Consider the following 139,057-nt stretch of genomic DNA (forward strand, 5'->3'; position numbering starts at 1 on the left):
ATGCAGGGCCCTCTCGGCACCCTCGTCGTCTCCTGCCCCCCCCCCCCCCGCTCCCTCATTAAAGCAGAGCGTGATTCTCTCAGGACACCGCGTGGACCCAGGCATCCGGGTTGGTCCGGAGGCCGGGGGCGCCCAGTCGGCCCCGCGTGCGCCCCTGCTCGCCCAGTGAGCCCCAGCCCGCCCCCCTTGCGCCCTGCGGGCCGGGCGAGCGGCGCCCCGCGCAGGGAGGGGCGGGAGCTCGGCGACTGGTCCCCCGGGCTCAGCGCCGGCTCGGGCGGGCGGGGGCGTGATGTCACGGCAGGGAGGGGGCGCGGGAGCGGCCGGGCCGGCGGGGAGGCGGGGGAGGTATTTTCCAGCTTTAAAAAGGCAGGAGGCAGAGCGCGGCCCTGCGTCAGAGCGAGACTTAGAGACTCCGAACTCGCCGGCACAGTCACCGCGCCGGGGCGGGCGGCCGGGCGCCGGGACCCGGGCGCGGGCGCACACCTCCGAGCCCCCGCCACCCGCCACCCTGGTCGGGTCCCAGGGCCGCAGCCCGGCCCCGCCACGCGCGCACACGCCCCTCGTAACATTTCCCCGGGGCGCGCGGCGCTGAGCCCGGACCGACGCGCGTCCGCAGGGGGCGAGGGCGCCTTCCTCCCGAGACGACCCCGGGCGGCGGCGCGGGGCGCCCGCGCCTCCCGCTCCTCCTCCTGCTCCTCCTGCTCCCCTCCGCCGCTGCCGCGTGGATGCCAAGTACCAGTTTTCCAGTCCCTTCCAAGTTTCCACTCGGCCCTCCGGCTGCAGTCTGCGGGAGCGGAGAAACTTTGGGGCCCTCGCCGCCCGCCGGCGGCACCATGAAGTCCGCAGAGGAAGGTAAGCTGGCGCGGCCGCAGCCCCTCACTGCGGCCCCCAGGCCCCCAGCCCCGCGCCCCCAGCCCCGCGCCCGCCGCGCCTGTCCGGTCCGCTCCTGGCCGGGTCCCGTCCCGGGGAGGGGGAGCAGGCCGGGCCAGGGTCTGCGCGCAGGGAGGGGCGCGGGCGGCCCGGCGCGCGGCGGGCGCGCTGCACAGATTGGGAAGCGGTGTCCCCCTGGTGTTTCCCCAGAGCAGCCCTGATTTCGAGCGCGCCTTCTTGCCAATAGGTGTCTCCTCTTCTCTAGCGCTGAGTGCGCGCTCTTGGCCTTCGCTGGTGCAGCCTCGCGGCGGTACAAACTCAGTTCAAATGCAGGCGGCTTGAGGACGGGGCGAGGTTAGGGCCGTCAGAACTAGGAAGGAAAGACACTTTGGGAAGAAGTGAGGTTTCTTTGGGAAAGGAGTATGGCCCAGTTACTTCCCCAGTGGGGCAAGGCCACCCTGTGGCTTCGAAGACTGGCCATACAGCGAAGTGTGGGGGTTCTGCGCCCCTCCACGGGCTTAGTCGGTGGGGGGTTCTCTCCGAGAGCTGGCTCCCCGAACTGCCTCCAGCCAGAGCCGCTCCAGGCCGCGCCATCAGGCTGGGGGCCCGACCCGCAGGATTAAAAGCCATTGAAGGTACTGTTGGGCACAGCCTCTAATTCAAGCCATGTTGCAGGCTTATAGGATTCATAATCTTACACAATCATAAGACTTGAGAGTTCCAACTGCAGAAAATGTTTCAGGACAGTTTGAAAAGGGACCGCCAAGTTTCAAGCTACTTGCTTAGAGTCAGGAAGATGGCTTAAGAGTCTGCCCTGAAACCTGGTGATGGCAAGGCGCTGGCCACCCTTGCGTGCAGCCTCAGGTCCACAGGTTCCCACTCCCTCCCTTAAAAGAAGCACTCCTGGGACCCAAGCAGCCCACAGCTCCTACTGGTCAGGGTTCCTGAAGGTGTCTGAAAATAGCCTGGGAAAGGGTGACCAGCATCCTAGTTAGGGATGACGATGGCAAATACGTGGTGGAAACTGGGAGACACCTTTCCAAGTGCCTTATCAGTGCTGAAGTATTTTATTTAAATTATTTTAAGAAAACTGCCAAGCCTGCCAATGTGTAGTGAGTGCTCTTAGTTTATAAGGGCAGACACCCTGCTGGGGAGCGCCGGAAACTCAATGCTGCTGCCTCCTGCATGGTTCTAATAAATGCAATGGCTGCACTGCCATTTGCAAGGACAGCCAGCTTGGGGTAACGTCCCCATGTTCAGCAGACATGAGCTCAAGCCCACACACTCAATACAGGAAGGCCGATGTGGCCAGGGTCCTGCTGTCTTATGTTATTTCTACGTGTTGTGCATCACGGAAGGTTATCTTATGTTTCTTACATTTCACCCCAATTTAGAACATGGTTAAATGTAAACTTCGGGTAAAGTTTACAGGATGAGCTCTTACTGTGAAAAGATTTTTTAAAAAAATTGTTGAGGTTTTGATTTGAAATCTTTGGACACGTATTTCAAAGTTTTCTCCACATATTTCTCTTATCACTGCTTTGAAAAATGTGGGTCTTTCAAAGGTTAGATTTCTTGAACAGTCGGTGGTCTGTCTGCAGTAACCTTTTCTCTTACAAGAGGAGCAGGCATCTCTGGGGGTGCTGTTTACTGTTCATGTTTCCTACTTAAGGAAACGCGTAAGGTGCCTCTGCTAAGACACAGCCCCCCGGTCCCAGGGATGCGCTCTGACTGAACACATGTGTATTTTATAAGGACTGCAGAATTAGGCTTACCAGAATGTATGAGCTAATCCTTCCCATCGACAGGCGCTGGACGGAGAGGCAGAGCCCTCCCTGCAGGTCCACGCCTGCCTGGCTGAGAGCTGGGGGACTGCGTCTGGCCCTTCCCCGCAGGCCCGGCCAGGCCCTCGGTGCCCAGCGACACACTCGGCGATTCCCGGCACTGCCCTCCAGTTTAATGAGCATCTGGTTAGAGCTCATTAGGCGCTGTTGCTTCTGAAGGCCCCGCGCTTGTTTTTCCGCGTGGGGAAGGCAGAGAAATGCAGGCCTTGTAGGTACACCCACCCACCCACTCAGAGGTTGCTCCACACAGAATGCCCGGGGCTCTCCAGAACAGAACAAAGCCCGCCCTGTTCTCCCGCCACTTAACTCCGTGGCGTTGTTTCCTAACCCAGATTAGTGAGGGCCTGCTGCTCTGTCACACCCAGCGCTGGAGCTCTGTGCCCTGTGCACACCCTCCGCCTCTGAGAGGAAGCGCCAAGCTAAACATTTCCATCAAGACAGGAGTGTCTGCTGAATTGGCAAATAACTCCAAACCATTTACGAGATGAAAGGCACTAGGGGGGTGCTGGTAAGAGGAGCAGTTAAAAAACAGCCACCCTATCTGGTTACCTTTGGGGATCTAAATCTGGTGGGGGGGGGTGTCAACTCAGCCTTAGGATAAAGCCGTCCTGAGTCGTGAACCTGAGGGGCTCAGGTGCCCCCGACGGGTAAACCCACATTCTCCTGGACAGAACAGTTCAGCAAAAAGTTTAACTGATGGTAAGGGCTGTTTTTGTGAGTAAGTTTTTGGTGAGAGTGAGAAGGTGGCTGAAGTTAAAAAAAAAAAAAGAGAGAGAAAATGAAATGTTGCGGCTTCTGAACGGAAAACAGAACTTCCATTTGCCTGAAGGTCAGCAAGAAACGCAAACTACAACAAAACAGCCCTCCAACATACATCTCAAAGTTAGAGCTATTATTAGAAACTAAATCAGGCCAAAGTGAACTATAGTTTATCACTGGAGAAAAGCAGGCATTTGAAAAGGGTCATGAGAGGGAAGTTTTTTTGGGGGGGGGTGGCCATGTGATTCGCAGGTTATCTGCTTCCGGAAAAAGCTATACCCCGGGGACCAGCGGGCCCGCAGGGCAGAGAGGAGGACACGGTTTAATTCTGCAGAGTTGCAAAAATGGACACGTGTGTCACCCTCCTCCTTTCTGATTCCATTCCCCCTCCGCGTGTGATCCCTAGCTTCTCAGTCCTCTGCGATCATTCTTGTGCTGTTCCAGACGCTGGTTTCGCAGGTGCCAAGCCCCCGGGCAAGTCAGAATAAAGCAGAAGGGGAGAGAAGGCCCTCAGACGGGCCTAGCTTTGTGTACTGGCTCTGCGCGGACCCGCTGCTCCTGCGCCCTGGCCTTGGGTGGAACCCGGCGCTCTTCCTGCCCTTGGTCAGTCTCTGGGCGCTTTGGAGGCGCTCACGGATGGTGGGCAGGCTGCTTGTGCGCGCAAAGGCGTCAGTACGTATTTCAGGAAGCTGAGGGACCCACGTGAACGGCTTTACAAAAAAGAAGGGTTGCCAGTTAGGGGCCAGCCTGCAAGTGAAAGGCCGCGCGTAAGAGTGGACAGCCGTGAGCAGCAGCGCCGCTCCACTGTGCAAAGGAGAGCACGGCCCCAGTGCCTCCAAACCTCCCACCTCCCTGACTCCTTCGGGTGGCGTCTTCAGCTTCGAGGGCTGGAAAACCGTGTTCCCTGTGTGCATTGCTCGGGTTAGGGGAGAAGCGTGCTCCTTCGAAAGCGAGCCCTGCTATCCAGGGGCTTCCACTCGGGGCCCAGGCTGCGGGGCTCCGGCAGGACGTGCGCGTCGTACACTCGCAGCAGCAGAGCCCGGCTGCTCCTCCCCCTGGAAGCGGCCCGGCAGCTGGGGGCCCCTAGGGGCGAGTTCAGCAGACCGGCGGACGGCGTCCGCAGCTCTTTGAGACGCGGTTATTGAGCTTCGCGTCCCTCCGTCTTCGGGAGGCGCGAGCCAGGCCCGCTAGCCGGTCGGGGCGGCGCGCTCCACGCAGAGATCCGAGCCGCGCGAGCCGGCTGGCGGGCTGGCGGGCGGGGGTCCACGGCCCGCTCTCGTCCCCGCCCCCTGCCCCTCCCCTGCCCCTGCCCGCCCGGCTGCGGCCGCACTGGCCCTCAGGCCCGGGGGCGGACGGAGGAGGCTGGACCCCGAGTCTCCCCACCTCCCGGGCGCACGTGTACGCCCCTCCCCCGCGCGGACCCAGGGGACCTTCGGGGGTGTCGCTTGCGCGGGGGCGTGGACCCCTAGAGCTGCCCGGGGACCCCGGCGCGGGTGCGGGCGCCGGGAGCTGGGACACCAGTGAGAGGCGTGCGCTCCAGCTCGCCCGGAGAGTTTATTTAAAACTCGGAAGCCGGCGGCCGGCGAGCCGCTTGTTTATGTAAACCCGGAAACAGCGGGGGGAGGGGCGCGGCGGGGGAGGGCCGGCGGGAGGGGCGCGGGCAGGAGTCACGTTACCCTAGGACGCGCGGCCGAGCGCAGGGCGCAGCCGAGCCCGGGTCGCCGCGACCACAGGTGCCCGCGGCCGGGGACCCGACCCCGGACCCCGACCGGACCCCACCCCGGACCCTGTCCTGGACCTCGACCCCGATCCCAAACCGGGATCCCGACCCCGACCCGCAACCTGACCCCAACCCGGGACCCCGACCCTGGGCCTGACCCCAGACTCCAGACTCTGGACCCCGCCCAACCCCAGCCCCGGTCCCCGACCAGGACCCCTGACCTAGAATTCGGACACCGACCCTGGACCCCCGACCTCGTACCCGAACCCCGACCCTGACCCCCTGACCTCCGACCCTGACCCAGCATGACGGGGCTGGAGGAGGACCAGGAATTCGACTTTGATTTCCTCTTCGAGTTTAACCAGAGCGACGAGGGCGCCGCCGCGGCCACCGCAGGTGGGTCCGTGCGGGGCCCGGGCGTGGGGGCCGGGGGCGCGGGGCCGGGCGGGCCGGATCCGGGTCCGGAGAGCCCGCCTCAGGGGCGCGCAGTGGCGCCCGCCCCTCTGCCCAAGGCGCCCCCCCAGTCTTCTGTTCCCCCTCGGCGTCGCTCAGGGAGGGGCACCGAGGGGCCGGCGGAAAACAAATCAAGTTGAGGGGCGAGTGTAGAGAGGCCCCTTTCGGGGCGGTAGGGTCCCCCTAAGTGTGCTAGACTCGGGGCCTCACTCCAGTTGGGCTCCGAGCATGATCGGAGCGGGGAGCCTCCTATTTGGGGCGGGGTGGCACTCTCGCCAAGGGACGGAGTGTCCCCGATCCTGGACTTGAACGCACGTGAGGCGGGGCCGAGACCCTCAGGTCTGCCCCCTTGCGCTCCCTGTGAGGTCAGCCGCCCTCTCCCTGTAAGTTAACAGCGGAACTAGCCTCGGACCACCAGGTGCGGGCCTTTTCTTTCTTTCGTTTTCTCTTCCCTGTCAAAAATAAGGCTTCCACTTACACAGCAGGTAAAAGAGCCCCCCAGCCCCCCAGGGCGCCCCCCGGGGTGCTTGCTGTTAGGTAAGACTAGGCCCTTGAGTATCAGACCCGCATTACAGGAAGACGGTCTGTGCGGGGGGTGGGGGCGCCCTGAATGGAAGTCACTACAGCCCCTCCTTGCAGCCTGGCTCTCCCCCACCTGTCTTTTATGTCCTCTGTCGCCCTCCTTTCTGTGTCTGTCTTCAATATATTCCCTCTGTCCCTGCCCACGTGGCGGTGTGGTGGAGAAGCTGAGCCCAGCACACTTGGCACGGGCAGGCGCTGGTTTCTGCAATGACTGTATAATATTTTCCGTATCATTCACCGTCCCTCTTTTAAAAGTGCAACGTCCTGCTCATTTAAAAAAAAATAAATGTTCCAACCAGGCCGAGGCTGCCTGATCTTTCTTATCTGCCCTTTCTGAACATCTTCTCTTTTCCTCCTCCTTGGCTCGGGGTCTCCAGGCCTCTGGAGTCAGTGGGAGCCAAGGCCCCTGAGGTTGGAGAGAGAGGTGGCTGCTTGAAAGAGACTTGGGGCCGGAAGTGGAGAAATGGCCTGGAGGCGCCGTGCCCCTGCTTGGGCGGCGGGGCGGCTGCCTGTGGCAGGTCCTGGATGTTCCTGGGCTGCTTCTCTTTTGGTGTCCACCCCTCACCCCTTTCAGTCACTCAGTAAATACATTTAAGGAGAGATGCTCTGTGGAGGTGGGGACCACACTCCTGACCTCTTCATGGAGTGAAAGCCGCCCGGACAGAGACTTCCACTGCGAGTCCTGTGTCCCCAGGGCTGTGCTGCGCTGGGAGGCCAGCCTGGTGGGTGCAGGGGTCCTGTGGTCATGGAGCTTTCTGAGTTGTGGAGGCCTCGCGGTCTCCCTGTGCCTCTTTGTGTGTTTGCTCCTGCGGACAGACAGGTGCCTTTTAAGCATCTCTGCCAACTGTGTGCCCCTCCCATCTCAACCCCCCTGTTAAAGCCTCCTGTGGGAAGGCCCCGGGGCGCCAGCACCTGGGGCCCAGCATTCTCCAGCTTTGGGGGCGGGGAGGCCTTAGGCAGCTGGAGAGTGTTCTGGGCAGAGATGGAAAGAGCTTCTTCCTCTTGTCATAGTGTTAGAAAGAAGTTGATAGAAAACATGCCTTTTTATATATTTCTGTGAAAGACATATAACTTTTTTCTTTTTTATTAAGACTTTTCAGAGCAGTTTTAGGTTCACAGCAGAATTGAGAGGAAGGGACAGGTTTTCCCAGGTGCCCTCTGCCCCAATGGAGGCACAGACTCCCTCCCTATTAGCGCCCCCACCAGAGGGGCGTTTGTACTGTTGTTGGACCTACACTGACACGTCATCACCACCCAGAGTCCTTAGGTTCACAGGGTTCACTCTGGGTGCTGAATGCTCTGTGGGTTTGGATGAATACATAGTGACTCGTATCCAGGATAATTGTCACCAGAGGAGTGTTACTGCCCTGAAAACCCTCTGTGCTCCACCTGGTCCTCCCTCCCTCCTGCGAAACCTTGGCAGCACTGATCTGTTCACTGTGTCTGTATTTTCGTCTTTTCCAAAATGGCCTATAGTTGGAATCACACAGTTTGCAGCCTTTTCAGATTGGCTTCTTTCATTTAGTAACATGCATTTAAGGTTCCTCCATGTCTTTTCCTGACTTGATCATTTTTCAGTGCTGAATAATATTCCATTCTTTGGATGGACCAGAGTTTATTTACCCATTCAGTTCCCAAAGGACATCTTGGTTGCTTCCAAGTTTTGGTAATTACGTGAATAAAGTACTTTCTTCTTCTTCTCATTAGTTATTACAGAACATTGTGATTGTTAGTTATTGGGTTACTGATCACATTGTATGTTAGATTATTAGAATGAATTCTCCAGCTCTGGATAGGTGACAGAAATGGCTTCACATTATTTCTGGAACCAGCCTGGATAGGAATAAATGAATGAATGACTAAATCTGAGATGGATTGTGAAGTAAGGTAACATAGAGCTTTAGAGGTTGAACTAAAAATGGGCACTTTGTCAAAAGGACATGGCCAGCCTTGAGCACAGGGTCCCTGGTCTCTGTCGCAATTCTTCCTGCGCCCAGGGGGGGTGTCCTCTAAACTGTCACCCTGTCACTCACACCCCTTCATGCACTGAGGCATGTGGCACCCTGCGGTTCAAGGGGGCGACTGGGTCCTGGAGTTCCTTTTTGCTAGAGTGCTCAGCAGGTGCAAATAGACAGTCAGGTACCATTTGTTGGGAGAAAGACAAGAGAACTTTTTAAATGATCTTCCCAGGGCTGGGCGGGGGTGTTTGCGCTCTGGAGGCCTCGGCGTCTTCCTGTCTCCGCGCCCCGGCCCTCTGGGGAGCGGCTGGGCAGAGGGCTTGCCTGTCTGGAGAGCGGGCAGAAGGCCTCCTGTTTCTCTCTGGGTCTCAGGAAATAGTGGCTCTGCTGACAGCCACGGCGGGCGTGGCCCCGCTTCCCGCCCCAGGCTCCTGTTTTCTAAGTTATTTTGGCCACGCTCTGCCTGACTGTCGCCGTGGCAACCCAGGAGGAAGCTGGCCGGCCCCTGGAGGCTCCCAGCACCGGGCCACCTCACGGCCTCCGCGAAGGCGGGTGGTTAGCTGCCTTCACTGCTCGACAGCGGCGTTTCCCGGCTCACACGTGAAACGGACGTCTTCTGAGAAAGTGAAGGTGTGGAGGCGTTTCTGTTCTCCATTGCGTTCTCAGCGGTGGAGCTGTTGATGCCAGCCCATCCAGCCCAGGAGGGCACGTGGGCATGGCCTGCGATGCACCTGCTCCGGGGCGGAGAGGCCCGGGGACACCGGACACCGGAGTGGAGGTGCCCCGTCTTTAATATGAGCAGCCCCGCCACCCTCAACTTACCCCAAAGCCCCAGAGAGGTTTCCACCAGCGGTGGCTCTTTGTAGAGGAATTCTCTGTGTGTCTGTCAGGGGAAGACCACAGCTAGTAACGGACAGCTTGGATGGTTTTAATTCCTTAAAAATGGTGTGAGAAGGGGAAGATCTTAGCCGATGAGATTCGGCCGTCGGGGGCCTGTGGGAGGAAGGAGGTGTGTGAGGGCAGGCCTGCTTGTTGGCCGCCCGGACGAGCCATTCTGTTTGCCTTTGTAAACCTTCTCCCTGGCAGGCGACTGGGTGACCGGTGCCCTCAAAGCTGTGTCTGTCTGTCACCCACGGGCCTGCCCCGCCCCGGCCGCCCTCAGGCAGTGCCTCCCGCCTGCTCAGTAAACAGCTCCCAGCAGAAAACGCCTGGCATGGAGCGTCTTTGGTGTTGATTTGTTTTGTTTTGTTTTGTTTTGTTTTGTTTCCACTACCTGTGAAATTATAATCCTGCCGTTTCGGGCGCCGCCCCACAGCGAGGAGGTCTGGCCGGGCCTGGGAGGACGGGCTGGCGTCACAATCGCCCCAGGTCTATTTCTAGCTCCGTGTCCTGCGCTTCAACCCCAGCAAATGCTACCAGGGATGTTCCTTAAAATGAAACACACGAGTCGCCGTGGCAGTCACCTCTCCGCATCTGTGGAAGGCGGCAGGGAGCGGGCAGGGACGTGGTGGCTCCCGCTGGAAAGCATGTGTTGGACGGGGCGCCCGCCTGTGCAGAGAGTGCGGCAGCCGTGGCACTGGCCTGGCTGCGCTGCGGCGGGGCCCTGATGTCGGTGGGGAGTGGTCTGAGGTGCAGTGGGCCTTAGGAGGGACACGGGTATATTTCTGTGGTTGCTCAGAAATAATACGATTGTCTGGTTCTGAAGAAGACTGTTTCTCAGGGTTCTGTCGGGTCTGCTGAGGACTGAGTTTGCAGTGGGCGCTGGGCCAGCCTGGGAGCTGAATTCGCCGGCTGCCGGGCACCCCGCTCCCCATGCCAGTGTCCGGCTCTGCACCCCGCGCACCTGTGGGAGGGGACGGGTGTTCGGACTGGAGGTGGCAGGAGGCAGTTCGTGTCTTGAGACACGAGCCACACTTCCCGAATTTCCATTCTATTAAGCCGTTTTGAATGCGCTCCCCCCAGCATTTGCTCAGCCTCCCGCTCTCTGTGCCGCCCGCCCTGGGAGTTAATGAGCCTCCTTGGCAGACAGCCAGGCTCCGAGGCAGCGGCAGAAGGTGGCGGTGATGGGAGCCGCGCTCTTCAGTGGCTCCTGACATGACATGAACCAGCCCGAACGTCTCAGGATTGTTAAGAAAGTTACTGGAAATATTTTCATTCCATGTAAATGTCATCCCTTTGAATAGCTAAATAATTCAGATTTGAATACGGTTTAGGTGGGTAATAAAGCCAAACAGAGTGGAAGCTGGGGGGCAGGAGGGAGAGAGGCCCCCAGGCGGGAGGGCAGGACCCGGGCTGCGGGGTCTTGGTCCCGGGCAAGCTGGGACCACTACCTGTGTGGGTCTTTGTTCTCAGAGGGAGGGCGTTGTCATCAGGCTGGCTGAGTGTCCGTAATGAAGTTCAGGCCTTCGAGGCTTTCGCTTTGGAATTTATTTAATTAAGGAAAACTCACGCTTAGGTGGGTCTTTTTTGTGTGTTAATAAAGGCTTTATTTTTTTTTTCTTTCCTTTGTTGGATCATGATTATCGGCAGTCTTTGGTTTACATAAAGTCCCCTCTTAGGGTGTTCTGGGAGTCAGCGTGCCTGCCCCCCCATCCCAGTCTCCCCCCTGGGCTGGGGGAGGGGCAGGACTGCTCCTAGACACCTCGCTCGACTCGGAGCTCGAATGTCCAGCCGGCGCCACGGAACATGGCTGAGCCCCGTGGGCAGGCGGTGGGGAGGCCCCAGGACTCGCTCTACCATTTGCTGGGATTTTCTTTGTTTTAATTCTCAGAATTACCTTCCTGCCAAAAAACAGTAGATCATAGATTTGCACGAAATTCTTCAGCTGGAGCAGGAGTTGTGGGGATCCGCCCATTAGACCCCTTGCATGTCCGCACGGCCGCGGGGTGCTGGGGGCAGAGGGCTGGGGGGGCCTGTCCCAGCGCCACGTCTGGGTTTGTGGGGCACGGTTTGTACGCTTCTGTCAGCCTGGGCCAGGGCTGCCCTTCCAGAGTCGAGGGCTTGTCTCTGAAGTGAAATTCTTTCCTCATTGAACGCTGATGGTCACATGGAGAAAAGGGTGCCCAGCACGTGGCCACGTACCCAAGGGGGCGGGTCTGCGATCTCTTCCTGGGCGTTCCTGATGCTGCCACCTCAGGACAGAGTGTCAGGAAGACAGCGGGGCTCATGGGATGTAGCGGTTGTCCCGGGAGCGCCCGTGAGAAGGGGTCCTTCGTCCACCCATTTCCTCTTGGTGGCCGGGAGGTGCGTGTCCAGGCTGGGAAGGCCGCCGGTCCCTGTGGTGACCAGGGGTGCAGGTGGCCTCCACACTGGCAGAGTGGTGTCCATGTGCTGGCTGCAGACTGGCAGCCGGGATGGGACAGGTGCAGACCCCACACTCACCGAGGTGGAGCCAGAGACCCCAGGAGGGGGTAGAAACCGCCCAAAGAAAGACGGGTTCCAGACGATCTAGCGCATGCAAGGCCAGGAGGCCGTTGCCTGCAGTCACGTCGAGACGCGGTGCCGGGAGGAGGGGACACCTCTTTAATTTGGAACACGTCCGACATAGTAAAGCTGTTTGCCGACTTGTCACGACTGCAATTCCTGCCCTGAACGGACACAGATCAGTTTGTTAACACGCTGCCTGTTGATCACGCTCACCGTCACCGTCGTGGTGCAGCAGTGGGGCACGCCGCCCACTCTCGCTCCTGCTGGACTGGTGACACCTGCCTTCCTACCCGAAGCCACACAGGGACTGTTTTCACCTGCAGGGCCTAGGGACACTGGTTCTGTTTCCTGTTTTTTTAACTAGCCGTTCTGGTTAGAACGGTCTGGACAGGGCCGGGCTGGCTGCGAGGAGAGGCCCTCTGGACGTGAGAGCCGGGGACACATGCTGAAGGTGCCTGTGATGTGCTGCCGTCTGTGGCCAGGGGAGACGTCTGTCTGCAGAGCCGCCCGTGGACCCCTTCGGGAGGAGCAGTGTTTAGTCCCACAGTGACTGAGGGCACCACTGCAGCCCTATGGGGCCGACCTTCCTGAGGCCCCGAGGCCCCTGTAGGGCTGACACCTCACAGGCCCTGGCCCGCCTGCTGCCCGGGTCCCTCTGGACAGCGCAGGTGGCCTCCTCTGTGGCCAGGCCTGGGTGTTCGTGGACGAGGGCCTCTGCACCCGCCCAGCACCCCACGCCCAGGCGAGCGGGGGCCTGAAGGCAGGGTGTCCGCACCTGTCCCAGGAGGTCACCGCAGGGGGGCGTCTCTCCCAGGGCCGCAGCCCAGCCTGCAGCCCCAGACCCCCTCCTCCTGGGGAACCTTGACCGTGTCCTCTGGGAATTCCTGTTCCAAGGTTATTCACTTCTTGTTTGATTTTCACAAAGATTGTAATTTCATTTTTAACCCTCGATTGTGGTTTTTGTGGTAAAAGTCAGTAAGCCTCTGAGGGTGTTGGTGTGATTGGGGGACGCAGCAGACAGAGGGGCTGTGCCCGGCGTTGGGGTCTGGCCTGTGGAAGAGAAGACTGTCCTTCCCTCTGGGGTGGGGGTGGGGGTGGGGCGGTGCAAGGGCGCAGATGCGGCTGGGGAGCGAGGCTTGGGGGCAACAGGTTTGTGGGCAGGTGTGTCCTCGGACCCCCGGGAGCCCCCCTGCCCCAGCTCCCTCCTCCCGCTTGGGGCCTCTGATTCCCTCAACTGCAGTTTGTTTTCTTGGCTCAGCTCAGTCTCTCCCCAGGGCTGTTTAGAATCCGGCACCGATTTTGAGCATCTGGAAGTCTGGAGCTTTCTCTCCAAAAGGCAGCGCGCCCTGACACCCCGGGGTGAAGGCAGGGCCTTGCACTCCCTCCAGGATGTGCCCAGGGGAATGGCGAGCAGTGCTTTCCTGGGAAGGGGGTTTAGCGTGTCAAAGGCAGAACTTCTTGGTAGCAAGGACTATAAAAGACTGGATTGCCAGAGAAGGTAGTTGAACCCCTACTTCTGGAAGGAAGCAGTGGTGGAAACGGACTCCCCCCACTGGGGCTGCTGGACCCACTTCTGTTAGTGAATACGGTGGGGCGGAGCCTGCATTTGAGGCCCCTGATTTTCTGGGGTTCGTCTAGGCGAGCTTCTGAAGCCAGCACAGCAGGAGGGCAGCCCTGCCCTCGACCACAATACCTCCCAGTGGCAGAGTTAACCCACGAGCGGGGTGTATGGTTTCCAGGGGCTCTTCCATTATTCAGAGGCCTGGGGAGACTCACCTCTCGGTGCACGAAGATGAGGTGCCGAGATGTTATAAAAAGTCAGTTCAAATCGGAGGTCCAGAGTGTGGCTTTCCTGTTAAAAACTACTAATTATACTAGTAGTGATTTTTAGAAGCATTTCGAGGTTGTAATTAATATGTAATGACTTTAAATGTGACTGCACATCGATGTTGCCTGCTGTTTTTTTTAAGAAGAACTCTTAGGCCGTGAGTCACCATCGGTGTTTTCTGTGAGAGACCCCGGTTTCTGTGTTTTCATCCAAAGGTGCTTTCTTTGTAGCTGGTGATTGGGGCACCTGCATGCGACTAGTCTGTTAAAATGCCTTTAGATGTGCGCGTCCCAGCGTCTAAAAGCCAGCCACCAGGCCACCCCTCCGCCAGTCCACCTGCCAAACCCTCCTCCAGCCCCCACCCTGTCTGCTCACTGAACAAACGGAGCACAGACTCCGTGTTGAGGCCCCGCGAGTTGCACTAGGCTCACCCAGCAAAGGTCTCTGCCGGCCCAGAACTTGGTTTCTGCGGGCGAAAGACGTGGTGGACGAGGAGATAGGCGTTCAGGAGGGAAAATCCAGTGAGGGGGGATGTAAGTGTTGGGTGGGGACTGGGATTTTGAGAGGGTGGCTGGCGGGGGCAGGTTTTGAGTAAAGAGCAGAAGAAAGTAAGGGGCCGACCAGTGGTACGGCCTTGGGCGGGGGGACGCTGGGGCAGAGGGAAGCCCTGGTGTGGAGAGCGAGGAGGGCCTGGGGAGGGGCTCGAGCTGCCTCCCGTTGGGGCAGCAGGAGCTGAGCGACCCCGCAGGGCCCCTGCCCACGGGTAGCGGGGTGGGGCAGGTCCCCGATCCTGGGTTCCTAAGCCTGTGGTTTGTGTCTGGGGACCAGCCGCTCATCCCTCCCTTTTCCTTCCAGAGCATTACAGCTATGTCTCCTCCAACATCGCGCCTGGCCTGCCCCTCACTGTGGCCCACCCCTCGCTGCCAGCCCCATGCCATGACCTGCAGACCTCGGCCCCGGGCGTCTCAGCCGCTGCGTCCGCGAGTCACCCCTCGGGGTACGGAGGAGCTGTGGACGGCGGGCCCTCAGGCTACTTTCTCGCTTCGGGCAACGTCAGGCCCAACGGGGCGCCGGCTCTGGAGAGCCCCCGCATTGAGATCACCTCGTACCTGGGGCTGCACCACAGCGGCAGCCAGTTTTTCCATGACGTGGAGGTGGAGGACGTCCTGCCCAGCTCCAAGCGGCCCCCGTCCACGGCCACCCTGAACCTGCCCAGCCTGGAGGCCTACCGGGACCCCTCGTGCCTGAGCCCAGCCAGCAGCCTGTCCTCCCGCAGCTGCAACTCCGAGGCCTCGTCCTACGAGTCCAGCTTCTCCTACCCGTACGCGTCCCCGCAGACGTCCCCCTGGCAGTCCCCCTGCGTGTCCCCCAAGACCACAGACCCCGAGGAGGGCTTTCCCCGCGGCCTGGGGGCCTGCAGCCTGCTCGGGTCCCCACGGCACTCGCCCTCCACCTCGCCCCGCACCAGCATCACCGAGGAGAGCTGGCTGGGTGCCCGCACGTCCAGGCCCCCGTCCCCCTGCAACAAGAGGAAGCACGGCCTCAATGGCCGGCAGCTGTCCTGCTCCCCCCACCACTCGCCCACGCCGTCCCCGCACAGCTCGCCGCGGGTCAGCGTCACTGACGACACGTGGCTGGGCAACACCACGCAGTACACGAGCTCGGCCATCGTGGCTGCCATCAACGCCCTGAGCACCGACGGCAGCCTGGACCTGGGCGACGGCGTCCCAGTCAAGGCCCGCAAGACCGCCCTGGACCACTCTCCCTCGGTGGCACTCAAGGTGGAGCCGGCCGGCGAGGACCTGGGCACCACGCCACCCACGTCCGACTTCCCGCCTGAGGAGTTCTCGTCCTTCCAGCACATCCGCAAGGGCGCCTTCTGTGACCAGTACCTGTCGGTGCCGCAGCACCCGTACCCGTGGGCCCGGCCGCGCTCGCCCACCTCCTATGCCAGGTGAGCTGGGCCGTGCCGCAGAGCCGGCTGTCAGGGCCTGGAGGCCGGCAGGGCCGGTTCCTCCTTGGGGGGAAGGGCTCTCTGCTTCCGCTCGGGGTTTGCTGTCCGCCTTGGCGCCCGCGGCTTCCTCCTGCCGTGTCTGGTGTCTGAGTCTGACCTCCTTTCTGGAGGCACCCAGGCGTGTCAGGGGCGGGCCCCCCTGAAGACCTCTCCTTCACCGATTCTCTGCTTTCTGAAGGCCGTCTCCACGTGAGGCCCTGTTCGGAGGTGCTGGGGTCAGGGCTTCGGGGACAGGAGTCTGCCCGTAACGGGTTTTCAGACACGTGCGAGGTTTCTGTTTTCGGTGGAGCCCGGCGCCTGTCTGTGGTTCTGCCCCCTACCCCCACCCCTCCCCGCCTAATTGCCGTCCTCGTCCTCGTCGGCACAGATGGGGCCTCGGCTCAGCGACTCCCCAGAGCCGCCAGCCCTGCCGCGTTTGGAACAACACGGCCTCCCCCTCCAACCCCCCGGAGACGCCCGCCGCCTGGCTGTGAGCTCGGCACCTCCGAACCCTCGTCTGGGGCTGTTGGGTTTTCTTCCAACGGCGTCGTGGCTGCTGGTGCTCCGCTGGGTCCACTTACTCAGCCTGGGGTTTTTATTTTTAACTAAACAGCTTTCCCAACAGGTGGCCGCTAATGCCCCCTGCAGAGCGCTTTCTGCTGCAGGGCTTCTGTCGGACATAGCCTGCACGCCGCCCTCCGGGGCCTCTGTCGCGGGCCGGGCCGCCCCCGCGAGGAGGCGTGTGCCGGGCACCTGTGCTTCTGCCTGTGGTTTCGGGTATTTGAGGCTTAGCGCTCTGTTTTCCTGCTCCTCTTTGTTAGGGGGCATTCTGGGGGCGAGGCGGGGAGCAGGCCCTGCTGGTGTCTGGCGGTCGTGCCGGGACCGAGGACAGCGCGTCAGCAAGCCACTCACCGCAGAGCTCGCTCCCTCCCGCCCAGACCCTCTGTCCCCACGGCTAACCTGCACACGGTGGACTCAGAGCCACAGGTGGCCGATTTAATTCTCGGCGCCAAATGAGCTTAGCTAAGCCGTTCTAGAGGTTTGTGGCAAAGAAAGAGCATGAGAACTGACAGTTGATCAACTGCTGAACACTCGCTTTCTGCCGCGTGTGTAGGCGTCAAGGGCAGGGAGAAAGCAGGACTTACCGCTGACTCCTCCCTGGCTGGCATCAGGGTGTGTCCTCATTTCTGTTGTTTGAGAAGCTGGTGTATTCAAAGTTACTCTCAAAACAAACCTATCTATGAACCTGGATTTCATTCATCAACGTGGGAATTAAAAAACCCACTTAGAGGCGTTTAAAACGTGTGGGAGCTGTTTCTGCAAGCTGTACCTCTTCATAACTTTTATTTAAATAAAAAAGAATATTTGAAAGCTGACCTCAAGCACAGACTCACACGCAGTCCGTAACCTTCTGCATGTTCGTGACCACGAAGGTCCCCGTGGCTGATGAAGAGACTTGGGTGAACCTACGTCAGAGAGAGTGAGGTAGTGACTGCTGCCGCGGCGACGACTCTGGCCTGCAGGTTTGGGACAAGGGGGGCGGAAGTTCAGGTGGACCCCCGCGTCTGCAGGGGCTGCCACGACAAACATGCGGACGCTCAGTCCCCACACATCTCGCGGAGCCACACCGCCTTTCTGTGTGGTTACGGGGGTGCCAGCCCCTGGCCACGACTTAATTTAGTGGCCCCTGTGAAGACCCTGAATCCAAGCACGGTCGCCTTCTGAGGTCCCGGCTGGGGACTCCGACCTGGGACGTTCGGCGGGGCCAGTTCAGCTTGTGACACCTGGTGTTGGGGTGGGTGGGACCCTGGTGCCTCCTCCTTCCAGGCCCCTGGCTGCCGGGAGCCTGCGGGAACACGGGTGTTTCTGGCGAGTTGTCCTCTGCACACCAGGCATCTTTACCCCGGGGTCTGGGCGATGGCCTTGGGGCCGAGTGACTCTGCCTCTTCCTGCCTTGGCTGTGAGCCCTGAGTGAGGGGTGATGCCCCCAGCACTCCCGTGAGTTCAGGCAAACAGACCTCGTGGATGCACCACCCTTCCCCCTGGGGGCTGAAGTCAGCTTTTTCCACTGTTTTGGTTCCACGCCAGAACACGTCTCCTGGTCCCCAGTGGTGGTACGTTTCCATGTGATCCCGTCCAGGTGCTCGGGGGAAGAGCGGGGTCAGCTGCTTGACCCATTGGGGCCGGTGACCGACTTCTTCCCACGGCTGCTGCTGCGTGTGCCCGAGGAGGGGGGCCAGCCCAGGGGACACCAGCGGGCGCCCGGGCCACACAGCTGAGGTGCGAGTGTTGGACGGCCTCTGGCGTCTGGGGTGGAGAATTTATCGGGACGAGTCCAGTCCCCTTGCCTGGGTGCAGCACCGCCGCGCACTGCTAGCTCTGTCCTGAGGGGGGAGGAACTTTCTCATGAGGAGTGTGCAGTGCTGGCCCCCCTCCCCAGGGGCCTCGGTGTTGTGGGACCATTTCCCCTTGGGGGTCTTTCTGCCTGGACAGCGTGTGTGACACGCCCCTCGGTGCAGAGCGGTCCGACAGGCCCCCAGGCGTCACAGGACGATGCTGAGTTCTTGCCACAGAAGCTGTGTTTGTGAAAGCAGCAGCAGTGTTGCACAGGAGTGAATAGTTTCAGAGTTTAGACTTATTTTGGGGCTTAAGAACGGTGTTCCTGCCTTGGAGCTCAGGAAACGCTAGAGCCCCCAGATCAGGGTTTTAGGTGCTCTCTGTTCTGCATTGGAGTCCGGCCACAGCCTCTTCAGAATGGAGAGGGTCCTCTTCCCACTGTGCTCCAGGCTGCGGGTGAGAATGACTAATTCTGCCGGCGACAGTCACAGGCAGCGCCCACAGTCACCACGTCCGCACGGTGGGAGTGGCCGGAGGCGGTGAGAGTGGAGGGCCCCTGCCAGCAAGGCCGGGGGCAGGAGCCCAGCGCGCCTGGGGCAGAAGAACCCTCGCCGGTGGGGTTGTTTCTGGGTGGTGGTTCTCAGATGGTGGCTTTTAGAGGACTTCATGCTGACCCAGAGGAGCTAAAGCTTAAGTGTCTGTGGAGCTGAACATACCAGAGCGCCTGTCAGGGCCCTCGCAGTCCGTCCTGTGAACTGGCTTGCGTAAAGTGTCAGCTTTTGAGGTTTTAGCGTCGTTGGCGATCTGGGTCCAGCATAATCTCTGAATTGTCTTTAAAGAGGCAAAGTCCATGAGGGTGTGGACTTAAAGGGAGCTGGGTTTGGAAGGCAGAGCGTCTTAAGAAGAGGCTTGTGACCGCAACAGCACGCTGGCCGGATTAACTGCCCGCCGCGGCGCGCGCTCTTTTGAGGGAAGACTTGGGAAGTAGTAGACTCCCGGGGGCGAGGGCGGCACAGGGACGGGGGCGCCGGGTCCGCTTGGTTCAGGGACCCGAGGCCTGCATGTCTGAACCGCTTATTCCAGGTTTTGGCTGCGACTGATGATCTGAGTGACGTTCATGACTCTTATGCCGCGCGTAAGCGTTAGCTCCAGAAGCCTGACGGAACCGTCGCTGACCCCAGCTGCGCTGCATCTGCCCGTTTCAGAGTTTATCCCCATTTGGAATCAGATTAGGTAAAGCTGGAGGCTGGTGACCAACCCTAGCGCGTCACTCCTCCCGGGCGGCCCCGGCCCTGGGCCGCCTGCGCTGGGGGCTTCCGCCGGGCCAGCCCCCAGCCCCTGCCAGCCCCCGCCGGCCCCAAGCCCCCAGCCCACAGCAACCCCCTGGCACCGGGCGTTTCGCTCATGGGTTGCTTTTCTGTTTGACGTCACAAAAGGAAGCTCTCTGAGACTGAGCTTTAAAAGAGAAGCCAGCTAGCGGGGAGCCTGTGGAATCGCAGCGGGTCTCTGCTCCACCCGAGCACTCGCAGGGCCTGTGCTCAGCCTCCGGGCCACCCGTTCAGGCCCCGTTCACAGTGGGTAGAGCTGGACTCTCGCCCGCGACCAGCTGCCCTGGAGCTGCCCCTCGTGGGCCTTTGCTCCCAGGAGCCCCGAACAGACTTCCCTCAAATAGGGGGGGCGGGCCGTGGGGGGGCTCCAGGGGAGCCTGAAACCTTCCTACGACATACGTGTCCTGGGCCAGGTGCTGACACGCCGCTGGGGGAGGTGGGAACCCAGCAGACAGAGGTCTGACCTTGACCGCAGCCTCTCCCAGAGGCTTTTGCAGGTGGATTCAGTCCCCAGGGCAGCCGGGGCTCTGCGTTTCTGCTGGTGGGCCCCTCGCCGCAGGAGCACGTGGTCTTAGAGACGCAGACCCCCTGCAGCTCACGGAGCAGCCTCCCCCTGGTTCCCAGAGTCGCAGTTGACGCTGTAAAAGGTGCTTCAAGTCCCGGCTTCAGCTAAGATGTGGGTTTGCAGTGGAGGGAGCGGCCCCGAGGTGCGGGGGACGTGGGCCCCTGTTTCTCTTTTTGATGTTATTCTGTGGATGTCTGTAATTATTGGCCATGAAGAAGAGAAAGAGAAACTCAGATCCTTTTGTGTTCCTGGAGCCGATACAATAATTTGCATCTTGGTGGCTTTGCACACAGATTTTCACATCAAGCCACTGAGATCTGAAATGCTGGCTGGTTTTGTGGGATAATCCAAGACTGGTCACGCCTGGCCTGGTCCTGCACAGGCCCCTCTGTCCACCCCAGGGCATGTGGGGGCGGGGCTGCACTCAGGTGTCTCAGGCACCAGCCCGGGCCTTCCTGTGTCTCCGACCTGGAGATTTCCCAGACTGTTGAGCCTCGGCCGGGAGGAAGCGTCCAGCGGCGACACGCGCCAGTGACCACAGACAAAACAGAGCTGATTTCTGCTCAGACGTTTTCCTCTGGGGCAGGTGTGTTCCGAGCTCGTCTGGGGCCCCACACACCTGCCACACACCTGGGCCGGCTGGGACCAGGTAACGGTCCCGTTGGGGCTCACACACATCATTGTGGTGGGGGGACGGTGATTGTCCACACTTAAAACTAGACCTTCTGTGCAAGTTAGTGGGCCTTATTTGCCAATTGTTTCTTGGTTCATGAGCAAAAACGTATTCATGTCATGATGGGTTTGTTTCTTCAATGGATGGTTCTGAAGCACCTTCTGGAAGCCGGGGTTGACCTGCGGCAGTAGCTGATTTTGAGTGAAGAAAGAGACTTCGGTGCTGTTTTTCCCCGAGATTTCCCATCTGAGTCCGTCTGTGCTCTGGTGCCCCTTCGCGCCCCGCCTGCCCCTCACGTGAGGGAGGTTTTGTGGAGAGGAGCCGTCTAGAGCTTGGTGCCTCACACCCCTGGAGCCCAGAGCGTTGCATTAATTATGCTCCGACCTCCCAGTGCCTCGGAGGGTCCTCGGGGCCTCTGGAAATGCCTGCTTTTCTCTTGAGAGTCACCTCCCGCAGGTGAGTATGGCCACCCGCAGGGCAGCCACACTGAGGTGCTGCTCTGTTTTCCCCGAGCCCAAAGCTCATTAGGGCCGTCCAGACGCAGGGACCGGGCACCGGGCCAGCAAGCCCACGGCTGTGGGAGACGGAGTGCGGGCATAAGCCCCATCTTACAGACGAGGACACTGAGGCATGTGGAAGTTCCTGGACGCACAATCAAAGAGCGGGGAGCCGTGAGGTCTAGTGACGCGTGCATGGTCACTGCAGGGCTCCAAGGCCAGGAGGCCCCAGTGACTCCGCCGGGGTGCGTCACAGGGGCCGGACACACGCCTGGAGGTGGCCCTGAGGTCTCACTGCTTTATCTTGAGTCAGGGGTTACAAGGAGGGGGTGAGGCGGCGGAGATGCGTGTGTGGTGAGGGGGCATGGTGGTCACTCGCTGGCGGTGGCCAGAGACCACAGCGACGAGGGGGCAGCACCCAGCTGGCTGCGCCTGTCGGGCACGGGATCTCCTCGGGCCCGAGGACGGGCTCTGCTGCGAACAGCGGGCGTCAGGATCTGAGCTGTTGCAGCGAGACCCTCCCTAGCTCCTGCGTTCCCCTGGTCCTTGGGAGCCACGTGCTGCCTCAGACATGTCCCTGTGGCTGACTCGAGAGCAACTGTATTTATTATGTCCTGAGCCACTGAAGTCTGTTTTAAACTTCGAATTTGGAAACCGAATGGCTACTATTTAAAGACTCTCTGGGCTTTTCTGTGGGCACCATATTAAAACTAAACAGAGGAGGGGTGAGCTCTGGGGGTCGCCCGCTGACTGTCCTGGTGGTTCTGTGGTGGAAAGTACATCGGAATGCCGCTTTCAGGACTAGCTTGTGCCCCGTCCTGCGTTACTCGGCGATTCTGAGCCATCCTTGGCAGCCGGAGTGTTCTCGCCCTGAGCCTTCATCTCTGCAACGACTGACTGGCAGCAGGCTCCAGTGGCACCTGAGACAGCATTTGGGCCTGAAGTCACTGTCACAAACATGCTGGAATCTGCCCCCTGTAGTGTGAAGGTCAGGGGAGCAGCAGAGTTTTCCCATGGGGTTCCTCACCCAGGGTACGATCCTTCATCCATCTGTTCTTTCTCCCTTCCTGCCTTGCCTCTTCTTCCGTCCATCCGTCCATCCTCCCACTCATTCACCCAGCCACCCACCCACCCATCATCCACCCATCATGCATCCATCATCCATCGTTTGTCCTTCCGCCCGCCCATTAACCCATCGTCCATCCATCATCCATCCGTTTGTCCTTCCACCCATCCATCCACCCACTCATCGTCCACCCATCATCCATCGTTTGTCCTTCCGCCCGCCCATTAACCCATCGTCCGTCCCTCCCTCCCTCCCCACTCCCCCCTCCCCCTCCCTCCCCTGGGCGTGTGACAGGCATGGGCCCTTCCCAGCACTCTTTGTCCTACTCCCAGAGATAAGCACGAGGGGACGGCAGTTTCCTCCCTCGTCCAGACAGTCCCGGGCCCTGCGGGCGGAGGAACCGGCTGCGAGTGCAGGTCCCCGACCTTGGGTCGGGGAGAGAAGCTCCCCCAAAGCAGCTGCCTGTCCGTCTCAGCTGGACCCCCAGACAAGAGCTCGTCCCGTCCCGTGAGCCGGCCCCTCACGCTGAATCGTGGGGACGCCTGGGGCCCTCAGACACGCCTTCGCCGTGTGTGTGGTCAGGGAGCTCTTAGGAGGGGGCCTGTCCTCCTGGGCGGCCCGCACCGCTGCGTGAGAGGAGCACCGGGGTTCTGCCCTCGTGGAGGAGACCCCCAGAGAGCCATCCACTCTGGGGAGAGGGGCTGGGCCCCGTCTGCCTGGGTGCTGCCCGGCTCCCCCATCCCAGGTGTGGGGTGGCGGGAGCCGTCGGGAAGCCAGTCTGGGATGGCGGGGCCTGAGCAGCTTACGTGGAAGTGGAGTGGTTTTTTATGGAGGGGGTGCAGAGCAAGGATGACGGGGATTTTCCAGAGAGCTGGAAGGAAGTCTCTGCCTCCTTGGAGCTCTCCACGCTCTGCTGGTGGAGCCACTGAAAGCAATGAATTCTTATGAAATTCCTGAGCCGCCATTATAAGAAAAAGAATCCCTCAATGGTGGCCTTGCCAGGCTTATTCTGAAAGTCAGGCTTGTGATCGAGTTTGAGTGGAATTCCTGACCAGATGCAGGCCTGGCAGGACTCCCACAAGTGGGGAGCCTGAGCAGGTGGGCTCCCCAGGCCACCCTCCCCTGCTGAGCACGCCCCAGTGCTTGACCCCATCTGGGCCCCAACCCCCAGGGACCAGTCAGGCCCCGACGGGGCCCCTGGAGGGCCCCGAGCTCCACGCTGTCAGCGGCGGACAGGCGGGTGCTCCGTCCGCACGGCACCCCGAGGGCGGGCAGTGGTCCCTCCTCTCGCCTCGCTGGCCTCCTTCCCTTGTGCTGCCCAGACGTCCCTCCTCCAGCTGTTTACCCAACCCAACGTCTCCGTAAAGCACCTCCCAGCCCCTGGGTGCGTCGGCGCCTCGCCCCGCGCAGCTCCTGCCCCTGGGCCCTGTCAGCGCCATCCTGAGTGACAGCGCAGAGGGGCCAGTCCCACAGTCGGGTGTGACAGCCCGAGACTCCCAGCCTCTCTGGGCACGAAGTCCTGCCTGCAGCCTCTCCCCTCAGCCCCACCCGTGCCGTCCAGACTCACCAGGAGTGAAAGGCTGGGTCTGAAGGAGTTTTCTAAAGACCCATCCTGGACAGCGGCCAGCCCCTCCCTGAGAGGTGTTCCCTGGAGGGTGGGAGGGGCCCCCAGGACATGACACCTGGAGGGGTACCCGCGGTGGCACTACTGACAGCAGGGTGGGTGGCAGGAACCCACAGGCCCTTCAAACCCCATGGGATTATCAGCCGAGAAACCCGGCTTTGCCCGGCGCACCCACCTGGCCTCTCCCCATGGCCCCTGGCCGCCCCGCAGAAGGGCCGGCCCCCTTGAGTGGGAGGAACCGTCTCCCCCAGGGCTTGGCCGGCGGTGTCAGGGGCCACGGCTGGAGAGTGGGCGGCCGTTGGGTGAGCTGGGTGGTCCTGGGCGCAGCCCCTGCTCCACGGGCCTCTGGGGGCCCAGAGACCCTGCGTAACAGCCCAGAACTGAGCTGACGGCCTTTTTTAAAATCAGAGGGAAAAAACAAAACAAAGCAAGTGACAGAAGGCCCTGGCTCCGACTCTGGGAGAACGTGTTCCTTTCAAACGTGGGTAACGTCCTTCCCCTGAAGCTCTGGTGTCTCTCCTTGGGCGGATTCGAGGCCTGCCAAGGGCAGAGTCTGTAGCTTCAGCTGCTGTAGAGGTGTGAGAGTCCCGGAAGAGCACCGACCAGCTTTTCCTAAGTGGTGAGTCCACGTGGGCCCAGCTCTCAGGAGGCGCAGAAGCGAAAGGGTTCTACCCAGACCGTCTGAACAGAGGCGCTGCCCCCCACCCAGCGCCTGTCCACGTGAGGAGAGCTTCAGCCAGAGGGGCTGGCGGAGGCCCCGTGCGCGGCCGCCTGGGCGGTGGGGCTGGGGTGCATGTTGGTTCTCAGTGTGGGGTGAGCCCGGCCTTTCTGAGGAAGGAGGCTGGCGGAGGGGCCTCAGGCTGGGTGAAGCCACTTTCCCGAAGTCGCTGCCTCCGGCTCAGAACAGTCGCTGAGCTCCCAGGGCAAGGGCGGAAGGTGGGAAAATGGGTTATTTTGGCGGTTTACAGCTAATATCCTTCACCGTTTTTCAATGTAGATAAGCAAAAAGAAAACTGGCTCCCCGGCAGCTCCCTGACCGGAGCGTCATGGGGACGGATGGCTGTGGCACGCGTCCCTGGGACTGCTCGTGAAAACGGCTTTTGGGCTTTCACTCGTGTTACAGAAAACCAAACTTGTACAGAGTCCAAGACGAGTCGCGGGTCCCCATGCTCACCCCTAACCTGGCCGATTAACTCGGGGTCAGCTGGCCTCACCCCGACCCACAGCCGGTTACTTTGCAGCAGAATCTCAGACCTCACTCAATCTTATCCATCGACACTGTGTGCGTCTTCCAAAGATAGGCACTCGTTTAAGAAACTAGTTGTGACGCCAGTAGAGCCCATGCTAGGAAGCTAACAAGTGCCTTGAAATGACCCCTTAACCGAACAAGTGAGTGTTCGGATCCCCGATGCTGTGTTATTTTCTTGGCGGTTGTCGAGTTCTGGCCCCGTTCCTCTCGGTCATTCTGGTGCACGGTGTCTGCCTCCTGCGCACACAGCTGTAGGGGGCTCGGCGGTTCCCCGTGTCCCATGGGGCACGCCTCTGTCCCAGGAGTTCCCTGCTTTTCCTCAGGCTGGTGGAGACCCCGGGCCTTGCTGGGATCTAGGCAAGTGATGGGCGCACGTCCCTCCACCGCACCTGGTGGCGTCTCTGGTGTGTGGTGGTTGGCGAAATGGTTTAAACGAGATTTTCAGCTCCAAGTGGAGAGGCCTGAGGCCTGCCCCGTTCACTGGCCATCGGGACTCACGGAGGGTGGTAGGGACTGAGACGAGGCTCTCCCGGGGCCCTGAGCCCTGCTGTTAGTTGAAGCTCGCTGCCAGGACCTTGGTTCTGAGTTGGCGTGAACGGTCTCCAGTCTCTGTGGTCGGCGCTGCCCTGAGCTGGGGCGCTCAGGCTGCACAGGTGGAGCCTGTCACGCAGGCTGATGTTCCTGGTGCCGGACCGGGGTTGGCGTTGGTTGGAATCGGGAAGGGCGTAGGGGACTCGTGGTGCAGAGGTCAGAGCTGCAGTCTGGCAAACACCCTACCCTCTCCGGTGCTGCTTCTGCACAGCTGCTGCTGCAGTGAGGAGGGCCGTTTATGAAACCCTGTGCACACGGGAAAGACCAGGCTGGACGCACAGATGCCAGGGGCAGCACTGAGCAGGCGTCCGCCGCAGCCAGTGGAGAGGAAGGGCTCCCAGGGGTCAGCGCGGGGCTGCTGGGCAGCAGGGTGGAAGGGCGTGGACGGGCCTGGGGACCCGAGCAGCTGAGAACATCTCTGGTTTGGGAGCCCAGTGCGTGGGTGGTCTCCGGGCTGTGAGCTCAGCTTGAAAAAGTCCTTTACCCCTTTCTTGCATGAAGGAAACAGATTCAATAAGAAACAGAGGCTTTCTCGTGGGAAATGGAGGGGGAGCAGCTCTGGGGACGGGGTGACTCAAACCGGGAGTTCTCCCCACGGAGGCCTCGCCCACGCTTGTGCCCAGGAGGCCTGTCTCGCTTCCTGGTCCTCAACAAGGCGAGCGCTCCCGGGGGCCCGGCGGGGGGCCGTGGAGCCGGCATCACCCTTCAGCCTTGGCCCAGGGTGAGCCGCGGGCACTTGGCCCTGACTGCTCCCGCTGCTCCGCCGGGCGGGGATTCGGGCTCAGAGGCCTCCTCATCTTCAGATGGGAGCAGCGGGAACGCAGTTTGGATCCTTATTACCAAGCACGCAAACAGTTTTAAAAACCTCTTATTTGAAAGAATTCCAGAGTCACAGCAAGTTGCTCAGAGATCTGTGTCCCCTTCAGCCAGCGTCCGCAAAGCTGGCACATCCGTGATGGCCACTGTCGGCGCCTGGCCCCTGATGTGTGCGCACACATGAGCGCGCAGCCCCGCGGGGCGGGAATTGGGTGTGGAAGGCGGGTCGAGGGCCCCCTCTTGCTGTGGTATTCCGTCACCCCCATTTCACTGGCAGGAGAACCTCGTGAGGATTCGAGGAAAAGATGTGACTTCCGTTGGCCCCAGGCTCTCGTCTGGAGCCGGCTGAGGGCTCCTGCAGGGTGCAGGCCCTGTGGCGCAGACCCCCAGAGGACGGCCCTGGTTCTTAGTCGTTGGATCTTGACCTGCTGCCCTGGGGAGGAGCCTGTTCTAGGCTTTGCAGACCGAGCGTGGCCTCAGGCAGGTCTTCAGGCCTCCCCCAGACTCCGCGCTCCCACCCCAGCACATGTTCCTGGCCTTGTTTCCTGAGTTGGTCCTTCACATGAGGCTTACACGCCCCACGCCCCATTCTTCATGAACCATTAGATTTTAGATACAGTCTTTTTACTTAGATCAACAGAATGTATAAGACAGCACAGAATGAATACAGTGAGCTGGACTTTCAGACTGGAGACGCGTACCCCTCCGGGGAGGGTGCTCTGAAGTGGGCAGACGCTCGGAGGGCCTGGAGCAGCCCCTGGAAGACTGTTACCCACCCGGGACCTGTGCCCCCGCCCCAAGCCAGCCCTGCCAGGCCGACCTCGTGCGGAAGCCCTTGGCTCACGGGCCCCTTCCCCCGGCCCTGTGACACTGACAACCTGCAGCTTCATCTGAGAACTGCCTCCGTCGGCCACGGCCCAGGAAACCGATAAACGCATCTTGGAACTTCCTGGATGAGGACGACTCCCCTCCCCACCCCACCCCCCGATGGCTGTGGGATGCACTCAGAAGCAACCTGGCATTTGGGATGGGGGGCTCCTGGCTCTGCCCGTGACTTGGCACTTCTCTCGCCCGAGCAGACGCATGCTCAGCACACACACGTGTCTGCCCGGCTCTCGCTGGTCATGCGCTCCAGTTCTCCGAAGCTGTTCTCAGGGAGAACCAGCGGGCTGTGTCTTAGCACCGTGCTGAAATGGACTCGGAACGGAAACAGCAGACGGGAAGGAGCTGGGAGGGCGGCGGCCAGTTCAGTTGTCCCCTGAGGGAACCTGAATTTAGGTTGGCCATTGACTAGAGGATTTTCAAGTGAAAGTTGTCCTGGAATCTGCCAGACAGTCTGAGGAGGGGGTTCCCCGGGTTGGAAGGCCTCCCACTCGGACAGTGATTAGAGCCCAGTGGAGTGGACTCGGGCTGAGGGACACACAGAGGCCTCCTCCCTGCCTAGACCGAGGTGCCCTGAGGGGCCTGGTCATCCTGGCCTCCGCTGGCCCCGACTGTTGGATTCTCAGGCCTACATCCATCGAATTTGCACGATTTCCAGTTAGGATTGTAAGTTTCTGGCTGCAGCAGCACCGATGAAGCCTCTGCTCGTGTTAGAGTCTTGGATTTTCCAGGTGAGGCCAAGGGCTCCCAGGCGCCTTCCCCCGGCCCCGTGACGCTGCAGGAGCTCTGGTTGCTGGGCAGCGTGGGCGGGCCAGACCCCAGCTCCTGTGCGAACATGGGGGCCTTGCACAAGACTGTGTCTTTTGGGGGCTGACCTGTGCCTTTTTAACGGGCAGGACCCTGGAGCATGTTCTGCACGGCCTTTGGAGTCACAGAGACCTGGTTTCCTCATGTGTAGAATGAGGCCAGCAGTGCCCACCGCCAGTCCATGAGGGAAAACGAAGCTGGGGGCTCTGCGGGCGGGCCTAGCACACGTGCCCCCCCCCACGCTCCCCTCACCAGCACCAAAATAACAGACCAGCTCACAGACCCACCTCGGGCCCCACAGCTGCCCCTTGTTTGCTGGCCTGGGGCTGCGGCTCCTTCCTGCCCTTGGTGGGTGCTCGACACCTGTCACGCATGAATCTTGGGGCTCGGGGCTGGGGCGAGGTCCTGATACGGAGCCCGTCGCGTCCCCAGCAGTCAAGTCCTGCCACCCAGCTGGGCCCTAGCTGGTGGGAAGCATTGATCAGAACCAGGCCTTCCTGTTCTTAGGCCGAGCGGGTACCACTGTGATTTTGAAAGACCTTTAATTACTTCTGGAATCTATCTTACTGGGGAGGTTAAATAATTTATCTGCCTATCATGAAGGAAAGAAAGTACTTCCAGGTCTAGTGTGGAGCAGTCTCCACCTTATACAGGAAAACACTTCCGGGTCTATTGTGGAAGTGTTTCCATCTTACTCAGGAGGCTTGTCATGAAGACCCGAAAGGCTCCGGGCACATGAGCCGTCGAAGACGTTTAGAGGGCTGTGTCAGGGTGCAGTTCTGCCTGATGGCGGTTTAGACGCCAGCGGTGCAGGGTGAACTGCCCGCGGCCCCAGGGTCACAGGGTGGGGCACGGGGGATGGGATGTGGGGGATGGGGTGCAGGGGACGGGGTGCGGGGGACAGGGCCCAGGGGATGGGGTGCAGGGGACGGGACGTGGGGGATGGGGCGCAGGGGACAGGGCCCAGGGGATGGGGTGCAGGGGACGGGACGTGGGGGATGGGGTGCAGGGGACGGGATGCGGGGGATGGGGTGCGGGGGATGGGGTGCAGGGGATGGGATGCGGGGGATGGGGCGCAGGGGATGGGGTGCAGGGGACGGGATGCGGGGGATGGGGCGCGGGGGATGGGTGCGGTGTCTAATGCTCTTCCATCCCCTTTCAGCCCAACTCTCCCGGCCCTCGACTGGCAGCTGCCGTCTCACTCAGGACCCTATGAGCTGAGGATCGAAGTGCAGCCCAAGTCCCACCACAGAGCCCATTATGAGACGGAGGGGAGCCGGGGGGCTGTGAAGGCATCGGCCGGAGGACACCCCAGTGTGCAGGTACCGCTGCCTCTGACCCCGGGGCGAGTCCACACTGCTTCAGTCCAGAGGCCACTTTGTGCCAACAGCCAACAGTGCTTTTCATTTTCTGTCTTTTTAAAGAAAACTGTCATCACCCAAACAATTTAGCTAAATATTTTACGCACAGTTAAGTCCTAGTTTTCTCCTCAACACACACGATTGTAGATGGGAGCTCACGGCCCTCATTTCTGCAGCTTACAGGTCAGCTGTGCGTCCGTGGGACTGCTTTGGGGGAGTGGGCGACACCTCGACCATCTCTGGGGTGATGAGCGTGGTCTGGTGGGGCCGGGGACTCCCCGTGACGTTGCAGGGGTGACCAGCGTGGGATCAGCCGGGCACTGGAGCTGGCGTGGGACCTGCCGTGAGGTGTCAGGGGAGAGGGTACTTCAAGGCAGGGAGGTCACGCAGCCCTGGCTGTGCTGGGGGTCTCCTGCTGCATGTGGGAGAGGGTGGGCCCCATCGGTGTGACTCAGGGTGCTGCCCTGGGGGGCAGTGGGTTTTACCTGCCTTCAGAGTCAGCCAGTGCATGCCTCGTGTCCAGGCAGCCTCCGCCGTCCTGAGCCTGTCACCTGTGCCAGCCCAGGAAATCACGAGAACTCCCGGCTGGCTGTCCCGTGGCATCTGCACTCGGTCACACGTGGCACTTAACCCACCCACCTCCCACCGGGCCCTCTGCTGTGACTTGTGACAGTCCCGCTGGACACGAGCTTGCTGTCTTACCCTAGAGCCGCAGGCCGTGCGGAGTTGTTGACAGAGAGTGTTCCTCCCCAGTCTCCGTTCCCCCTACAAGCCCGGATCCCCAGCCCTGTTGTTCAGAGAATGGTGCCGGCTGGAAGGGAGGCAGTGGGGCCCCGCGCTTTTATTTTATTCCATTTAGATAAATGAAAATAAAGCTTATGAGGGAAGGGGGGCGCGGAGACGATGGCCATGGCAGCAGTCAGGGATGTGGAGTTTGCGGGGACGTGAGGGCAGTATTGGAGGCTGTGCCCTCCCCGCCAATTAGCACCCGCGGCAGCTGCTGGATGCGGGAGCGCGGGGGAGGCGCGTCGGCGTGGACGCGGCCTGCTTGGCCTGCGCTTGGCCGCCTCCCGGGTGACTTCTGCACTTAGCAGGGCTGCACAACCACAGTGTTTACCGCCCTTCCTGCTGCGGCTTTCACTGAACGAAATGCCTTGTGGCTGAGTGGGAAAGGTATTACCAAGGTGAGGAAATTGGCCAGTGAATAGGAGAAACGAAAATAAAGCCGCGGGGGTGTAATGGCCCAGTGCCCCCCGTGGTTGTAAATCGCATCGATGAGGGGAGCTGGTCCCGGAGGGAGGGGCTCGCACCGCAGGTCGCGCTTCAGCCTGGGGACGCGGAGGACCCCCGCCCTGACTGAGGGCCGTCCTCGGTGTGGGGCTGTGAGCGCGGGGCGCACGGGGCAGCTGCAGCGAGTTGCTCCCACTCCTCGGCCAGGAGCGCACCGAGCCCCTACCCACAGAGCCCGCAGCGCTGGGTGTCCGTTTCTCCCGCCAGTGTCTGGGGCACAGCGCGGTGTCTGTCTCAGTGTAGACGACACAGAGAGAACTGAGTCGTTTGGAGGAACTATAAAGCTTGAAACTATTTAAAACATCTTGAGGATGAATCCTCGAAAATAATTTCAAAGCAAACAGCGGCAGACCGCAGAGGCTGGTTCTGGGTTTAAACAGAACGGATGCCCCCAGCCTGACGGAAACGCACGAGGGAAAAAGATGGCAGCAGAGAGTGTCGGCCCGTCAGGGCTTCCGGCGCGAGCGGGGTCGCTAAGGGAGAGTCTTCGGATCGCTCTGCGGCAAGTGTGAGGTCAGCAGTTAGAAAGGGGGCTTTTGGGTTTGTTTTCTTTTTCAGTTAGTGGACCACAAATTGGATAAAAATAGAATTTGCACATAATTATAAAACAAATGAAAATAGAAAAGTGTCTCTGCTGCCGTGAAAGCGTGGTAACCACAAAGTTTTATTCTGTGCTGTGAGTTATTTTCGCACATCCTCTGACCCCGCGGCTCCTCCTTCCAGAGACGATCGCGCCTCCCGCAGCTTCAGCACAGGCTGCTCCCCATGCAGGGAAGCAGCCCCTCCCCGAGCTGCTCTGTGGTCAGCTGGTCAGAGGGAAGCCAGGTTTTGGTTCCGGGGCGTCCAGGCTGTCAGGTTCAGAACTGCGGTCACGTGGAGCGTCCAGCAGGCCCGGCGCTCGCATGGGCTGAACCAGGGAGGACATCCAGACCTTCACAAGAGTCCGCCGCCAAGTCAGAGGCTGCAGTCTTCTGCAGGACGCGGCCCCCAGCTGTGCCCCAGGGAGGACTCGGTGCTTTTCTCGAGCATCCGAGTCATGGGGGGCAGCCCCACACGCCCCCTCCTCTGAGTCTAGGAGACACAGAGAAACTTGAAACCTTTCTAGGCAGAATCAGACTAAAATTTTAGATTAGGAAAGGACTTCTGTGTTCATGGGGTCCCCAGGCCCTTTCCTCGGCTCTCCGGAGTCACCAGCAGCCCTGGTGGGCATTTCCGCGGGCTCTGTCTGACGGGGGAAGTGGAGGGAGTCCTCGGGCCACGTGGGGTTTGCCTTTCCGGCGTTTCCACCACCAACCAGAGGCTGTGACCCTGCAGCAGCCCCAGCGCCCCGGCCTTCCCTCAGGAGACAGAACTGCAGGTCGAGGCGGCCGAGGGCTTCGTTCACTCGGTGTTCCGTTTGCTCTCCTGGGTGTCCACTTCTCCTGCCATCACCTGGGCGGAGCTGGCCCTCTGCCCTGCGCTCTGTGCGGCGTCCCGATGCCTGGTTCCCATCCCGAGAGCAGAGCCCCGGTGAGCTCGTGGTGGGTCAACCTCCAGGAGGTGCTGGTTCCGGCCGCCCTGCAGGCCTGGATAGAGGGACATGAGGGGCGTTAGTGATCTCTGACCCAGGGGTCAAAGAATTAAGCTCTGTTTACCAATGACCAGAATCACTTGCTCGCAGGCTTCTGGGCCGTCACACCGAGGCTCGTGTGAATAATTGATAGGTTGCTGAAACGTGACCCTTGGTGGCAGCCTTGTCAGCTCCTGAACAGCTTCAGGTTTGTGACCTGTGTTCCTGTCAGTTATCGGTGGGCAGCGTAAACCCTGTCAGGGCAGGTGCCCCTCGGGGAGACGTGGGGACCGGCCTCACTCAGGCAGCAGGGCCTGGGGGGGGTGTCCCGGCCCCGGGCCCGGGCCCTGCCTCGTGCTGGGGGTCTCTCCTTGGGGTGCTGGCTTGCAGGCCCACCCTTGCCCCCGTAGACTGAGATAAATACTTTTCAGTCATTTAAGGCGTTTGGGGGCTGAAGCCAAGGAAGGAACTGACCAGGAAACAGGCATTTTTTCAGGTCATGGGAATCAGCCAAGGGGGCCGTGATCATCGCCGCATCCCATGGAGCCTCCCCCGGGCACGGAAGGGGCCACGAGAGGCAGGCTTCCTGCGGGTGTCTGAACACTCTGGACAGACAGCAGCTCCTCCTTTTACCCGACGTCCACAGCCCCATTCCTTTCACCCATAGCTTATTCCATTTCCCTTACTGGGTTTGTGCGAAGTGGGCATCTCTTCCTGCGGTGGAGACAGCACCAGTAACCTGGCAGCTGAGGCTTCACAGGACCAGAGCAAGATGCTGCTGGAGGAGGTGGTGGTTTGATGGCAAACCCTCGGGCCCCAAGGAGCCGCCATCAGAGCGCAGGTCCGACCCCAAACCAGACCCTGGGCCGCCCTGCCCACTGCACGGACTGACCTTGCACGGGGCTGCTGGGCCGTCCGTGTCCACCCGCGTCGGGGCTGGCCACACCGGGAACCGCGTGAGTCGTTGCAGAGGCACTGGCCGCCTTCGCTGCTGCCCCCAGCACGGGGAGCCCAGGAGCACGTGCAGGGCGCCCTCAGCCCCAGAGACAGGTCACGAGGCCTGTGCTGGGGGTGGCATTTAGGTTCCTCCGGAAGCGAAGCGCCGGGGCCTTGCGCGTGGGGCCGCGCTGTGGGCACAACGGGTGCGGTGAAGCTGGGCGGTAGCAGCGATAACCGCAGGGAAAGCGGGGTCGTTGTTGCGCCTGCTGACACGCGGCCAAGGCCCCTGCTCTCAGGCTCATAACGTCGGTTTTAAACACTGGGCTTAAAACTGAGGTCAGGGCAGTTTACGCTTTCCTCGCAGCCGATACGTTCACTTGGGAGTAAAGTCCGCTGAGCAGCTCAGCAGGGAAACCCTCTCAGAGCAACAGGCGGACAGCGTCGTCCGCCCCGGAAGCCGCCCACCTCAGAAGCTTTGGCCTCTGGGTTCCAGGCTGCAGACATTTTAGAATAAAAGTCGCCTTGAGCGCGGAACCTCTGGGGGTTGTCCTCGATCCTGCCACCTTCCACGTTGTCCTAGGAGGGTTTCCGGAGTGTCCAGCGCTGTTTGAGTAGAGCTGTTAGCGCTCCCGCGGGCATCCCAGCCGTCAAGACGGGGGTCGGAGGTCAGAGGTCGGCACGGTGAGCGGGCCTCCAGCTCCTGGACCGCATTCCCTGCCGGGGCGTGGGGTACGGGGCACGCCGTGGGGAAGGCGCTCCCGTGGGTGGTGGCAGTGAGGGGTGGGGGCTGAAGATGAGGCGGACGGAGCTCGTGCCGCAGGGTCTCAGGTTAATCCAGTGTTAGAGAAATCTGAGTCAGAAAAGGTGAAGCCGGCTTTGAGCTGGGTTTTCCCTTCTGCGTGGTTCTGCAGAGCTGACATCTGGTAAACTCATAATTGCCCATTAAGCTGATTGTCACACTGGGCACAAGGGCTCCCTTGCTGGGTTCGTCTGTGCGCCAACTCGAGACCCAGCTGAAAAATGATTTCCCTCCGTTCACCGGCTCCTGTGTGGCTCTGCCTCCGTCCTGGGCTCTGCTGGAATCTCAGCGTTGACCAGACTTGGCCTCGGCCATTCCCTCACCTGTCATCCTGCCGGAAGGTGCTGAGGCGGGCAGAGGAGCTAAAACATTTTCAGGTGTGGAGAACTCAGCAGGCCTTAGACCTTAAAAATGGAACAGCCTCAGGCTGAAGCAAAGAGGGGCCGTTGCTGTGACAGGCAACCTTATAAATCTTACTTTGACAGACACTGTAACGTGCCGGAGGCAGAAACCCATGCAGTGGAGCCTGTGAAGCATTTAAATCACTTTTCTTAAAATGAACTTCATGTTTTAAATAATAGATGTTTACCTCCCAGGTTAAAGCTCGCATGTTCCCGTTTTCACTGAAATGGCATGTTTTCAAAAGGGTGCAGTTATGCCCACAACCCGCTGCGCTCTATGTGCCGCTCCGGCCCCAGCGTAAGTCCTGTGGGAACTTTCCGCCGTCATTTTCAAGCGGTCTGCCCGCCGCCAGGCGGGTGCCGGCCTTGGGGCTGCCCCCAGCACCAGCCACGCGAGGGCAGCTCGTGGCCAGAGGCTCGCTGACATGGTCTCACGTTAAATGTCGCAGAATGGAGACTGGGAGGAAAGCTTGTTTCTTCATCAGTCTCTGATTCTATTTTTACATTTCTTGTTATGAAACTGTAGGTTGAGTCCAGCATGGGCTACAGGGTTTTAGGAAGTTCATTAAGTTGGCGAAAGGCTGGGCTCGCACAGCCCACAAGGAAAGAGAAGGCATGTGGGCCGGACGAGCGGGCCTCGGTTTTCCTGACCTTTCCCGTCTGTGTGGACACACGTGTTCACACGGGAAAGAAACGTTTCAGTTCAAACAGGAGGCACGCTTTGCTTCTGCAGAATTAAGCCATGTTAGCAGGGGCCCCTTGGAGTGGGTGGCTTCTGGCAGGTTCTCCGTGGTGCTGGCTTTTGTCCGCATGGCAGACCAGGAGGACAGCGAGTGGACAGGTGGGTCCCCGAGCTCTCTGTGCGCCGCGGGCGCTGTGGAGTCACTGCGCACAGACTCACGTCTCCACCGCAGGCCCCAGACCAGCTCCGTCCTCTGTGTGCATCTCGCCCACCCGTGCCGGACACCCGAGGAGCAGGACGAAAGTGCAGCTATTTTCACAGGAGAGAAAGAGGCTTGGCACTGTCACAGACAGAAAAAGATAAAAACAGGGTGCCTGACACACGACGCTCGCGCTGCAAGCCAGGAAATAAAATCCTCCCGACTGCAGAACTCCAGAGCAGGTCTGGAGAGCGTGCAGTGTGTGTGTGTCTACGGTGAGTGCACGCGTGTGCGTGTGCGTGTGCAGACAGCCCCCAGAGGCGGGGCCCCCCTCTCCACCCACGCACACCTGTCTGGCTGGAGCTCCTCGCCTCCGCGAATTCTCACAACGTCGTTCGCGGTAGCGGCCCCACTGTCTGTGACACATGGGGCTGTTCCACAGGTGTCGGTGCGGCAGAGAGCGCCCCAGGGACGCCCGCAGGCGCCGGCACTGCCAGGAGCCCCGGGCAAGGAGGCGCAGAGCCGCTGGACGTCCGTCACTTCCGGGGCTGCAGAGCTGGGGGTCGTCAGTCCTGGGCGGTGGTGTGTGGTCTTGTGTCTGTGATGGTGACATCGTGTGGGGGTGTCGGCAGGAGACGGGACCAGACTGAGAGACTCCAGGCCCCTCAGAACATGGTGCTGCCGGGACTCCTTGTTGGGCCTGGCGCTTGGTGCTTGGTCCCAGCAGCCGCCTGATGCCCAAGCACATCCACCCCGGGGGGCCCGGGGGCCGGTGGGCCGGCCCTGGTGCCTGGCCCCCAGATGCATGAGCCACCTGTCCTCGTGTGGGACTCTCTCATGAGCACTCAGTGTGTGTGTGACCTCACCTCTCCACTAGCCGAGGCCGGAACAGCAGCCTAGCTCCCGTCAGCGAGGTTTGGATGGCCGGTTTACTGCTGGCTTGAGCCACACTCGGAGCAGCAGGCCGTTGCCTCTGTGGGTTAATAGATCCATAGGGCCCCACGCTTTAACCTGAAGTGTGACGTTCCAGGATTCTGTTGGAGAAGTTGGGTTGAGGACGTGTTGACACCGTGATGCAGGCACGCATGTGCCAGTGTGCACCGCACATGTACATGTTCCGACGTGGGCAGCCCGCTGTTCAAAGCGCACACTGGGCAGAGACCCCAGAGCTTTGGGGCACGAGGCATCTCCAGGTGCTCATTCCTGGGCCTGCGACATTAGGACCTGCGGTGGGGGCTCTCAGCGCCTGTGCACCCTCCCTCCTGAATTGGCCCTGCCCCGGAAGCGTGGCCGGTCTGCGCGGGGCGCTCAGGGACTGTCCTCTTCTCCCCCAGCTGCACGGCTACGTGGACAGCGAGCCGCTCACCCTGCAGCTGTTCATCGGGACGGCGGACGACCGGCTGCTGAGGCCCCACGCCTTCTACCAGGTGCACCGCATCACCGGGAAGACCGTCTCCACCACCAGCCACGAGGCCATCATCTCCAACACCAAGGTCCTGGAAATCCCACTTCTGCCAGAGAATAACATGCGCGCAATGTAAGCCATGTGTCTGCATGTCCGTGTGTGCTTGGGGGCCGGTGGGAGCTGGGTGGGCCCTGCATGCCTGCACCTCCCCCAACGTTTCTACAGCTGGGCCCCGGGTGCCCTTGGCTTAGCACCTGAGGAAACTGCACGAATATTTATGACAGCAGGTTTGTTTGTTTCGGGGTTTCAGCCACTGTGCATGGTGCCGCCTGAATATCTCAGCTGTGGGCGCTCCCCTGTGTCTGAGCACAGCGCCCGTGACAGCTGAAGGAGTGGCTAACCTGCAGTCACTGAGAGACTAGAGGGGGAGCAGTGTGTTTGGGACGTGCTTTCGCTGAGAGGGTCTCTGCCACGGCTGCATGACTGGCCTGGCGGCTCACTTGTTTACCGGTGAATCGACTGAGGGTCAGTTACCCCCTCGTGTCCGGCGGAGCCTGAGTGCGCAGCTTCGTTAGCTGAGCAGCCCTGCCGTGCACGCCCCTCCTGTGTCGTGGGCGCAGCAGAGAAGGAGCAAGTCTGCCCCACAGGACAGGCCTTCTGCATGGGCTTCGGGGGCGGGGGACAGATCCTGAGCACAGTACGTGGATAAGCAAGTTCAGGCAGCCAGTCGTTCCCCCAGGGGGTCGGTGGAGCGCCTGGGCCCCATGCATGGCAAGGGTCTCTGAGAGGGTGGCGCTGGGCTGAGAGCGGAACGTGCAGGGAGGCAGCTCATGCAAAGGCCCTGAGGCAGGAGTGAGGGGGTGTCCTCGGGCAGGAGGAGCCCAGGGTGGCCGGGCTGTCCTGCGGGAGAGAAGGTGTGGGCGGTGAGGCCAGCAGACCACGTTCTGTAGGGCCTCGTGTGGGATTTGACAGTTACTTGCAACTGTTATACCCTCTAAGTTGAAAACAAAGGGAAAGGTTCCTCTCCATGCAGCTCTTCACGGACTTGGGGGAAATCACTGTGAATCCTTGGGTTTGCTTTTGGGGCTGCGGAGTCAGTCTCCCGGGCCAGGATGCGGTCAGATGGGTCAGGAGGACCTGCCGGTTTCTTCGGCAGCAGCAGCAGCAGCTATGACTTCAGTGACTGCGTTTTCTCCACCAAGACCCTCCCGCTGGGAGCAGCCCCTGCCCCGCGCTCCGGAGTCGGGGCTTCGTGCTGGGCCGCCGCCCCGGTCTGCTGGGGCAGCGTTGGTGTGGCCTCTTAGCTTCTGACAGGGGGAACGGGCTGCTTCCATCTGACCGCTGTTCTGGTGCTGAGTGGAACTGTCAGGTTAAACAGAATTAAACGAGGTCGCGTGAAGCCCTAGAAATTTCGTGATCTTGACCCCAGGTGACGTTGCCAAAATCTTGACTGAAAGAGGTTTTGGGAGCCGCCTGGAGGGCCCCAGCGGCCCTGTTGGTGACGTCCACGTGGGTCTAGCCAGAGCCCTGAGCGTGCGGGCAGCTCTCTCCAGACATGCTCAGACCAGATCAGGGCGCGAGGTCCTGGCCGGTCCCACCAAGCCCTTCAGTGAGCGGTCGTCCGGGACGGGCGGGGGCTCGGGCATAGGGAGCGGCTCGGGGGTTGAGGAAAAGCGTGGACTCTCGTTTTGGGCAGCATCGACTGTGCTGGGATTCTGAAGCTCCGGAACTCAGACATCGAGCTGCGCAAAGGGGAGACGGACATCGGGAGGAAGAACACCAGGGTGAGGCTGGTCTTCCGTGTCCACATCCCGCAGCCCAGCGGCCGGACACTGTCCCTGCAGGTCGCCTCCAACCCCATCGAGTGCTGTGAGTAGCCGCCCCGCCCTGCCTCCCTTGTGACGCCAGGCCAGTCCGGCCGGACGTGCCCTTTCCAGGAACAGCTTTCTTGCCATGTGCGCAACCCTGTGAACTGTGCTTGTCCCACCAAGCGCGGTCGTGGACAGTATCTGTTCCTTCCTGCGCTGGTGCAGGGCCTCCCCCACCCCAGCACCTGCTGGAGGAAACTGAGGAAAGGAAGTTTGTCCCCAGACAGTGAGACCTGTGTGTTGATCGCATTTGAGTTATCTCCCCCCGTCTCAGGAGACTTGAGAAAGGCGTTGGCGTTGTGGTCCGTCGGGCTGGACGGTCCTGAATTTGCCAGCTGGCGCAGAGCTCGGCCCTCCATCCCCCTTGTGGACCTGCCCATGTGGTTTTGGGCCTCTGGCCTCGGGCTTACCGCTGGGCTCGTCTGGGTGGTTGGACGGCCAAGAAGTGAGGTCAGCCCCCTCCCGTGTTAGCAACGTGGGTGACTGGTGCCACCCTGGGCAGAGACCCATAGCCCCGCTGCAGCCCCTGCTTCCCGACCTGGGAACCTGACTGTCCCCCGGCCACTGCTCCTGGAAATGCCCTTCCGTCTTCTCTGAAGGTCCCCTCCAGGGTGTGGCTGTCTCAGGAGCCGTCCCCATGGCTCACCTGTCTCAGCAGGAGGGTCCTGCTTTGGTCCCTGTGCCTCTGACCTGAGGGCCCGTTGGACCTCGGTGACCGGGCCCTTCCTGCCCCACAGCCCCTCCTCTGTGATGGTGGCCTTTGCCTCACTGCCCCGCCTCCCCCGCTCCTGCTGGACCCTCACTTGCAGGCTCCAGACGCCCGTCCCAGGCCGTGGGGCCTGCAGCAGTGGCTCCATCTCTGCTGTGTGATCTCCTCCTTCCTCCAGCTCATGGGTCCCTTGGTTATGGGGTGACCGTGTGAGGGACCCCGGCACGTAGCCAGCCTGCAGAAACGCCGTCCTCACCACCTGCTTCCATGCAGACTTCTGGTTGCTGCCTACATCCGTGTCCTCTGCCTGTCCTGCCTCTCCCGACAGCCCGGGTTCTCGGAGCCCGTGTGCCTGCTGCCCCCTCCCCGGCTCTGAGACAAATCCATCCTTGGATGGGCCCCCCACATCCCAACCTGCTCTCTGGGATCAGCCTCATGTGCCTCACTCCCAGAGACCCCTCCCTGGCCAACACCTGGCCCCACGCCCCTCCTCTGCCAGCACCCGGGGGGGGGGACTCCCCGTTGCTTCCAAAGACAGCACCCCGTTCCCCCCGGCGCAGGGGTCCAGGTGGGGAGTTGGCTGTGAGTCTCCGTGGCGGGCTCTGTCCGCAGCTTCCCCGGGCCCTCCACGGAGCCCACCCTCGAGTGGAGGCTCACACACAGGCTCACACGCGTGTGCACACGTGCCCCTGGGAGACCGGCTTTTCCAGGTGGGCGAGTCAGACGTGTGGCTTCCCTCGGGCGTCGCCCCGCCCGGGGCACGTCTCCACACTTCCGTTCCGGGTGCAAGTGATGGTCGGGTGGGTGGTCAGTGGCGCGGGGCGGCTCACACGCACGTTCCTGTCCCCACACAGCCCAGCGGTCAGCCCAGGAGCTGCCCCTCGTGGAGAAGCAGAGCGCGGCCAGCTGCCCCGTCCTCGGCGGGAAGAGGATGGTCCTGTCCGGCCACAATTTCCTGCAAGACTCCAAGGTCATTTTCGTGGAGAAGGCACCAGGTATTTTCCTTAAAAAACCAACCGGGTCTGCTTTGGGCGCTGGGGGAGCCGGCTGGTGGTGTGGGTACAGGTGGGCCGTGCGACGCTCTGGGTCCATCGCGGGTGCTGTGCAGGGTCCTCAAGCCCATCACGCGGTGCCGGGGGTTAAAGGGCCTGCAGGTGTGGGGCCTCCAGGAGGCCATTGTATGTGGCGGGGCAGCCCCGGGTCTGCCCGGCCGGGCGGGCACCTCCGCCGTGGGCCCCGGGCCGGGTCCTGCTGCCAGGCCTCCCCGTGTGGACGGCAGTTCCCATTTCTCAGAACCACAGGCTGTCGGGGACAGGCGTCCAGACACAGAGTGGCCACGGTAGCCACAGGGGGACCCCCACCCCGGGGCCCTGCAGGGCCTCACCCTCTGGACGAGCACCCCCACCCCAGACACACAGGCAGATGCTGTTGTTCTTTGAGTGACTGGTGGTCTCCGGGGTCCCAGCTGCTCTGAGCGTGTGCGTGTGCGTGTGCGTGTGCATTCTGCGTGTGTGCTCGGAAGAGGGGGCTGTAGGTCTGAGGGGCCTTTTCCTCTGGTGTCTGGGGCCCCAGAGCGATAAGCCCCGGGTCGTCTGCAGGATGGATGCGGCGGGAGCACCGCTCCTGCCTGGTGGACGCCTGGCCTGTGCCACGTGGGTAGCAAGTGCGGGAGAGTGTGGGCCCCACTTCTCTCTCAAACTCTGGAGTCTGTTTTTGGGGCTGATTCCGTGCAGGGAGCTGGCCTCCGCCCACACAAGGGTGCAGCTGCCCCCCAGGCTGGGGAGGGGCCGCATCTGGTAGCTTGTTTCTTGTCTTCACTTTCCTGGTTTCTCGGGAGCGCCAGGGCTGGACTCGTGCTGGTCACTGAAAAGCGCGGAGGCACTCAGCCCCCATAATGGGGTCTTGATTTTGTACAGTTTGCAAGAAACTTAAGCACTTCAATCAAAATGGGCTGAAAGGTCCTTCACAGGTAACCTGGTCTGCCTGTGCAATTGTGCACATGATTGGAAAGTACACTTCAGATGATGGCTGGACCCCGACTGAGTGTGAGGTTAAGGGGGAATTTGTTACTGGAACGCCCTTCTTTGGAGGACGTGAATTTTGAAATAATTTAACTTTTTGTGCATTAAATGTGTGTCCACCTGCATGGCAGGGAGGAAGGCCCGGCGTCCTCACCACGCACTGGGGCGTCACAGAGCCGGCGAGCTGCCCTCGCTGACTCACAGAGGAGATGCTGAGCGGCTTTCTGTGCTGGTTCTGAGACCAGTCAGCACCTCGGGCCCAAGACAGTTCTCAGCTGGTGTGGTCTGGTCATGGGGCCTTCACTGTGGCCTCGCGGGTGCCACGGGCAGGTCAGCCACTCGCCTGCAGGTGCAGGTGGGACTTGGCCTCGTCCCCGCCGGGGCCCTGGCCACACGCAGGCTGCGTGCTGCTGTCGGGGCCTGTCGTCCGCTCACCCTCTCCTGCAGTGGAGCTGCGTCTGAGGGGCAGAAGGTGAGAAACCAGCGAGTGGGTGGTGACCAGACGCCCTGCGAACACGTGCACCGAGACGAGCGAGACGTAAGCCCTGCAGCCGGGCCTCTGGGCGTCCTGAGACGCCACACTCGTGTTTAACGAGGCCACGTGTGCCCTTGAACACGCTCCGTGTGAGTCCCGTGAGCGGAGACGGGGGAGCGGAGGCCCTGCCTCCTTCCTGTCCGTCAATTCTCGGCAGAGCTCACACACCTGACACCTTGACGGCCTGTCGCTGCCACTGGGCTTCCCCTGGTGGGTTTTCAGAGAAACCGCTATGGACAGTTTGGATTAAAAGCACAGCTGTGCTCTGGGCATCCAACGGGGCTGTCTGACCCGCTTCGCAGCGCGGCCAGTGGGTGAGCGGTGAGTTCTTGTCTCAGGGCTGCTGGCCTGGGCAGACGTCGCCCCATGGACAGGACTTGGAGCCGTTGCAGGAAGAATGGGGCCTCTCTGACTGCCACCACGTCCGACACCCCTCCGCCGCCCTGGGCAGTGGGCAGAGCTTTTATGAGCTTCTTGGTGTGGTTCCTCCTGACTAGAGGACTAGCCATCACCTGCGTCCCCCTCACGGTGACTGAGCAGGGAACCCGGCCATGAGGGCGGCCCCGGGAAATGGGAGCAGACCCCCCAGACGTCGGCCGGTCCCCCAGGGGTCAGCCGAGGCCGAGGGGAATGTCCCGAGGAGCAGCTCTCGGCTCTGGCTGCGTGAGGGACGGGCATCCCCAGACGTCCGGTGGTTTTTCTCAGGTCTCTTTCTGTGTCCAGCAAGAGGCCCCAGCGTTGAAGTAGCCGTTCCTTCACGGACTCTTGTCGACGGTTGCGGCTTCTGCGTCAGATGTTGTCTCCCAGGTGGATTCTGTGTGCGTGGAGACCGTTCATGCCCTCACCAGAGGGTCGTGTGCCCCGAGTGTCGGTCACCCTTCCTCCCACTGAAGAGCTGTGGGTCTCCCCTCAGATCTGTGAGTGAGGGACACATTTGCACGTGCATGTGAATGTCTGACCCAGCCTGACACACAAACGGCAACACCAAGAAAGCGGCTACGTGGACACCAGCTCACTCTTCTGGAGACGGGAGAGGAGAATGTCACCAAGTCCGTGACGCTGGCGCGGGAAGTCGCTCTGTCCTTCAGTCTCCTCACCTGTTCTGGGCAGCTCTTGGAACCTGTGTGAAGCCTGTTTTGGCTTTTCTGCTGCACAACAAGCCTCACCAGAACTTGGAGGCTGCGGCCAGCAGCACTTTGTCTGCTGACAGTGGTGGGTGGCTGGGCTCGGCCTCTGGCCATCCCGTGAGCTGGCAGGTCAGCTGGGGCCGGATGGCGGCCTTCTGCCCGTGTGCAGACCTCCCCCAGCTCTCCTCGGCAAGGTGACGGCATCCTACATGGGTGCTAGGCCTCCGCCTTGGGTGCTGGTCTCTAAAGGGTTCCTGGAAATCCCCCGGAGCGGACGCTGCGGCTGGTGTGTGCCTCACACCCGAGGGCTGTGACTTGCTCCCGAGACACGCTGTTCAGACTTTCCTGGCGCTGACCTGGGAAGTGGGGGTGGGGTGTGCAACGAGCGTCCACATGGACAGCTGTCGTCACCTCACCACGCCCGCCATCCGGGCAGCTGACCTCCGCAGGTGGTGTCCTAGGGTAGCCCTGCGCTGAGACCCCTGTGTCAGGGGCTCCCAGGGGGGCAGCAGGGGCACACCCACAGCGGCCTGGCTGTGCGGGCACCAGAGCTGCTGGCCCCTGGTAGCCCCCGCCTGGGACTTACCCTGGACGGGCCGTCGGGGAGAGGGCACTGACCCCAGTGAGCGGAGAGCGGCGGCTGGGTCCCTCTGCCCTAAGAAGGCTTTCCCTAACTTTCTGGCCTTGGAGCTGAGTGATCAGCCCACAAATCTAAGCTAAATGACACTTCCGACCGTCTGGGAGGAGACCGGGCTACCCCGGCTCCCGTCTGCGGGGACGTGCAGGTGGGCGGGACCCTGGCAGGTGAAGCAGGTGCTGCTGGGGTCAGCAGGGCCCCGGCCTGCCCTTCTCCTTTGGCCCCAGACTCTGCCTTCACTGATGTCCAGGAAGCACCCTGGCCTCTGTGAGGGACTGCCCGGCTTCAGGGACTTGCACTCCCTGTGGGCTCTCCTTGTGGGTCCGGGCCGGCCTCTGAGGTCAGCATTCAGGAGCCTGGGGTGGGGACGGGCGCTCACCTTGGCCTTGGTGCCCTCCCTGCCCCTCCTGGGCCCGGGCTGCCCTCTCCCTGTGGGATGTGCAGGCCCAGTGTCCTGCCCACGAGAGGGCTGTCACTGCAGCTCCCTCCCTCGGTTTGCCCCAAACCCGCCCACCTTGCATGTGTCCTCCCCAAGGGCCGTGCAGAAGGTGGGCTGGAGCAGGAAGCCTGGACAGGGAGCGCCAGGCTCAGGAGGCCCCCGCTTCCACGTGGTGGTGCCCACGCAGTCCTGTCGGGCGATTCATTTTCACTTTTAGAGTCGGCTTTCCAGAGGTGTAACTCGCTGACCTCACGTGCCGCCCGTTCAAAGCTTGGAGGCTCCTGTGCGTCCGGAGCTGTCGTGCGTGCCCCAGGGCGTCTCCTCGCCCCCAGTGGAACCTGACCCGTTAGTGTCGCCCACGCCCCAGCTTGGCAGCACAGCCTGCTCTGTCCGCTCTGCTCGTCGGCGGGGAGCCTGCATGCCCGTGCCCGGCTCCCTCCGCCCGTTGGTGTCAGGTCCATCCACGCGGAGCGTCAGGGCGTCGCCCCTCCGAGGGCTGGTAGCCACCCCACCCCCGCCCCGCGTGGACAGAGCACATCCTGTTTATCTGCTCAGAGTGGATGGACACTGGTGTCACGTGTGATGCTGCAGTGACTGCCGTGTGCACACGCGTGTTCCTCCCCTGGGCGCACACCTGGCACCGGGTGCTGGGCCCTGGAGTCTCCACCTTCACCCTGGGGAGCCTCGGCAGGCAGATAGCTTGCCTTGCTCTGGAGGCGCGTCTCCTGGTCCGTGTGGCTCAGAGGGTCCTGCGTGGGGTGGGGTTGATGAGGGAGTAGTGGATGGGACACCTACTGACACCTGCCCCGGCCCTCCCCAGGTCACCCCTGGTGGGGCTCCACCTGCTCACGCCTCCTGTGGCTCCCGGGGTCCAGCCTGCAGGCCAGGAGCAGACGCACCAGGGACCCTGCCTCCTGGGGCCAGGGGAGCAGACGTCTGGCCTCAGACGCTGGGGCTCTTCCTGAAGGAGGCGCTGCTGCGTCTCCGTCCTCCCGTCCGGCCCGTCAAAGCCTCGCCGTCAGTGCTGCAGGAGGGTCTCAGGAAGGGGAGCCCGCTCAGCCCCCCGCCCCGCCCGCGGATTGAGAGCAAGGACCCGCGGCCCAGAGCCGCTCCGCCCGAGGCCCTGGCCCGAGGAGGAAGCCTCCTGGCGGGTGTGGCGGGGAAGCCTTTCCGATGACTCACGCGGCAGGGAATTCCCTGATGACTTGGAATATTTTTACTTCTGGGCTTGTGCACAGTTTCCTACTGAGAAGCCCAGTGAGCGCCTGATAAGGAGGCACACAAAGGCCTGTTTGGGGCTGGCCTTCCCGTCCTGTCCCTTCCCGGGGAGGCCGGGCTGCCCTGGGCGGGTGTCACAGGACGGGCGCCGGAGGCTGGAGCTGGGGGGTGGGCCTGTAGTCCCAGAGCAGGCGATGATCAACACTTCTCCCTCCTGCCCCGTCCCTGGACAAGGCCACGTGTGCGTTCCCGACCGTAAAGAGACGCTAGCCTTTAAGAGTCAGGCTCCGTTTAGGGTCCCCGAGGCCTGCCCTCTGCCTGGAATCCATCCTGGAATAAAGAGGCCAGGGAAGCCGGGGCCAGAGCCCCCACGCCAGGGTGGGCGGGAATGCAGGGAGCAGGGGCTCTGAGCACCTGGGACTGAAGAGCCGGCCTGAGGGGATTCGCTCTCGGTTGGTCTAGGGCCGGAGGGATCTGCGCCTTCCAGAGCCGTGAGGGCCTGGGAGCTGGCGCAGCCGGCAAGGCCTGGCCCGCCCGCGGACATGGTGCGTAGTGGGATCACGTGGCCTGCTGGCCCCTGGGCAGGCACCCCAGGACGGCATTCCACAGGCCCAGGACGCCCTGGAGGGGAAGGACCCTGTCCCCTGGGGGGCATGTCCTCAGCACGCTCGCCCCGCCGCCCACTCCACGACTGCATTTCCCTTCGTTTTTGCTCCGTGGGTGAACCTGCCAGGCGCTCCCGGGAGGCCAGTCCAGTCTCTGGCCCCTCCTGGAGGATGGACAGTGGTGGACACTGGGTGATGCTGGGTGTCCCTGGCCCCTCGTGGGCCTCCGTCTCCCCTCTCCTGGGCAGGTGCTGCCCTTCCCCATTCTGGCCAGGGAGGCCTGGACACTGTGGAGAATTCTGTTGTGGGCCGTGAGCTGTGGCTCTGCCAGCCTCTGTCGACAGGCAGAGAAAAAGCAGCTGCATGGTTTTGCCCCCAAACTTCAGGTTTTAACACTTAAGCTGCTCAGTGAGGGAGGGACAGAGATCAGCTCTGTCATCAGAAAACGTGCTGTTTCTAAAAGGCATCAGGGAGGGGGGAGAGGTCGTCACAGGCGGAGTCACTCTGATTTCCTCAGACACGTGGCGGGGGAGGCGGGGCACCAGCACATCCGGGCGGGTCTAGGCCGCGGGCACGTTCAAGCGGCCCTGGGGGCCCTCAGGTCCATGGGCACCGGGGCCGGAGTCAGGGTGTTCTTTCCCCCGGGCCCTGAGCTCACGGGGGAAAGTTCGCCGCTTTGCAGACCTCGCGATGCCTTCGAGAGCAGCGGGCTGTTCTGTGGGTTTCCTGTTGTTTTTCCCAGCGGAGAGGTGGTGCAGTCTCTGGGCCGTGGGGCCCTGCTTGCCGTGGAGTGGGTCCATCTGGCAGATAACTCGCGCGGGGACCTCGGGCGTCCCGAGAGGCCGGTGGGGTCCTGGCGCCTCAGCCTCCCCGTGACTCATGCTTCCTCCCCGCTCCGCCCTCCACCCCTGCCCGGCCAGCACCGCCAGGGAGAAAAAGGAGATCTTGTCTAATTTATTTATAATTTAGGGTTTGTAACACACGCACATCTCTTCTTTGCAAACAGAGGATTAGGACACTAAATGTATCCATAGCTATAGTGATTCGTCTGGGGAGCTGACTCGTAAAAGATGGAAAGGAAAGAGGCCTCCGTCGGAGACTGACGTCTGTTAATTCAAAATAACGGCCAAAACCAGTCCCCCGACTGCGTGCCTGCCAGAGGGTTTTCCAGACTCTGGAACGTGCTCCCTCCGTCCCAGTGAGCGTGGGTTCCCGACCTCGCCCCCTCCAGGGCCCGAGACAATGTGCCCTTTCTTTCACTGGAGGCTTTTCGTTTTTTCAAACATGCAAACGGCCACTGGGGTAAAGTTAAAAATACCTTGTGTTTTGCATTGGTGGATCCTGATGTGGCAAGGAGCAGACACAGGAGGCGTTTTCTTCCCCCCCCCCCCGCCCCCGGCAATTCCCTGAGCAGAGGCAGGGCCTGTGGCCCTCGCTGCGTCGAACAGCTCTGAGCCCGGAGTGCGCCATGCACGCTGTGGGCCGGAGCCAGTGGGGCCGGAACCCAACCCAGACCTGGCCCACGTCCCAGCACGGCGCCCCTCTTGCTGGGGTTACCCGTGTTCCTCCAAGGGTGGATGCCCTTCCGTGGCTGCGCTGGGTGGGGGTACTTCTGCAGAGCAGGGGTCTGTGGGCCCCTCCAGGCTCCCTGCACTCAAGTTCTGGATTTGAGCTTCTCCCGACTGGGTCTGGCGTCCACTCTCCCTGCTCAGCACGCACGGCAGCCCACCTGTGCCAGCAGGCGGTCCCCACGGCCGACCAGGCAGGGGGAGCCTCTCACCAGAGGCTCCTGCGTGTGAGTCCTGTGTGCCTGCGTCCGGGTTGTAATTTCAGGTGGTGGCCATCAGGACGTGAGTAACGGACTCTCCCTCCCCTTCCTTGCAGACGGGCACCACATCTGGGAAATGGAGGCGAAGACTGATGGAGACCTCTGCAAGCCGGTGAGTGCGGCCCTGGGGTGAGGGGGGAGACGTGGGGCCCGGGGCCTCCTGACCACAGTGGCGGCGGCCTGGCCCGAGATACCTGGCTTCTCGTTTGTTGAAATGAACCGACTAATAAAAATAACGGAGTAGGGAGTAGAAACGATGGAGAAACAGTTCCTGAAACGAGCGCTCTCAGGATGGAAGGTGAGGTGAGGTCTTGGACACGAGTGACCGTGGAGGACGGTGCGCCATGTAGGCGGCAGGCCTCTTGCCAGGGGGCATGGGGGCACTCTCACGCCCGGGGCTCCTGTCGCCATAAGCTGCCTTTGTTACCAGGGCCCCCCCACTGGCCGCTGCCCCCAAGGGGGACGCTGTGTGAGCCCGTGGGTGCCTCCGGGGCCGCCGGCGTCCGGGGCTGTGATTCCTTGTTTGTCCTCAGAGGGCAGTCGGGACCCGGGCTCCAGGTGGGGTCTCACCTGCCAGCCAGGGTGCCTGCGGGGCCTTTGCCCCACCTTGTGTGGGGCCGCCGCGCTGGCTCGGGGCTGTCCTGACACTGGCCCCCACAGCTTCCTTGGCTGTCCGCACACGGGAGCCTAAGTAGTGACCGCTGTCCGGGGCTGTTGATGGAGGGGGCTTTGTCTGAAGTTCCGTGGCGGCTCCACTTCCCTCTGACGGCTGTTCGCAGGGTTACTGTCCTCCAGCCCCTCGGTTTCAGTCTGTCTTTATATCTAAAGCAGGTCCCCACACACAGCAGAGAGCTACGTCTTATTTTTACCCACTGACACGCTGTCCTAGTCGGGGTGGGCAGACCGTTGGTGTTTAACGTGATCAGTGATGTGTGTGGGTTGATGTCCACCATGGAGTGTGTGCCCTTCTTGGTCCCAGAGAAGCAGCAGGAGTCTTCAGGTAACATGATGCCCTGCAGCTAGCAGGTGATTTTTTGAGAAAATTCAAGTTTCTTCCAAGCTCTCTAGCTCATTCCCCCAAATGCTGTTAGAGATGTGCAGACAGTCCTCCCGAAAGTGCAGGAAATGTGGGCTTTGCTGGAGGGGTCTGGGTGGTCAACCTCTGCCCTGGGCCGGCCCCTCCCTCCACACAGGTGGCTCCGGGAGGAGGCAGCACCTTTAAGGCTGTGACTTAAGCTTCCTCTTCCAAGCTCTGGTCCATTTAGCAGGGGCCTTACAAAAGTGTCAGAGGAGCAGATTCTTCCCTGACTCCAGGAGTGAAAACTGTGTCCACAGCCCTGCTGCCCTCATGGGTGCTGGGCCTGCCGGCTCACGTGCGCACTGCTTCCTGCCTTCCCCTGAGGAAGGGCCGCTGGCTCGGGCAGCTCGGCCTCCACGCTGGACTCCTGGCCCAAACAGGCCGTTAGCTGCAGAGCCAGCCTTCGGGTTTGCCAGGACAGGTGCCGCCTCCCCTCTCCTCGCTGCTCCTGCCCTGCTGGTCACCCCGAAATGTGGGCCCACAGCCCCCGGTTCCAGCTCCAGCGTGGGCCCGAGTCCTCTCCACTCCCCAGGGCCCGTGTGGCCGCCCCCTTCTCCCTGGGCAGGAAGGAGAGGCCGCAGAAGTGGTGCATCTCTTGGTATCAAAATAATTCCACCAAGTTTGCATGTTCAGATTTTCCATCAAGTTTTTTTTTCCACTTTGAACAGTGGGTATTTTAAAGGGAGCCGAACAGTTGACAGTTGTATGTTCTAAACGAGTGGGGAACAAGTGAACGGTGGTGGCCTGTAAGTTCACACTTTAGTGTAAGTTTACTCAGCTTACTCTTTTCTTAACTCTTCACTTTCACTTAACTTACACTTTCACTTTAAGTTCATCTCTCTTGTCTCTTAAATGACGTCTACTTTTATATTTTTTGAATTATAAAAGAATGTCATATTCATTGTGGAAACTTGGAAAATACAACAAAGCTGTCCTGGAAAAAGGACACCGCCTGGTGTAATTTCACCACCGTCAGCGCTCGGGCACGTTTCCTGCCCTTCTCTTCCTGTTGTGGGTGTGTGTCGCGAGCTCCTCTGCACATTCACACACACATACGTGGACACTGTAGCATGCGTATTTTTAAAGCCAAGCGGGGTTGCGCTGTGTGGACGGTTTGTACACCGTCATGAGTGGATTTTCCGCACCAGCTCGCGTGGATGCACCGAGCGCCCTGCTAACCCTCAGCCTCCCGTCAGGACAGATCTTCTTACCTTACGGCGCAACCCAGCACCAGCGCCCCCATGGGGATGGCGTTTTGTCACATAATTTCATCATCTGCCTATTTAGAGGACTGAAGTATGTCCGTCTGAGCCCACATCAAACTAAGAGCTCACAGAACCTGGAAATGCCACCTGCCTGGGTCGCCCACCCACCCGGGTCACCGGCCTGCCCAGGTCGCCTGCCACGACACTCCCTGCAGCCACCTTGTGACCCTGAGTCACGTCCCACTTTACTTCTGACCTCAGCTCAGGCAGCGTTCCTCCCTGTCTCGCCTCACTTCTGTGTTGAGCCGTCGTTGGGTGTCAGCTGTGTGCCCACGCCAGCGTCACCTGTGGTGTCTCCTTCTGATAATTGAATCCTCGGTAAACATCCCTGGAGGTGGCGTCTTTCTAGTCCCCGGACAGGTGGTGAGACTGGGACTCGGGATGTCAGAGCCAGGCTGGACACCTGCCCGTGTCTGACCAGACCTGGGCGCCCACGGTGGGTGCAGCCTCTCGGCCAAGACGCAGGCTGACCAGGCACACACAGCCGTGGGCCGTGGCTTCTTCCAGACCAAAGGAGGTATTGAAGCAGTGTGTTCCCCGGCGCGAGTGTGGTTCCGAGGACAGACCCAAGAGGGGCTGCAGGCCAGCCCCAGGTCAGGCGCGTCAGGACGTCTGAGCACCAGACAGCCCAGATGCAGGCGCGCCGACCCCTAGCTGTGTCCTTCCACAGGGTGGGACACCCCACCGCCGTATTTTTGTATCTGTACTTGAAGGGGCAGAGTTTTGTAAAAATGTTGCTGTTTAACTCAAAACACGGACGGGTAACAGCAACCTCTGTGAAGCACCCTGTTCCATCTGTGCTTGACGCCCACCCCTCCGGAACCTGCTGCGCCCGGCTCTCCTGTCCTCTTCAATTCGAGGGGTTGTGGCTCGGGCTGTGGGCCCCCGGAGACACCTGCAGGGCACGCTTCCCCTGGGGCTCCATTGCCGGCTACCTGAGCAGGGGCTCCCGGCTCCACCCACGAGTCAGCCCAAGGGGGCCCTTTGTCCATTTTCTCACGGTCATGATTTGGGGGCAGAAGGGTGCCCAGTAGCCAGTCCTGTCTCAGCATTTGTCCTCACAGCTTCTCTCCTGGGTTGAGTTGGTGGCATCTTAGGTGAAGCCCCAGCCTCCTGCCCACACACAGTACCTCAGACCACCTCTCAGCTCCGGTTTGCGGGAGTCCAGGACCCAGGGGCTGTTCACCCCTAGGGAAAACCCTCCTCGTGCTCGACGCTGTGGAAGGGGCTTGTAGGCGACTGCCTCGCGCAGACGGCTCTGCATTTGGGACGCTAACGGTCTCCCTCCTGTCTGCCACTTTCTCACTAGAACTCGCTGGTGGTCGAGATCCCGCCTTTTCGCAATCAGAGAATAACCAGCCCAGTCCAAGTCAGCTTCTACGTCTGCAACGGGAAGAGAAAGAGAAGCCAGTACCAGCACTTCACCTACCTGCCCGCCAATGGTAACGCTCTCTTTCTAACCTTGAGTGCTGCGAACGAACCAATGGGGTGCTTTTCCTAAGAGACACAGGAGCTGACTGCCGCAGCGGTGACACAGTGCGGTCCCACTGTGCGCTCGCGCGGCTGCCGTCCGTTGGCACGGTCACGTCTTCAGTTCTTCCCAAAGAAAAGCGAAGCTTCTGGTGTATTTTCCTTCATTGCTGTTGGGGTGGGGCTGCATTTGGGGTCATTATGATCGTGTTGCTGGCTGCTTGCACACACGCAACAGCCAAGGGGGGAAGCACTGCTCTTTTGTCTGAAAAGCTGGGGTGTGTTTAAATCCCGTGGAAGTTTAAAGTGGAGAAGCAAGTAGCTGTCATTATTTTGCAGGTGCCTTTAGAAATAAACCCTTTCCATGAAGCCTGAAGGCCGGTGCCCGGCGTGGTCCTTAACTAACACTGGTGATTCTCACGCTCCCGCTAACGTCCCACACAAGCTTTTTGTGAATAACTGCATCTCCCCGTGACCGTGCGGCTTGCAGCCCGGAGTGCCTTTCACTCGACTGAGAGGTCCCTTGTTCAGGCTCACGTGCTTTGAGGACGGTTTCTTTTCCCTAAAAAAAGTCCTGTTCACCTCTTCCACTTTGCAGGTGTTTTCTTAAGGAAAACACCGCTGTCTGTCGTTCCACCCTGACCTGGCAGGAAGCTGAGCCTCCCCGCGTGTGCTCGGAGCCCCCGGTCCCGTCACCCTCCTCCCGGTGGACGGGTGTGTCCAGCGAGGACCGCGTCCTGATTGGCTGTGTCACGTGCACGCGCAGCCATCAGTCCTGTTACACTGCAGCTTTTGTTCTAAAACCTTAAAAGAGATGCATACAATCTAACAGAGACATCATAAACTAAAAACAGACTGCAAAATGAGCAGTGTCGTCATTTACTAAAATCAAGGAATTCTTGTAGGTTTCCGCTTTCTCTGAATGTGTAATGTCATTTACATGATAGAAAGCTCTGGGATGCCCGTGTAGACGCCAAACAGAATTAACTGTTCTGGGGACAAACACTAGCCATGCCTTTCCAAGTTTGAATGACGTGATTGTGTTGCGAAATCGCGGCGTCGTGAGCGTGTTCAGTCACAGGAGCGCAGCAGCGGCGTTTGCCCCCCGCCCTGGGGCCCAGCTGCTTGTGGTCTGGGCCGCGGGCGCCTCGTGCCTCCTCTGCATTCGTGGGGTAACGAACTACGTACCTTACAGAAGAGAATAGGCTCTTTTTAATGTGATGATTGTGTCCTAATTAAAATTCGTATGTGCTTGACTGACGGAAAGCTATGCTTTACGAAGAAAATGGCTTTTCAAACCAGTGTAGAAAGCAGCTTCCAACATCGATGTTTTCTGCAGTGCCTGCCCCGGATTTACCTCTCGCTCACACAGACCCCCCAGCGTCAGAGGGGGAAGGGCCGGTGCTCATGGTGTGCCTCTCCGGGGGTGGGGGGCAATGCCCCAAAGACAGGTTACTGAGGTCATGGGGCAGGGCTGTCCCGAGTCACTGTCTCCCCCACCCCACAGGAAACCTTCAGTCCTGCAGGTCCCTCCCACAGGGGCCGGACAGGCTCTCTGCTCGACACCCCCCACCCCCACGTCTGCCCGACACCCCCCACCCCCACGTCTGCCCGACACGCCCACCCTCACGTCTGCCGGACACCCCCCACCCCCACGTCTGCCCGACACCCCCTACCCCCACGTCTGCCCGACACCCCCGCACCCCCACGTCTGCCCGACACCCCCCACCCCCACGTCTGCCCGACACCCCCGCACCCCCACGTCTGCCCGACACCCCCCCACCCCCACGTCTGCCCGACACGCCCACCCCCACGTCTGCCCGACACCCTCTCACCAATTCTCTGTGGACCCTGGAGGTGGTGTGCCACCCCACCGGTGGACCCCTCGCCTGTGGGGTCAGAGCACAGAGGCCTGGCCATCTGTGGCCTGTGCCGCTGACCCTAGGCCCCAGCCCCCTTCACGTCGCTCCACACAGTCTGCTCCATCCGCGGCTGGGGTGCCCAGGCTCCCCACCCCCGGAGTACCCTGCCCTGCCTGCCTTCCTGGGGTGGCCGGTCCCCATGGCGCTGTGACCAGGCCAATATCCCGCTGGACTGTGAGCTCCCTGAGAGCGGGGACCCCCGCCGGCCCCAACTCCATGCCTGAATAGTGGAGGGCTGCCCTGTGTGGTTTAAAAAAATAAATGAACAAATGAAAAACCAGAACTTCAGTTTCCAGCCTTAGGTTTGGTGTTTCTCTCGCGTCCTCACCGCCTTCCTCAGCCCTGGGGCTGTCTTCACTCTGCTGACGGTGGTGCCGCTCCGGGGGGTGGGACGGCCACCCTTGTCACCTTCCTCCCAGCTCTGAACTGACCTTCTGAGGCTGGGACTACAGACACACTAGCCTCGCCCTCCGCCCCTCCTCTGCTGGCTGCCGTTTCAAGTTGTTCAGACTGGAAGGAAGTCCCACTGGGCGTGTGGGGACCTCTGGGCCCTGGTGGCCTGTGTCCTGGCTGCTGGGCTGCGTGGGGCTTGGGACAGTTTGGTCCTTTCTCCCTCTCTGGGGCGGAGGGGGGGTAGCATGTTTAATTGGGGGAAAGTGTCCACTTGAGTGCAAGACGCCATCAGTGAGCAGCTCCAGCACAGGGGTGGGAAGGTCCCTGCATCCAGCCCGTCCTGGCCTCTCTGGGGCAGTGGTCACAGCCCTGTGCAGCCAGGGAGGTTCTACTAAGCTTGCTTGTTGCTGTTTTGGTTTACCTGTGCTCCTGCAACCTTCTGAAGGAGAAACGTCCCCACACTCTAGTGACTGAGCTGAGGCGCCCTGGTACCTGTCATGAGACAGACATCCCGCCAGGACCGGTCATGCTTCCTAAGGTTGTCTAGCACGTCCGCTCCGATTAAAGAAAGGAGCCTGACCTGCGGGGCACGGCTCCCCAGGTTTGGGGGAAAGGCAGTGTGCACGTCCCTGTGCTCCGGGGTCACGTTCCAGTCGCTGCCCAGCGACCTGGGGACAGGCAGGGCAGGTGAGGCTCACACACCAGGAAAGCGTCCCAAATTGTGACTCAAAGCACGTGCCGAAGTCAGTGTCTTTGAAATGAGCAGTAAGTCACGAGGAGTGCTGGGGCCTGGGGAGTCCGTCTCTTCGTCTGAAGTGTTCTCGCTGGTTTCCCAGAACTGCCTGTGTTGACCTGGGCCTCTGCCCGTCTGTGGCTCATGGAGCTGGGGGTGAGGGTCCCGGGGCTTCTCCAGGACCAGCCGAGGAAGCCCGGGGGACACACGCCAGCCCGCACGGCCTCTGCCACCGGGGGAGCGGCTCTGAGCATCCGCAGACCCGGGGCCTGGCTCTCCATTCCCGCCTGTGCTGGCGCCGAGCAGGGGCGGCCGGTGTGGGTGGTCACAGCGTGGCCAGACCGCCCTCCAGCTCCCAGACAGCCCACTGGCCCCATCTTCACGGCAGGTTTTGAGTTCACCTCTTCCACTGAGCACTCAGGCTCATGTCCCCCCAATCCGTGGCATTGCACTCTGGGCTTAACCTCGAATCCCCTTCCAGACAGCAGGACCCTCACTCAGGTGACCATGGGAAGCTCCGTGGGCCTCCTCCTCCTGGGACCCTTGTCACTCCTGCCTGCAGCCCCTCGGCCCCCACCCCTGGCAGGCTCCTCTGAGCCCAGCCCGCCTGGCGGAGACCCGTCAATGTCCCCTCATTTCATAAACAGACGAGGCCCTGGGAGGTGGGGCCCCGGCCTGGACCAGCGCCGTCAACAGCGGGGTGGCCGAGCGACACCTAGGAGGGCCCTCCTGGTCACCCCCACCCGCCCTGCTCTGGGAGCGGAAGTGTCACGTCCCCATCCCGCCGCGTGTGACAGCTGCATCTTTGTGGCCCTGACCGCGGAGGCCGCCCCTCCAGTCTTCAGAAGCCTGCCTGTGCATGTGGCACCTGCCTGGGCGGAGCAGCGGCATTCAGAGCCGATGAGGCCAGGCTCCTGAGGACCGACCCCCACGCCGTCCCTTGTACCCCCAGAGGCCACGTGCGGGCGAGTCCTCCTCTGCCTCCTGCCAGGAGCTGAGGAGGCGCAGGCGGAGGTCCGATAGCCGCTGTCCACACCTAGGCCCCGGCCAAGCCTGTTCTCAGGCACCTGCCGGCTTCCGTGTGGAGCAGACCGCACCCACGTCTCCAGCCCATGGTGTGGAGGCTGGCCTGTTCTGGGTCCTGGGGTGTCAATCCCGGGACCCCAGCCTGCCCGAAACACCCTCTAAAGGCAACGTAGAGCCGTGTGGTGCCAGGTCGGAGCAGGAGGGCGGTGGGCACTCCTCGTGTGGTCAGTGGCCTTGGAGGCTTTCTGGAACCTTCCTCCCAAGTCAGCTCAGCGGGGTGGCAGCCACATGTCTGTCCAAGTGCGAGAGCCATGGGGGCGGGGCCGGCGCATAGCTGGGGGCGCAGGCTCCTCGGGCTCCTTTCCGTCAGAGCCCAGAGGCGGCTCTTGTAGTTCCCAGCTTTATGGGGCCCTTGTTCCAGTGGAGGATGGGGTGCATGTTTAATCTCTTTCCATGTTAAACTTGCTGCCACAGAGGTGCAGTGAACTGGCCCCTCCCTGCCCGCAGGAGGGGAGCATGCCCCCCGCCGGCCCCTGGACGGCCAAGTCGGGAGGCCGGGTCTGGGCAGGGCGTAGCGGCCCTAGGGGAGGGGCATGGAAGCTGCTCTCCCTGCAGGTCCCTCCACGTGAGGGAGCCTTGCTCAGGGTCTGCCCTCACCCTGCCTTCGTGGGTCCAGCTGTGTCTGGTCGGCTGTCAGGAGTCCAGATTCGGCGGTTGGAGAGCCCCAGGCATTAGGAGAGGCGCCTTCACCTCTTATCAGTAGCCTGGCATCGACCGTCTCGACTGACACCCACCTGGGGCCTCCTCCCCAAACCTGGCCTTGAATCCATGGGGAGAGGGTTTGAACTTGGACCTGAATAGAGATGAGAGGGGGCGGGTGAGGGGCCTGGACTGGTGGAAGAGACCGCGGATGCCCGTTCACAAAGGCTGGGGCCAGGGACAGGCAGCCCAGTGCGGCCGCACCCAAGGACTCCCTTGCAGAAACCAGTTCCACAGGCGGCCTAGCAGGACCCAGGGGGTGGGACGTGGTTTTGTTTAGAAACTTGAGAGCCACGGGCCACCAAAAACAAAGGCAGTGTGAGTCAGGAAGAAGCTAGACCCCCGACGAGTCTGGGCACACCCTCGTGGAGACCTGGCAACCCCCTCCCCCTGGGGACCTGGGCCCACGACAGGGCGGCAGCCATGGCACGGTGGTCACCCCCACGTGGCTCCCTGAGCTCCCACGGGGTCACCACCCTCGACCTGCCGCTGCTTGAACGCAAACCACCGGGAGGGCGAATCGGGTCCCCTTCAAGTGCAGTTCTGGTGACACTGGGTGAGACGCGCCTGATGTGTTCATTGGCTTGTGTGGTCTGTTGACCAGAGTCAGCTGTCGGCCTGGTGAGGTGACAGATCCCCACGTAGGGCACCCGGAGGGCAGGGCGGTGCACACCTGTGGCCGCGGACTGCCGCCACAGACGGGGAGGCTACCCTGTCAGTCAACGTCCCCACCGTCCGCGTCTGAGCTGGCACCCCACTAACCTCCGTGAGCCCTCGGTCGCTGTCTCCTGGTGTCCACGTTCTGCTTCCGCAAAGCCTGTGGGTCCCCACCCGTGGGGTCGGGGCCTCACCACCTCGTTGGGGTTAGTTGGCAGTGTCACCGCCACCGTGGAGCTGAGGTCTCGGGCAGGGTGTGGTTAAAGTCGGGGCGTTCCCACCACCGTGAGCCCACAGCCTTGCCCTCCTGGCGCCCAAAGACTTGGGCGCAGGTGCTGGTTACACTGTGGAAGGACTGGAGCTCGCTCCCGGAGAAAGAAACTCCATACTGCCCTGCCGCATGGTGTGTGGGTCAGTGAGTCGGCTTGTCCGCTGATCCACCCCCCACCCCACAGTCCCCTCTCGGCTCTGGCCATGGACAGAGGCCACACTGGGTGATGGGCCAGAGATGACCAGAGGGCCATGGCTGATGACCCATAGCTCCCCACCACCGCCCCCCATATCCCCTGAGTGTGGCTCGTCCCCTCTTGGGTGTGGCCCTGCCCGTCCATGTGAGCAGGGCACTTACAGCTGCTCTCGGGCCGCAGCTTTGGGTTGGCCTGCTTTTCTGTGTCCCTTCTCCCTTCTTCCGTCTGCATCTGGATGCCATGCCAGGTGCTGGGGCTTCGAGCGTCTGTGAAACTCCCACCTCCAGGGACTCACAGAGCAGCCTGGTGTGTCCTCTTCACATAGAGTCCTGGTTTCTGGATAAAAGAAATCACTTGGATTCACGAGGTGCTGACACTCAGTGGGGCTGGTCCGAATGCGTCCCTCACAGCTGTCCAGAGAGCTGCCCCCGTTCACCTCGGAGCCTTGGCCTCTTGGGGTCAGAGGACTGGCCGGATGGTGTCCTGGGCCTGGACTGCTGGGCCCTGCCCTTCAGTGAGGGGACAGGCTGGCTCAGGGCACGGGGAACACCCAGCTCGTCCTTCCTCACGTGTGGGTCCCGTTCTGGGCATGAGCCCCAGGTGCCCAGGTGTGAGGGAGCCCGAGACGGCGTCCGTCCGCTGCGCCCACCCCCGGCTGCCGGGGGCCATAGGCGCATGCCCTGAGCGTTTGGCAGCAAAGGAAAGGAAACGTCGGTGTCTGTGTAACAGCCTGCGGGCCTGGGGTCTGAGCCCCGCTCCCTCGTGGAGACATGTCACATGCCCTCGGCCACCTGGGGCAGTTGGCCCTGCCCACTGGCTTGTCCATCTGAGGGGAGTCCTAGGGGACAGCCACGGTGGGACCACAGACTTCAGTTCTGCTGAGTGGCCGTCAGCTGGGGGCCTCTGGCTGCCCCTGCCCAATCATCTGCTGAATCAGTCAGGGGTGGTCATTTACCAAATCCACCGAATCCCTGCGCGAAAGACAGGGTGGAAATGACCGATTCGCGCGGATCCCGGACGTCGGGGACTGAGGCTTGCTTGGCACTGACTCAGTCTCTGAGGACAAGTTCAGAGTGGTTTCCCGGGGTGTGTGGCTGGGGTGGGGTGGGGTAGCCATGCCTGGGGGCCACCTGTCCACTCAGTGCCCAGAGCCAGACAGGATGGGGCTCACACTTGCTTCTTGACCTTGTGAGTGAGCCCACAGCGCCACCACACCTGTGACCGTGAGGACTGGAGCCTGTCCACCCCTAGGAGAGGCTGATGGGAATCTGGGCAGGGGAATTCGGAAAGGTGGCCGGAACTGCCCTGAGCCTTCCTGATCTCACTGGGTGGCCAGTAGGCGTCCACGGAAGTGTTACGATCGGTTCAGGATCAGAACCATGTGGGGCTGGGTCTGCCCCGTGGAAGGGCACACTCGCCCCCCCACACCCTGCCGTCTCCAGGACCATCCTCCACCCTGGCCGGGAGAGGGCAGAGCCACTGCCTGGCTCCTGGGGACTCGAGTCTCAGCGCAGGAAGAACTCGCTGGGGCTCAAGTCCCCTGGTGTCCCCACTCCTGGCAGAAACGCCCAGGCACCTTCAGCGAGGAGCTCCGGTGCCATCAACAGAGGATACGCAGCTTTGGGGCTTGGGGTGCCACTTCCACGATGACAGTCACGCCCTGAGTGAGGCCCGGCCGGCAGCCCACGTTTCCACAAGATGTGCTCTGTGGCCAGCAGTCGGCCTTGAAATCACATTGACCTCCAACACTTTCGCTTTCTCTGACAGACTGAGACTACTGCTCGCCACTGGGGTGACCTGGTCTGCAGTGCCCGCCCCCACACCTCCCACCCAGACCAGCACAGTGAACGGTGGACAGACACCCCGTCATAGGAGTCTCAGGCCAGGAGGGCGCTGCTCTCAGCCGTGGACAAGGGTCCCCTCACACAGGACCCTTCTGTCTCTCCCCCAGCTCGGGAGGCAGCACTGTCCGCGGGCTGCTGTACAGAGAGGGCTGAGGGCCATCAGAGGGCGAGGATCCGGCCACCTTGTGGGTGCCGAGGAGCAGGGGCCACAGACACAGGGAAGGACATCTGAGCGGAGGGGCCCAGCTTGGAGTCGTGTGCCGTGACGGCCCTGGGGGCTGGGTGGGCTGGGGTCCAGCCTGGGGCTTCAGCCTGCGTCCACTCTCCACCCCACGATGGCAAGAACTCAGTGGGTCCCAACGCCATCGGAAGGTGATGTGTTTCGTGAACCGTCCTGCCGTGCGCTGGGCGGGGTCCTGCCCACACAGAGGCCCCGCAAGATCATTTTGCTGAGATTTTCCCAGGGTGACGTGGGAGTTACCCTGGTGCCGCCGCGCCTTTCAACAGGTCGTGAAGGACAGATGCAGAAGCGTCCAGCACAGCAGACACCGCACGCTCCTGCCCCTGCTGGCCTCCTGGGATTGCTGGTCCTGGCTGGGCGTTCACTCCGCCTGCCCTGCAAGGCAGGTAACTCACGCCTGGGGCGCTTCCTGGCAGCTGTGTTTGTGGCTGCTCCTCGACAGTCGACAGAGCAGACAGGGTAAGAGTTTTAAAAGAGCTCAGGGGACACTGCACGAAAGAAGCAAGTTGGCCCTCGTGCCTGGCTGCAAATCCAGGGCAGTGGAGCGAGCATCCCAGGAGGGTTTTAATTTAATCTGCCAGACACACGTGTTTAAGAAGTCGGAGTGTCCGCACGCTGATTCAGAATCTGAACTCTGCCGGGGTGCCACGTTCCACACGAGCGTCTTCTGAGTGCGAGAGACTTGGTTCCACCACATCATGTTGGTTTGTCGGGGCTGCTTTTAGTGACAGCCCTGCCTCTCAGGGCTGGGGCCTCTCGGGGCTGCTAGCGTCCACTCGCCATCTCTGGAGGATTCTGGTGGGAACCTGCTCCCCAGCCCCGTGGCGCCGTCTCAAGGAACTGTGTCCTGAGGCTGAGGCCGTCGGTGCCAGCCGGCAGTACTGCTTCTGGGAGAGGCCGTCCCTCCCGCGGCCATGGCGTTGAAGCTGTCCATGCTTCGCAGTGGGAAGTGAGCAGGGTGCGTCCCCGTCGTGGGTGCTGGCCCGCTCTCCCCTGCCCGCCGGTGAGGCTGCACACGGAGCTGGCTGGGGGGCGAGGCACAGGAGAGCCCCTGCACACGCTCAGACGTGCCCAGTCTGGGGCCCCAGCTGGACTTTGAACAGTCCCTGGTGCCATGCTCCCTGGGGCCTGGGGTCCCCACAGCATGGCACGTTCGGGTGGGGAGCCTGCGCCCCCTGCGAGGAAGGACACGGCTCCGCCCGAGACTCTGAGCTGCTGCCGGGCACCTGGGGGTACTTCACTGGCGTGGGATCAGCACGTGAATCGGACTCCGCACAGAGGGCAGCTGGCTTCTCAGTGTCCTGCAGCAGCCAGCGGCGGCCTTCGGCTGAGTGCAGCCCCAGGACTCCAGCCCCCCGTGCAGAGCCCGGCCTGCGGCGCTCTCAGGAAAGAGACATCTGTTCGGTGAAGGGCCGTGAGTGTGTGTGGGCATCGGCCCTCAGTGTGGAGGTGGCCTGGCTGATGGAAACCCACCCAGCGGCCCCCACGGGGCACCCAGTGTGAAGACGCCCTGTGGTCTCTGCAGGCTTGCCTGCCTGCCCCCACCCCCACGTCCCATGTCAGCTTTGCTGGGCTTATCTGGTCTGGGAGTGCTGGGGGTGCTGGGGCCCGGGCCTTGGAAGCAGGGTTTCCGGCAGGGCTGAGACCTCCCAGCTCTTGGCCAGGCTTCAGGGCAGAGAGGGCACATCAGGGAGTGACAGACTGCATCCCCTCCTTGTGTCTCCTTCCAGCTGTCAGCTCCACCTGGGGATCCAGTCGCCCTGAAACTGGGCATCTCCCTGCTCTGTGTGAAGGGGGATGCATCAAAGACAGGTGGTGATTGAGGAAGGGGTCGGGGTGGGTGTCGGCAGGCGGAAAAGGCGAGACCGAAGACAATGACCCCCACCGGGAACCCCACGAGCCCAAAGCGTAGGACTTGGAGACCCCCGAGCAGAGTGCCATGCTCTTGCCTCAGCTGGTCTGGGGCATCAGCGGGGTCCCAGCCACACAGCTGCCGCACTGCCCAGGCGCCCTGCAGACACTCTGCGGAAGAGCTGGTCTGCGACGTCCGGCTGCCGGGGAAGCCGCAGGCACCGTGGCCCTAACAGCAAACAGATGTGCAAACTTGCCAGCTCAGGACCTTCGTGAGGCACAGCTATGTTTGGGGGAGAGTCTTCATTTATTCAAGGAGGAGGAAGGGGCCACACCTAGGCCCACAGCCTGGGGTTGAGGGGCCTTCCTTCCGTGTGGCCACCCCGCCGCCAGGAATCTACCTGTGCGCGCGGAGAGGTGAAAATGTGATGAGGGTCTGCTGACAGCTCACCCACCCACGTTCGCCTTCAGCGTCCGGGACGTCCGGTGTGAACTGAAGTGGGCTCTCACTAGTCTCTCTCAGAGTAGTTTGACCATCAAGGGGTCTCATGTAAACAGAGATAAAGACAGTGAGAAAACGGGGCCACGGGCAGTAAGGGCGGGCAGGACCGGGGCTGTGGGTCGGGACGGAGCCCGAGTGCCCGAGGAGACCCCACAGGCACACCCGCCCATTTTCTTCCCCTCCGGTCCCTCTTCGTCCCCTTGCCAGCTCTGGGTGGACCGGAGAGCACTCTGGAGGTTGTGTGGAGCCTCTGACTCTGCCCTGGGAGCCGCGTGATCCCTGGTCCTCCGTTGTCTCCTCGCAGGAGCAAAGCAGCGGGAAGGAGGGACAGACGGCATTTTGCTCGCGTCAAAGGGCTCCCCCATCCCCGTCCGGTGGCTGAAGGGCTCTGCCCTGGGGCAGGGGCTCACTCGTCCTTCTGCTGGGTTTGCGGGACTTCTCAGCGCCGTCCTCCTGTGTGCTCCGGTTTCCCAGACATGCAGACGTTTATCAGCTAGGGCGTCGGTAGCAGCAAAATGAGTAGTACATCCAAGTTAAGATTTTCGCTTTGATGACTACAAATCCGTGGGCCCTTGGGTCCAAGGCTTCCCCTGCAGTTTGCAAATGGATTTTCACAGCACGTCAGTGCTGGGGGAGAGGCCAAGGGAAGCAGTGCTCTCAGAATCAGAACCAGCTGCTGCTCTCGGGTCCGATGACTCACGCCCTCTTTAGTTGGGTGGGAGGCCCGGGCAGGAGCTGCACAGGGACTCAGTCAAAACTCTGTTTGTTTTCCGAGGTCACCCGCCGCAAGCTGCCCGCCCCACCCCCTGCAGCTCACGTTCTCTGTCTTCTCTCCCCCCTCGCAGTTCCAGTCATAAAAACAGAGCCCAGTGACGACTACGAGCCTGCTCTCACCTGTGGACCAACGCGCCAGGGCCCGAGCCCCCTCCCGAAGCCTTGCTACGGCCAGCCACTGGCCACGCCGCCCGACCCGGCCTCCTGCCTCGGGGCCGGCTTCCCGCCCTGTCCGCAGAGAAGCACCGGGATGTCCCCGCCACCCAGTTCCAGCCCGAAGCTCCACGACCTCTCTGCTGCCTCCTACAGCCAGGGTGTGGCCAGCCTGGGCCATGGCCACCTCGGACTTCAGCGGCCAGCCGGAGGGGTCCTCACCGGCCAGGAGGCACCGAGGCCCACGGGCGTGCACCCCGGCTCCCCCCAGCTGCCGCCCCCCGCCCTGCTTCAGCCACAGGTGAGTCCACAGCTGAGCAGCTGCTGCTTCCCGGGTCACCGGCCAGCTCTCTGTCCCAACAGCCCCTCCTCTCCACCACCGCCGGGTGCCCAAGAGCCGGCCTGTTTGCAGCCCTGCAGCCCCACCCGCCCGTCTGCGATGGGCCACCAGCAGCACCCCCTGCCGAAGGTCCCAAGGAGCGAGCCTGCCGCCGCCCGGCCTCTGCTGCCGCCCGAGGTGCGTGAGGACAGTAACCATAGTCTGGCCCCCATTCCCGTAACGGTCAAGCGCGAGCCTCAAGAGCTGGACCAGCTGGACCTGGATGACGGTAAGTGCCCGAGGCGACGGTGCGGCAGAAGGGCTTGTGCGCCAGCGGCCGGCCGCCCGTCGAGCGGGAAGCGCTGTTGGTGGCACCTGCGTGGTTGGCTGTGCGGCCGCCAGCCCACGGGGGACACACAGCTCTACACGGAGAGCTTGGACGCGGGTCCCGGCACCTGTGGCCATAGACCCTCAGGGGCCCTGTCCCTGGGGTGATGCTGGCCAACAGCTCGGGTGTGTGTGCACCATGCGGGCTGAGCCGTCCTGTTAGGAGAGGTGGCCCAGAGCCCAGCGTCAGGCCCGGCTTGTCGTTTCTCGCCGTCCGAGGAGCCGCTGCAGTTGAGTGAACGGTTTTTACGCAGAGGCTGAGCTGCGAGTGAGTGGAATTTCACCCTGCGCAGCTCCGCGGACATGCTTAAGCACGCGGCAGGCTTGTCAGTAGCTCAGAGAACGGATAGTAAGGAGCAGGCGCTCCCTGGCCTGGGGCTCATCCCAGCACAGGCGACCTCGCCCCGGGACACACCGGGCCCCCTCCGCGTAGAGATGTGGAGGGTGACTTGGAAAGAGGTGCCCTGCAAACTCCCGAGTCAGGCCAGCTCATGTAGAGGACCTGAGAGCTGAGGTCCTGCAGCGGTGACAGGAGGCACCTTGGTGAGGGATGGGGTCTCTCTCCTGGGGATAAGGTGCCGAGGGCCCGTGACCTGCTTGCTAGGACTCGACTCGGTGCTTTCGTGGGCCCTGCGTGGATCGTATGCGCACCTGGCCTGCCGTCAGCGGCATGGCCCCCTTGCCCAGGTGTCAGCTGTTTCCCAGACCAGGGTGCCGACCAACGCTGAACATGGCTCCTGGCCTCCCCCAACACCGCCTCGGCCTCCCAGCCTCCACGGTCAAAGCCTCTTAGCCCCCTTCAGCCATTTCCCCTAAAAAAACCAGCCAGACGTTGTGGGTGTTTCCCTCCCGCTGCAGCCGTCTCAGGAGACGCCACTTTTCCCCACGTTCGTGTCCCGCAAGCCTCCCGCTGGGCCCTGTGCTCCCAGGACCCTGGGGAGAGTCACTCCTGGAGCTGCCGTTCCCGAAGCAGGTGGCGGGCCCCAGCTGGTGCTGGGGGGCACGTGCGGGCCGGCCCGGGGGCATGTGAGCCTCCATGGGGGTGAAGTGCAGCACCACCTCGGGACGCCGGCGCTGGCCCCCCTCCACTGAGTTGTCCCGTCCACTTAGGTGAAAACGAGGCCCCACAAATGCCTCCCCGGCTCGTTCCTGACTCGAGGCTATGAGCTTTCAAACACCCTTAAGCCAGGCGTCCTCCCTGTAGGACGTGCTCGTGGTCTGTAGGTGAGACCCCTGGGGGCGCCACCCAGGACTCAGTGGCTGATCCCTGGAGAACCGCGCTCTGGGTCCAGAACTGCCCTCAGCAGCTGTGGGAAGTCAGTCCTGCCCAGGAGGTGCCCGATTCACCCGGATGTGCCTGCAGGACCCCGGTCACCCAACCAGACCCGAGATCTCTGCAGGAGCAGGGTGGCAGTCCGGACAAAAGGGGACCACGCATTCTGCTGACCCTTGGTGCCTTGCGTTCAGCCCCAGTGCCTGGCGAGGCAGGCTGCTGGGTCCGGGCTTCTGTCTGAGAAAGTTCCGGAATGGTCCTGCCGAGGCAGGGTGGACAGAGAGAAGCATCGCCCCCTTGAGGTCCAGACAGCCCCACAGCTTTTAGGCTCAGGCAGAGGACTGGGCAGTGCCCTCTGGCCCCCGTCCAGCTGCCCAGGTCCCTCTCGTGGTCAGATGCAGCCTTTTTAGGTGGGAGGGTGGGCAGGGAGTGACCTGGGGAATGGCCCACGCCCGGTGAGCTCAGTGAATGCCCGTTCTGCTCCCTCGACAAGGTGTCGGGTGTGAGGTGTGAGGATGCTCGGTCCACAGCCCAGGCAGGTCTCCAGGCCCCTCTGGACCTGGCTGAGAGATTAAGGCTGAGTAGGACGGCCCAGCCGGAGGCCCGTTGGCCCAGGAGGGCCGCCGTGGCCGCACGGTGCTGAGCGCACAGGTGCAGCCCCTGGTGCTGGTGAGACTGCCCCCTGTCCCCGTCCACCTGGCACTGACCTCTCCCAGCCCTGACGGGCACTCCAGCCCCTCCGGCCCCTGTGCCTCCCTTCCCACACTCCCCCGACCCCAGGGCCTGCCGGTCCTGCTCCAAACATCTGTGGAGCACCCGGCTGTCCACTTTAGGGCCCCACATCTCTCACCTGCGTCATGAGGTCACTTTGTCGTAGGTCTCCTGTTCCTAAATCCAACCCCCAATATTCTGTTTCGCTCTCCTTGTGATCACGGTTCTCTCTCAGAACACTGACCTGATCATGTGACTTCCTGTTCCCAACCTCCCTGGACCCTCGCTGCCGGAGAATCAGGAGCCCTGTGTGGGCTCGGCGGCCCCCAGCCTCCCTGCCTCGCCTCCCATGCACCCCACCTGCTGGCAGTGTTTGTCCACCGTTTTCTTGGTCCTGGGGCCCCTGGCAGAGGTTCTGAGACCCAGTCCAGTGTGGCTCCCGCAGATGGTTCTCTCAGCCTGTTTCAGGCTGGAGCTACAGGCCGTTTCCTGAGTGTCCACGGTCCCAGGCCGGCTGTCACATGCTGGCCTCTGAGAGCAAAGCGGCGTTCGTAGTTTCGGTCAGGGTTGGGACCATGGTTAAGGCGCCCGTGCCAGAGGCTCCCTGGACCGCAGTGAACGTGCTTCTGTGAATCCACATGTTTCCGCGGGACCCCCAGCCTCCCCAGCGTGAACTCTGAGCAAGTGTGGGGGCGGGTTCTCCCCGGGTCGCCTTGACAGGGGTGGCTGGTGAGGGCCTGGCGGGGTTTTGGTGAAGCTCGGCTGTCTTGAGTTGACTGCAGTGATCCCAGCCCATCCATTCAGTGTTCTGTGTGGTTGAGGTTTTTGGAAATTAATTAGTCAAAGGGGAACAGTTGAAGCTGCTGCTCATTCTGGGTGGAGGACAGCTCCCCAGCCCCGAGCCTGGGCAGGAGGGCAGCGCTCGAGGAGGGACGCGATCTGCCCGCATCTCCCGGGCCCTTGCTGGCCGCACAGACTCAAACGGGTCTCTTCAGAGCAGAGATCACGTTCCCCTCGTGGAGTTAACTTCTCGCTCCGTATCTCCACCCAGTTATGTTTCGTCTCCCCTTGCCCCACCCTGCTTACGTTTAATGACAGTGAACTTCAGGAGTTCCATTTTAGTATAAATGTTGTTTAATTTCACCGTCTCTCTTAAGAGAGTGGGAGGCACTTCAGAATCCCTGGCCGGTTCGAGGCCGTCTCGCTGGTTTAAGGCCCCTGCGAAGCGTCTGCAGCGGGGGCAGCAGGGGCAGTCGTGGGAACTGGCTCCAAGGCACACGCGTCTTTCCCTGTGTGGGTTACGAATAGGCAGCCACCCAAGGAGGGTGCGTGGAGGAGAAGGTGGACACAGGGACAAAAAGCTGCGCTGGAACCTAGGCGCTTGATTTCACGTGGCCTTCACGTGAAAGCAAACGCTTTGTCTTTGTCGTTTACACCCAGGGAGAGGTGAGAGGCTGGGGGCTGACGAAACGGCCCAGGAAACCAGGGGGGATGGGGCGGTGTGGGCGCGGGTGACGCCCCCCGCCCCACGAGCGCCCTGCATGCACTGGCCCTTGTCTCAGCAGGACAGGGCCGCTGGTTCCTGGGGGTGCTGGCAGGTCTCGCCTGTCCTCTCCTGGGATTTGCCCCCGTGCATCTGCGGCACGAAGGTGCCGTCCCCTGGGGCGGGGGGGGACCTGGCCGTGCCCTGCGATTTACAGTGACTCAACCGCAGAGCGACTGCACATCCCCAACCCCAGGTGACAAGTTAGGTGGCGTCCCAGCTGGCCTGGCCCCACCGCCGCGGTGCTGTCTGAGGCGCTTCGCGGGCCAGTGGGGGCCGAGGCTGGAGGCATCCCAGCCTGTATTCCATCTCTGGTTTTCACTTGCTGGCTGCATGAGATGGCCGCTCTGAGGTCGGGCGACGTAGGGGTCCTCAGGCTTGTCCGTGACGCTGACGGTACCAGGCCTGCGAGGAGTTACAGTACGTTTATTTCACGTGTGTGCTGGCTTTTTATTTGGCTTTTTTTTCCAGGAGTGTAGAATGAAAAAGGCACTAACAGGATATTCCATCAGGTCCCAGAGAGCCCGGGGGGTTGGGGCCCCGAGCACGGTCCCCACTCGAGTCACTCGAGTACCCACAGTTTATGCCTTAAATGGCACAGCACGTGTGACCTGCCCGTCTGCTGGGGACGCAGCGGAACACGACAGGGTTAACGCACATCCCAAAGCTCCTCTACTCGAGCCACTGAAGCGCAGGAAGACGTGCCTCCCGGTGAGTGCCAGCTGTCTGGGGGCGCCTCTGTGTTCTGGTTGTTTCCACCCTCAGATTTTGTTTCAAAAACGTTTGGCCCGTAAATAAGTGTCGATTATAGTTTATTCTTTGGTTCAACGATACTCGTAAAACGTAAGCTCTCAATTTCGACTTCTCGATCCTGGCAGTACCACAGGGTGTGGTGTTTTTTTTTTGAAATTAGCTTTATGGCATCTTACTTAACACACAGATTAAATATGTCGTAAAAGCTGCACCTGAGCCGCGTCTCCTTCGTGACGTCTGTGACTTGCCCCCCGTGGGTGGACCACACGGCAGTGTCCCTCTGGTGCCAGGGTGTCCTACGTGGAAACGCGGGCAGTTCTCGCACACACGCGTGCATGCACACACACGCCCACGCACACAGCAGTCTACGTGTTGGGACGCACGCCCGTTTATGTCCATCTGCTGGGACGTTTTCTGCGTCTGTGCCGCCCGCGGAGTTTGCCCCAGCATTTACGCGAGGGCCCTATTGTGCTGGCACGCCGCACCTCCTCTGGGTTTGCGGTGGAAGCGATGGCTCCCGAGGTGCTGGCTCGTCTGCCGCTGCGCCCGCCCCCCACCGCCCCGTGGGCACCCGCCCAGCGGCCCCCACACAATCAGCCCTTTCAGGCCCCAGCAGGAGCTCTCGGGTTTCCAGAGTCTAGGTGTCATGAAACCAGCAAGCAGGTGGACCCGGGGGCCGGGATCACGTCTGCCCCGCGTCTGGCTGTGTGCCCCCCTCACGCCCTCCCCTCTTTCCTGCGCTCGAGCCGCTCTGGGAGAGAACAAGCAGCTCCCTCATGGAAAGTCTTACCGACCTGGCCCAGGGCCCGGGCTGAGGCCTCCCCGCTCCCAGCGATGATTGAGGGTCTGCCTTGCAGGGAGCAGACATGCCGGGCCGTTCGCACTGCAGATGGCGGCAGCTGCTTGGTGGACGGAGGCATGTGGTCAGCCCTGCAGATGGGCCCTCAGGGTCAGTGCTGAATTCACGTGGACGTTGCATGGACGTCTCGAGGTGCCCTGGAGGGAGGGCTGCTGTCAGCACGGTGACCCACCAGCTGCATAACAAGGTCCCCAGGAGACCCTGCAGACGGCATCTCACGAGGCAGAAGGTCCAGCGGGCCTGGAGCTGCTGCCTGGTGCAGCAGGACCTCTGCCCCCCCCCCAGGAACCGGGCGCCATGACGGCCACACCGTGTGTGGGTGCTTCACTGGGACTTCAGTCTGTCCAGAAGAACCTGGGGCCAGCCTCCCAGGGGCACTGTGCCCACACGTTGTCAGACCAGCACGCAGACTTTGCTGAAATACCTTAGTCCTCGTCTAGAGGAGCCGAGTGTCCCCCAGTGACGAGCAGAAACTGTTGACCCGTGTGCCGAGTTTCTCTGTCAAGCTGCGTGGCAGCGACCAGGCTCTGTTTCCGCTGGGTCCTGGAGGCGTGTGCCTTCCCACCACGGCCAAGCTGCAGGGCGGCTGCAGTTAGGATCTGCCCCTTGTGGGGGGGGGGTGGAAAGAGGGCGGGCTCTGAGACGTCTGCAGAGTAAGGTCCTCTATAAATAGCGCACTGCCACTGGGACACATGCTGCTGCCACCGTCGTCCAGCTCTGTGACCTGCTGGGCCGTGATGTTTGAGTACCTCCTGTCCTCCCGACGGAGGGCGGAGGGGAGGGGCTTCAGCTCGTGTGATTCTGCAGCGGAGGGTCCCAGGGCCCGGGCACCGCTGGGCACCTCTGGGTACCGCTCAGCTGCCGGGTGTAGACGTTAACTACGTGCTTTGGCTTCCCAGCCAGGTGTCCTCCGGCCCCGTCAGGTCTGTGTGCTCGGGGGGAGCTGGTGGCCTTGCTTCCAGCTGGTGTTGACCTTCTCCCTCAGCCCGAGGTCCTGGCTTATTTTGTCCTTTGAATGGAGAGTTGTCTGGTGTTACTCGTCTGAGGGAAGGAAGCGGGCTGCCGTCGGGAGACAGCGGCAGTGGGGGTGGGGGGCAGAGCTACGAGGGTGGGCAGAGAGCTGGTGTCAGACCTGGCCACGCGGGTGGGCAACGCGGGTCCCTCATCACTGGTGAGCGCTGCGGGCGGGGACATGTTGGCTCGTGAGCACGTCGCCTCTGTGTGGACACCCTCCGCGTCCTCCTGCAGGGAGATGAGTGCCTTCCAGCGGCGCTCGCCGGCTCTGTCTCCGTTTCAGACCAGGTTGTATGGCCCTGGCCCGGTCTCTGCGTTTCTTTGTCTGATGCTGCACGGTTCAGAGTGCTTTCTCACTTAAGAACACGCGTGCTTGACAGATGGTCTCAGATCTGTGCGCCAGCAAATAGCACACCGCTGTGCTGTGCCACCAGAGCGTGAAGCCGGAGCTGGAGGTGCTCGGAGGCACAGCGGCCACATTCAGAAAGCCCAGCTGCTGATAGGCTGTCAGGGCTTGGCGTCTCCTTGGGGAGAGTGGTGAGCAGGGCAGTGGGCTGAGAGTAGCCAGGACCTGTAACCGGACCCAGGCACCACCAGCGAGCCGGCAGCTGGCGCACCTGAGACCTACCTGACACAGAGCGCCTTCTTCACCTGGGTTCTGAAGGAGCAGGGAGTGAGGGCCTCCCAGCTGTCCATCAGGTCCAGGAAGAGGTTGGAACGTGGCGACTGTTTTGTAGTAATCCTCTACCCATCAGAGCTGAAAAAGCTGTTCCCAACCCAACATGACACAGAAAACCCAAGTGGCAGTGGTAATGTTGATGTGCGGCCTTTGGTTCCTTCCAAAGTGACTTTTACGAATATTGCCTGTTTACGTCCGCAGCCTTACAGCAATCCTGTGGATGGATTTAACTCCACCTTACAAAGAAGGAAACTGAAGCAAAGAGAAAAATGTTATTTGACTTGCTCAGAGTCACCATTGGTGAGTGACAGAACCAGGGGACTGCCTTGATCTGCCACCTCTGATTTGAACCCAGTCTCTACTCTCCCAAGGTTTAGCTGTATTACTGACTCTTTTTTTACCCAGTAGAGATGCAGTGAACAAAGATTTATGCTCAGAAGTCCAGCTTTCAAGTGTGAGTTGATTTTGCAAGCCAAAGAGAAGGGTAGTATGTGTTTTTCTTCTTCAAAGAATATCTGGTTATTAACTGAGGTATTTTCAATAACTGAGTAAGGCCTGGAGACAGACAGGACTTCCAAAATGATGGGGAGAGAAGCTTGGTGAGTCAGCACTGCCCGGAAAAGCACTGAAAATACTGACAAAACTCTCAGGTAAAGTATTTCAGAATCTGAAAATTAACCAGAGGCAGAACAAAAGGGACACTGGACCTTGGTGAGAGAAGCAGGTTCTGTGGTTTTGTGGCTTGGGGTTCCTCCTGCCCCCTTGCCAGCTCCATGGTGTGCAGCCATGAAAAGCCGGCAGCTTCATAGACAGTGAAGGAGATTGGCCTCTTTGGGGCTCTGTTAAAAGCTGCACCCCAAACGCAGTCAGTATTTTGACTGGTCGTGAAGCTCCCCAGAAAGCCTCATTCCCAGGGCAGGATAAAAACAGCAGAGGGCTGGCATCGTGCTCATTGGAGCTGCCCAAGGCCGTGATCTCAACTGAGCAAGTGAGCCTTGTCAAGCTAGGTGACCACAGGGGAGTTTGAAAGCCCTGCTGTGTGCCTGGGGGTCTGGAAGACTGCACACACGCACACGGGTGTGCACATGCTCAGGGAGACCTGGGCAAGGAGAGGGCCCAGTCGTCCACCTCCGGCTCGTCCACCTTGAGACCCTGTACAAGCGGAAGTGAAGCCCAGGCTGGCTGAACTGTGGGCGAGTCAGAGGTGGGCCTTGGTAGACAGATGCCCTCAGCAAAAAGGGGAGGCCTCGTGGCTCAAGGCAGTTAAAAACACCTGACTGATACTCGACTGACCATTAAACTGTGCTAACCTGAGGGTGATCCCTAGGAAGCTGAGCTTAAAAAATAAACACAAATTTTTCAAAAAGAGAAACAGAGAACTTAGTAGCCACACACTGCAGAGATACAGAATCTGTAGAATTAGTCCAGGAGAGTCACTAACCAAGTAAGCAGCAACTAGGGGGGAAAAAAGAACCCAGCGATAACAGCAGATCCTGGAGGGGTAGGTGGGGGGGGGGCAGATTCCAGAGCTGCTGCGGTGTCTTACCTACAATGTCTAGCTTTCAAACAAAACGTTATGAGACACGAAACATGAAAATATGTCCCATAGGCAGGGATAAAACCCACATACAGCAGATAGTGTCCCCGAGGGGGCTCAGGCACTGGACTTCGTAGCCAAGTAAATGAGCTGCCACAGACATGCTCAAGGAGCTGAAGGAAACCATGTTTAAAGGGTTAAAGAAAAGTAGTACAACTGTGTTCCACCAGATGGAGAGGATCAGCAATGAGACAGAAATATGTATATTTTCAAAGAGCCAAGCAGAAATTCTAGAGTTGAAAAGTATAATAACTGAAATGAAAAGTTCATTAGAAGGGCCGAACAACGTTTTGGAGCTGACAGAGGAAAAGAATCGACAGACTTGAAGAAAGATCAATAGACTGTCCAGTCTGAGGGATGGAGAGAAAAAAGATTAAAGAAAAAGAACAAGTGGGACACCATAAAACATACAAATGTGTGCATAATGGTACTCCAGAAGAGGGGAGGAAAGGGTAGAAAAACATTTGAAGAAACAATGGTCAGAATCTTCCCAAATTTGTTAAAAAACATTGTGCACATCCCAAAAGGTCAACAACTTCCAAGTAGGATAAAATCAGAGCTCACATCATAGCCACACTGTCCAAAGTCAAAGAAAAAGAGACAGTTCTAAAAGCAGCAAGAGGAGAACAAGTCATCAGGTGCGTGGACGCTGCAGTAAGGTCAATGCTGACTGCCCATTAGCAGTCATGGAAGCCAGAAAGCAGTGGGGTCACCCACTCAAAGTGCTCAAAGGAGGGCTGCTGACCACGAAGCCTACATGCAGCAGAACTAGCCTTGGAAGAGAAGGAGAAATAAGGAAAGATACTTGGACCTGAGCTACAGGAGGAGCTAAAAGGAGTCTTTCAGGCTGATGGTGACTCAGATCCGCGCGAAGGAATAAAGTGCTGGTGAAAGTAATTACACAGGTAAATAAAAAGACAGAATAACATTAACAAAAACTTTCTTCTGGGGAGGAGACAGCTCACTGGTAGAGTGCCTGCCTAGCACGCACAAGGTCCTAGGTTCAATCCCCAGAGCCTCCACTTAAAGAATAAGTAAATAAATAAACCAAGTTACCTCTTCCCCTAAAAAAAAAAAGAAAGAAAAAGAAAAGAAAAAAAAAACTTTTTTCCTCCTAACTTATTAAAAAAATACTTAAGATAATAATTACAAAACTGTTCTGATAGGCTCATAATATATATAATGTCATTTGTGTGACAACGATAGCACAAAGGAAGGAACAGGGAAGGAAGCTGTGTTGGAATAAAGTTGCTGTATGTTTAATAAATATTACTCTGAAATAAATATTTTAAAGTTAGATGAGTACTGTAATCTCTAGAGGAACCGCTAAAAAAACAAGAATAAGTTAAGTAAACAAAACAAGGTTTTAAAAAGGCATTTAAATGATACACTAGCAAATAAAAAGAAGGCAACAGTGAAAGAAGATAAGAACAACAACAAAAAAACCCAAACCACAAGACGTGGAAAACAAACAGCAAAACGGCGCATGTATGTCCCACCATATAAAAGTTACATTAGATGTAAATAAATGAAACCCTCTGGTAAAGGGAGTGGGGTTGTCAGGCCAGATGGGGGTGGGGATCCAGCTATGTGCTGTCCACAGAAAGCATACTTTAGATTTAAAGACACAAACAGATTAAAAGTGAAAGCTTGGAAAGGAAGTATCGTGCCAACAGCGAACAGAGATCTGGAGCAGCGACAACAGTATCCGACAGAACAGATTGAGGACCAAAGAAAATGTTACTGGAGACAAAGAGGGACGTATTCTAATGAGCAAACTGAGCAGGAAGATGCAGCAAGCGTACATGTATTTGCACCTAACGGCAGAGCCCTCTAGCACAGGAAACAAAGACTGGCAGAGCTGAAGGGATAAATTTAAAGACAATTAAAAAACCGCTGGAGATGCCAGTACTCCACCCTCAATAATGGACAGCGCAGCTGCACGGAAAGGCAGCAGGGACGCGGGACGGTCGAACCACTGCCGTCGGCCCGCTGGGCCTAGACTCTCCCCAAGCAGGGTGATCATGGAGCATTCTCCAGACAGACTTCCCACTGGGACACAAAAAGCCTTGATAAATTTTAAAGGATTCAGTTCTGATCACAATGGGATTAATCTATAGAATCAATGCAATCTCTACCAAAATTCTAGCATTTTTTTTTTCGGAAACTGACAAAATGATCCTAAATTTATATGGAAGTTAGAAAAAATCCAGAATAGCTAAAGCATTTTTGAAAACAAAGAGCAAAGTTGGAAGACTCACATTTCTCAATTTCAAAACCACTCTAAAGCTACACTAATCAGGACAGCGTAGTATTGGCATAAGACATGTAGATCAAAGGAACAGACTTGAGAGTCCAGAAATAAATCCTTCTTTTTATGGTAAATTGATTTTTTAACAAAAGTTCTCCCCACTTAATTACGGCAAAGGATAGCCTCTTAAATAAATGGTGCTGGAACAATTGGATATCCACCTGCAAAAAAGTAAACTTAGACCCTCACCTCACACCTCACAAAATTTAGCTCAAAATGGATTATGGACTTAAATGTAAGAGCTAAAACGATAAAACTTTTAGAAGAAAACATACGAGAAAATTTTTGAGACTTTGGATTAGGCAAAGTTTTTTTTTTAAGATATGACACCAAAAACAGCCCATAAAATTAAAAAACTGATAAATCTGATTTCATCAAAATTCAAAATTTTTGTACTTCAAGAGATACAATTAAGAAAAAGAAAAAAACAAACAGTAGGCAGGATGAATGCATTTTCAAAACAGTCTGATAAAGGGTTTGTATTTAGAATATGCAGAGAACATATCTCAGTACTAAGAAACAGCCTGGTCAAAAGCTGGGCAGAAGATTTAAGTAGACGCTTCTCCAGAGAAGATGTGTGAACATCTAGTAGATACGTGAAAAGACACTCAGCGTCACATCACAGGGAGTGCGGCACCAGCTCGCTGGGGAGGACGCGCAGAAACTGGACCTCTCACTCCCTGGGGGGACTTCCTGCATTACGGCCACTTGGCAGTGTCTTAGAAGTTGAACGTAAATTCGCTGTGAGACCCAGCAGTTCTGCGCTTAGGCGTCTGCCCAAGAGAAATGGACGTGTGTGTCCACACAAAGATCTGCACACAAATGTCTTAGCATCATTTATAGTATCCCGGCATTTGAGACAGCCTGGTGTCCAGCCGCTAGCGCACGGATAGACAGAAAGCGTGAGGCGCGTCCGGGCAGTGGAGTAGCGCTCAGCCCCGAGGAGGAGGAAGCGCTGGCTGGTGCTTCGAAGCCGCTGGACCTTGAGCCCATCGTGCTGAGTCGAAGAGCCAGACGCAAAGAGCACGCGTCACGTGGCTCCGTTAAGTGAAGGTGTCTGGGAAAGGCCGGCGGAAGCCTGGCGGGGGTGTTCCCTGGTCAGTCCTCTCCCTCATGCGGCTGGAAGAGCTTCTCCTCGCTAGTGTTACGTCCAGCTTTGCTGGGGTGCTAGGCGCCACGGAGGAAGGCGCTTCTGAAGGGGAGGCTTGTGTGCGTCCTGCGTGTCCTCCTCCGAGTGCGGGGCACGCAGCCCTCTCTCAGGAGTGCTGGAGGGAAGTTCTAATTCCCCTTGTGAACACGAGCTTGACGCTGACGGCAGAGTTCCTCTTGGGGAGGAGAGACACGTGCACTCCTCCACCACTTACTGTTCAGCCGAATCAAGGGTTCTCGTTAAATCGGGGCCGCTCGCAGGACCCCCGCGCGCCGCCTCCGACCGTGGGCACAGCTTTGAGTCCCTTTACCTTTTTCAGTTTGAATTTTGACACAGTGCTCTTCCTTCCTTCCAGATTGTAATGTGGACACTTCCACATCACAGAGAACAAAGAGAGTCTGTTCCCCACATCCGCCCTTATCAGGCCCGGGGGACCCCAGCTAATCAAAGCCTGGTACTTGGGACAATGGGCCGGGCGGGCCGGCCCCCCTGAGGACACACAGTTATCGCTCCCAGAACCCGGGGCTGGTTTCCTTTTGTTCTGCAGTCAGCGGGGGCTGGGGGCGGGCCTTACCAGGCCGCCGCCCTCCCCCCCCCCCCCGGGGCGAAGGTCCCCCCAGGGCCTATCAGGCCCCGCAGCTGCTGTTACTCCAGACGCGGCAGGAAGAGCTGAAGGCAGCAGAGCCAGCGCCTCGGCAACGTCTAGGGTCTGCGACTCCCGGGCTCTGGCTCCAGTCCGAGCCGCACAGACGGGGGAGGTGCGGCAGAGGCACTGTCTGCGGCCCAGACGTGGGGGCCAGGGTAGGGGGGATCGTGGGGGCCTCGGCTGCGAGCCAGGCCGCTGCCCTGCGAGGGGGCCCCACGTGGGCAGGCCCCTTCGGTCTCCAGGACAGACTGTTTTACAGCCTCCTCCATCCTTTCTGCCCATAAAGCCAGTTGGTTTGCAGCCTGGTCTTGTGTGTCTGCAATGGTTTCAGCAGAGATTGGAGCTGGGCCCCAAGAGAAGCCAGGGCGGGAAACCCAGGCAAGCCTCAGAGGCTGGCATCTTGCAGCAGAGTGTGTCTGAGGCGGAGCCGTCTTCTCGCACCCGCTTTGGTCCGACCACTCAGGGCCCGACTGGCAGACGCAGACAGAAGTCTAGTGAAGGAGAAATTCAACCCGTGGGGGTGGGGCAGCCCCCCCAGGGTTTTCTCTGGACTCGGGTTTTAGGAAGGAGCCCAGGTAAGACGGTTGTACCACGAGCGGCCTAGCGTCTGCGAATATTTAGTGCTAGAAATTACGTTTGAGGGCCTTCCTCTTAATTACTGTCCCAGGATGAGATCGGGCAAGGAGAGCCAAGCCACCGTGGTCACGTGTCGGGCCGCTGTGGGGGGTGGGGGGCCGAGGGGAGGGGGCCGCGCTGTTTGCTGCTTCTGGTGCGGCCCCTTGCTTTCACAACCTCAAACTTAGAATCCCCTTTATACGCACTTTGCATTTTTTTTCCACAGTAGCCGTTGCCAGCAAGCTGTAAACTACCGCATATCACTCAGATTTAAGAACCCAAACTTTAAAACAAATTAAACTCTTGTTGACATTGTAATAAAAATCAGAATGGAACCGGGCTGCTCAGCAGACGCAAACTTCAATTATTTTTGTGGATTTAAGATTGTTTTTTGGGATTCCCAGCCTCCCAGCACAGCAGACGTGCTCCCTCAGGCAGCCGGCTGGAGAGAGAGGCGCTGGCCGGCGGACGGGCGAGGTGGCAGCCGCTGGGCTGAGCTGGGTCCGCCACCTGAGTGTTTGCTCTGGCGTCAGCAGGGGCGTCTGCGGCCGCCCTTGGAAAAGCTCATAGTGCGGGAGGCGGGGGGTGGGGTGCAGGCGCTTTTTAGTGCATTTTAACTTAAGAAAAGTGTGCGAATGATGTTTGTCGAGGTCTGCTGTTACTTGGTGTTTAGCCAGAGGAGGAAGCACCGAGAGCAGGTCCAGTTGTCTCTCGGACCTTGGTCCGCACGGGCTGGGAAACGCCCCCTCCCCACTGCCCCAGCCCCCAGCAGGCCTCATCACCACGCCACCGGCCCTGGCACTCTTTTTACAGTCTCTTCACTTGCTGAGATGGAAACGGTGGTTTCCACTGGATTAAATGCCAGCTTTCCATCCCACGTGCAGCTTCCTGCTGTGATGGTGTGGAATCCAGGGGTAGCAGGGAAAGGTGGGGGTGGAAACTGGGTGATGGATGCTGGGTCCCTCAGGTGAGTTGTGACCTGGGCACCCGAGCTGCGTCTCCCCAGAGCCTGCCCTTCCCTCGCTGGCGGCTTCCTCTTCTGCCCCGCTTCCTGTTTCTACTTTCAAGGCCAGGCTGGCTGCGGGGCTCACGACCTCTGGCTCTGAAATGTGCTGTGTCCACCGGCCACCACCGAGGGGCCGAGCTCACTGACTGCCACCTGCTAAGTCCCTGGAGCAGGTGCTGGGGTCACCCGACCGCCTGTGGTGGGGCGGGCACTGACGTGGCTCCTGCCTGCCCCGAGGGACACAGGACACAGCGAGGGGAGCTGGGCCTGCTGGGGTGTGAGCCTCGTTCAGCGGACGGCGTCCAGCACTTACCAGGTGGTGGGAAGATGAGACCCCCCCCCCAGTGACTTTCCTTCCCAGGGCCCTTCCTTGTCCCTGCTGGTTAGCGGAACACTGGATTTAGACACGCTCACACGTACCCTAGCGGCTGTGGCCCTGCCCCCCCCACCCAGGGGAGGGAATTTTTTTAAGCCGTCTGATCACTGCTTCTATCCATGCTGTCTGCTGGACCGGGGCCTGCTGAACTCACAGCGCTTTGCTGGCGTGTGTCATGCTCTGGTGCAGGGAGCTTGTGGGCCAGGTGCGCAGTGATCGGGGGCAGGTGCAGGGCTCTGGCCCCGCTCCTGACCTGAGGGCCCCGTCCCTGCATCAGGGGCATCAGGCCTGGTGACGGGAACCGGCCACCAGCTTATCCCTAAGCCCCGCCCCCCCCCCCCCCCCCCGGGAAGCGCCCACACGGCCCGAGCCAGAGGTGACTGCGCGTGGCCCCACGTTAAGTCTTGCTGGGCTTCAGTCCGAATGAACAGTGACTGGGAACAAATACCCTGAACAGCTTGCTTTTCACTTACTGGCTGTTTTGGGGACACATTTCAAGGCTTCTTCAGAAGTCAAATTTAGATACACAAGTGGAATGAACGCTAAGTTTCCAAATGGACAGCTCAGCCCCACGGGAAGGAAGAGGTTCAACAGACAAGACGACTTGCAGACGACTAGCCAGAGCTTCACCATGGGTGCTCGGGGGCTTGTGCGGTCCCCGCGTCTCACGGAAACTCTGGGAAGGGGTTGATTCGACCTTCAAAGGAGGACGTAAACCAGGCAGTACTTGCAGGACTGTCAAGACGCGTGGGCAGACCAGCCCGGAGCCCTGGCCCCGGGGAACTAGAGCGAGGTGGGAGAGGGCAGCGCACAGCTGAACGGCGTTCCCAGCTTCAGCAGCAGTCCAGGTGGCACCGCGGCACCCGGGGAGGCTCCTGACCAGGGAATTCCGGAGGCCGGGGGTGTGGTGCTCCTGCCTCTGAACTTGAGGGCTTTCGAGGTCCTTTCAGGATGTCTCGGAGGAATAAAGACAGGGAGCCAAGCCTTGGAAGCTGTCTTTCCTGTGTCCCGGCCGGCATCTCTGGTGCAGGCGAGAGGTGCGGTGTTAGACGGCGCGAGGCCCCTGCTGGGGCACACTTCCAGCACCAGGCTCTACTTCTGTTGAGTTCCGGACCCTCCATCAATGGAGCTTCCTCCGGAAACCAGCTTGTAAGACACTTCCCCCAGGGACGCGCCCTGGCCCCACTGTGGTCCCCGGCTCAGGGCCCCGGCGTCCTTTCCGCGTGCGAGAACACGCAGGTGACTGATCCGGCCTGTCTCTCGGGGACTGTTGGAGACGGCTGTTGCGTGGCTAGTGGTTTCTGGGACTGGTGGTTCATTTTGGTAATCACCAGGGGCACGCCGTTATTGTATAAAGTCAATTAGACTGCGCACAGACTCCGGCCCTGTTGATTTGATTTAGAGCTAGCGAAAGCTCCAGTAATGTCCAATTACAGGGAACTTAATGGGCCTTTGTACTGAAGGCCACGTCCAAGGCACCTAATATACTTTGATGAATTGCTCATTATGTGCAGTGTTGGAATAACTTCTATAAAGATTAATAATTGGATAATCAATACAAAAATTCAACCCTGGTTTTTTTCCTGCCGTGGGGTCGATGTGTCCCAGGGGTTCTGGGGCCCGTCGCGTTTGCCCGACTTCTCTGACTGCTGCCTGTTGTTTTCGAAATTGGGGGTTTTGAGAGTAACTTACCAGCTTGGTGTGTTGCGCACTTTTTTCCTCGTGCCGCCTGTGACTTTTCTGTTCAGAACTTTACGGAATGAACAGGTTCTGCTGTTGGCTCTTGTCGTCGACACTCAGAGGTGGTTTTGCCCTCAAGTGGGGAGGGAGCAGACAACACCCTTGAAGGACCTGTGGACACGCACGAGGCACCAGGTGGCCTGTCCTCAGGGGCCAGGAGAAGGGCTGGGACGGAGCTGGAGGGGGGTGGAGGGGGGGCTGAGGAGAGGGGCCGCCCCGGGGGCGTGTGGGCTCTTCAGACCCTGCGTGCCCCGGGCCTCCACCCTGGAGACACGGGCTCTGCTGAGGGATGGGTTGCATCAGTGGGCTGAGGCTAGTGGCGTTGGAGCAGGGGGAGGGGCTCGGCTGTGTCCGGACCCATGTGCGGATTCAGGACCTGACTGAGGGGGAGACGAGGCAGAGGTGGCCGGGCGGCTGGGTGCAGAGCCCGGGCGGAGGTCTGAGCCCTGCTGTCCTGGGACAGCTGTGACTGCCTCCGTCAGGCACACAGGACGGTGTGGAGAGACGCAGCCCGCTGGACACAGCCCCAGCCGAGGCGGGAGGGGGGCCAGGTGCCCGACAGCCTGCTGCAAGTGCGGGGGCGCAGGGAGGGTGCACGGCCACCTGGGTTCCGCAGCTACAGTTTGGACCCCTGTTGAAGGTGGACTGGAGGCACCGCACTGTGAAACAGGCCGAGGTGCTCTCCTGCAGTGACCCTGTGCCACCACGCCAGGCTCACCCCACCAGCCACACCTGGCCCCTTCCTAGTGAATCCTGCCGAGAACCACACCCAACACAAACCAGAACAAACACCCGCACGCCACGCACCCCAACACCCACAGATTACGCCTGTGCTCTCAACAGCCCACCACGGGGACACGGCTTCGGGAGGGAGCAGGGTCTACAAGCCCGGCGGCCGGGGTGTTGCAGTGACGCCCGGAGAGAGGCCAGGCCCCGGCTCCTTTCTGATCCACTTGGACCCTCTCGGGCCCCAGACTCGGAGCGGGAATGTTCAGCCTCATGATCCCCCTCCATTGCCCCGCAGAGAAGGAACAGCCCCTTGGTTGGTGTCTCGGGACCTGGGGAAGGACCCGTGTCCCAAGGCAGAGGGGCAGGAAGGCCAGCCTGCAGACCCACACGCCTCCTTGTCCAGGTCCATGTACTGTATTTTATTTTTTAATTAAAGGAGGCTTTGAGGCTTTTTAATTTTTCCCGTTCCGTTAATCGTTTGACTAGGAATTTCATAACTGGGGAGAATGTGTTTTCTAACGGTACAGAGCGAGCCCTGGAAATGCTTGGTGGTGGTTTAATGATCCCAGCGAGGAAGCGGAATGCGCTTGGCGCAGATAAAATAATAGCCCAGGAATATGGGAGGCATACGCCCCGCGAAACATCGGTGGGAGCACGTGGACTGGCCGCGGCCCCTCCCAGGCACGCGGCTGGCCCGTTCCCCACGGACGCTGGAGTTTCCACACGGGGGTTTGCATTATTGGGAGTGTTCAGGCTAAATAAGGTAGGACAATTATTCCGTTTTAATGGCTGGCAGTCCCACGTAACAATGGTGCCCGTCAGTGCAGCCCCACACCCAGCTGGGAGGGTCATGTTTTATTAAAACCGTGACTTGTTGTCATGCAGGCCCTCCACTGTCCCACTCTCTCCTTCCCAAAATAGCAGGCCCCGTGGCAGTGCCTTATTATGATTAAAAAGATAAAAATAAGTGAAGGCTGAAATAGGTCCAGGACACCTGAGGTAACACGAGAACTTACTTTTTAATGAAACTGGAGAAACTGTTTTACTTTCCACTGCTTCACAAAGCAGCTCTAAAAAAAATCAGAAAAGTAAAAACGGGTTTTAGTGATGTTGCAACTCTGCATTTTCAGAATTACAGTGGCTGCGATGCACTCGTGGCTGAACGGCCCGTTCTCAGCCCAGAGCTTCACAGCGGCAGCACGCCCACATGGGAGGTGCTGGGGGCTGCAGGTGGACCAGGGAGGCCACGCTGGACAGAGCCCACCGCCCCTGGGGGACCGCTGACCGGTGCCCACCTGGCAGGAGGAAGTACGGACGGTAGATGTTCTAAGAGGTCAGCTCCTCTCACGACACTGAAGCGCCCACGTGAGAGCCGCCACCTCACTCCTCCTCTGCCTGCACGGGGCGGGGAGGACACTCCCCTCCCCCTCTGTCTTGGTCTCTGAGGTGTGGCTTCAATCGTGGCTCCACTCACATCTGCTGACACCTCAAGTGAGCACCGCGTGAGTCTGAGTGTCCGGCAGAAAAGGTGGGCGCTGCGTGTTCATCAAAACCTGCCCCCGCCCCGGGAAGGTCCCCACAGTGACAGCCTTTGTCTTCGCAGGGTTTGCAGCTGCCATCCACGGGCTTCCTTATCCGGGAGTCAGTGGGTTTGCAGGGGTAGCCAGCGCAGCCTGGAGACGCCTTAGCAGTCAGTTCTTCAAGAATAGGCTTGGCCTCAGACCTTCTGGTGCTGCTTCTGTCCCTAAATTACTGCCCTCCAAGCTGACAACACTAACTTTAGCCAAAGGTGTATTTTCTGGGAAAGTTAGTTGTAGGAACGGGAAAGAATGTCCTTCCTGTTCTGTTTTGCTCTTCAAAAAGCTATTTTGGCCTCCCTTAAAAATAAAGACGTTCCTGACAACTTGTCCTGCGTAAGAATATGCGTCTTCCCGTCCCTCAGAGAGGCGCGGGGTAGCCGGCGCAGCAGCTTTTGTGCCGTGTGCTTGTGGACGAGCAGCGTGTAACTTGATCCTGAGCTGCGACGTGGGGTGCCGCGCAGGAGCCGGGCGGGGACGCAGTTCCGCCTGGACCCTGGGGGAGCCGTCAGGGCCTTCTGTGCTTCTGCTGCTGTTTAAGGGACAATGACGGCTTTAAAGAGCTGTTCTCATCATGAAAAAGCAGCATCGAAGCACGCTGTAAACCAGAAACGGAAAAGGTGACAGTGTCCCTGCTGGGCTGCCTGGCTTGCTAAGTAGCAGTAGACAAGCTTGGTTGTTTTTTAAAAACTCGTAGTACAGTTGGGTTCCTTACTGGAACTAACGTAACCATTGAGAAAGAAGAAGATGCTTCAAAGGGTGTTGTGTGCACTTTATGTAACTGAGTGTGTGGTTTGTGTGATTAAGCTACATGCTGAGCGGTATCAACAAATGTGGTTTTTTAAATGGACATGAAAGTCGTGTCTGCAGAACGTGGTGCTCATCTGAGTTGATCCAGCTTTTCCCAAAGCAAGGGTTAAGCAGCGAGGCTGGGCTAGCGCTGCTGGGCCAGGGTTCTTCTTCTCTAAGCCGAGGTCCCGGCCTGAGACACGGGGATGGTGTCTGCAGAGACCACCCGGAAGGTTCTCGCTCCTGCCTCTCCTGGCCCTTCCTCCCCAGCCGGCTCGCAGGCCCCATGACTCCGATGGGGTCCCGACCAGGAACGGGGGCAGAGCCTGCCACACTCTCCTGCTTCCCCCGTTGTTTGTCCGACCGTCACCCACGAGAGATCAGCAACGTTGTCGATTCTCTGAGACAGAAGTGGAAAGACACAGCTGATGTGTGTGCATCAGCTTGAGAAGCCTGCACAGGTCCTGGTTCTGATCTGGTTCTGATGACACAGGGATGCCCACGTTGTCAGAAAGACGGAAACCAAAAGAGCTGAGGTGGCCCTGTCCTGCGTCCCGTTTGTGCTTTGTGAGGGAGCCCAGAGTTGCGTTCACTGCAGGCCGGGGTGACTCCCGCGCCCACAGGAGACTGCAAGTCCGCCGGAAAGTGCCAGAGCTCTCCTCGCCCCTCTGCAGATGCGGGACAGCACGCCAGCTCGGAGGACGTTAGCAGGAGGAGGTGGAGAGGCCGGCAGCGTCGCTGGGGCAGGGAGGGGGCTCTGGTGGAGGCTTCCGTTCCCCTGCTGTGTGAGGACTGCACGTCTCCTGCCCCCTCTGGTCCGGTCCAAAGTGAGAGTAGTAGCCCCTCCCAGAGGGCTGGGCAGGATGCTGAGATCCACGCCTCGTCTCCCCAGCACACGCAGCTGCGCGGGAGGAGTTTGTCTCTGCGTTAGAGGTGCCTGGGAGTCCTGGCCACCGCAGGACGGGACCTGAGTCAGTCCTCCCGAGTGAGACCCGCAGCCCAGCGGGCACGGGGCATCACCGCGAGGACGACCCAGCTGCCTCTGTTGGCACTTGGTCCAGCGGCTCCTCCTCCAGATGGCGTGTTCGGGGCGAGGACCCTGCGTCAGGCATCCTAAGGGGAGGTTTCTCACACGTCTCTGAGCGGTGGTTAGAGTGGTGCGGCGTGGACGTGGGGGGGTTCAGTCCGAGACGGAGGGAGGCTCGTAGGACGCTCGGCAAAGAGACTGCTCGCAGCCCAGAGGTGGCCTTGCCGGCCGGCGCTGCCCTGGAAAGCAGGCTCCACCTGGCTGTGCTCTGTGGCTGTCACCCCTCAGGGGTGCTTTCCTCCAGGTTCATATTTCAGCTCTGACCCCTATCGTCCTGTACTTCCTGGGGCCTCGGGGACGGGCGATGTCAGGACCCTGGGTTTTCCTTCATAGTCATTCTTTCCTCTCGCAGCTTAAAGTGACTGTGTTATCACTGCGAAAAAGGCCCTATTTAAAGTCAGACACAGAAGCCACACTATCACCTTCACCTAGAGTAGGAAGCGGGGCAGCTGGTGATAAGGTCCTGGGACTGATAAGGCCGTGACACTGGCAGGAGACGCCGCCTCCGGGCAGGGTGGGTGGGGCGTGTGGGCAGCTGCCACACGGAGGTCACACTGAGTAAGAGCTCTCCAGGTCCGTCAGGCCTGGAGCAGACGCTCGAAGCCTCCGGGGACTTCCCGTGGGGAACAGGGCAGATCAGCAGGCCCTACTCCTGGGGCTTCAGGGCGACGTTTCTGGGACAGCGGCCGGAGGCCCCTCCAGGGTGGGCATCGCCCTGTGGGCTCTGGACTCGTGTCCCGCGTGTTGGAGCCGAGGCCGTGCTGGGGCTGGCAGCGCGCCGTCCTCCCCGCGCGGTAGAGACGGTGACGGTGCGGACCGTGGGCTCTTTGCTCGCCTGTATCATCTCCTCCCTTTAAATTTTTTTTCCTAAAGCACATAAAAGCTGGTATAGGAAAAATGACAGAAAGAAAAGTTTTGGTTTTGATTTGTTTTTAACTCAAACAGAATGCCGTGTTTGTATGTGTGTTGGGGGGTGGTTTGCTATACACAGTAAAGGAGAGGAGTGGCTGCCACAGCCTCCCCTGCCACAGGGACCCCGTGTCCTGCGTGGCCATGCAGGCCAGGACGGTGAGGGTGGACCCCTGCGTCCATCCCCCTTGGCGCCGGCCTTTCCTGACTTTCCTAGTAAGCGTCAAGGAAGAGCTGTTGCCGCCCGCCCTGCAGGTCGGCACAGGGAGCAGTCTGCAGGTCCGGGGGCGTGCAGGTGGCAGGGCTGGCCCTGCAGGTCACCCGGTCCGGGCCCGGCCTCCTCGCTGGCTGCCCCGGGGCACTGGCTGAGTCCCGTGGTCTGTCCGTCCACAGGATCTGTGGTCAGGCCGCCTGTGGTACTTCCTCACGTGAGAGTAACACGTGCCAGTTGCCGTGAGGCCGTGTGAGAGGTGGGCACGTCAGTTCCTTCAGTCCTTAAAATTTGATTTGAGATCCTAAGTTGCGTCTGGAAGCCAAGAATTCAGACATGGGAGGACCGTTGCTTAAAGGCTGGCCCGTGACGGGGGGAAGCACGTTAAACCTATTCAGACTCCCGCAGCTCCTTTCAGGCCTGCCCTGTCCTCAGCACGGCCACACGGCCCCGCGTGGAGCCTGAGGCGTGAGCTGGGGCGTCTCCCTCAGCGCGAGGCTCTGAGGTCGGCTTTCTCCGAGCGCTGGGCAGACGAAGAAAGTCACGTGTGAAACAGCGCTTTTACTTAACAAACAGCGCTTCGCCTTGCTGTTTGGCGCCGGCTCGCCTGTGAGCAGCGCAGGGTCTTTACGTGGTGTCCGGAAGGACGCTGGCCCTGCGCTCCGACATGATGCGAGCACAGGCGGGAACTGTGCCTGCACCTGTACGTGTTAGCTTCTGTGCTTTACAGAGTACTTCCTTTTCGCTCAATTCTAGATGTAAATGTAGAGGTGGATCTGTGTGTGTTTTGGGGGGGGGCACAGATCCCAGACTGAAACAGCAATTCTAACTGCCACATGAGTTTTAGGGAAAAAACAAGTTTCCACCTTAGGAGCGTTTTAGAGAAAAATTAAATATAAGGGAAAAACCCTTCTTGTTAAGTTAAATTGTGGTGTAACAGCTCCCCACATCCTGTTGTGGGGATGTCTGACGCTCAGCAAAGCGAAGGTTCCTCTTTCAGGTCTCTGACGATCCCGGGGGGGGTCACATGTTACCTGCAGTTCAAAATACTCCTGTAAAGAAAAACCTCTGTGTCGGTGGAAAAGCTGAATAAGGAGGTGGAAATTATCAGCGGAGAGAAGACACTGTGGGAAACCGTAGGTGGTGTCGGCACAACCATATCAGAGAGGAGCCACCCCCGAAGTAACCGCACGGAGCCCGGGGGCACCGGGGCCTGATATGGACCCGAAACCGTGACCTCACGGAGGGGAGATAGGAAGTCGTGGCCGGGAGGGGAGCGGGGCCTCGGGACCCTGTGCTCTTGTTCTCAGCCGCCCGCGGGGACCACCTGACCCTGGTCAGCCCTCCCCAGATGTCTCCTTTCCTCACCCATCCGAGTGGGAACCAGCATGGCGTCCGTCCCCCAGGGCTCCTGCCAGACTGTGTCTGTGCAGAAGAGGGCAGCCCTGGGCGCCCACCCTCAGCTGTGTGGGCGGTGGTGTGGGGCCTCCCCCGCCTTCACTCTCTGTCCACTCTGCCTGCCCTGCTCAGTCCCCTGGGGCACTCGGGGGAGATCCAGGACATTTGTGCATGTGTGGTGATTCTTGAGTGTGTTCCTAAGATGAATGAAACAGAGACCCCAACCTGACGGGGCCAGGCGCGGACCACGTGGGACTGGAGGGCCCAGCACCTCCAGCCCCAGGTTATCAGGGAGGCAGGGCCCGTCCTCGGCAGAGACCACCAGCCCTCAGTGATGGGCCGGGGGGTCTCGCTCCCGGGGGATCCTGACGGCCCCCGACGGGACAGATGCTGGGCCGGGCACCACCCACAGAGGAGCCGTGTCACGGCCTCCTGTCTGCGCCTGGATGGCTCCCACCACGCTGAGCGATTGCCCCACGCGCACCAGCGCGGGTGCCCCCTCCAGGGCCCAGGTGCCCCCGTGGGCCGCGAGGGGAAGCCCACAGCCACTGCTGCTTCTGCTTTTCTCTCATCAAACAGAAGTTCTTTTTCCTGTGGTCTGTTCGACCCTGAGTAACAAGCAGCTCACAGCTCCCTTGCTTACTGCCTTATGACCCTCAGGCCCCCCTCCCAGTCCCCAGTATTATGACCCTTGGGCACCCCTCAGACATTCTTCAACTGCCCATTGCTGACTTTCCAGAATCAGATTTTGGGTCTGGGACTTCTGTTGTCCTGAAAATGGGCTGAGAAGGCCATCCCAGGCGCACGGTGTGGGGTGCGGTATGACTGAAAGTGGGACCTCTCCTTCAGGTGGGACCCCATCCAGGAAATCTCCCCCCACCCTGGAACGAGGCAGCCTCCCGGCCCCATCTCCACCCTCCCAGCAGCACCCAGCGCCCAGTGGGAGGGACACTGACTGCGTGCGGCCCCAGACCTTTTATTTAACCTGAAAACTGGTTAGGAGGGCCCGCTGGGCCCGCCTAGGGTTGTTTTAGGACAGAATGCGAGGGTGGCCGTGAGAGCGATTTGTGAAGTGTCTGGTGCTGTGTGAATAAACTGTGATGCCCTCCGGGGTGCTGGCGTCATCGCCTTGTCTTGGGGGCACTCGGCACATACGCTCCGTACCTTTCTGGTTTGTTCCCCTCACTCTGCCTGGTTCAGAGACGTCCTGCCTGCAGGTGTGCCTTTTCCCCCGCACAGACAAAACCCCGAAGAGGCTCGGGCCTTGCCCCTGTCCTTCGTCAGGATGTGCTTTCATGGCCACATCAGCGAACCTGGGACCCGCGTCTCTTCAAAAACAAGTGAGATGGAGGAAGCGGAGGGAGCCGCGGTCTCTGGTTCCCCTCTGCACTCGGTGTGAACAGGACGAGGGAGAGCATGGCTGATGCCTTGACGAGCGTGCAGAGAACCGGTTGTGGCCTCGGGATGCGCGGCCTCCTCCGCAGCCAGGACACAGTGGCCGCAAAGCCAGCCCTCTGGGCCTTCCCGCGTGAAGCCAAGGCCCCTGGGAGGACGTGCGGGGTCTGTCAGGCCCACTGTGTCCTCACGCCCACCTCAGGGCTTCTGGGTTTGCTCTGAGAGGGCTGGTCACGCTGGCGCCCCTCCCCGCAGCGGGTGGCCAGTGGCACTGTCCCCTGGGACCGTGCCAGCAGCCCCACGGGAAGGGTGGGGGTCTGGGCTCCACGTGCGGGGTCTGGCTATGACCTGAGCCAGCAAGCCAGTTATCAGTTCCCATGACACAAGTCCCCCATTCCCCGCCGCACTTTGTTATTGTTATTCTTAAAAACAGCTGGGGGGTGTTGAAAGGGAATTTGGGGGTGGGACGCACTGCCACTGATTGTCCAGGAAGCCGCCCTGGAGGGCAGGGGCCTCTACAGAAACACCCGGGCTTTATCTGCGCGGAGGGAAGCCCGGCAGTTCCGTGACGTGAGTGCATCCCCACCTCGGGGTTCTGCTGGGAGGGTGAGCGGCGGTGACAGCCTCCCCGGCGACATTTGCCCGATCAGGTGGGGTGGAGGCGGGATGTTGTGCAGTCCACTCCTGACGGCCTCTGCCAGCTTCGCTCATTTCCTCCCCGGCTGCCAAAAATCACATGCCGGTACCGACCCGGACACGGGAACAGAAGTGAAGGAAGAGCCCCAAGCTGGGGGGGAGTCGGCCCTTCTCTCCGTCCTCTGACAGCAGGGCCAGGGAGAGGGCGGTCACGAGCCTAGGCTTCCACTGCGGGGGGCGGGGGCGCCTGCTGCTTTTGCAAACCTGTGGAACCTGGAAAAGACACTCCTGGCTCCTGGATCAGCACTGCTTTGGCATCGAAGCTCCAGGCCGGTCGGCGCCTGACTGTGTCTCTGGCCAGAGCAGTGTCTCTGCGTCACGGTCACCAGGTCCGGGGCAGCTGCGTCCTGCCGGCTCAGGACACTTTGGGGGCCCAGGTGGGAAGCTGAAGGACTGCTGGGTCCTCTGGGGGGTCACTTCTCCACAGGTTGAACGTAACTGACTGATGGAATTTCTGGTGATTTACGTTAACGTCTATGCAGAGTGTGGTTTCTCTAAGGCTTTCTCTGTCTTTGTTTTCTTGCAGTAAATGAAATAATACGAAACGACCTCTCCAGCACGAACATCCACTCCTAGGTGGCGACGTCGGACTCTGAGAAGCCGCGTGATGCCGCCTTGACAGTGACAACTGCGTAAACAAACTGAACTCACACCTGGTGCCACTCAGAACTCCCACCTTCGTGAAGGTTTCAGCATTTGTACAAAGAAGGAGCTCGAGGGAGGAAGGAACGACCACTCCACCTCCTGAAGGAAAGTCATCTCAAGGAGGAAGTGAAAGTGTGTGGGTGGGTGGGGGGGAGTGCAGGAGACAGACCGAGTGCGGCTCCCCACGACCTGGCGGCCGACCCCAAGCCGTACCCTTCGGGCACCCCTGGAGCTCATACCGGAAGTGCCTTATTCACCCAGACCACAGCATCGGGGCATCGTAGGGCTGAGCGCTGAACTTGCTACCAGGAGGGCGTGTGTAGGAGCGAGCCTGTAAAGACGCCTCATCACGGGGCTTCATCCCTGTGTACGCTGAGAGGGCTGGGTGCTGTGGGAAAACCCAACACGCGTCTCCTACTTTTTTCGGCTTTCCTGGGCTGGACGTGTTCGGTGCGTCTCAGAGCTCTTCCAGTGTGTCATCTCAGTGCTTTCAGGACATCGTCCCCTCCGTGTTACTCAAACCGTAGGGCTGTTCGTTGCAGCATGCTAGGACTTTGTGCTTAATCTGGCTTTGAACATAGCACCCAGGAGTGGAATAGCACAAGATAGGTTGCTGGGCAGAAAAAGAGACCTGTCCCAGGACAGAGCTGGCACCTGCACGTGTGCACATGTTTAGGTGAATGTTTGTGTGTGAGCAGCAGCAGAGGTGGTGACACTCAGGCTGCGCCCGGCACGGACATCCGTGTCAGCAGTAGCCAGTGTCCCGTCTGGAAGATGCACCAGGGCTCCACACCTGGCTTCCCAGCCATTTCCGCGGGGCGTCACCCCCGACAGGTCTGCATTTTATCTCCTCGAGCAGGTGACCGAGCACTTTAGAAGCCAGGAGACCTGTGTTCACAACATCGGCTGTTACCAAATGGCAAAATTGGAAAGTAACTGTAAATAGCGTTACAGAAGGAGTGTAATATATTTGTTCAGCTGTAAGATGATTATTTCACAGAAGCCTTATAACTGCTTCTTGTAAGAAAACAATTACCAAAAACAGCGTTTGAATATGCGGTGACTGTGGTGTGTTTCCAGCTAAGTTGCTCTTAACAGGTAGGTTAGCGTAAGCTTTACTCTGCCTTTTGTCCAGTTAACAGCTTATCACACATTATCGCCAGCAGTGACCTGCTGTTTCACGTAACCAAAAAGCATGGTTTAGTTAAAACGGTTCAGCTAACAACTGTGCCTTAGGAACTCACGCCCCCTCGTGGGACGCAGCTGAATCACACCCGGGGGGCGGCCGGGACGCATCCAGCCCAAGATGGGCGCTCGCCCACAGGAAGAACCACTCTCACGGCGTTCTTCTGCACGGTGACGTCTTGCTTTGTTTGAAGCCACAGAAAGACACAAACATCTGAAAGCCATGCCTGTAACATTTACTCAGGACTGTGAATCGCTGAAGATCTGTGGCTTCGTGTCTGTAACAGAGTCCTGCCCCTGCCGCCCGCGACCCCGGCCCACCCTGCGTGTGGCCGCGTGAGACCTGCATGGAACACTTCTCGGTAGACTGCCTCTGGAGAGGACGTGTCTGACGCCGTGCCGGCTGTCTCTGTAGCTAGAGAGTAGATCCAATAAAGCGCTGTGTTCTGCCGGACAGTCGTGGTCTGAGGCTGATTCAGTCCGTGTGTGGGGAGTTCCTCTTTGTTCCCCGGTGTGTTTCCTGCTTTGGGTCCTGCACCTCCGCCGCCTGTAAGAGGCTTTCCGTCGTGAGGCTGTCGCCTTGCCAGGGCAGCCGCTTTCTTCCTTGAACTCTGGAAGACCGGCCCTGGCAGGATGGCGGTCGCTGGGGCCCCAGGCGCTCCCAGCAGCCCCTCAGAACCGTCCGCCCAGCACGTGGAGCTTGTGCTGCTGCCACAGGTTCCTGCCTTGCAGGCCTCCCACACTCCACGCAGCCCATCCTCCGCTGCGCTCCCAGGAGGTGGGCCTGCGAGGCCTCCTGGCTCCACCCAACCCCCCACCCCACCCCCAGCCACTCACCTCCTTCCAGCCTGGGTGGGAGAACGTTATCGGGGTGCTCAGAAGTCCAGCGTCACAGCTGGAGCTTCTCCAGTCACTACTGTCTGAACTGTGGGGGCACTGTTTTGCTTTCTGGACTTTTAATATGCAAGGATTCCTGCGTCTTTGGCTAGGTTTACAGATGGAGCTAAAATACTAGAAAAATCTCATCGACGCAAGTAGCAAGCATCCTTCCACCGGTTTCTGTGCTGACGTGTTGGCAGGAAGCCCCACACAGGCCACGGAGCTTCGGGAACCGGGGAGACGGGGGTCTGGCAGTGGCTGTGGAGAAGACGGGGCTCGCTGGCCGTCAGCATGAGTTTTTGATCCCCTTTATGCTGGTTTTGAGAAATAAGGAAAACACCAGCTTATTTCTAGCAAGCAGGTAAGTGTTTTGCCCTCAGGTGTGCAGACCCGAACTGAGACCACATCCTTCTGGGGAGCCGAGGGCCGCCGACCGCCCTCGACCCCCACCCAAGGCATCCTCGGGGGCCCCGGGGGACACACAGCCCAGAGCCGTCTACACTGGCCGAGCCGGGCGGCCACGGGGGGGCCTGTCATGACTCACTCCTACCCCTGCCGGTGCCCGTGGTTCCAGCCCTTCCCCGGTGTGAGGCCGGGCGGTGTGGGAAAAACCTGACTGACAGCAGATTTCACCTGGTGACCAAGGGCAGGCTAAGCACAAGCCTGAAGGGCGTGTCCTGATCTGAGCGGTCGGGTCCCCAGCGGGCTGGGTGACTTTCCGCAGCACCCGGCGTGTGTGGGCCCCACTCTGGCTTCAGGGAGGGACCCCTGTGACCAGCTGCCCTGCCGACCCCACGACACCCCGGTGCAGGTCCCCAGCCAACCACGTCGCGAGGAGGCGTCTCTGTGCCGCCTAGTTACACACTTCCTCAGAAACACGCTCCGGTCGCAGGAAGTCAGCCGCACTGAGCTGCCGTGTTTGGGGGGAGAGACTGAAGGAGGGACGACGGGAGGGGGTTGAAGCTGAGAAAACAGATGGGAGGGACGTCTTGGCTCCATTTAAGTTGAGGTAGAATTCACGTGCGAGGGAATGAACCACGTTCAAGTGCACAATCCCCTGGCACTTAGCGCGTTCACGGGGTCGCCTTCACAGCCACCACCTCTGCCTCGTCACACGCTGCTTTCGTCGCCCAGAAGGAAGCCCTGTGCCCACGAGCAGCCCTCCGTCCCCTCCCCAGCCCCCGGACCACCAGTGAGTCCGTGTCCCTGGATCTGTGTGCTCTGGACCCACGTAAATGAATTGTGCAACGTGGCCCCTCACTGGGCACAGTGATTTCAGGAGGCATCTACGTCATAGACCATCCCTCTTCCCTGTGGCCAAACTCTGTCCGCCGTGTGGTCGGACCGCACTCCGTTTATCCGCTCGGCAGTCTGGGCGCCTGCTGGCTTCTGTGTAGGAAGCTGCTCTGAATATTTGTGCGTAAGTTTGGTCCCCGTCCCTGTTTCCAGGTCTTGGGGATACGTGCCTACGGGTGCAATTCCTGCGTAATACGGTAACTGTGCGCTTTGCCGGGTTTTTAGATTATCCATCCCTAAGACAGCCCTGCATCACTAATCTAATCTGGACTCGCGTACGTGAGCGCGTCCTATCTGCTCGTTTACGCCAGAGATATTAAGTTAGCTGAGGATGACGAAGTGGTCCTTCACACCACAGCGGCAAGCAGCCTCGCCCTCGCCCGCCCCCAGCCCCTGGGGTAGAATCGAGCTGCCCTGGGCTCCTGCCAGGACCCCGGGGCCTCGGCCTGTGAGTCTGAGTCACTCGGGTGGTGCCAGCCGAGCCCCAGATCACACGTGTGTGTTTTGCGCCGCACACACAGTTACGACAGCAGCGGAGGGAGCCTCGCGAGACCTCCGGTGCCGTGAGAAGCGAGGTTCCTGAGACGCAGAGCTGCCGCGGGCATCTCCCGCCGCCTCCCTGCTGGCCGGGGACTCCGCCTCGCGGCCCGTGTGCAAACACAGCTGCAGACCACTGGCACCGGCTTCCAGCAGCTGCCGAGCTCCCAGCGCTCTGGGACCGAGGTGGGGCCCAGGCGGGGCTGAGCTGGACGACCAGGGCGCTTCCGTCTGCGGCGGCCACTCCTCTTTTCTGGAAAGGAGCTCTGAGCCGCAGAGGGCCCGCGCCGCAGCGCCCCCGGCTCTGGCCTGGAGCCCTGTTCCAGCCAGGTGAACAGTGGCCGTGCTTAGTGTCAGGTGGAGAAGAGGGCTGAATTAAAATGCTCCTTCATTAGTGGGGTGTTACTGTTAGTGGTCTGGCTTCAAGTGGTGACTTTCTGCAGCTCCTCTCGTGGTGTAGTTTCAACCTGCGAATAGGGGCGTGTGCAGACGGGGTGAACTCACGAGTCTTCCTTGTAGGAAACTGCACCTCGCTCCCCGGTGTCTGGGCAGGCCCGAATCCCACTGGGAGCGTCGCCCCAAATCCTCCGCCTCCCTTCACAGCCTCCCACTCTCCCCCATCCTCCCCGATCACTCAACCTCCTCTCCCTTCAGAAACCAAAGAGGCAGAGGTTGCAGAAGACGGTCAGGGCTGAGAGGCTGGCCGGGGAAGTCCATGCCCTTCCTGGTCACCTTGTTTGCATCTGACAGCTGGAAGCGGGGCAGCCCTTCGGCCCCATGCGGTGCAGAGTGAGGGGACGGGCAGCCGCTTCCTTCTGCGGACACCTTGGTCTGGCTGGAGTGTCGGTGACGCTGGTCATAGAGTGAACGGTCTGGAACAGCTTGTTGGAACTGGCGTGGCGGGGTTCGTCGGGCCTGCAGTTGCCTCTGCGGGAAGGTTTATAATATAAATTCCGTTTCTTTCTCTTTAAAAAAAAATTTTTGGAGGTGAGGGTAATTACATGTATTTGTTTATTTAATGGAGGTACTGGGAATTGAACCCAGGACCTTGTGCATGCTCGGCGTGTGCTGTACCACTGAGCCACACCCTCCCCGCTAAATTCCGTCTCCTTAACAGATACAGAGTCGTTTAGGTTTTCACCTGTCTCTCGGGCGAGCCGTGGTGGTCCATGTCTCAGGGAATTTGTCCGTTTCGTCTAAGCGCTGGTGGCGCTGTCCTGTGCTGTCCTTTCAGTCTGTGTAGGGTCCGTTGTGAGTCCTCGCTCTCGTCCGGGTCTCCTCTCTCCCTCCCCTTTCCCTGGTCAGTCTGACTGGAAGCCTATCTTTTATTGATCTTTTCAAAGAACTGTCTTTTGACTTAACTGATAAACTCTGCTCTTTACTATCTCCTTTCTTCTTACTTTGTTTCATTTGCTCCTCCATCTAGTTTCTTAAGACAGAAGCTGAAATCCTCCATTTGAAACGTCTTCCCCAACATGGGCGTGTGGTGCTGTCAGCTCACCTCCAAGGTCTGCTTTAGCTGCTTCCCGCAGATTTTAACGTGTTACGTTCTCCTTTTGTTCAGTTCAGAATTCTTGCTGACTTTCATCTGACTTAGTTTTGACCCATTGAGAAACACGTCATTTAGTTTTCAAGTATTTGGAGACGTCCCACATTTCTGGCTTAACGCCACTGTTGCTTGGAGGACATAGTTTGGATGAGGTAGTTTTTATGTTCACTGAGTCCTGCGTTAGGGTCCAGAGGGGCCGTCGTGGCGAATGTTCCTGAGCACCAGTGAGCAGCGCACTCCGTGCTGGTGGCGAGCGTTCCCTGGCTTCCCCCTGGTCAGGTCGGTCAGCAGTGCTGTTGGGTTTTCTGGATCCTTCCTCATCCACTGCCTCCTTGTCATGTGAATTATTAAGAGAGGAGGCGGAATCTCTGGCGTAACCGTGGCTTCATTTGCTTCTGCTGCAGCTCCGCCCATTCCGCTGAGGGCATCTCAGAGCTCTTTCCTTAGGGCTGTGCAGGTTCCTCGGCGTTGCTGCGTGCTCCAGGCTGACTGATGCGTGATTGCGCCTTATCCTCTTCATCCCTGGCGATACCTTTTGCTCTAAAACCCTACCTGAGCTGATACTAATCTGCTTAGTGTTAGCATGTACACATTTGTTCACTTATTTGAATTTTAGCCCTTTTATGACAACGTATAAACCACATGCTGGCATACGGTCTGGTCTCACTTTCTGCCGTCTTGTTTATTTTCTGCTTAACGCGTTTCCTCCCCATTTGCCCTTTCCTGTCTGCCTTTGGATTGAGTATTCGTTATAACCCCAGATTTGTCTCCCTTGCTGGCTAATTAGCTGCAGTCTTTGGTATTTTACTTTAGTGCTTGTTTAGGGTCTGTAGGTAACATCTTTGACATCAGAGCTTACCTTCCAGTGACACAAAACTGCGTTGCAGGTCACATGAGACCCTGACGCCGCGTCTTCCCGTCTCTGCTTCCAGCCCTTGTGCTGTTTGCTGTCAAGCTCTGCTCCTGTGCGTGCTACGAACCCCACAACACACCGTTATTATTTCACTTTAAGGAGGAATTCTCTTTTGAGAGAGTTAAATGATAAAGAATTACAAATATTTCACATTCCCGTGTGGCTGCCCCTCCCCGTGCGGCCATGGCTTTGTAGACCGACATTTCCATCTGGTGTCTCTTCCTGCAGAACTTCCTCTGACGTCTGGCAGTGGTGCTGAGAAGGTTCAGCTTTTGTATGTGTGGAAAAGTGTTTATTTTGTCAGGTTTTGAAATTTTGTATGTAAGTAATGGTAGATTCATAAGAAGTTGCCCAAAAATGTACAGCGGGGGGAGGGGACCCACTGAACCCTCCCCACCTTCCCCCAGAACAGGAAACTGACGGGGGCACAAGTTGTAGACCCTCCTCAGATGGTGCTGGTTTTACAGGCACATTTGTGTGTGCTCAGTGCTTGCTCACGTGCAGGCTCACAGACCCACCGCCCACCCTGAGAGCAACTTCCCCGTCACGAGGTCCCCTCACACTGGCCCTTTATCTCCGCAGCCACCCGCTTCCTGCCCGCCACCTGTCGCCCCTGCACCTCTAGTTTGTTCCCACATCTACGGTTTTGTTATTCCTCACAAAGGGGGTCACATGATGTGTGACTTCTGAGATGGGCTTCACCTCCCCCGCGTCTCTCCTGCGAGCCACTGGGCTGTCGCTGTGTCGGCAGTCTGTACCCTCGACTGGGGGTGGTCCTCCCCGGTGTGGACGGATAGCGATAGATTCACAAGAAGCTGCCAAAAAATGTATGCGGGAGGGGGCCCCGCGGAACCCTCACCACATGCCCCCCAGCATAGGAAACTGGCATTGGGACAACTTACAGAACAAAACCCACTGAGGACATCTGGCTTTTCCCCCCGTTCTTTGACCACTATTGATAAAGCCGCTGTAAACATTGGCACACATGAAGGTTCACTTTGGGTTTTGGTGAACGTAAGTTTTCGTTTTTTGGAATAAAGGCCCCGAAGGGCAGTTGCTACGTCACAGAGGAAGCGCAAGCTCAGTTCTTAAGACTACCCAACCCTTCTCCTGAGCTTCTCCGTCATCTTGCCTTCCCACTGGCGACGCGGGAACGGGTACGCTTGCCTCCGCCGGTCTGGCAGGTGTGCCGTGGTGCTCTGTTGTGGCTGAAACGTGCTTACCTGCTGGCCAGCGACGCTGAGCACGTCGTGGGAGCGTCTTCTTCACCGTCTGCGTGTCCTCCATGGAGAAACGTCTCTCCATGGTTTCTGCCCATTTTCCAGTGGGATTGCTTTGTCTCGTCTTGTTTTTCACACTCGGGTTCAAGAGTCCTTTATTCATTCTGGATGCACGTCCGTGGACAGGTGTGTGGTTTGCAGGTATTTCCTGCCAGTCTGTGGCTTGTCTTTTCAGCCTCTTACTAGGATCTTTAGGTGAAAAAACTGTTTAGTTTTGATGATTGTTTGCTTTTCCTTTTACAGGTTGTGCTGCTTTGGGGTTAAACCTAAGAATTTTACCCAGCCCAAGGTCCTAAAGGGCTCCTTTTTTTTTTTTTTTACGGAAAGTTTATAGGGTTGTGTTTACATTTAAGTCCACATCCATTTGTAGCTAATTCTTTGTACAAGGTGTGAAACTTGGGTCTGGGTTTGGTTTTTCCCCTTGAAGCTCTAACTGCTCCTGCGCCGTCCCCTGAAAAGCACATTTGTGCTTTTGAACACACTGGTGTGGGTCTTCCCTGGGTTCTCTGTTCTCATCAGCCCCACACTGTCTGCACGGCTGCTCCGCTGTGAGCCTTGGGATGCCCAGCGATTCCTCCCACTTGCCCTCCTCCACCAAGTTGTCGCAGCCCGTCTAGGCCTGTGTCTTCCCGCGTAAGAGGTAGAGTGCGCGCGTCTGCGCCTACGGGAAGGCTCGCTGGACAGCTGGTCGGAACTGTGCTGGACCTGAGAACCAACCTGGGGAGAATTAGCGCGTCTACCACGTTGAAACTTCCCCCCCCCACAGACATGGCTTTAGGCCTGTTTTTATTATTTTTCTTCTTACTAGTCATAGGAAGGTCTTTAAATTTTTTTTATTTTCAGGTTCGTAAACCTTAGCCTTCAGCTTTCTTTGCGTCAGTTGTGACCGGAATTGTGTTTTCAGTTCAGCTCTCCACGTGTGCTCGCCGTCAGTGTGCGGACGTGTGCTGACTTCATCCTGGGACGCTGATGAAGCCTCGTACTAGCTCTAGGAGTCCGCTGCCGATTTCCGGGGTTTCGTGTCGATAGTCGATGTCACCTGCAAGTCGGGGCTTCTCATGTCTTCCTTCCTGGCACCTGTGCCTTTTACCCATTTCCTTGCTTTGCTGCGCTGGTGAGCCCGCGTGCCGTGCTGGGTGAAGTGACGGGCGGGGGGCTCCCGTTGTGCCCCCGGGCTCTGGGCAGTGCGTTCGGCCTTCCCTGGTTGCGTCTGTGAGCCGCAGGGTATCGCAGGAGCCTGCTGAGTTGAGGAAGTTCCCTCTGCTCCTGCTTTCCCGAGGGTGCCCGTCACGTCCAGGAGTGACACTTCGCCAAGCGCTTGTTCCTGTGAGCTGACAGGATCGTATGATTTTCCTTCTTTAGGTATTGATACGCTGGGTCGCATTCGCTTTCATTTTTGAGAGATTTTTTTGTGGCTATTGAATTCTCAGTTCACATTTTTATTTATTTCCTTTAGGTACTTTTTTTAATCAAAGCCCACTTTTCTTTCCCTTTTGTTTTATGAGGGGGAGGGGATTGGGTTCATTTATTTATTTCTATTTGGAGGAGGTGCTGGGCTTGGACCCCGGACCTCGTGCGTGCTGAGCACATGCTCCCGCACTGAGCTACACCCTCCTGCCGTTCTTCAAATTCTTTAAAGATGCTGGGTGACTGTCTGCCGGTTGCGCTGCTGCTGGTAGGAGTCCAGCTGTCACCCTCACCTTTGCTCTTTCGTACACAATGTGTGTTTTTCCCCTGCCTGCTTTTACGATCTTCCCTCTGGTCACTAGCTTTAAGCATTTTGTGTAACTGGGTGTATATTTCCCCACATCTCTGGTGCCTGGGGTTGGAGCCTCATGGATCTGTGGGTTTACGGTTTTCTGCAAATGTGGAAAATTTCGGCCATGGTCTCTTCCAGGGTTTCTGCCGCTCCCTCAGCCGCTCCAGCTCCACGGGTCTGAGGCTGTGTGGAGCTGGCCCACCGCTCACTGAGGCTCTGTTTTCAGACTCCTCCTCTGTTTATTTCATATCGTTTCTAGTGCTACGTCTTCTTCCGCAGCGTCCAGCCTGCTCTTAACCCGGCGTGCCCTCGGTTCCAGCAGCGTCGCTCGGCGCCGGAAGCTCGGCGTAGGGGTTTAGAGAAGATCCTCCGCGTTCGGCTGTTCCTCCGACTTCTTGCACGTGTGGCGATGACAGCTGCAGTAACCTCGTCTGCTAATTCCATCATTTGTTTAATTTTCAGTTGATTCCACTGATTGATTTTTCACCTTATCATGGGGGTGTTCCCCCGCTTTTCTGCGCAGTCAGATGCCAAGACGCTGTGAAGTTCACCTCACTGAGTGCTGGGTGTGTTCTGTCCCCTTATGAAAGCTTGAGCTGTGTTTGGGATGCAGTTAGTCACACGGAGAGTTTTGACCCTTTTGGGTCATCCTGGTTTTTTAGCCTAGTTCTGTGGGACCAGGACAGCTGTCTTTGGCTGATGTTTCCCACTGCTAAGGCAAATCCCCCTGAGGACGCTCCCAGTGCCCCGTGGGGCATGAGGTTTTCCACCGCGGGGCCGCCTCGTGTGAGGTCCCGGCACCTCTTCCGGGGCTTGGGGGAGGCTCTTTACCGGACCTCTGCGCCCTGCACGCCCAGCCCTTCGTCACCTGCGCCGGGGCGCGGCCGGGCAGCCCCAGCGCACAGCTGGTCTGCTGCCCCCGCCTCGGGGTCGCCACTCTTCCCTGCCTGACGTCTGATGTCTAACACATGCTTCGTGTATTTTTTCCATTTTTCACTCTCATTGGTGGGCGGGAAAACCTGGCCCCTGTTAGTCCATCTTGGCTGAGAGCAGAATTTCTGATGCTTGATTTTTCAAAGCTCCTTCACTCAGCCAAATTTGAGTCAGAGAAGTAGTCAGTCTTCCATTTTCCTTGCATTTTGTATCTCAGAACAATAATGTTATTCACATCGAAACTGCACATCTAGCCAGAGAGCGGCTGGGGTGACCAGATCCGCCTGGGGCTCCACATAATTTTAATCGGAACGGAAAGCGTCAAACAGAGGCTGAAAAACAGCTTTAGCTGCCAAATATGCTTTTTACCTGGAGGAAGAACAAAAGAGTCCCTCGGAAGAGACAGAGGTTTTCAGTTTCCAAAAAGCAACAGAGAAGGAAAAATGTGTCTGCGTTCAGGTGGCGTGGGCCCCTTCGCATGGGACACGGCTCTGGTGTCACACTGTCACCGCGACAGGAGGCCTGTGCTGGGCTCGCGGCGAGCTGCCCATGTTTCCTGGCCCGTCGCCCAGCTGTCCTCACCTGGAACGGGCTCAGAGGCTCTCAGGCCACTTCACAGGGACGGCTGCTGTCAGTCCCGTCCCGGATGACACGGCCCAGAGTAACCGCGGGCTGGCGGCCCGTTAGTGTCACACCCGGGAAGTGAGGGCCGCCGCATTTCAGGGTGCTGCTACTCTGTGCTTTCCCAGTGTACCTGGAAAACACATCACCTGAGGTGCCTTAACCTGGAACTCGGCACAACTGGGCGTTAATGATATTTGGCGGGTCCAAGTTCACTTTTAGACTTTTTAATGAGAAAGGGGTTTGCCAAGCAATTTAATCACCTAAATTAAGAATGCAAGTGGTTTTAAGGTCTTTGGGAACAATCGTTGTTTGCATGCAAATAAGGCTGCTAATTACGAGATTTTTTTTCTATTCATTGAAGTCAGCCCAGCAGGACTTGGACTTGAAAATATACTATTAGCAATTAGTTCCTGTAACTACATATACTTGAAAGGAATAAAGTAAATTTTTTAAAAGTGTACCCTCTAATCCAAACTTACCACTAATGTCTACTCACTGCCCTTAACCTAGATGACAACCCATGACTCGTGTGCACAGCTCAACCACAGTTTTCACCGTGTTTTCAAATGTGCTCTGTGTTGTTTCATCCTCAAAGCTGCCCTGTGAGGCAGACAAGGCAAGTCAGAGCCCCGACCCACAGAGGGAGTGACTGAGGCCCCGGGGGATCTCTGGGCTAGGGGCTGTCAACCTGTGAGGCAACGGGGCTTTCTCGCCGTGCTCGTGCTTTGAGGGGAGAGAAGCTGGTATTCATCCGTCATCCGTCATCCATCCCCCCATCCCCCACCCATCCGTCCAGCCTTCTGTCCATCTGTCCATCCACCCATCACCCACCCAGCCAGCCAGCCACTGTCCGCCCACCCATCCCCACTGAGTTGGCGTGTCTGGCATCTCACCACACAGCTGATGTCACAGCAGAGTTTGTGACAGCCCAGCAAGGCCCCGGTGCCCAGGGCTGGGGCAGGTGGACCCTGAGAGCAGCTCTGCTTGGTGTTCAGTTCTGTCCTGACACCCTCACCAACTTCAGTGACCCAGGCCAGCCTGAGGCACAGTCAATGAGCTGAGGCAGCTCTGAGCAGCTGCCTGGGGTGGGCAGTGGGGCTGACCAGGATGGGAGGGACCAGAACAGCCCAGCATAGAGAGTCAGGCCCTGGCTGTCTCCCTCCTCCCTCTCACTGGGGCCCCTGGAGTTCTCTCTGCACCCCACCCCCGTGCCTCCCCCACCCAGGTTCCGGGACCCTCCTACTCTGGGGGTCAGGGCCCCTCCTGTTAGGCTACATTCGGGTTTCCTTGCGTCTGGTGGCTGCAGTTTCCTGGCTGGGGCGGCTGGCCGGGCCGCTGGCTTCCTTCTGCCGTGTGTCCTCCGGCCCTGCCTGTCACCAGGCCCCTGTCCTGGATGCAGGTGACGGATGCCTCGTGCCCCCCTCTCCTGGATTTCCTGATTATTCTTGGAGCCAGAGCAAAGCAGATGATGGAGACAACGCCTCGGGGTCCCGCTGACCTCACCGCCCCTGCCAGGAACCTCGCTGTGGTCAGGCCGGCCAGCCGGCCGCAGGGGAGAGGCCTGGGGGAGGGGTGTGCCCCGCTGGGTGACTCCATCAGTCTGCACGTGGGGGATGCGGGTGCCAGGCTGAAGGGCCGTGGCCTTGAGGTTGAGAGAGGGGACCGAGTCACAGTGATGACACTTGAACTGTTCTCTGCCTGCCGTTCACGACACCCTGGACGCTGTGTGCAGGCACCCGAGCCTGACATGGGGAGGTGAGATGTGTTCAGAGCTGGCCCAGCGCGGCCCCGTGGGGACAGCACGGGCTCTGAGTAGGGATTTGGGAGCCTTCAATCCTCGCGTGCCAGGCTGCTCCGCGGTATCCTGGCTGTGTCTCCACCTCAGGTCCCCCACCTGGCCTGTGGCCCCCAGGGACCTGCTTGGGGCCCGTCACCCCCTGGGGCTGGGATGAAGGCAAGGCGGGCAGCCCCTAGCCCTCATGCTGCCTGCCCAGCCGGGCCAGCCTCCAGGGCAGTGGGTAAGTTGTCACCACGTCAATTCCAGGTCTCCAGGTGGGCAAATCCAGGTCTGGGCTGGGTCCTGCACCTCCCGTGGACGCCGGCTGTGTGGAAGCCGGGTGGAAATCTGCGCCATCCACGGAATGTTCTCAACAGGCTGCAGCCACAGGTCCCCCCCACACCCCCCGGCGCTCCAGGATGGAAGGTGGCGGGAACGAGCAAGCCCGCGAGTGCCAGGCGGGCGGTAGCACGGCTGCAGGAGGCCCGCCTTCGCCCGGCGCTTGACGGGATTTGAGGTTTGAGACGCGAGCTACGCACACGCTGGGGGTGGTGGGCTAGGATGTATTTGAGGGAAACCTCCAACAAAAGAGGTTTTAACCCCATTAACCGGGAAACCCATTAACCAGATCATTTAATTCCTGATTATTCCATTAACCAAAAATTTCTGGATTATGTTTTGATGGGCTTGTGGTGAAACCCCAGGCAGTGTCTCTTCACTGAGGAGGAGCGGGAGGCCTGCCCCCAGGGGGACGGTGGAGCCGCCTGCTCGCTGACTGAGCCACCTGTTGGCGTGGCCCCAGCCGCGAGGGGCGAGGGGGCGAGGACCAGCCCTTGGACCAGAGGGCTGGGCAGGTGGGCCCGGAGAGCGGAGCCGGGCGTGGGTGGTGAGAAGCCGCTCAGCAGAGAGGCAGCAAGGTTGGGCTTCAGTCCCAAAGCAGGGTGCCCTCCGGTTGTGGACGACGGTCGGCACCAGCCTCGCACTCCCCGGGTCAAAGGGCGCGTCCCCGCCCTGCGCCCCTTAGACCCGCTGGCTCCAGGAAAACCGTCTGGTTTTATCCTCCACTTCTCTCAATAAAGAATTCCTCACCCCCGGCTCGGGGCCTGGCGGCCGAGGCCTGGGGCTGGCCCTCGGCGATGGCTCGCGGGGTCCCGGGCACTGGCTAAGCCCCTGTATCTGGTGTCCCTGGTGCTGCTCACGGTGGTTGAGTCCTGCGGGGGTCTGAGCACTGGACTAGGCGTTATTACAAAGGAAAATGTACATGGCCCTGCCCTCAGGGAGCCCCCGAGAAGTAGAGGAGAGTGGGCCGCCCAAGGGAAGGTGGGCGCACGCGCTCCTGGCCACACGCTGACCATGTGGATCCCTGCTCGTGCGTGTGGGGAGTTACAGCCACAGCGAGCGAGGCTCCGGGCCCACCAGCCCGCCTCCCAGCGCACAGCATCACGGACAACGCAGCTCCCACAGGCTGGTACAAAGCAATGTTTTTTTTCCCCTGCGATGTTTAAAAGACACACCCTTTCCCTGGCCCGTGCTCTCGCTGGCCTGGCGCCCTGCCAGGCTGCACCAGCCTCACCCCTGTCTGGGGGCCTTCGAGATGCCGGCCTTCTGTCATAGCGCTCAAACACGAGCCCCCCTCCCACCCGTGGGGTCACACCAACTGGACAGAGGCCTCATGTGATTCCCTGGGGCAGCTGTGTGCTTGTGGGGGGGTGATGCACCTGGACCCGGTGGAGGCAGGGAGCCCGGGGCAGCAGGGGTGGGAGCCTGACTTACCAGGAGACTTGGGAGAACCTGGCATCAGGGTGCTTCAGGCCAGACAGTGGGGGGACCCCTGACACACGGGGCCCTGGGCCCGGGGCCACGATCAAGACACGTGACGCGAGTGCCTGCCTGTGGCTGATGGCCGGGCTTTGACAGGACGGTGACGTCCTCCCTCGGGGCTCCTCGCAGGCGAGGCCCAGCTAGACCCGTCGGGGCACGCTTTATTCCTCAGACCCGGGGTGTAGTCTCCTGTCTCCTGTCTCGGTGGGTGAGCAATGTTGTTCTACACTGAGGCTGTGCTCTGCAAAGCAGCTTCCCGTCGCTTGTGGCCGGGTCCTTGGCTGAGGTGCGTTCTGTCGCAGGCCTCCCGAGGCCAAGCCCCGCTTTGCCTCAGATACAGGCTTAGGGAACTGAAGCCCTGGGAGCCCGCTGTCTCAACTGGGAGCCCTGCAGCAGAGGCTTCCAGGGCTCCGTGAGCCTGGATGTGGGGACAGTAGACACAGAAGCTGAAGGAGACAAGGACTTTCCCTCCCGGAAATGGACTCTTGGCCTCCCTTCGCCTCATCGCCTGCCACCAGCTGCACACGTACATGTCTTCGGTCCATGCCGGGCCACCAGCAGCGACACAGCGGATCGTGTCCTCTGGGCTGGGACACGGCGGCCGAGGAGGGGTGGGGACGTGCCAAAGCCAGGCAGCGGGGTTCCTGAGAATCAGAGTAACTCGTCCACAAGCTTCACTCTGCTGCGGAGGAAGGCAGGCCCAGAAGGAGTTCGCGATTTGCACTCACCCAGTGACAGGTCCCCACGCTGGGGCCTTCACGAAGCCCCTCCCAGGTTGGCCCAGGTGGGTGTGGCCAAACAGGGGTGGTTGGGGGGCAGGGGGCACGGGGAGAAGACTGGCTCAGGGATGCCCGGACCCTCAGGGATCCCCGACCTGCCCTGGGTCGCGTCTGTGTCCGAACACCCCTTCTTACGAGGACACCACTCGTGCTGCGTGAGGCCTCCCTGCTCCAGCTTCAACTTGGCCAGTCACAGTGGCAGAGCCTCAGGCCCGGGGGGACCTCAGCACCTGACCCAGAGGCTCCCTGGGGGATGGCATCCAAGGTCCCCAGGACTCCATCCACGCAGGTGGACACCCAGACCCGGGCTGCCCCTTCCCCTCCTGCCGGCCTTCCCTCCCCTCCTCTGTCCTGGACAGAACTTTACTCTGTTCTTGGTGACCATCTTGGTAACAAGACTGAACTCACCACGGGACGATCAATACCAGGCCTGGTTACACAGCAGATAATCGAACACAAGTGTGTTCTTCTGCATGACCACCCCCAAACCCTCAGTTAACCTAAGGAGAGTCAGCAGTGGGCAGGACGTCTCAAGAAATTATGGATGGAAGTCAGCCCTGTTGCCGGGGCCTGGGGGCCGCGTGGGGCCTGGGGGTCGCCTGGAGCCTGGGGGCTGCCCTGAGCTTGGGGGCCCAGCCTGTGCATCCCCCCCACCCCCACCCCACCCCCCCTGGCTTCAGCAGGAGGATTCAGAGGCCGAGCCAGTGGGGACGTGTGCTCCGTGTTCTCACACTGGTTCTAGGCTGGAAGGCACAGGGAGCGTCTCTGAATTTCCGGTCCCTCATCCCTTCCCTCTGGCTCTGGGGCTGGCAGCCGGCTGTCCCCAGTCTCCTGAGGCTCAGTGGAGCGGCTGGACGCGGCCCTGCTGCTTTTGTTCTCAACCCTCTGGTTTCCCGCTCCCCAAACACCAGGGCCTCCGCGTCCACCAGAGCCACACAGATCTGCCCTCCGCGGTCCGGAGACAGGCAGCTCCCACAGGGCCCAGCAGCCCACACCCCTCCCAGGGAGGCCTTGCCCTCGAGGAGAGGCCTGGGGAGGCTGGGCTCCTGCCCTGCAGTGGAGAACATGGAAGACCCCCCACCAACTTCACATGCTGATCCACGGCCCATGCGGAGGGCTGTGTCTCCCAGAGGGAACCCCGCTCCGTGGGCTGCACTGCTCCACCGCGGCTCCCCGAGCACCCACACCGCAGGCGGCAGGTTCATGACTCAGGCGGGAGGAATGTGTTCTTTGGCACCTGCCTCCGAGGAGCTGGAGTTGGCACCCACATTGGACGCTCTCTCTGAACACGTGTGCGTCCAGGCGAGGAGGCTCTGCTGCTGTCACCTCGTCATGGCGGGGGGGGGGGGGGCTCGGTGCTGCAGGAGCCACGGGGGTCCCAGGTGGGCCCCGAGCCCCCCGGTCCCTCGGGACCTGACTCTCCCGTTTGGTGGAGGAGTTGCTTTTATAGGATTAACAGCAACACCTCCGCTGGGAAGGAGGGAGAAACATGGAAATTCACAGTAATTTCACCAAAGGCCATTCGGGCTTTTGTCTTGTGACCTTAAAATTAGGAAATGAAGCACCAAATCTACCTCCGCTGTTTGGCGAGGCAGAGTTTCAGCGGTCACACCCAGGGAGACACCTTAGCGGCTGAGACCAGCGCCACGTGGGGCGTTGGCTCCGTGACTCATGTGCACGGGCACCACCTGCTGACTCACCGAGTCTGCGCCCCGCGCCTGCCCAGCCATGGGAAACCGGCTTCTCCCGACACTGGCCCGGCCTGACCCTCTTCCCATCCAGACTCAGGAGCACCTGGGGGCCGACTGCCTTGGACCTGGTCTCCTGTGCTGGGGGCTCGATGCCTAACCCAGTGTCACTGATCGCTGAGCGAGTGCACAGACAAATAAACTACCAAGGGAACGAATATGAATGAAAAATCGCACGAGGAACTGACTGGGACAAAGAGGGCTGGGGGCCTGGTCCAGGTGCGTTTACGCGGAGGGGAGCCCGTTGGCCTGTTTCCCGTGTTCACTGGTGATAGTGTCTTTCCCTCACTCAGTCTTGTGAGGGACGACACCCTGGAGTCTGCGGCAGGTCGAGGCCCTGCACAAGGACGTGAGTTAGGGCTTGTGTCCCCAAGCCACCTCTTGTCCCTTTCTGTTCCCCCAGGGCCTCCGTTCTGTCCCCACCCCAAATATCCAGGCCTCTCAGACCGATGGCGTCCCAGGTTCTGCTGCTGCAAAGAGCTGCTGGATCTCAAGACCAAGCTTGCTACAGACCCCACCTCCGCTCGCGCACGGAAGCTGGTGCCAGCATCCTCGCTCCTGAGCCCAGGCCACCCCAAACTTGGCGCTCCGGGATCCACTGCCCGTCAGTCCCGTGAAGACACCTGGCGCGAGGCTCCACTTTAAGCAGGTGACTTGAACGTGCTGATGGGGGCTCTCGAGCCCCGCCAGGGCTGTCTGTCCCAGCCTCCTTGAAAGCACGCCATCCCAGGGAACTTACGTCACCTCCGAGGACCCTCAGAAACTCCAACGTCAGTTTCCTTTGCTGACTCACTAGGTGGGTCTCCAGACTGTAATCATCTTATTCGAATGTAAGCACAGCTGCCTCCTCGGTTGAGGCGGAAGACGGTTCTGCCGAGCTCTGCGGCTGCTCACCGTTGCAGAGGGAACTGAAGACGGAACGGGGCCACTTCTTCCCCAGCGGCTGTCAGTCAGTTCCATGTGTCTGTATGGTTTGGCTTTGGAGACGCCGGTGAGGAGCCACCGAGAGTCCAAACTCAGTGCCTGGCCACATTCAGCCACGAGTCCCTGGCCGGCCAGGTGGACGGAACCATCCTCACGGCCCTTCAGGAGGTGCTGGGTTTACCCCGGAAGACCGGGGGTCCCCGTGGAAGAGCTGGGTGTCGGGTGGGGCAGAGCCAAGGCCCCCCCTCCCACACCCCAAAACGTTACTACCGATGGTAGTCACTCAATCCCCAGTGAGAGTCTCTGCGAAACCCCGGGGCGCTGGAACCGCTGTTCACATCACACCTTGTTTAGCTCCTAAGTGGTAGGTGACAAGCACACTTCAGGGCACTTGGTGCTGACGTAAACGGAGAAGCTTCTGGTTGGGTCCCCGCTCTTGAACCGACAGTTCTTTTGAAGTTGCCGTGGGGTGGGAGTGCACGGGGGCTTCCTTGTTGGAGCCCTGCCACTCCAGGCTTCTTCCTCCTCCTCCCGCTTTCCCTTCCTTCTCTCTCCTCCTCCTCTTTTGCTGCAGAAAAGGCTGCATTGCTTCACCTAGTCCTGGGCTTGAAAGGCCTCTGGCTGGAGGGAGAGGGTCAGGCAGCGGCCGAGTCCTGGGCTGGGGAAGCTCCCGGCCTGGTCACCGGGGTGTAGCCAGGGGGTTGCTGTCTCCTGGAAGAGCCTCCCCTCCTGGTTCGGGGTTGGATTCGAGAAGTCGCGGAGGTGGGGTCTGCAGGCAGAACCAGGTGTGCTGATCAGCGCGGCCTGGCCTGGGGTCTCCAGGGTGAAACCCCATCACCCAGAGACAGCAACCCACCCAGGGAGAGCGGCCTGCACCCCACAGGGCCCAGGGAGGGGGGCAAGGAGGCCCCGTGGGCGCAGGCTGACCACCGACCACAGCTGGTTCTAGAGGCCAGGAGGACGCCCCGGAGGCTGTGCCTGGTGGGTGGCGGGCAGGATCCTCAGGAGACAGCTGTGACCCCAGCGCCGGGGTGTGCAACTCCTCGAACCAGATCCACTTTCTCTCCCCCGACGGCACTGGGGCCACGGCTCTCCCCCTGCCCAGTCGTGGGCTGGATGGTCCCCTTGCGAGTCTCATGTGCTGGGCCCCCCTTCTCTCTCCTGCCTGACTCTCCTCAGGGGTCAGTTTGTGCTGTTGCTGTTTCTGTTTCTTCCAAACAATTTCCTGCAGCTCAGAACTGGGGACCTTTTTGTAAGTTAGAGACTTTATTTCACATGGAAAAAAACTAAACACCTTAGAGTTCCCCGAGAAGCGGACTGAAATCACCTGGAGAATCTGAAAGTGTGACAAGAAATGGGGCGCAGCCCTGGCCCAAAGGGGTGCTCAGTCTAGTTGCATCTTCTGGTTAACTCGCGACTGACTGGAAAGCCATTTTCCTTTTAAATCCTGTTTTAAAATCTTCATAAAATTATATCTATTGTCCTCAGTAAGTAGATAAAAGCGAAAAAAAAAAGAGAGAGAGAGAAACACCTCTGCTTCCTGGGCGTCTTGGCCTGATTCTTCCCCCAGAGCACAGGACACAGACCCTGAAGGTGGGCGGCTAGGGTCGTGCGCCCAGGCGGCAGGTGTGACGTTCTGGAGGCGGGAACGGGGGTGGGGCCGTGCAGGGACACTGGAAGCCCTGGTCAGTGGTCACGCTGCCAACAGATCCCCCGTTTGACAGTGGACAGCCACATTCTATGTCACTGTTTCTCCCGGGTCCTCTGACCTCCTCTAGAACAATTCTCATCTGTGACGTCCTCCAAGTGGGTCTCTGCCACCTGACGGATGTCCCCCGGCGCTCCTCTCCCAGCCCGTGTGTGGCGTTCTTTCCCTCTCTCCTCTCTGAGGAGCCAGGCGTTTACTGAGCACCTACTGTGTGCTGGGCACAGACGTGGAGCCTGGTGCTCCTGCACTGCTGGCCCTGGGCCTGTGGCAGGCGGTCAGGTCAGCATGGCCGGGTGGGCTGGGGGGACCCTGTGCCCTGTGCCTAAGTATTGCGAGTGTTAAGTCAGGGTCACGGACTACATGAAACATGTCTTTCCCTTCACTTGACAAACGCCTTCAAAGCCACCTGCAATCCGCGGTTTTCCTGGTTCGACACGGCGGCTGGGCCGGGCCGGGCCCCGCTCTCGGTCGTTTTCCTCTCGTCCTCCCCTGGCTCTGCCACAGGCCACCTGTCCTGTCCTGTCCTGTCCTGTCCGGGTCCGACACTGCACTGGCTCTGGCAGGAGGACTATTTGGGGAGGGGACTGTAGAGTCTACGAGGGGTCAGGTTAGGGTTGGGGCTGGATTGGGACAGGCTGTTCTCCCAGGAGGAAGTCCTCCCGCCTGAGTCCAAGGTGGCCCTGGTCCCCGGGGACGTCCTGCTCTGACTAGGTGGAGTGGGGCCGGGTGCCCTTGTCTGGACCCACCGAGTCGGCCGGAGTGCTGGCCGTTGTCATGGGTATGCGGTTCCCTTCTGCTCCGGGCACCGAGCACAGCGAGAACTTGGGTAGAGGCACCGCCCAGGTTGAGAGAGGCCGGGTGTTTCCATGGGTTTGCGGCAGGACCAGGCTAGGGGCTACGGCAGGCCTGGAGAGGCACCTGGGGACGGTGGCCCCACTGTGACTGCGTCTGTCCCGTCTTCTTCCCCACCTGCCTTCTGTTAGTTGAAAGGCTCTCCGTCCTCTCAGCTGCCCGGTCACCATGTCGGGACACCCCTGACTCAGTCTCCAAACACAGTTAGTCAGCACCTCCCCACACCGTCCTGTCCGCCTGGTCACTGTGGTCCCTCTGCAGACCATCAGCGTCTGGACTCCCACCTCCTGCTGTCTGTCTCCTGACCAGCTCAGAATGCGCCACAGCTCCCGGGGCACACGGGCAAACCCAAAGTGGGCTGACGCTGGAGAGCGTGGCATCCGAGCCTTCGTGTGGGCTGAAGCTCAGATGTGGAGTCGGCCCCAAGTGATCAGAAATGAGACCTGGGCTTGAGACTCACTGGGGAGCGGGGTGAGGAGAGACGGGGCCTGGGAAGGCAGGTCCAGTTCCCAGCACCAAACAGCACCCTCCGTGGTGCCTCCCAGTACTCACTGCAAGGCAGGAGGTGTTCTGGCCATGGGGGAAGCTGCCCGAGAGGTAACCAAACACAGTGCCCGGAGTTCGGGGCGCTGAGGTGTGTAATGGTATTCCGCAGGATGTTCCTAATTATCTGTGAAATTGAGGCTCTATTTTCAGATAAGACCAAAGATGTGATTCCACCAAATGAGCTGAAAATGCCTCTTCCTCCTCCGTCCCTGAGTGAGCAGGGGTGGCCCATGTCACACAGACCCCGTTGGCCTGCGTGGGCAGTGCTAATGGACTGGTCACCTTGGCTGGGGAGGGGACAGCCACAGCCTCCCAAGGCCAGTGTGAACATAGCCGAGCTTCTGGGGGCTGGGGGCAGACTAGTTAGGAAGGCAGCTCAGAGCGACCGTGCCCAGCATAGGGGTTCCGGCTGCACAGGCAGGCGTGTGGGGCCCCACACGCTTTTCCTCAGGGACTTTCTCACCTAAACCAGCAGCCCAGCTGCTGAGCTGGGTGTGGAGGAGGGGCCTGTGTGGGGCCTGCCTTCCACCGGGAGTCCAGGGTCTGCTGTTGGGGCGCCAGGGTCCCCTACGTACATGGTGAATGTGCTGCTTCCTGCGCTGAGTCGCCTGGGGGAGCAGGCAGCCCCCAAACCAGAACAGAGGAGGGGCTCGCTGAGCTCCAGCCTGGCCTCGGACGCAGGAGACAGGCAGGAAGAGGGGACAGAGGCCTTGGCCCAGTCCCATTTCCCTCTGTCTTCATCGTCTCCAAAGGGAGGGGCTCAGGGGCACAGTGCCACCCCTGCTGGGTCCAGACCTCGACGTGGACCGTGCAGAACTGGCTGTGAGAAGAGACCCTGTGGTGAGCAGAGACTTCCTGTCTAGGACACAGACGTCCCTGACGACTAAGGAAAGAGTGATTTGTCTCGACTTCATTAAAATTAAGAACTTCTGTTCATCAGGAGGCACCAACAGAGAGCGGAGGGGCCCCGCAGGGACACAGTGGGACACTGCCGGCAGGAGGCCACCAACACCAAGGATGGATAGCTGCACACGTCAGCAGGAAATGCTGACAATCCCACTTTCAAGTGGGCAGAGACTGGAGTAGGCCCTTCGTGCCTGGACGCCCAGGTGTGTGGCCGGTGGTGGAAAGGGGTCACCGCCACTTTGATCAAGAAAGCGCCCGGACGCCACAGCCCCAGCTCCAGACTGACTGCAGGTCTAAGGGCAGACAGACCGTGAGTTGGGTGTGGAGCAGGAGGGGCCCCCATGGTCCTGATGGAGCAGAACTGACAGCAGCGTCCCCACTGAGCACACAGAGCTGCTCCCGACGGCTACCCTGCTGGGCGCACCCCCCGCACAGAAACGGGTGGCTGTCTGCTGGGGACACGCATGGGGGTGTTGTGTATAAGGGCCAGACCCAGATGCAACCCAGATGACCAGTGTGCTGTGTCCACACACAGGAATGCTCCATGATGCTGAACAAAGCAACCAGAGGTCAGATCTGTAGGAAGAGTGTGACCCCAGTGACAGAGGGTCAGAGGCGGGCGGAAGTAGTGGTTGGTGACCGGGGTCAGAACAGGGACCGCCTCTGAGCTGCTAGGGACCATCCGCGTCTCCGTCTCGGTGGAGGTCTGCGGGCAGACACCTGTGTGAACTTTCTCTAAGCCGTGTGCTTCGCTGTACGTTAGTTGCACCAAGTTCAAAGACTCTCGGACCCTGGAATTGGGCCACCTTGGGTTGAATCGAGGTCTGTGGTGCGCTCTGCTCCCGCATGAAGCTGCTCCAGCGGCTGGACCTCCCTGGGCCTCGGTTTTCATCTGGGAAACGGGCTGACAGCAGCCCCCACTTCAGACATGGCTGAGAGGCTGGAATCAGTAAAGACCAATGGAGCGCACGGAGTCCTGGCTGGGGCTGCCGAGCCCGGGAAGCCCGGCTGCTCGGTTGTCGGACTGCTCGTTCTCTCCAGGCGTCAGACGTGTTTGCCGTGGGCAGCACCAGCCCCGCCTGTTCCACATGCTCCCTGCCTGGCCCCGCTTCACTCCCACACCCACACCAGGTCCCAGGAAGCAGCCAGTCCGGGAGCTCTGTTCTGCGCAGGCTTCACCTACGGTGCACAAACTGCTCAAAAATGTGCACCAGCCACCACTGTGCTGCGCCTGCCATCAGTTTAGGCTCCCAGTAAACATTAGAAACTGTACACAAAGCTAAGCGTTGAAGGCAAGATTTGAATATAGAACTGCTTGTTATGCCAATAATTTTTTCTTCAACATGGACCCAAAAAGTGTCTTAAATCTGGAAAATCTAACTATGTTTCTTTCCGAAAAAGCAGATGAACCCTTAATGATTTAGAAACCGATACATCTCCAAGATCCAAAATCAAAGCCACTCAGCCCAGACAGGGGAACACAGACCGAGGGGCAGGATTCGGGAGCCCTGCGGGGCCAAGGCTTCCAGCTGGGGTTCCCCAATTCCCACCGTTCTGCTCGAGACCCGGGCGGACATGCCTGCACCCAGGTCACTAAGCCACGCCAGCCTTGCTGAGGTCTCGTCGAGGGAGGACGTCATGTCTTCAGGCGTGTTTTGACCAAACACCATCAGGAAGTTGGATGAGAAAAAACCTGAATGTGTTTCTGCCCCAGGTTTCAGGAGCGGTTCCCTGCAGCCCGTGTTCTGAGCTCTGGGGAGCAAGGTAATTATCCCCAAATCCTGTTGAGGGTGAGTGTGTCAGAGTGTTCTGTACAAACACACACACGCTTGAGGAAGAGGCCCTCCAACGCCTGTCTTTGCATCTGAAGGTGTAGATGAGCAGAGGTGAGAGGTGGGCACCTTGGTGACGTGACTTCTGGCTCCTCGTCTTCGTGGCTTCTGAGCTGCCGTTTAGGCCACTGCTATCTTTTCAGCAGAGCACCTGGGGGCTCCGAGGGGCCGTCGAGACGTGGTGAACAGGACTGGACGAGACCCGCTGCGGACAGGCACCCCCGCCCTCTGCAGTGACCGGGTGGGGTGGCGAGCTGCTCACACTCCCCGCAGACACGGCTCTCGGAGACGCTGCCGTTGGAAGGCGCCCCTCCCCGTCAGCCTCCTATAATTGCTTTTGGAAGCCACGGTTCGCTCAAACCTGTCACATGTCTGAGGCTGTCGTGGTCACATCGTTCAGAGGAATGGGTGCAGGAGGACGGGGTCTGGATTTTTCTGTCAGGGTTCCTTTTTTTTAAAGTCAGAGGGCTTCTCTTCTGTCCACAAGCGGAGGAGGCACACAGAGGCTGGCGGTGACAGCTGTGCCGTGGCCGGGGGTTTCTCCGCAGCATCTGGGCAGATGTAACAGAGTTGTCACCCGGAAAAGGAAAACAAGAACTACCTCGGTTCTTAGTCACCCCAAAAAAAGAATTTTTGACGAAAGACAAAAAGCATGATATAGACAAGACTTTCATTCCTGAAGTAAAAAAATAGTGGAAGACAGTCCACGCCCGAGGACTGAGTGGGCCAGCCCGAGGGAGGAAACGTGGCGCCGCTCCTCTGCTCCCCTGTGTTTATGTCCTGGTTTTGTGACTGACTGGCTGGCTGACTGACTGACTGATTGATTGACAGCTCAGGCCCCCTGTGCTCTGGGTTGTTCCTTTCTCCTACCTCCCCCCGCCCAGTGCGCGTTTCTATCGGAACTGCCTAACAGAGGGACCCCCGTGACGAGTCACGGACTGCGAGGCAGGCGGCGTGTGCGAGGCCGTGGAGGTGAGGGTAAAACCCTGGGTCCTCACCTTTCACAGTAGGAAGCCGGCAGATAATCCCTAAAGCTTAAAGATCGTGAAACAGCAGTGAAACACAGTTTTTAAAGACTGGAGGTTAAAATGGAGTTGAAAGAATTAAAACGGGGGCCTGTACAGAGTGAGAAGCGGGGTGTGGCCGGGAGTGACTGAGAACGTGGTTTTGTGGTGGTTGCTGTTGCTGTGAGTGTGAAAATACGTCTAAGTTTAAAAGAATGTATCACTTTAATAAAAAGTAAAGAAGACAATGCGATGATAAGTCTAAAGCAAGGGAGCCTGAGGGCGAGAAGGGAGCCCCAGGAGGACGGGCAGGCCTCCCCACGCCCAGAGCAGGGGCTCCGCTTGAGGCTGGTCTCGAGGCTGGAGCTCCCCAAAGACAGGGCTGGTGCCAGGGAACGGGTGCCCTCAGGTCAGGCTGCGGGCACTGCCCGCAGCTCGAGGAAGGGGTTGCGGGGCCCTGGTGGTTCTCCCGCGGCCCAGACCTGCTCTGCTGGGCAGGGGGTGACTCCACCCCACCAGTGCCGAGCTCCTGCGACACTCACGGACGGAAAGGAGGCTGCAGGTTTTACCTCCTCAGTGGTTAGGTTTCCAAAATAGGATCTGGCAAATGATTAAACTAAATTGCAGACCTAATTGCTTTCTCTTAAAATAATATTAAAGCAAATGTGATATTGTGTTTAACTTGGAGGAGTGGTGCCTCTGGCAACGCAGTTCTGCTCTGAGTTCCACAGGGGAGGGCTCTCCCCTACAGGCTGCTCGTGCAAAAATATTATGAAATGAAGTCCTTGACGTCTGTTAAGGTAAAGAAGTATTTTTAAATGGAGCAAACGCCACTTTGGTGAATTCTTCACCCCTCCTTTCTGCCTTCGACCCCAAAAGCAAACGGCCCCCACTGACGAAGGAGGGATGGCTGAATGCCACGTGGGTCCCCGAAGGACTTCGGGCCGAGACGTGGCCATGGGGCCCAGGCCTGGGTGCGAGATATGGAAACCGTGACTCACGGGGCCTCCTACTCCCAGGCCCCGTTCCAGGTGCCACAGCAAGGCTGGCCCTGCACAGGCTTGTGCCCAGCAGGGAGGGCGACGTGGGCTGTGGTGGCTGTGGGCACAGTGCCGCCCTGTGGATGGCAGGGCCGCCGGTGACGGGCCCAGAGGACGAGAAGGAAACACCTTCTGGAGAATCCAAAGGGTCAGATTAGAGCCCGCGGGCCAGGCAGGCCTTTGGAAGGTGAAAAACAGAGTGAAGGACAGTTTTAACCACCTTCCCACATCCTGCTGTTCTCAAATTCACTCTCAAAGTTACCTTCACTCAGCTGCCAGGACAGCTGTTCACAAGGCCAGGCTGGGGCTCCAGGGGCCGGACCCTCCCCTCCTGGCCCGGCCGCCCCAGGCGAGGCTGCGCGGGGCAGGGCAGGAGGGACGGGGTGCGCCCCCCGCGCCCCCGCCCCCACTCTGAAGTAGCTCTTTTTCTGTGTCCCAAGTTAACTGGAAAAAAGGAAACTACAGAGAGAAAGGGAGAGGTGAAAAAACATGGTCGTAAATCTGGGATCTGTTTTTACTGGTGCTTCTATTTCAGATTTTCAGCTGGAAAAATACTTTCATGCATTCCAGGCACCTCAGTGTTGGCCGAGAGATAATGATAAATGCAAAAAGCTTAAAAAAAGAAAAGGAAAGAAAAGAAAGGAAAGGAAAGGAAAGGAAAGGAAAGGAAAGGAAAGGAAAGGAAAGGAAAGGAAAGGAAAGGAAAGGAAAGGAAAGGAAAGGAAAGGAAAGGAAAGTCCTTCTTGGGTCCAGGAGAGCAAATCCTGGTAAACTTGCCTCGGGGCTTCCCCCCCATTCAACCCGAGCAGTTTGCTTCAGCTTTTCCAGTGCCGTCTCCCCCGGCGCCCCTTCCACGGTCTCGTGTGCCAGGAGCGCCCTGACTCCGGAGCAGCTGCCCTGCGCCAGGCCCTGCTCTCCCGTCCGGGCTGCGGGCTGCGGGCTGCCAGGAGCCCTTTGGGGAGGCGCCAGGGGGAGCTTCCCTGGCGCGGAACAATTTGGGCAAAAGGTTTCAAACGCACTGGAGTGAAAATGCACACGAATGTGAGAAGCCGGGCGTGCCCCTCGCAGCCGGGGAGAAATGCGCGGGTGCACGTCTGGCGAGGGCCCGGGGCCCCCGCGCGGGCCCTGCTGTGGGCACACAGCGCTCCTTGTTCGTGGGTTGGGCCTGATGGATCCCAGGCCTAAACCGAGGCCTTTTTACATGCGGCTGTGGTTTTCTTCCCGCTTTGCTGTGAAAGGACTGTTTTTGCCGAGCCCGGTGAGTCTGTACACGGCGGGTACGCGTGGCTCACGGAAGCCAAGCCCCGATAGGTGGGTTTAATTTGCTCCAGCTGTGCTGGCCAGCCCCTCTGCCCACTGTGACTGGCGGGTGGGGTCGTGGGGGTACCCTCTGAAGCAGCTGCAAACCATTCAGTCACATAAACTGAAACGAGAAGAGGGCGAAAAACCCAGACTTGCAGTTGGGCCTCACCCTACAGCTGTGCTCACACAGCCCAGCGAGACAGCAGCCCAAACAAAGCCGCCCCGGCCCGGCCGCTGCCGGAGGGAAGGAAGGAGCGCGCTGTAAGCCCCAGGTATCCGCTGCACTGCAGGCCAGCTGGGCGGACGCGGGCGCAGCGACACCTCCAGCTGGCGGGCGCTCTTGGCAGCCGTGTCCCCATCTCTGCATCCTGGTGGGTGATGAGCATCACCAGGTCTGGACTCCAGCTGCCCAGGAGGCCAGTGTGGCCGGGGAGGGGGGTTATGTCCTGGAGGGGCCCAGCCCCCAACGCTGGGCAGGAGGAGACTCCCACAGACGGACTGCTGGGCGTCCTGCCCACCCAAAATGATTGCCAAGGGCGGGTCCTCCTGAGAGCTGAGAGGCAGCCAGACTGAGGGCAGGAGAGGGGCGGGCAGGGCTCGGCAGGGCCCAGAATGTCCAGGGAAAGTGACAATCGAGAGCTCCCAGGGCAGCCTGCAGGGAGCCCCACGCACCCAGCCTGGTACAAGCCCCTGCCTGCCCCTCCCTGTTCCACATCCCAAGTCTGCACAATTCCAGCATCTGCAGGATGCAGGGCGGCAGGGGGGGCAGTGTTGAGCACATTGGTCCACACACATGACCACGCCGCCCCTTCTGCCCACGCAGTGCTGGCCTGAGGGCTCACCCCAGGGGCGGTGAGACTCAGTCATGGAGGGCGGGGCTTTGAAGGATGTGGAGGAGTTTTCGGAGGAGAAGCATTCCCCAACGTGACATGTAAAAGCACCAAGTGATTAAAGCGTCTGGCTTTTTCTAGAAGTAACACGACTCTCCATGGCTGAAGATCAGGGTGTGTGGAGAGGGACGAGTGTGAGGCTGGAAACGGCCCCTTGGGCTGGGTTGGAGTCGGGTCTCTGGAGGAGACTTCGAGAGGGTTTGAGGGCAGGACTGCAGGGCAGTCTTTCCGAGTCTGGTGTGGGGTCGGCTCACCTGTGCAGGCACAGTGCTGGGTACGGGTCCTACTGTGTCCGGGAACTCGGCCCAGAGTCATCCTCGAGACTGGTGATTCTGTTTTCAGTCTCTCTCTGCCTAAAATTGTTAACGTGACTTTGTTCCTAAGACTTGGCCACGGGCCACCAGTCTCGTTTGGGGAGGGGCCAGGCTGGGTGCTGGGGCTGCGGTCACTCTGCACCAAGGATGCTGCGGTGTAGAGTAGGGCTCGGTGCACATTTGCTGAACAAAGAAGACAGACCCTCTCTGTTTGCAGCAGGCTGGGCTGGGACAGGGAGACCAGGGAAAAAACTAGAAACTGGCAGAAAGAGGGGCTGGGGTCCACTCAGGCCTGGGGACACAAAGGGGAGGAGTTGGCAGCAGAGGGGACAGGACAGACCCCACACCTGCGGGATGTGCTGTCAGGTGGGGGTTCCTGGGAGGGAGGCCCAGGCCCGAGGCTCCGTCTCCCTGGTTCAGGGAGGGTTCCCGCCAACTTGGCTTCAAGGGTGCCATTTGCTCTGGGTGCAGACGTGGGAGCAAGTGGGGGTGGCTGGGGTATCTCAAGGGCTGGTGGAGGTGGCTCTGCCTCCTCCCAGTGTCTGCTCCCTGAAGGTTCCGCTGAAACCCCTAGGGACGCAGCCAATCAGAGATGCACGTAAACAGAGTTCTATTGTGAAAGTGCTCGTGGACTGTTAAAAGGCCATCAGTCATTCATACGTTAGTGCGAATAAGGCCAGGGCTGTTCTGTCCCAACCTCGGGAGCTAAAGGGCTGGTCTGAGTCCCTGGAGGGGCTCTGCTGAAGCGGTCAGGCCCGGGTCAGGCAGGGCCTGCAGGCTGAGGGCCTGTGCCCCTTCTCTCTCCACGCCTCCTGCCTCAGGGGGTACCCAGGCTGCTGCGGGTGCAGCCCAAGCTCGGGGCAGAAAGTGAGGTTTGGAACCAGGTAGCTTTAGTTGGGGAACTCCCTGTTCGCTTTTAGAACGCACCCTTCAAATCCAAGCCCTTCCTCAGAAACAGCATCCGGAAGACATGGGCTGTCCCAGAATCTGGACGCACCTCCTGGGAGGCCTGAGATCGAGTCCATGAGCTTTCTCTCTAAAGGGACACCTGCACACACGCACACCCCTGCTGGCCTCTGAGCCACGACTTTGGTCCCCGGACCCTCCTTCCCGCCCTCCTGTGGGTCAAGTCCCAGGAGTGGAGAGAGCACTGACCTGTTTTCACTCTGATTCAATCTGGTGCCAGAATTGTTTTTAGCCTCCATCCCTTTCCTCAGCAAATGTTCTTTATTAAAAGAAACGTAATTAAGAGTACTAAGCAGTAACTGAATAAATGGTCCATCTGATGGTTCTGTGCCCTGGAGCCCCCCACCCCGGGCCCCGCCTCCTCGGCAAAGCATCTAATCTGCTGCTATTTATGGCCGATCTTCTATCACCACTCAAGGGGCCCAGAGCGACTGAGGAAAAGAGCAGAATAGAAACTTTCCCTCCAAAGGAACCGTGGATGAGGGCTGCCTCTGGAGCTGTCCTTTTTCTGCTCGACCCATCGTGTGCACATGGGTGTACCGTGCCCGTCTGAGACCTGGCTTCGGTTCTTTTGAGCATATACCCAGGAGTGGAATTGCTGGCTCATGTGGTGGTTCCATACTTAATTTTGTTTTAGGAACCTCCATATGTTTCCCACAATGGCTGCACCATTTTCCATTCCCACCAACAGCCCGCAAGGGTTCCAGCTGCTCCACATCCCTGCCGGCCCTTGTTTCCGGATGTTTGGATAGTAGCCATCGTCACGGGTGCGAGGTGGTATCTCACTGTGGTTTTGGTTTGAATTTCCCTGACGCGTGATATGGAGCACCTTTCATGTGCTTACTGGCCATCTGTGTGTCTTGTTTGGGGCATGTCTGCTCAAGCCCTTCGCCCATCTTTAAATCCAGTTGCTTGTGTTTTGTTGGTGGGTTGTGGGAGTTCTCTATATATTCTGGATGCTAATCCTTTATCAGATACGTGGTTTGCAAATGTTTTCTCCCCTTCCGTGGATTGTCTTTTCATTTTGTTGATGTTGTCTTCTGATGCACCAACATTTTTAATTTTTCATGAAGTTAAATTTGCGTATTTTTTCTTTTGTGCCCTGTACCTTTGGTGTCATATTCAGGAAATCACTGACAAACCCAATGGCATGATGCTCTTGTCCTGTGTGTTCTTACATTTAGGTCTTTAATGCATTTTGTGGTAATTTTTTTATATGGTGCGAGGTGCACGGGGATGTCCAGGTTTCCCAGCACTTGTATCTTCTTGTTGTTGTTGTTTTAAACTGAACTATAATCAGTTACAATATGTCAGTTTCTGGTGTGGAGCATAATGTCCCACTCATGCATATGCATACATATATTTGTTTTCATATTCTTTTTCATTAACGGTTATTATTACAAGATATTGAATGTAGCTCTCTGTGCTATACAGAAGAAATTTATTTTCTATCTATTTTTATGTATAGTCATTAATATTTGCAAATCTCAAACTCCAAAATTTATCCCTTCCCAACCCCTTTCCCCCAGTAACCATATGATTGTTTACTATGTGAGTCAGTTTTGTAGATGAGTTCATTAGTGTCTACTATTTTGTTTTGTTTTCTTTTTTAGATTCCACATATGACTGATATTATATGGTATTTTTCTTTCGCTTTTTAGCTTACTTCACTTAGAATGACATTCTCCAGGGACATCCATGTTGCTGCAAATGGTATTATTTTATTCTTTTTCATGGCTGAGTAGTATTCCATCATATAGATGTACCACAGCTTCTTTACCCAGTCCTCTGCTTCCACTCAGGTTGCTTCCATGTCTTGGCTGTTGTAAATAGTGCTTCTGTGAACCCCTTGCACCCTTATTAACAAGACCGCCCTTCCCCACAGAATGGTCTCAGCATCTTTGTTGAAAATCATTTGACTGCACAGGTAAGGCTTTATTTCTGGGCTTTCGATTCTGTTCCTGTGGTCCATGTATCTGTCCTCGTGCCGGGACCGCCCTGTTTTGATGACTGTATCTTTAGGATGCATTTTAGAATCGAGAAGTTGCACAAGTCATTTTTAAAGCTATGCTGGAACTGTTGTCACGGAACTCGAGGTGTGACCATGGGGTGACAGTTAAGTCCATCTCCAGAGGGACCTGAGCTGGGGTGCGTGCCCTGCAGTGCCCAGGGGGCAGGCAGCCTGTGGGCAGGCCATGAACAGTGTGTTGAGAAGCCACTGGGATTAAGGCAAGTGTGTTGACAGGGTTGCAGTGGCCTGTTCTGATGGCAAGGTCTGACCACACGCCTTGGCCCGGCTCCGAGGGCCTGCACTGCTCCTGTGATGATAACACCGGACCCGATTGTGATGCTGAGTCCTCTCCTGAATCAGGTGGGCCTCCCAACACTGCCCGCGAAGCTTGTGTTGGTCAGAGGCTCCACCGAATTTCCCTTTCCTGTGTCCATAGAAAATCATCTCACTGTGCTGTCAGAACACACTTCGCCCACAAAACACCTACTGCTAAGATCACATTCGCCCTGGAGCTGCAGGCCCAGGGCAGGAAGGTGGGACTACTTCCCTCACCTTTGGTACAGGTGATGCCATCTGGTGCAAGGTTTGTCTTTCCTCTGCGGACTGTCTACTATGCCTGGCCCATCAATGCAACCGTGAGGACCAGCTGCCCCGTGCTTCATGCGCCAACATTGTTCTGGAGAAGCAGCATCTTTTCCATCAAAATAAACTCCAATCTTTCTTCAGTTTCCACTTTTAAAGCCAGAGGCACATCCCGTGGAAACAACCCCCAATCAGAGTGTCTCCAACATCTGTGGGGCCTCGGCCACATGCATGGCCCAAGGTCCGGGGCTCTGGCCGACTGTGTTTCTATGCGGAGTCTCACGGCTGCTTTCCTGAACCTCGTCTTCCACGTCTGCATCCCACTCTCAGGCCGGCAGGAATCCCACCCCCAGGGAACCCCACCTCCCGCGCCTGCCGGGAGGTAGCCACGCAGCCCCCAGCACATGCCCGAAAGTACCTGACACCCAAAGCTTCGGGTTCAGGGAGAAACCAATCCATCCCCAGTTCTACAAAGTCAAGCGTTTGCAGGTCAGTGTGTTCAGGACAAAGGGTGTTTCTCTCCTTGTGTCGGAGCCACCGCATGTGGCTGCTTTCAGAGGCTCGGCGCAGCTGCCAGCGGGGACAGGAAGGGAAGGAATGCTCTGGGCTGGCCCTGCATAGCGCCCTCGACACTTCACTCCCGCAGAGCCAGCGCCCCCAGACCCTCCCGGGTCAGGCGGGTGATCACCAGCTCTCACTCGGTCTTCCAGAGCCGCCCGCCCTCCCCACCGCGTTTTACGTGAACTCTGGGGTCCCGCCGGCTGGAAGTGAGTTCTGTTTGTCAGCCGCCCTGTGGCTTTTGGACGAAGCCAACTTGAAATTAGTTCATGACGATCCAGACACACACAGCAGCTCAGAAACCACACGGGAGCTCCGCGGGTGGAGGGGCCCCGTCCAGGGCAGCCAGGCTGAAATTTACAGCGGGGACCTGGGCCTCGTCAGCCGGTGACGGGTGTCGACTGAATCGCGGCTTAGTCACCCATTCGCTTGGCAGGACGGAGGGGATGAGGAAACGCGGAAAAGGTCAGACAGTAGGAGTGTGTCTAGACGTTCTATTTTGGATGCTTCATGCGGGTGTCCTGTAGCAACCTTTGCGAACACGGTCTTTTAGCAACATTGTCAAAAGCATTGTCTCTTGAGGGGGTGCTCTGTTTGCAGGTCAACACTCCCACGTGCTGCACTCAGCCACAGGGCCCCCCACGCCTCAGCTTAGAAGCTGGGCCGGGAAACCCTCCGAGGCCCCCACCTCTCCGGGGCCTCTCGCGGCAACGCCCGGCTCCTGGGAAGGACGCCTCTTGGGAGGAGGCCAGGCCCTCCAGAAGCGCGTCCAGGGCTCACAGGCAGACACGCCAAGAAGCAGAAGCGGCTTCTTTTCCCTCTGGGCCTGATGGGGAGGCTGTTTATGGTCTGTCTTCTAGTCATCCCTGCTGGGTTGAAGCTGACCTGAGGGCTGAGGAGGGGAAATCACCCACGTGACCTGGCCTCTGACTGCCCAGCCCTGTCCTGAGCTGAGGGGACGGGAGGGTGGAGAGAATTTGGGGAAGAAAACAGGAGAGTGTGCGGCCCCCCAGCCTCTGCATCTCCAGGCTGAGGTTACTGCAGGGTTGAAGACAGCCCTCCCGGTGGCTCTCGACCCCACGGGACACGGGGCACCGTCGGCAGACGGGCACAGCAGCTGGGGTGGGGGTCAGGGTGCTGCCCAGCCCCCTCCAGGCACAGGACAGACATTGCAGACTTACCTGGCCTGAGGGTCGCGGTGCCGAGGGTCAGAGACACGGCTCTGGGGATCAGGCCAGGCGGTGAATGAGAACAGCTCTCTGACCTCGTTTCTCACACTTTCACCGTTACTGCTTTTACTGCGGCCACCCACCCTCTCTCTCCGCCGTCCTGGGCGCCACAGGGAGGTCTGGGGGCCAGCTGCCCCCTGCCCCGCACACCACGACGCTTACCAGCTGCTGCCCAGAGATCAGCTGGGCTGGGGCGCCCCTCTCCGGGCTCCGTCCCGCAGACTGCAGGGCCTGTGTGATGGGTTCGTTTTGCCCTCAGAGCCGGGGCTTTCTGACCTCTGGCCCTGGGGCTGGGGGTGCAATGGTCATGTCAGAGTCCCCCAGCGTCCACTGTTTGGCCCAAACAGATTCTCGAGCATTTAAAGACCATGCAAATTCTGTTGACAACCACTGAATCCATGTCATAGAGTGGATGAGATATAAATTGGTCATTGTTGAGAAAATGCATGTACTGACTTTCAGCTCAAACAGTAAATAAAATGCCTCAGTTTTCTGTCCTCACTGAAATCACTTAGGAAAAAGGAGGATGAAGATAAATACAAACATTATCTCTGAGCAGCCTGGAGGTGCTGGGAGCCTCAGGCCTTCCACATGGTCTGCACCACCCATTCAGAGGAGATTATGCAGGACTGCAGATGGCCAGGGGCGGACTGCGCTGCAGGAGGTCTCAGCAGACAGACCAGGACGCCGGACTCTGCAAAGCAGGTGATGCCAGAGCCCGGGATCCTGGGACAGAAAATGCGGCAGGGTCGTGGGCCATCAATAGAACCATCCCCGACCTTATTTGGTGCCAGGGGACAGGGACATGGGCTGGACAAGGAAACCCCCGCAGTGGCCTTTGGTGAGGTGAGCCAGGAGGGGCCCGCACTGTGTTTCCCTGCAGGGCTGACCTCCCAGGAGGGAGAAATCCAGGTGAACCCAAGTGAGTGGACCCACCCTGTGCACACACTTGTGTGCGAGGGCACTGCTGAGGGCCAGGGAGCATCCACCAGTCCTGGAACACTTGCTTGACCATTTGCCGCACGGACCTCTAGCGTATGGAAGGCCTCTGGAGAGCTCACCACGGGTGACGAGGATTAATAACCAAGAGGGTCTGTGCAAAGACACTGCAAAAAGCAGGGAAGGGGGAACCACAGACAGCAAAGAGCACATGCCATCAGGGAGCTCTCAGACGGAGCCGGAGGGACACAATGTCACGAGTGCAAAGGAACAAAGGGAACTGTTGCCTCTCCTAAACGAGAGGTCAAGCAGAGACGCCGCAGCTCGCGGAAGAGCTGATGGAACCGTTGAAGGAGAGGGAAAAATAAGTGGCAGAATCTAGGAAAGACTTGGAGAAGAAGAATAAAACCGCCCGAGGGTGGCAGCCCAGAGAAGCTGAGACGAGGGAACGAGACTGCTGGAAACACGGACAGGCGAGCAGAGCTAGTCTGGTGTGAACAGAGGGGACAGCAAGACGGAAGAGAAAACAGTTCACCTGGAAGACAGGCCCTGAGGAGGAGGGGTCAGCAAGACCGCCCTGTCTGCAGGGGCCCCCTAGGCTCCCCGCAACCCCTGCCCCGCCTGCCGAGGCACCATCTCTGTGGCTGCGCACCTGGGGCGGAGAAGGGCCAGCGCTCAGTGACCCCCGGTGAGCCTCCTCTTACCAGTCGCACAGACAGTGAGTGAAGCGGGAGCCAGGCAGGGCTCACCCTCCTCCTGCCCCTGGGGCTCCCCGACCCATGCACCCCTCCCCGGCCCTGCCATCCCCTCCTGGTGCCAGCGCTGCCCTTCCCGGTTCACAGGGCTCCCGCATCTGGGGAGCAGCTGGCCTGGTGCTGGACGGTCCTGCCTGTGACACGGAGCTGGATGGAAGGACTGTTCTGGCCTTCCTCATCGAATGATCACTGGAGAGACACCAGGGAAGAAACGGCTCTCAAGGTTGGAGCCTAGGAACAGCTGAGCTAATTCTGAATATTGGGTTGTTTTTACTTTACAGACACTCTTAGGATGTTGCGGCTCCTCCTGGTTTGCGTTTGCTGCCGAGAAGCCCAGCAAGCAGCTGGCCAGTGTGGTGGGTCGAATGGTGGCCCCCGAGAGATACGCCTCCAGGAAGCTCGGCACCTGACCTTGTGTGGAACGTGGATCTTTGCAGACGTGACTTAGGCCAGGATCTCGGGATGAGATCACCCTGGGCTGTCGGGTGGTCACCGACACCCCCGATGCGTGTGAGACGGAGGAGCGGCCCGGGACGGCCCCCCCAGAGTCTCCAGGAGGTGCCGACCCTGCCCACCCTCCACCTCCGACCCCTGACCTCCAGGACCGGGGCGGGATAAACTCCTTGCGCCACCCAGTCCATGGGGTTGGTGACTGCAGCCCGGGAGATGGAACGCCCTGCACAGTGCGCACTGTGACGTCACAGCAGCCTCGCTCCCTCACCCCGATGTCCTCCTGCGGCCTGCTGTCCACGTGGGCACTCAGGGTTCCTCTGGTCCCTGCACAGTCTGAGTGTCCACCTGCATCACTGTCCCTGGCCGTCTGGGTGTGGCCGGTGCTCACATGGACGGCCCCCTGCTGTTTCCAGGGTTGTAGCCTGGCTTAGGGAGGAGCAGGAAGGGGCTCGGCCTCCTGCTCAAGTGGGAAGTGAAATTCTTTTCCAACCCTGTTTGGAACAAGGCAGACGATGAACAAGGACAGCAGCGGAGGGACAGAGAAGGACCCTGGGGAAGCCCAGTTGCAGCCCTGTACCCCTGCACCCCCTGAACCCACTGCACCCCCTGAACCCCTGCACCCCCTGAACCCACTACACCCCCTGAACCCACTGCCCCCAACACTGCACCCCCACTGCACCCCCTGGACCCACTGCCCCCCATGCTGCACCCCCGAACCCACTGGACCCCTCTGAACCCACTGTACCCTTCTGCAAGAGGTCACAACTGGGACCCAGAGGCTGTGGAACCCTCCTGTCTCTGAGGGGCAGGGACCTCACCCGAGCCCTTCCTTAGAGGCGCCCACAGTGTGATGCCTGCGCCGCCATCTTGGTAAACCTATGGTTCAGTCCTCCCTTCACACTCGCTTTTCAAAGGCCCTGGACTAACCGGGCTTTGAAACCTCTGTTTGCTGATGTTAAGGACAAAAGGAGGCTGTCTGACACAGCCCGAGGAAGGGGGCACTGGGGCAGCACTCCTGTCTCCACGACGCTGTCCTGAGTGGATGTCGTGCTGGAGGGGCAGAGGGCTGCTCCGGGCAGCTAGGCTCTGAGGCGGGTCCCCGTCCAGCCATCGCCCTCTCTGGCGCGAGGGACGGGAGCCCAGCCCCTCCTCCAGCTGCTTCCCCGGCCCCACGTCCAGGGGTGGGGGAGCTGCAGCTCCAGAGGTTTGTCATCATGGCCCACCTGTGCCCGTCCTCGGGCAGAGCTGCAGGCCCCAGGCCCCGAGACACAGCTGGGCATCTGGTGAAAACGCAGGTTCTCATTTCAAACCATTTCATGAGAAACCAGTTTTGGGGGTGGGGGTTACTGTGCAGCCAGAAAAGGCAGAGCAGCTAAGCCCCCGCCGTGCAGGGCCCTCCTGAACCCCTGTGCCTCCTCGTGCAGCGAGGTCGGCCCAGGAAAGCCGACAGCCTCCAGCGGCCGCATGAGGGGCCAGCCCCTCGGCCACAAAAAGGCTACCCCGTGGGCCCTGCTGGCTGCGGAGGGGTCTGGCCCGCTGGCCCAGCAGCCCAGTTCCTGGCAACTCCCCCTCCCCTGCAGCTGCCCCATAGGGTCCTGGAACAAAGCAACCTCTGGGTGGGGCCTGCCTCACTTATGCGAGCCCGCTCCCTCCACCCCCCCACCTAGCCCAGCACCTCAGCCAGAAGGGCTGGGATTTGCTCCAGCTGAGAGCAAGGCCCTGTCCGGAGGGTCCCCTGGAGCTGGTGGTGTCAGCGGGCCTCGCAGTCCCAGGCGCCCTCCCAGGGAGCCCTGAGCCCTGGGGCCACCTCCCCGCATCACCTCCCTAGGGGCTCCTCTGCCAGGAGAAGCGTGGGTGCCCCCACCCTGTCACCTCTGAAACGGCAGAGAGCCAAGGGGCTGGGGCCCCTCAAGAGAGATCAGAGCGGCTGGGTGGAGACCAGCCCCAGGGCGCAGACTTCTTATTTGTAAAGAGGGCACATAAACGCACCGGGGAGCCCACACCTGGCGTGGGGGGGGGGCATGAGGTGGGAGGAACATCTGAGCAGTGTCGGTAGGGCCCCTGGCCTGCCCATCCAATTACTGCTGCGTGTGGGAGGCGGTGTCGTAATGGAACATCGCAGATGCGCTCAGTCGCTAATTAGCCGGGACCTTTCCCTGGGCCTCAGTTTCCTCCCATAAAAGGAGGGTGGGTGGGTGAAGTGGTGGCTGCCTGGGGAGCAGTCAGCGCAGGGGGCTGGGGGCTAACCCGGGACTCATGGGCCCAGCAGAACTTAGGAAAACAGGGACATGACTTCCGGACAGATCTCACGGGAGCCTCGTATGCAAACGGCCCCACGCTGTCTACCTGGGGGCTGATGAGAATGCAGACCCCAGGCCAGACAGCCGGCTTGCTGACGGGAAGCTGGTTCAGACAGGACCCCTCGGTGTTGCCCACACGTCCTTCTGGGCAGCTGTGCTCTGGATGCCCACCTGACCCCAGTCCCAGCCAGACTGTCACCCAGACCCCAACACGCCTCCTGGTGGGGGGCGGTCATGCCCAGAACAGCTGTCAATGCCCCTTCTTTGCCTCCAGCTTCGGCCTGAGGAAACAGTGCTTCTGCCCCAGGCCTTCACGCTGCACTGGAATCAGTGCCTCAGATCCTTGGCCCAGACCAGGCACCAGAGGGCCTGGGGGCCTCCCACCCTTCCCACTGAACAGACGGCCCTGCCTACCAGGGAGGCCAGAGACAGGATGGGATTTGCATTGTTTTCTGAATTTTTTTAACCATTGGACAGATCGTAAGGTAAAACTGGAGGGTTCAAACCTCCCAAACCACCCGAGTGAGCCCAGTGCAGTTCCTGGAATGTTCCTTCCAACGAATTTACCAGGAAAAACCACCAGGTTTAAAACTAGAGGCTCCAAAGTCACTTCTGTAATTGGCCAGGGAATCAGCCCCCATGAAGCCAGTGTTTTGTCTGGACTGTGCCTTAGTCCATAAGAATTTCGTTAAAGCAATTGTATTTTAACAAATGTGGCTAAGATTGTGGGAGGCACTCCATCTCAGAACAGAGCCTGTGTGCCATGGCAATTAGCAGCCAGCAAACGAGCAGGACACGGCCAGTCGCCATGCCTGCGTAATGTTCTCATTACAGGAGTTCCTAATAATCGATCAATCTTCCTCTGAACACCTAGCAACATGTGCACATTCCTCACCTCAAAGTCGGTTCTATGAAGTGGCCTGAAGTAAACAAAACAAGATGCCAGGAGGTAGCCTGTCGGTATACGATTTATGGTGTGAGCTGAACACCTTTGTGGGAATAAAGACGTAATTAACCCAGGAGCAAATTGTCACAGAATCAAGCAGCTTCACTCAAGGCTGGCCCACGCGGCCTGCCCAGAACTGCCCGTGTGTCCAGGAAGGTCCTTGTGCCCAGGGACGTCTGTCTGTCCAGGCCTGCCTGCCTGCCTGCCTTAAGGAGTCTTGGCCCTGACCTGGCCCTGACCCTGCTGGACGCCCCTGCTACTGCCCCCTCGGCCCCACCAGCTTCACCCACCTCCGAGAAGAGGCAGGGGCTCCCCAAGGAGGTGCAGGTCAGGGAAACTTCCCATGCCGTTATGTAAGACAAAACATTAAAGCATTTCATCTTTTCCGAATGCAAGTAAAGCTGAATAATTTAAATCTAATGGGGCTCCTGGAATCTAATCTGTCCTTTCTCCTCTCCAACGGAAATCAAATACTATAGGAACTCACGTGTGTGCAGAGTCAAAAAAAACTCAAAACTGAACTCACAGATACTGAGAACATAATGGAGGTTGACAGAGGCAGGAGCTGGGGATGGGAGAAGGGGAGAAGGTGGGCAAATGTGCAAATGTCCAGAAAAGCAGAAAGGGGTTAAATCCTGGAACGGCTTCTCACCGCTGCCTGTCTAGCTGCAGTGGCTGTGTTTGCTGCTGGAAGCCTGAGTCAGTTGCTGGGATGCACGGGACGCACTGGGACGCACGGGACACACTGGGAAGCACTGGGACGCACTGGGACGCACAGGACCCTGCTCACAGATAGGACCTTGCGCTGTTGAGGGTGTTTTGACAGGATGCTCTGACACGATGTTTTGAAATACATGCACTTGTAGATTTTTTTAATACAAAAGATTACGAAACTAGCCTGGGGCTGGAAGTTACAGCTGAGGGGCCCAGGGAGGGCTGGGGGCAGGGGAGTCAGTGGGGGCCCCTGGGCTGGAAGAGCTGACTGTCTGGACCCTGCTTCTCATGGGAGAGCTGCTCCTGGGAGACGGGCAGAGGGGACTGAGGGAGCCACAAGGTCACTGGCCCCGGCGGGGAGGAGCACTGTCTGCCGGGACCCTGAGGGCTGCCACACGGGCAAGGGTGGGCTTCTCCTGCAGACACACCTGTGCCCAGGAGCAGCCCTCCCCCCAGGAACATTGCACCTCCTCTCCTGGCTGAGGGTCATTGCTGACCGTCAGGGCGGGCAGGGCGCTCTGGCCCTGCTGGGTCAGGAGGCTAGAAGCCTCCCCATGGGGTCCCCTTGCCCCTCACTTGGGAAACGACTAAAAGCACTCTCCTAAGCTCCGTCAGGCCGGAGGCTGCAGGTGAGACTGCAGTCATCCCGGGCGGAGGCGAGCAGTCAGTCTTGGTCCATCTGCCCCGAGCGGGGTCAGTAGGGGCCTGCCCGTGGTCATGCACTCCACCGGCTCCCAGCCATGCGGGAGTCACCCCCCCCCCCCCCGGGGTTTTAGGGCCGGTGGTAGGGGAAGGAAAGTGGATGCACTCCAGCATCCCTCCTGAAACCCGCTGCTCTGGGGCCTTGTTACTGAGACGCTGTCTGGTCAGGGCCCTGAGGGCAGCCGCTCCACCGCCCCCGGGGCTCAGAGCTGCAGGAGGGCCCTGAAAAGTCGCAAGAGGGGATTTTATTCTGTTTACCACCGTAATTTAAATTTACTTCTAAAGTTGATTAATACGTGTTTAATTTTACAATAGTTTCAAATTTACATAAAAGTTACAAAAAATGGTGCGTTCCTGTATGCCCACACCCGGTTTCCCCTGTTGCTAACGTCCCATTAGTGTGTCGAATGCTGGAAATGTGTGCCGGATGAACCCTATCTGACGGACCAATGTCGACACACTGTTAACTGAACCCTGTAATTTGCTCAGAGCTCCTCAGTGTTCCTCTCTCTGTCCCGGGATCCCAGCAGGTCACCACGGAACATGGGGCGTCACGTGTCCTTAGGCTGCTCTGCGCCGAGACGGCTTTCCCAGTGTTTGATGACCCTGCTGGCTTTGAGGAGAGCTGGTCCAGTGCTCTGCACAAGGTCCCTCTTTGGGGACTTGGCTGCCATTTCTCCCATGGTGAGACTGGGTGAGGGGCTTGGTGGACGACCCCGGGGTAAAGTCATCATGGCCACGTGTCACAGGTGCCGCTCGCTGCAGTCACCTGACTCAGGTGTCTGCCAGGTGTCCCCACTCGCTGTCCCTCCTAGAGAGCAGAGAATCCACATCACTTAGTTGGGGTTCTTCCGCCCAGGAGATTTGTCTGCCCCATCCTTAAATTCACTTTTTAGCGTAATAGTTCCTAAGCTTTTTAGAAGGTCATCATTTAGTCTCTGTTAGAAACATAAAGGAAATTTATCAGTTTTTCTACCAGAAAACACAGGTGTCCTGCTGGCTTCTGTGCTTGAGCTCAGTGTGACCCGTGTGAGTGCAGGCTGGGGTCTCCCCGCTGGTCTCAGCCCCCAGACCAGACCCTTCTCCCCAGTTGCCTGCCTCTGACCGGCCACCTGACGGTCCTCAGGCCCCTTGCTCACAGCACCCGTCCCAGGCCCCCCCCCCCCCACCAGGCACCGAGGCTGTTTCCTGCTTTCTGAGACCCTGCTTGTCTCTGGCCGTCTCCCCATCGCTCCTCACTCACCATCCTCCTTTGACCCCAACTGTCACAGCTAAGCCACTCTGGGGGATGTGACCTCACCTGGTGCAGATGCCTGGCCCCCGCACGGCATGCTGCGACAGTCATCAGGGCTGTGCTCAGGCCCAGGTCAGACCCACGGGGTACCGTGGGGAGGCCCCCGACAGCCCTGTGGCCTGGCCCGTGAGGGACGGTGCTCGCCCCCGACGAGCCACGGCGGCCTTCATGGGGTGGCAGCGGCGTCCAAAGCCCAGCCCCAGGCTCAGAGGCAGAGGATGTGGCTTCCATGGCTTTGTGATTTCAAGAAAGGTGCCGCTTCCTTCAGTGTGACTGGAGGTGGCGGGGCACCTGCACAGGTTCTGTTTGCGGGGAAGGTGCCCGCGGCCCACGGGGAGGCGCTGTGCCGGCCCCCAGCTGCTCACGGTGCAAACTGACCAGGTAGCCCCCGGACAGAGGCCCTGCTAACCCTGCCCTCGGGGTCTGCGCTCCACCCTAGCTGCCCCAGCACTGCTTTGGACCCCACCCAGCTCAGTCTCCCAGGCCTCGGCATCCCTGAGGTGAGATGGCAGCAGGCAGCCCGGTCCTCCAGCAGGTGAGGGCGACAGCAGGAAGACGCCATGGTGCCGAACGCCCTCCCGCTCAGCCACTGCCCACAGCCCCAGGCCTGCGGACGGGGAGACGGACACAGGAAGGGGGCCCCAGTCTGCATGATGGACCCAAGGAGTGCACACCTCAAAGAGGGGGGCACCCAGCACCCCTCCACCCTCCCAGACCCTGGTGTCCCCCACAGCTCCAACAGGGAGGGACCAGAGGCCGAGATGCCACCAGATGCAGAGGTCTAGTGCCTCCCTGCAGGGCTGACAACAGAGATGCCCACTCATTCAGGGCCTTTCCTCAGAGCCCTGCGGGAGCGCCTCCCCCCAGCCCCAGGCAGGTTCAGAGCGAGGAGGGAACCTGCTCACCTCTGGCACCCTCAGCCCTGAGCACCCCAGACACCAGCTTAGCAGGGACCTTTCCGCTCTGAGTAACACCCCCAGGGCCGGCCCCAGGGAGGACAAGTGAGGCCTCCAAGGTTTCCCAGCAGAAGGTTCCGGGTGCCCACCAGGGCTCCTGTGGAGGGTGGACGCCCGCCCAGTGGGTGCCTGGTGGACGCTGGCCTCGAGCCCATGGGAGCCATGAGAGGTTAACTCGGGGTCGAGGCACAGCCACTGTGGTGTCCAGGAGCGGCTGAGGGCTGGGGGTGGTGAGGACTATAATCTAATATTTTCCTTCTGGCTACAAGGATCGCATGCTAAGAGCTGCTCTCTCTTAATTACGCTCAGCTCCCAAACCCTTTTAACCACGCAACTTTAAAAGAAGCATGTATCTTTCCAAATTAGCTTTGTATCTAAGAATAATAAGACAGCAAGGGTGTGTTAATGCACTTACAGGGGCTCTCAGTGCCCATCTGCGGGTGTTTTATTTGCTTCAAAGGGAGGCCACATCTATTACAATGAGAGGGTTTTCCAGGCCCCCACGGCGCACATCCCGTGGTCCTCATGGCGCAGACAGGAGGTGGAGGTCCAGAGAGCTGCGGTCCGCTGCCCCTGGGCAGCCATGGCCTGGGATTCAGGACCCCGAGTCTGCCCTAAAGTCCATTCCATACTCCAGATGGCATGAAAGTGTTACCCACAACTTTGTAAAGAAGTGTGCAGACTCTTTCTTGAGTGAATGCTTTTTACTGAAAAAGTCAGGAGAAAATCTTTTTCAAAGAGTAGAATTTTCAAGGAAAAGAAACTGGACTCTGACTTAGGAGCCTTCCAAGGGGCGCTCCTGGCTGCGACTCAGACATGCAGCCAGTGGTCTTGGTCCTGCCTGCGCTGAGGCAGGCCAAGGACCACCGGGTTTTCCGAAGCAGGTGGCAGGTCAGATTCCAGACTCACCGGAGGGATTTCATTTTGAAGAGTCTCAGTGTTCTGCCTGCCTTCCCACATCCCGGCGTGGAGCGCGGACTCCAGCGGGACAACCACGCAGATGGCACCTCCTTGTGAGAGGGTCACCCCAACCTCACTCTGAACCTCAGCTCCGACCTGGGGTGTCAGGGCTCCCCCACACTGACCTGGGGTGTCGGGGCTCCCCCACACTGACCTGGGGTGTTGGGGTTCCCCGGCACTGACCTGTGATGACAGGGCCCTCGAGGCCTCTCAGGTGTGGCTTCTACTCTGACAGCATCACTTCAGCAGGCAGTTTCCACTGGCTGCTCCTCACCTGCAGTGTGGGCTTTGTGCCCCAGGACTAGGTGCTGCCCAGTTCCCTTTGTTGGGGGGTGACACCTGCAGCCCCCATCCCAGTGTCATCCCCTAGAGCCGCAGAGCCAGGACCCAGGGCCCCCAAGCAGCTAGAGGTTGCGCTTGGATGGACAGGCCTGGCTCACTCTGACCCGCCTCCCTGGGTGCAGCTCTGTGTCAGCCGAGGCTCTGGACACAGCCCCGCCCTGATTCTGCCCCAGCCACCTTCCTCGGGTGGAGGGTCAATAATGACGAAGCCGTGTTTCCCTCCCCCCTTGCCAGGCAAGCAGCTCCCAGAGGCTCTGTTCATCCCTCACCCCCATCTCCGCAGCTCCAGCCCATCCATGAGCATCATCAACCCACCGAGACCGGTCTGTGGCCAGAGGGGAGGGGTTCAACCCATCCTGTGTGGAAACTGGGCGTTAGATTTGGAGGGAAACTTAGAAAACACCCAGGAAAACACAGTCCAGAGGGCAGAGCTCCCCAGCCTTCCTTTGGATCCAGCAGCTCGTGCCCGTTGCTGGCGGAACCTGCTGGCTTAGCGCCAAACCACCTGGGTGGTCACGCTCCCGTCCCAGCCCGCCCCTCCCTGCCGTGTCCGGGCAGGTGAGGCGCCCGTAGCTGCGGCAGGAGGGGACCGAGAGCCCTCCAGGTCCCACCGAGCCCTGAGTCAGGGCTGGGAGCGCTGTCACGTGCCAAGCCCCACCCGGCATGATGCTCGCGGTGAGTCAGGCCAGGAGGGAGGTCTGAAGGTGGGTTTGGTTTGTGTTCTTTTCCGCTGTGGGGTGTTTGTCTCCATCTGATCACTTTCATTGTTGCTAATGAGCACAGGGAAGCATTCCTCCCAGAAGCACCTGCTGTGGGGGTGTGGGCAGAGCCTGGAGGGTCGCAGGTCACCGTGAGAGCTGACCCGAGCTGCCGCCGACGTCTTGTCAGGACCCCAGAGGACGGGGCAACTCTTCCCCTGAGGGGCTACAGTGGTGGGCTCCATGTCACTCACGGTCCTGAAACCAGGAGGGTCTCCTGTGGCTGCTCAGAGGGGTGTGGCCACTTCCCCCACAGCTCCAGTGGGTGACCAGGCGTGAGGCCACGACCAGAACAATGGAAGTGGCTGGTGGGGCCCGAGACGTAAACCATCAGACAGATGGTCACTCAGTGATCCGCCCTGCAGCTCACTAGCCAGCCATCCTCAGGCCAAGACGTTGGGTTGGAGGGACTTACAACATGGGACAAAGTGGGAGATGCTCATGGTGAGGAAGAAGCTCTGATGCAGAACTTGGCGCCAAGGTCCAGGCCGTGTCCACTGGGCAGGGAGCGGGGACCCGCCCACGAGAGCCCCACCCAGGCGGGAGGCCCATCTCATCTGCCGGACGGCCGCGTCTCCTCTTCCCGCACAGCAACTGCTCCGCAAAGTGGGCACACGTGGTCACTTCCACGTACATCAGAACAAACCCCGGCACCTCGAGCCGCTCGCGGGTGCCGGCTTCTGGGTGGGCGCCGGCTGCTGGCTGGGTGCTGGGAGGCTGGCTGTTACCTGGCAGAAAGCTGCACGCACTTTCCAGTGAGTCACGGGCATGTGTCCTTCCCCCAGACACGGACCATTGGATCGAGCCGGAGTGAGCGTGTGTCAGCTGTACCTGCCCCGCACGCGGCACACGCAGGGCCACGGGACTCGCCGCTCCCCAGCGCCCCACCATCGCGCACAACCTCACGGGTGTGCCGGTTGGCTCCAATCACACACCTGAGACCATCTGTGTGCGCACGTTACACAGATAACACCTGGCGCTGAGAACAGGCGCTGCCTGAGGCTAAGCATGGATGTTTGAGATGAATATGCGAAACCAGGGAAATTACCACCACGACTGCCAGTTGCACAGATCAGAGTTTGCTTTCTTGAAGGTGCGTGTCCTTTTCCGACCTCGCCCTCCACATTTGCCTCCTCGTGGGAAGGGGGCTCTGTCTTCCTGTGCCTGACCCCAGAGCACGTCCGTGAACAGGAGCTGCTCCGCTCCTGGTAGACGTGAGTGAGGCAGGAAGAGAGAAGAGGGAAGGGAGTGAAGCCATAATCAACCTGCTGTTGACCCCGGGTGGGGAACGTGGGTGTGGCCCAGGACAAACCTCGGGAGGAGCTCGGAGGGGGGGCCCTCCCCTCGCGCCGGTGCTCCTGGCACCAGGTGACTGGCACAGACAAGGGGCAGATGGGGCTGATCACACTTAGCGGGTGGACGGAGCGGCCACCTGGCAGTGAGGCTTGGAAGTGCACATCGAGTCCTGCAGCAACACTGTGGACTGGGTGTCACGGATCCCGTGGAACCTGCTCACCAGGAGGTGGGGACCATGACAGAAAGAAATGCCCACGTCCACATCTCTCGCCCAGCCGCTGCAGCATGCTAACGGGCACCTGGACCCGGGCCACCAGCTCTAGCGTCCAGGACCTCAAGTCAAGATCCAAGTAAGACGAGATTAAGGGGAGTTTTGTTCATGAAAAGTCAACATTAAGAATGAATGGAGATGTAATAGGAAAGGACAGTTGAGCCGAGAGTCTGGTTTTCTCCTGCTCAGCTAGGAGCAGGCGCCTGGCAGATGGTTGGGACAAGGAGATTCGTAAACAGAAAGCCGGGCTCTCACGTGGAAAGGGACGTCAGAGGTCGGGAGTCACTCCTGCACGTTCATAAACGAGGAAAGAGGTCCAGGGGTGCTAAGCCACTCACCCAAATGGCCATCCGTGATCACCGCCAGGACCAGATGGGGAACTGCGGCCCCTGACCCCAGCGCACTGGTCTTTCCTCCCGTTCACTCTTCGAGGTTATCCAGCCGCCACCAGCCAAACCGCAGCGGCTGGCCGACTCCAGCAGTGATTCTGTGGACGCCTGGTCCCCAGAGTTGCCCTCCACACAGGTTGGGGCTGGCTCCCCCAGTGCGAGACGTCTTGGCCCTTCTCCACTGCGTGGATGTTCGCCCTGACGCAAGACCCGCGGGGGAGGGACCGCTGGCCTGAGCGCCAGGCAGGGCGCACCAATTTGTGCTGGTCCGTCCACCACCACACCCTCACGGGGAAGCAAAGTAGTGCCAGCTTCACTGAAAACATTCTTAATAGAACAAAAAAGCACTAGTTTCATCACACATCGACCCTCAGATACAGGTCTTCTTACTATTCTGTGTGAGCAAATGGGGATCATGCGGAGCCCTCTTCCTGCGGGCGGTGACGCTACCTGGAAGAAAAGTGTGTGGGTGCATCGTGGGCTGAACCCACCCGCTCTTACTTCAAAAAATGGCCAACTGTGGTCATTTGGACGTGGGCCAGGCAGACCTCCAGGAAGTGAACAAGATGTTACTTTAAGTAAACAACAGGCAGAATGTATTGCCGATGACAAACTTTGAGCTTTCAAGCAAAAATGAGAACCTTGGAACACTTGTGTCCGCCACCGTGCTCCTCCCAATACTCAGGCTTCCCTGAGGTGCTGCGTGGTGATCTGGATGTTGAATAAAGATGTGTGTCAACATTTGGGGGAGCTGCAGTGAACCCACTTCCTCCAGTGACCAGGCCTCCGAGCCAGGCCTGGGTGGCAGGTGCGCGCAGGGCACGGGGCAGACCAGCAGCCTTCGACGTCACGGGGTCTGAGATGCTTGCCGGTGTCGTTTCAGGTTCCAGGGGGCAGCCGGCCTTTAAGGGACCCCCATGTGTCACGTTTTGTGGAATACAAAGAAGAATATACACCATTGCCTGAAAAGGCTAACAGCAATAGTCCAGCTCAGTGTCGGCGTGTGGCCTGACGTATTCCGCATTTCAGCCAGAAGCAGACGCGAGAAGCCAGCTGTCTGTCAAACCAGACACGCAGGAGACTGGCGACGACGGAAAACAATGCTGCTCCTCGCACTGCAGTCTCTGTTACGTTTCACGAAAATGCTGTTTATGGTAACGCTAGTTGGAGTTATTACTGTTACCTTTAAACGGATCAGTTGATGACCCTTCCTTAAACGTCTCAGTTTTAACTGCTAGTACAGAGTGTATCGACAAGTACAACCCATGTGAACAAAGCTCTCGGGGGCGTCGATCATTTTTAACGGTGTCCTGAGACCCCCCCAAGTTATTAACTGCTGCCTGTGGCAGCCTAGATCGAGAGGAGACGTTTCTAAGAGGGGCTTTGTGAGCAGAGTAGGTGCTTAGCCTATCCCCCATGTAATGGCTGCAGAGGGACTTCTAGAAAGTGCAACAGGGGTCCTCCCCCGGCTGCGGGATTGCGTCCCCTGAGCCCCCCACCCCTGCCGAATAGCCGCTACCTGAGTCTGCACTGAAGCCCGCTGTGCCTCCCTGGATCTCATGCTGATCCACCTACAGGCCCTTTCAGCTTCCTTCTAGATGCTGCAGCCAGCGTCTCCTGCCAACCTGTCTTCAAAGGTCTACGATAGAATCAGCATCGTCTGGTGCCTCTTCTGAGTCCACCAACTCTGTCAGAAACCTCACCTCCCCAGGCCCTCAACGCCTAAATGTTCATTTAACAAAGCGCGTCCCCGGTCGGCCCCTGCCCCTGGACGCCTGCTCTGCTGTGCTGCCTCAGGTGAGGGAAGCTCACGGTAACCCACTTCCTCCCCTGGAGAGTCCAGCATGCCAGTGTGACCGGCGTGGATCTGAGCCGCCAGGAAGGCCTTGAAAGTGCTGGTGACAGACGTGGCCTGGAGCCCCTCACCAGGCCCCTGGCCGGGCAGAACTTGGGCAGTAGGAACAGCAAAGTAGAATGGCTTTTGGGTGGTGCCTCCGGGACCCCACAGGGACCCCTGGCAACCCAGCCGGGACTTAGCCCTGCTTTAAGGGTTGCCAGATAAAATACTGGATGCCCAGTGAGGTTGGAATTTTAGAAGAGAATTAATAATATTTTAGTTTAAGTAAGCCCCAAATTATTCATTGTTCCTCTAAAGTGGGGAGGGGGAGGGAAGCAGCGAGGGTGCAGGTCCTCCCCCATGTGGGCCTCTGACAACCAGGCATCAACTAGCACAGCCTCAGGGAGGGACCCCCGGGCCCGGCTGGGACCCCGAGATGGAGGCGAGGAGGTGGAGGGGCCCGGAGTCCCGGTGGGCGTGGCTCAGAGGCGGCGGCAGTTCTGCGGGCAGGCTCCTCAGGGCCTCAAGAGTCCAGCTGGTTGTCCAGGCTCTGGGCCACCCCAGAGGGTGTAGGAGGATCGGTCACACTGCGTTTTAGGAGGGAGGGTCTCGGCAATGAGGGTGGAGGGCGAGGTGGGGACCTGGTGACCAGGGGACGGGCACGCACCACAAGCACCACACCTGCCTGGCCCGGACCCCATGGCTACCAGCATGGGCTCCAGGCACCTGTCCCCCTGACCTGGTGCCAGTGCAGATCCTGAAGCTCCTCCAGCCTCTGCCCCCAGCGCTGCTGAGAACCCCTGGCCCTTTTCCCACTAAAGTTTAACTCCTGTCGCACGCAGAGCGGGGGCCAGGGTAGGGGGGTGGCCAGGGGAGCCAGCGTAGGGGGTCCCCAGCGGGCAGCTGGGTTTCTGTGCTTTGTCGGCTCCCTGGTGTGATTTTCCCTGCCTGACCCAGCCTCCGCCTCCCCCTCGCTGGTCCCTCACCGCCTGCCGCGGGCCTCAGCCCTTCCCTCCCGACCCCAGAGGAGACTGGTCACCTGGTTTCCAGTCCAGACCATCAAGCCTGTCCTTGAAAACCACCTGCAGGAGCTCACTTGGGCAGGCGACCAGGACAGGGAGACAGGAGGAGACGAGTTCCCAGGGCAGCTGAGAGGACCCTACGCTGCAGCTCTCAGGCCAGGACCACAGCCGCCCAGTGGGGGCAGGAGACTCGGGGAAAACAGCAGGTGGACGCCCTGGTCCCTGGACCATGTGGAGAGTCCTGAGGGTCTCACGGTCCGAGGGGGAGTTTGGGGAGACTTAGTAACAGGTGCTTAGAAAAATCAAGGCAACTTCAGGAAATGAAAAGCTATACCAGAGGGGCTGTAAT

General features: G+C 59.5%; 1 protein-coding gene across 7 annotated transcripts; it reads left to right on the forward strand.

Annotated features, from left to right (window-relative positions):
* Positions 1 to 607: 607 nt before the first annotated feature.
* Positions 608 to 90,671, forward strand: NFATC1 (nuclear factor of activated T cells 1). 7 transcript variants are annotated; one of them, XM_031441711.2, is made up of 11 exons: positions 609 to 852; positions 14,296 to 15,394; positions 29,031 to 29,190; positions 36,423 to 36,625; positions 38,190 to 38,362; positions 39,925 to 40,065; positions 47,537 to 47,592; positions 51,133 to 51,265; positions 62,534 to 62,916; positions 63,028 to 63,223; positions 88,912 to 90,671. In XM_031441711.2, the coding sequence occupies exons 1-11, from the start codon at positions 726 to 728 to the stop codon at positions 88,959 to 88,961; spliced, it is 2,721 nt and encodes a 906-aa protein (XP_031297571.2). In that variant the 5' UTR covers positions 609 to 725; the 3' UTR covers positions 88,962 to 90,671. The 7 variants fall into 7 exon arrangements, with proteins under 7 accessions (XP_064336530.1, XP_064336532.1, XP_031297571.2 ...); XM_064480463.1 differs by having other exon boundaries at positions 63,028 to 63,132; XM_064480460.1 differs by having other exon boundaries at positions 608 to 852; positions 62,534 to 63,223.
* Positions 90,672 to 139,057: the final 48,386 nt, after the last annotated feature.

Source organism: Camelus dromedarius, chromosome 28, assembly GCF_036321535.1.
Source record: "Camelus dromedarius isolate mCamDro1 chromosome 28, mCamDro1.pat, whole genome shotgun sequence".
Lineage (NCBI taxonomy): Eukaryota > Metazoa > Chordata > Mammalia > Artiodactyla > Camelidae > Camelus > Camelus dromedarius.

Coding starts and splice junctions, on each gene's coding strand:
- NFATC1 (XM_064480460.1), top strand. CDS start 726: ATGCCAAGTACCAGTTTTCCAGTCCCTTCCAAGTTTCCACTCGGCCCT. Junction 38,363..39,924: donor CTCCAACCCCATCGAGTGCT/GTGAGTAGCCGC, acceptor GTCCCCACACAG/CCCAGCGGTCAGCCCAGGAG. Junction 63,224..88,911: donor CCAGCTGGACCTGGATGACG/GTAAGTGCCCGA, acceptor GTTTTCTTGCAG/TAAATGAAATAATACGAAAC.